The 144,179-nt window shown below is 45.5% G+C and overlaps 2 protein-coding genes across 2 annotated transcripts; both read right to left on the bottom strand.

Moving 5' to 3' along the window:
• Positions 1-9,621: 9,621 nt before the first annotated feature.
• Positions 9,622-13,636, bottom strand: BCDIN3D (BCDIN3 domain containing RNA methyltransferase). Its single transcript, XM_060252803.1, is given in 3 exon segments — positions 9,622-11,735; positions 13,416-13,607; positions 13,610-13,636. Coding segments are annotated over 3 exon segments (813 nt in total). The 3' UTR covers positions 9,622-11,141.
• A 25,514-nt stretch (positions 13,637-39,150) lies between these two features.
• On the bottom strand, positions 39,151-117,599 carry FAIM2 (Fas apoptotic inhibitory molecule 2). The gene is made up of 12 exons (XM_060252802.1): positions 117,461-117,599; positions 108,664-108,853; positions 93,881-93,984; positions 92,068-92,132; positions 83,238-83,291; positions 73,696-73,746; positions 70,740-70,779; positions 66,935-66,972; positions 64,598-64,685; positions 55,856-55,951; positions 50,919-50,972; positions 39,151-39,553 (listed from the first exon to the last, which is right to left on the bottom strand). Exons 1-12 carry the CDS (start codon positions 117,473-117,475, stop codon positions 39,404-39,406), a joined length of 945 nt encoding a protein of 314 aa, XP_060108785.1. The 5' UTR covers positions 117,476-117,599; the 3' UTR covers positions 39,151-39,403.
• Positions 117,600-144,179: the final 26,580 nt, after the last annotated feature.

Here is a 144,179-nt window from a genome sequence, read left to right as displayed (position 1 = left end):
GGTGACACTATTTGGGTGCCTTCATGGAATCCACTGGTGTGTACTTCTGCCTTGTTGAAATGAACAGATGGCAGGGGGGTGCTGCTGCATGGATGGTAGAATGGTGCTTTTGCACAGTTCCTACCTTGCACAGGAGAACTTTTCAGGACTTTTACACTGGAGAACCACTTGAATTTGACATTTCTTTTTATGATTTTTTATTTGATTTATATCCTGCCCTACCCCACCGAAGCGGGCTCAGGGCGGCTGACAGGCACCACACCTTCCCAGATAAGGCCAAGATGACATCATGCATTCTCTGAAAGATAAGGTTGTCTGTAGGAATGAAGACTCTCGACACGTGTATTGAGGAAGTGAGGAAAGCTTGCTCTCTGCAAGTCCTGGTTTTATTTATACATCTCAGGCAGTTAATGAAACAGGAAGCATGCATGAGGTTATGTCTTCATAGCCCCCAAGATTCGATACAGCCAGCAATTTATCAAGAATACATGTGTCAGCAAAAGGAAGCGAGAATATGAGTGTAAGATGTCTGCGCCCTTTTAGCCTTTCAGACACAACGTGGGCGGCTCAGGCTGATATGCCAAATGCGTGATCCACCCACATTTCTGTCTTCAGGCTTTGTGGGGTCTGGGGGCTCAAGTGTGTGAGCCCCACAGTTGTCAACTTCCTGGTGGTGGCTGGAGATCTCTCAGAATGATAACTGATCTCCAGGCAACAGAGCAGTCTACCTGGAGATAATGCCACTTTGGAAGGTGGGACTGTATAGCATTATACCCCATTGATGTCCCTCCCCTCCCAAGCCTTGCCCTCAAGCTCAACCCCCAAAATCTCCAGGTATTTTCCAGGCCCGTAGCTACTCTGGGGCCCCAACCAGCCCCTGTGGCCTCTGCCATGGCTCCAGGGCAGTGGAGAGGTCGCTTCTGGGGTGGGGGGCATAAGCAGTCCCAGCCTCCGGCCTGAGTTAAAGGGCCCGTGGATCAGATGTTTTGCAGGCCCTTTAACTCGAGTGGAGGCTGGGGGCTGCTTCTGCTGCCAGCCTGCACGCTATTTGGCAGGGAAGAGAGTGCTCTCTCTCTCTCTCTCTCTCTCTTAAAGGGGCAGGACATTTTTCTCCAGCCAGCTGACAGTCCTCAGAAGGGGAAGGATAAGAAAAAATGAGATAGCAGCTATCTGTCTATCTAGATAGAACAGTGAGCAGCAGCTATCTCACTGAATACTTACCAAAAGCAGTGATGCAAGGGCACCATGCATGCTGAAATTTGAAATAGGCTATAGCAGAGGAGTCTGGCTATCTACATAGACATTACAGCCCCATAAAGTGTGACAATAGAGCCCTTCACACAAAGCCTGTCCAGATTGTGATAGTGAAGAAGGATACCATGCTAGTATAGGTATGCCAGCCTCTCTCTCCCATGGAAAAAGTTCCAAATTACCTAGCCCTCCACTTAGGAACCCCCCCCCCCAAAAAAACACAATACATTTCTATCCAGGGCTTTTGTTGTAGAAAAAGCCCAGCAGGAACTAATTTGCATATTTGGCCACACCCCTGACATCATCATTGTTTCACATAAGGTTTTTTTTTAGAAAAACCCCAGCAGGAGCTATTTACATATTAAGTCACACCCCCTGGCACCATGCCAGCCAGAACTGCATTCCTGCTCAAAAAAAGGCCGTGTTTCTATCATTTCTGTAGTTCTGGATTCACTAAATATGCATTCCCAACTAACGGCAAACATAATTTTTCAAGTGATATTCTCAGTCAGCCTAGAAACAACTTGAGACTTGCTGGCTTGATTCTCCTGCACAGAACAACCTCTCTTGTGGCCAAGGAAAACCAAAGCATGATGGTGGCCACAAAGTCTCCAAAGACCAGCTCTGCCTGCCCCAGGGAATCCTGCAGGGTCAAAAGCATGGCTCCTATCTCCCTTGCTGCACCCCTTTTATATTAATGGGGACAGATGAAGCACAATGAATGATGTTTCCAAAGCTGAAAAGTTTTGACAGCAGGGGGATTAAACTAAAGCCATCTCGTCTGACAAAGACCTCTCTTACACTTCACATGGCAATTGCGTCACACCAAGATGAGATGTTGATCTATAAATCCATGGTGGTTATGTCTCAAAAAGAGACAGTTGCACATCTGATCTTCACCTTGTTAAGCAATGACTTTAGGGTAACAGCAGTATATCTGCCATGAACACGAAGGGTATATGAAAGGTGAAGCATCTCTAAAAGCCGTATTTGCTGTTTTTGCTTTTTCTTGACACATTTTCAGTTAGAGTTTCTCTGGTGTTTATTGGGCAAAAATGACATTTAGAAAAAAAAAAGTTATACCGCTACTTGAGAGACTGGCTAAAAGTAGTTCAAAAAGTAGAAATAAAACATTAAAATCATAAAAAGCGAGCTAAGAATTAGCATTAATTGCATAAGCTATAGAAAAAAGGTAACAGCATTAAAACAGCACAAAGCAACACTGAGACTAAAATAAGATCATGAAAACAATTTAAAAAAATGAGAAAGCCTGAGTAAAGAGGAAATTGCCTGCTGCCTAAAGGAGAGTAAAATAAGTGCCAGGTGGGCCACAAGGAGGAGGGCATTCCAAAGTAGAGGTGCCAGCACAAAAAAAGCCCTGCCCCTGGTTGGTACCTACATCACCACTGCAAGCCAGGACATGAAGATCATGGTTTAGGCTCTAAACTGGCAGGCTGGACATAACATCAAGTCTCTATGGATGTTGTGCAACTGACTCTTGGGTGCCCTCCCAGCTAAGCATGCAACTGTCAAGCATGGTAGAATTCCATTGGTAATTGATTGTTTTAGGGTCCTCCATAAAGCTGGCCTGTGAAATATCGTGGAGGACCAAGGTCTATTAACTCTGTTATTCTTTCTCCCTCCCCCTTCTTACTTTATTGCTTGCAAAGTAGAAGTAGAGAGAAATGAAACTAACTTGAGAAAGAGTAATCAGCACCTTCCCATACATTCCTGTTAGGGAATGTGGCACATCTGGGGAAAGCAAGGATGGAGTCCTGATAACGCTATGAGAATGTAGACATTTATGATAGTTTATGTGTGAGAGTGCATCCCTTGCCCCCATCTTTTGGAATCCTTTTGAAGTACGCCTTAAAAGTATTGTATCAATGTATCTTTAGCATCACTCTCAAGAATCTGTTACACTGAAAGTATCGCATGCTTGACAGCATCAGGTTGTCATCCTCCAAGTAGGCCCTGGAAATCTGGAATTACAACTGATCTCCAAACTACAGATAGAATTCCTGTGGAAGGTGAACAAAACAGCATTCTATTCCATTGAGGTCCCTTGCCTCCCCAAACACCCTTTTCCCTAGGCTGTACCCCCAAATCTCCTGAAATCCCCCAGCTTGGAGTTGGCAACCCTATGCATCAGCCTTGACCAGCCAGCCTTAGTTCAAGTCTGAGGAAGGAAACTATTGCAACCTTAAGAGGACACTTCCTACTTCTCCATCCTAGTTATGACACATTGCACAGGGAAAGTGCAAACATTTCCTCCTGTTTGGTGAGCCAGTTTGGTTATTGGTTAAGTGCATGGGCTCTTATCTGGGAGAACCAGGTTTGATTCTCCACTCCTCCACTTGCAGCTGCTGAAATGGCCTTGGGTCAACCATTGCTCTGGAAGAGGTTGTCCTTGAAAGGGCAGCTTCTGGGAGAGCCCTCTCAGCCCACCTACCTCACAGGGTGTTTGTGTGTGGGGGGGAGAGATAAAGGAGACTGGGAGCCGCTCTGAGACTCTGAGATTCAGAGTGGAGGGTGGAATTTAAATCCAATGTCGTCGTCTTCGTCTGTGATGTTGTTTGTGGTCAAGGTCTGGGTTGGGGAACCGGTCTTGCAGATTCAGGCACCATCTCCCTGTTGGCCTTGAGGGTGTTCAGTTGCTTCAGTCCTCTGACCATTTTTTTCCAGCCCTGCAAGAACTGATGATAATTAGTTGCCACATAGTGGGTGGTGCGAGCCTTTAATTACATGAAATGCTGGGTAGGTGTAAATAGCATTCAACTCAAATGACCACAAGCGGTCCTTGCTTAGGAGTTAATGAAGCTGTCCCTGTGCCTTTCATCTGAGACCCGCCCCCCCCCCAAACAAAAAAGTGCTTTGCCAACTTCCTTAGGTCAGTCCATATAAGTGCAACCCACACCAGATAGCAAACCTGAAGAGTCCCAGCTCTGTTGTTATCAATGGCAAGAGGCATTCTGGGTGACTGGTTGCACTTAACCTCATGGCTTTTGCAAAAGTAGACACTTGAGAAGAGGCTACACCAGAGGTGGCCAGACTTATTTAATGCAAGAACCACATAGAATAAACATCAGATGTTTGAGAGCCGCAAAACAGGAAGGAAGGAAAACAGATGGGAGGAGGTGGAAAGAAAGCAACTTTAACTTTAAATACATTGTCCAAGCCACCAGCTGGCTTGGCTTGGAGAAGTGATTAAAAGAGACAAATGCTTTCTCCAAGCCAGGTGATAGGGTTTCTGAGAGTTACATAATATGTGTGAAAGAGCCACATGTGGCTCCTGAGCTGCAGTTTGGCCACCCCTGGGCTACACCCTTGGCTGGGGAGGGAGGGGATCCATTCATAACAATGCCTCAGAACACTTTTAAGAGCAGGGAAAGGCTGTTGCCAGTGAAACCATGGTTCCCATTCAGAAGCCGGGGAGCAAGGATACTTGGAGAGCCGTACCACTCAATAAAAGGAAGGAAAATGCTTTGGTAGAGGTTGGCACGGAAGGGTCCAGAGCCAAGCTGCCCCACCCATTAGGGGAAGTGATAGAAGCACTCGCCAGAAAGCCACTTCAAAAGATTGAAGTGTTGACTCACCACCATTCCATCACTTTTCAAAATGTTCTTCCAAGTTGCCAATTGTGGAAGGTATTTTGAGTTTGTACAAGAGACCAGGATTGTGATTTGACCCAACACAGGGCTTGTTCCTCTCTCTATATATATAAAAGGTAAAAGTAGTCCCCTGTGCAAGCAGCAGTCATTTCCGACTCTGGGGTGATGTTGCATCATGACGTTTTCACAGCAGACATTTTAAGGGGTGGTTTGCCATTGCCTTCCCCAGTCATCTACACTTCCCCCCCAGCAAGCTGGGTGCTCATTTTACCCACCTTGGAAAGATGGAAGGCTGAGTCAACCTTGAGCTGGCTACCTGAAAACCCAGCTTTCACCAGGATCAAACTCAGGTTGTGAGCAGAGTTCAGACTGCATTACTGCAGCTTTACCACTCTGTGCCACGGGGCTGCTATTGTTCCTCTATACCTGCAACAAATATTCCAAGCCTCAGTTCTTCTGGACTCAGCTGATCTTCTGTGCCTAATTCCCCTACTGCGCTGGATTTCTTGTTGCTTAGTGGATGGAAAGAAAGGCCAAAGTCTCAATTTCCACCTCTTGAAGAGGCCTGTAGACAAACTCCATTGCCACAGACACCATTGCCACAGACATTCCCATACATCGCTTATTTTAATTGAATGGGGGAATGGTATCCTCTGCAGGCTGGATCTGGCGCAGGGGACTCTGCTGATCCCTTCAGATGCTACTGCTTCCTCCAAGGCCCCCTGAGCTTTGTCCCGTTGTCACTGCAGCCATTTTTTCTGCACTGCAATATTAAATGTTCCAACACTTGCATGGTACAAAGAAAGCAATAAATTTTAAAATGGCTGTAGCCACAAAAATGGCAGGGATGACCTAAGGCAGGGGCATTGAACTCATTAGTTATGAGGGCCAGATCTGACATAAATGAGCCCTTGTTGGGCCTGGCCATGTGTGTCATAAAATGTAATGCCAGATAGCAGAGATATAAAGGACACAGGCAAACACAAAGATTTTTTTTTTAAAAAAAAACTTACTATAAAACATGCTTAAAACAATAGTACTCGGTCTTAAAGCTGCTTTCTTTGTATTTCTACCATGGGATCCAGCAAAGAGGCTGCAATCATAAGAGAAGGTTGTGAAGGATCTCCCAGGGCTTGCATGCATCTTTAATGCATTACACACATAGGGCCAACTCTAGAGGGTGGTGGAGTGGGACATTGGGAGGGGGTAAACAGCATAAAGCCTCCCTTCCCTCTCAATTATCACATTTATACAAATTACCCCAGAAATACCCCAGTGGGGTTTAGTGGTTAGTGTCTGTCTAGGATCTGGGAGACCGAGGTTTTAATCTCCAATTGGTGAGGACGTTTCTAGAGTTATGAATCTTCAGGTGAGGCCTGGAATTCTCCCAGAATTACAACTGATCTACAGCTTCAGCTTCAAGAGGGGATTGGATAAACATATGGAGCAGAAGTCCATCGGTGCCTATTAGCCACAAGGTGTAGATGGAATACTATATCTGGGGCAATGATGTTCTGTATTCTTGGTGCTTGGGGGGTGGAACGGTGGAAGGGCTTCTGGAGTTCTGGCCCTGCTGGTAGACCACCTCATGGCACCTGGATTTTGGCCACTGGGTGGGCCATTGACCTGATTCAGCACGGCTTCTTGATTGTTCTTATGCTATGTTCTTACAGACTTCAGAGGTTGGATTGTATAGTATACTAGAATATCAAGACAAACTGAAGTCAGCTCCCTTGGCACTGCCGCCAAATCTCCCAGAATTTCCCAAGCTAGAGTTGGCAACCTGTGGGTGATCTTGGGTCACATACTCTCAGTCTAATCCACCTCACAAGGTTGTTGTGAGGATAAAATGGAGGAGAGGAGAAAAGTGAAAGCTGCTTTGGGTCCCTATTGGGGAGAAAGGTAGGTTACAAATGGAATAAAGAAATAATAAATGAGTAGTAGATGAGAGAATTCTTGGCATGTATATTCCCTCCCCCTCCCCTTCCAGATTAAAAGGGGACTACTGAGACTATTCTGCAAGGATTCTCTTAAAATCCCAGTATCAGCACTGATTACACTGCCGTACAGAAGAAAGAAACTTTGGTGCAAAAGTCTAATCGTACCTTACTGCAAACCACATAGTTTCCAGAAAAGGAAGTGGGAAAAAAGGGAAATGGCTCCTGTCCTGTCCTTTGAAACAATCACCCAGTTCCTTTCAGGTAAAGCATTCAACAATACACAGAAATGCATCAACCTGTACTGAAAATAAAATTAAATGGAAAACTTGCTCAGTTGCCTGCATTCTGCAATACACTACTACCACCAACTGGACAGGTGAGGTAGGAAAGGATATTAAGAGAGCCTAGTTGTGAAAGTCACATGGTCCTGTCTGACAGTTTTATTCAAGGTATAAGATTTTGTGTGCCCGCACAGTATGAGCACACAAAAGCTTATGCCTTGAATAAAACTGTGTTGGTCTTCAAAGTGCCACTGGAGTCAAACTTTGTTCTGCTACTTCAGACCAGAGGGTTTTTTAAAGCAGGAACAAACAGGAATGCAGTTCTGACTGGCTTGGCATCAGGGGGTGTGGCCTAATATGCAAATGAGTTCCTGCTAGACTTTTTCTACAAAGTTCTCTCTCAGAACTGCTATCTGGTGAAATCATAAAAGTCAATTACTGGTGGTGATTTCCAGTGGCCAGGGATTGGGTAGGCAATGTTCAGTGGTAATTAACCTTTCTTACATCCCACCGATTATTCTACTAAGAAAGATGACACAGTAAATAACATAACACAACAGTAAATAAAAGGCAAATGATGTTAGACTTTAAATTATTATCAGACTCTTTTATTCAGCTACAAAAGACTAATAGAGGTACCTTCTGGACTCTATTACACCTTTGCAACATAAATCGCTTCCTACAGGCCTACGAGTATTCTAATTAACCACGTCAGCTTGCATCTTCTTTTGTGTTGGCAAGGGGCAGATGAAGATGCATGACAACGCTGGCTGAAGGAAGCTCACCTACCAATGGATCCCACCACATCCTATGAGACAAGATAAATGGTCTGCATTCATCAGGAACTGAGATCACAAGGAGCAAGTGAAGGCCTCACCTCAGGGAAGTCCCCAAGTCCAAACTTGGAACTTAATTGTGTGTTACATCTTCCCTGGGCCCACCCATCAGATGTGTTTTCTGACTTCTGCTCTGGGACGGTAATTCCCAGGCACACTCTGATCAGGACCATGGTACACAAGCAGAAGAGGCTTCTGCTCCCCCCCCCCCCCCCCCGCTTGCTATTTTCCCAACCTGAAACAACCCAGGGGATGCTATTTGCCCCACTGGAGAAACCTAAACTGTCATGATCTGTGCAGGACTGGGAGACAAGGCCTAAGGAGGCCTAGGCCTAGAGACCAGTGTGGGTGTAGAAAACAGACACAGTCTACAATCCCCACAGTGCTTGGCACCCGCTGTAACCAATTAGTGTCCAGGGATTGTGAGATGATTGATACTTAATCTTTGGGGGCTGTGGAACTGTGTTTTTTCTCTCACATAAAAGCACCTTGTCTTGTTTTAAATGCCCATTCCTGTATGAATAAATCTTTATCTTTTTAATGTTCTCTTCCTGGTCCTCACGCCTGTGTTTTCTCAGCTTTGGTTGGGCTTGGGAGGGTACTCTGGGCCTTCCCAAGGGACCATAAATACAGAGTGATGGCAGAGTAAGGTGGCAACCAACAGGGTTCATGACATAAGCACACCTCTGCAGTACACATGGCACTCTCAGCGAAGCAAATAGAAGACAACTGCAGATTTATACCCTGCCCTTCTCTCTGAATCAGACTCATAGCAGCTTACAATCTCCTATATCTTCTCCCCACCTGCAACAGACACCTTGTGAGGTGGGTGGGGCTGCGAGGGTTCTCACAGCAGCTGCCCTTTCAAGGACATCTCCTGAGATAGCTATGGCTAACCCAAGGCCATTCCAAGCAGCTGCAAGTGGAGGAGTGGGGAATCAAACCCGGTTCTCCCAGATAAGAGTCTGCACACTTAACCACTACACCAAACTGGCTCTCACTGGGGCCATTTCAGATTAGGAAAATGTCATGGAGGCCACATAACCACCCTCTCCCCAGGTGCCACAGTGGCCCTCTGAATCAGGCCTTGTACACCTGGGAGTTAGTTCCCAGCACAGACCTCCCCACACATAAAGCAGTGGTGTAGTTTAGTGGTTCAAGCATCAAGGTAGTATCCCCAGTCTGCCATGGAAGCTTGTTGGGCCAGTCACACTACCTCACAGGGTCTTTGTGAAGATAACATGGAGGCAAGAAGAACAATGCAAGCCACTTGGGGTCCCCTCTGGGCAGAAAGACAGAGTGTAGTTTGATGTTAATAAACAAATATGCCTCCACACTACTGTGCAAGCAACATGTCTATGCAGAATGCTCATGGATATGCATTGCAGTCTCTTTCTGGTGTTGAAATAATGGAGCCCTCTTCTGGCCAAACTGGAGAACAGACAGAGAACAGCAGGTATGATGCCTGGTTAAAAGACTGGTGGTCAGAGAAATATTGTTGTAGCTGTCACCTGTAAAGAACTCCCTTGCTGCCACTCCAGTATAGCCATTTCACCACATACCGCAAGGACCCCCTCCCCCAACTTTTAGGCTGCATTCAGATGTCATGATGAAACATGGCTGGCCAGAAAAATTGCAGAGTCTACCAGATGTGAGTAACAAATCCCAGGTTGTCAATAAACCCCCGTTTGTCTGCTTCGTATCTATTTAAAACATTTATTAGCCACTTCTGTACCTTGCAGAGCTCTAGGCTGCTTACGATGTAATAAAACAACAATTACAAGCAACATATAAAATATCATAATTTATTATTTAATTCATTTGTACCTCACCTTGACCCAAATTGGCTTATATCACTCCCTTCTCCATTTTATCCTCACAACAGCCCTGTGAGGTAGGTGTGGCTGAGTGTGTGTGATTGGCCCAAGGTCATCCAGCTAGCTTCTGTGGCAGAGTGAGGATTTGGACCTGAGTCTCCCAGATTCTGGTCTGACACTCTTAACCACTACACCGCACTGCCTCTCTCAATTGGGACTGCAATAAATAAAAATTTAAAAATGAGGGGGGGGGGCAGGCACACCTCCCTGGGGAGGTTGTTCCGTAATCATGGGGCTGCCACCAAAATGGCGCTCTCTTGCATGCCCATCAGACAAGATCTTTGATTGGTAGGACAGTCACTACAAACCCTGGTTAGAAATTCTAGGTTGATGCCAACCAACCTTCCCTGGTTTACTGGACTGCCTGCATTCAGGAATCACAATTAACAGAGGGGGTCATCAAGCTAGAATTTATTATGTCCTCTGAATGCGTTACTTTCATTTTCTCACACACACAAAATCACATTTTTATCTAACAGCAGAAAGTTCATTCAGAATACATAAGGAGTTTCTTTTGTTCATTTTAAAACACACTTTAAACACAAACTGGAACATGGGGAGAACAAAGTGGGAGTAGAACAGTCAAAGGTTAGGACAGACTGGGGGATGGGTGTGTGTGAAAAAAGAGACACAAGAAGAAAAAAGATGTACTGCTTTGCTGGAGAAACAAACATATGAATGTGATGATGCATTTCAGCCAATATTCTCTTTCCCCTTAGTGAATGTAATATTTGTGAGTCAACTCTAGTTCTCCCAGCACAGTATATTTGGTCTTCTGCTTTTTGCAACGGATGCAATAAAGGAGCAACAGTGACGACTGTTTCAAAGAGAAGAAAAAAAACATGAAAAAAGCTATTTTAAATAATGAGGAGACACACGTAACATATTCAAAGAAACAGGAGCATTTTTGGCACCCCAGCAAAATATTAAAACTCTTTCCTGGCACCGTGCCTTCAACCCAAATGCAGCTTTCCAAGGTTAGCCAAAACTTCCACTAGCTTTCAGCATACAGCTTGCTGTCCAAAGGGCCTCCATCTTCCCTTTACTGCTTCATCAGTGAAGCTGAAGTTTCTTCACTGAAGGATCCCACAACTGTCCCATCAACTTGCCCACTCAACCCTCACCCATCATCACCCTAAGGGGTTACTGGCACTGTACCATGAATATGCCTTCTAAAAAGATCAGACACATACATGTCTTTGCTCCCAAGCACAGCAAGATGAAAAGCAGCATTCAACTGATGCAACCTTAAAATAAACATATGAAAGTTAACACGCCAGCAGCAGACCATCCTGCCAATAACTTGCTGCCTTCTCTCTGATGTGATACAAACAATGACAGGTCTTTAATCGCCACAAGTATTCAGCCTACTTGATTTAAAAAGCAAAAGTCTCCTGTCCCAGTTGGTGCTCCCAAAGCAACACACAAGCTCCATGGCACAGTCTTTGGTCAAGATTTCAGTTATCTTCTCCGCCATGTCTCCGGTGATGGTGAGCGAGCGAAAGTGGTCGAAGTCATTCCTGCCCAGCTTCCGCAAACGTCGGGCAGCTGCTCGGTAGCACTTCCACGGCTGTGGTTCCACTAGCAAGTATGTGCACTTGGAGGCAAGACAGGACAAGAATGTCACCAGGCCACTGTCCCCGTGATTCAGGTGGATCCACATGGTCACAGACATGCAGAAGCAAATGTCAAAAGTAGAGTGTCCAAATTTGCTCAAATAGGAGTGCAGCAGAGGCTCCCTTGTATTGGGGTCCATGATATCAAGGGTGACATAAGAAACAGAGGCAGGGAAAGGGCTTCTCTGCTTGGCTCGCTCGATCAGCTCATTATCGATGTCACAGCAAAGGAGTCTTAGGTCCGTTTCAGCCATGGAACCCTCTGGGCTGCTTCTGTTGTCCTGCAGTCCAAGAAGGTGTCTGTAGAGGGCGATGCTGAGCTCCTAGGAGAGAGAAACTCTTCAGTATGCAAATCCTGCTTCTGAAGCAAAGAGTGTCAAGTCACCCTAAGGGTGACTTTTCCTTCTCTTGAAAGGCTTTATTACAATTTAATCGATAATGTAAAAAAAAAGTTTCCTTTAAACAGACAAAATTTATATATAAGATCGATATAAATATATAAGCATATAAGAGATGCCCTGCTGGACTATGCTGTATTAGACCAAGGGTCTGTCTAGCATACTGTTTCTTTTTTGGTGTTAAATCTGAGCTGACTTAAAGTGATCTTGTAGGATTTCCAAGGCAAGAGATGTTCAGAGGTGGTTTGCCACTGACTAGCTCTGCATAACAACAAGTACTCGCTTAGATCTCCTATCCAAATACTAACCAGGGCTGACCATGCTTAGCTTCTGAGATCTGGCAAGATTGGGCTAGCCTGCTCCTAATAACAGCCAAACTCACACACAAGGCATGAAAAGGGCAGCCTTGAGCCATGAGGAAAGGCAGCATTTAAAGATTTTAATAAAATAAAACAATTTGAGTTTGGGGGATTCTGGGTTACTACTGGTCAGAGAGGATTCTACTAACCTAATTTTGTTCTGAGAGACAACCCAAAAGGAAGCACCACACAAACAGGAAACCTGAAAGTGTATAACAAAGATGAGGTAAGTCTTCAACAGCCTTTACTTCACTTGCACTTTCTCAGAATGCAATGATTTTTGTAGATGGAGGATGAAATAATATTATCTGAACAGGGAGTCCACTGGGGTGAGTGGCTGCTGTTAGCATTCTCAACATCTGTTACTACCCAGCATGTGCATCTGTTTCATGATGCTGCAGAACATTAGAGAAGTGAAAGAGACTGGCATACACATAAAGATTTCTGCATGCAATCTGAAGGCAGTGGGAACACACTGCGGGCTAGAGCTGCTGATACTGGAGGATTACATCTTCTCTTTGGAAGCTTTTCCCCAAAATAAATAACATACTGCAGAATCACTCATCCCCAGTTTAGAACCCTACTGAAATAGCAGTCACTGGAACTTGCTGAGTTCAGACAGAAAGACAACCGTCTCCCACCACCATACAAAAATTTACTTCCCCTCAAACACAGCACCCCAAAGCAGCACAGAAACAACTAACAATGCAAACCTACCAGAGATAATAGGTTTACACCAGAGAAATCCTGAATAGGATTTCACTGCAAAAGGGGGGGGGGGGGGGTCTTGCAGTGCTTTAACAATCAAAAACATATTATAACATATGCTTCTGAGAGGGCTCACTCCACATCAACCAGCTTAAATGAAGTCAGCTTATTTATTTATTTTTACCCTCTTGTGGGCAATTCTGCATAGGTTTGCACTGTAACAAGGCTACCTCTCTAAAACTTTTTAAAGGGACTTTCTAACCGGCTCAACCCACTCAGCCTCCATCCTGGCTCTTATACTATCTGTGACATCATCAATGCCTCGGTCCATAATCACATGATGTTTTGAAGAGCTCTACAGATCTCGCATTAGTCTTCTGTAGCCCCAAATAACAAAGCCTGAAGCAGCCACACACGCCCCGAGAAAGAAACTTGCAGCTCAACCTCTTCCAACTCTTGACAGGAAAAGGCAAACGCTAGCAACGAAGGTTTGCTGTGCCCATCCAGTCACGCTCGGATCCCCTCCACACTCTCTCACCCCCGAGTTGCATCCTACGTCCAGACCCAGAAGCGGTCTCCTATGTTGATTTGGGAATAACTGGCTCAGCAGCGCGGGAGGAAGGAGGCGAACGCGTCCCTCCGGCGGGTGGAAGTGAGAATAATCGGGGAAGTTCCCATACGGAGCCGCCCCACCCGGGAGAACGGAGGGATCCATACTCTCAAGCCGCCTTAACGACACTCGCTCATGGGCGCCGCCATATTGGGAGCAACAAGAAAAAGAGTCCGAATGGGAAACAATGAGACGAGGAAGAAAGGTTCCGGGGAAAGTGCAGATGGTGACAGAGGATAACAAAAGACTCGGTCTGTCTGATTCTGTGGGGTAATTTCTAGCGCGGGGGGCGCGGAGTAGACTCGCATGGTTTTGTTAACCTCCTGCAGTCCAATATAGCAAAAGCAACTTGTAGTAACGTACAACAATGAGTGTAGCTAAAAAGTCCAATGCGATTTTGGGCTGTGCAGCACACTTCTGCGCTACAACCCCCGCCTCTTCCTTTGAAGTTACCATCATGTGAAGCACCCAGTACAGAAAGCCACAAATTAATGTATTTTATTGACAATGGCATATATATTGGAGGTTGCATCTTTTGACCAATATGGACTGGAAATTATTTAAAAAGTCAAAATTCAATATGGACTGGAAATTATTTAAATTATTTAAAAAGTCAAAATTCAGCCTGGGTACATTTTTTCTTGCACAGTGGAAGCATTGATTCATGTGATGGATTTGAAACCATACAATAGAGGGTCTGATGATACGGTTGCCAATCCCCAGGTGGGTGCAGGGGATCCCCCAGTTTGGAGACCCTCCCCCCGCTTCAGGGTCATCAGAAAGCGGGGTGAGGGGAGGGAAATGTCTGCTGGGAACTCTATTATTCCCTATGGAGATTTATTCCCATAGAAAATCATGGAGAATTGATCTGCGGGTATCTGGGGCTCTGGGGGGGGGGGCTGTTTTGGGGGGTAGATGTACCAAATTTTCAGTATAGCATCTAGTGCCTCTCCCCAAAATACCCCCCAAGTTTCAAAAAGATTGGACCAGGGGATCCAATTCTATGAGCCCCAAAAAATGGTGCCCCTATCCTTCATTATTTCCTATGGAAGGAAGGAATTGAAAAGGTGTGCTGTCCCTTTAAATGTGATGGCCAGAACTCCCTTTGGAGTTCAATTATGCTTGTCACAGCCTTGATCTTGGCTCCACCCCCAACGTTTCCTGGCTCCACCCCAAAGTCCCCAGATATTTCTTGAATTGGACTTGGCAACCCTATCTGATGAAGATCTCGAAGACCTAGGCTTTCAATCTCTGCACTGCCATGAAGCTCATTAGATGAGCTTATATCACTCGTTCTTTCTATACCAAGCCTATCTCACAGGGCTGTTGTGAGGATAAAAGGGGAAGGGTTGAACCATATGTCTTGCCCTAAACTATCTGGCAAGCTAAAAATATATGTTAGAAAATTTAATGAATCTGGGTTAGAGTTTTACATGACAAAGACTCTTCATAATGGTTTTTTGCAGGGCATTTTTTGAGCAGGAATGCACAGGAAACAGTTCCGGCTGGCTTGGCATCAGGGCTGTGTCCTAATATGCAAATTAGCTCCTACTAGGCTTTTTCTACAAAAAAGCCCTGTGTAGAACAATGGTTATGTCAGGAGATGTGGCCTAATATGCAAATGAGTTCCTGCTGGGCTTCTTCTACAAAAAAAGCCCTGGTTGTTTGTACAAAGTCTATAAAATACTGTAGTGTTAAAGGAGAGAATACAAATGTTGACTTTCAGAACCATTAATTTGAGTTTGTGCGCATTTGTGATTAGTTTATTGGAAAAGGTCAGGTTTTTCAACCTTTTTGATTACCTGGTTCTTCCACCTGCAATTGCTGGAGTGAAGTCATAACTCTGTCAGAGGCTGTTCTGCTCAAGAGCAGTTCTAGGAGAGCTCTCTCAGCCCCACCTACCTCACAGAGGTTGTGGGGAGGGGGAGGGAAAAGGGGATTGTAAACCGCTCTGAGACTCCTTTGGGTAGTGAAGAGTGAAGTATATATCCAGTCTTCTCCTTCTCCTCCTCCTCCTCCTATGCCTGCAAATCTTGGGAGATCCTTCAGAACCTTCTTGTATTATCATTGTTCCCTCTAAGCTGAGTTAGCGTGAGCTAGCTGAGCTCACAGATTTTTAGCCTCCAGCTTACACATTTTTGTCTTCGCTCAGAAAAAATGATCCCAAGCACAATAATTTATGCAGGAGCTCACAAAGTAGAATTTTTGCTCACAAGACTGCAGTTTAGAGGGAACATTGCTTATGATTGCAACTTCTTTGTTGAACAGTTCTGGAGCATGTTATCATGGGTTTTTTTTTTAATGAAAAGGGTAAGGACTACAGCAGGAGAAATAGGTGCTCTGTGCCTTTCCGAAGGTCACTCTATGGGGGTGGGGGGGCTGTCTTCTACCACACAAGGAAGAGAAAAATGTGATTACCCCTGCTTGTAACTTGTAATTCACAATGGACTTCAGTAAGTCCTCATGGTAGTCCATCAGAGTTTACATAGCCAGCATTTGTGTGTAATCATACTACCAACCTCAAAGCGACAGACTTCAAGCCTCATAGAGTTGCCAGGCAGAGGATGGGAGGGTAAGGTTTCCAGATGCCGACTGGGAAACTCCTGGAGATTTGGGGATGGAGTCTGGGGAGGACAGGGATTTCAGTGGGGCCCGACATGTCAAGTCTGCTGTATTGTTGTTAACATGTTATCCAACTCTGGTTCAGAAGCAAAGGATTCTGGACTCTTACTGAACACCGAATGCTGCTAGCTACCTCTCCTCCCCCCTCCCCTCTTAGCTATGTCTTTGTTGTGTAGACTGTTTTGAAATGCTGATATGGTAACAAGATTTCGGAGCCTTCTCAAGCTGGGTGTCTGTGGGAGTGTTAAGCGCCAAGGCCTTTTGCTTGGGAATGAAGGAGTAACATCCTAGTGTGAAACTATACTGCATAGAGTGCCCCTCCCGTAGGAATCCTTTGATCTTTACCTTAAAATGCTTGGTTAATTTCTGTGTACCCCAGTCCTTCAATCTCTATCATGGTCTTCAGCTCTGTTTTCAATAAACTAGTGAACTTTGATACCAAAGACTCGTTATTGAATCCAGCCGACTTGACATTTTGAAGGACTCCCTATCTTGGAGTTCAACCTTTCCGGCAACTGAAAAGGCAATGTCCGACCAGACGCCGGACGATGGAGAACTCCCAACAAGAGCGGAGGGGGCCGAGACACCCTGGCACATCCATACTGCCAGAAGGACCGCGGCTTCCCCTCCCCAGTTTCAGCTGGTGGTCACTCCCCGGCAATACCAGCCGAGGACATCGACCACACTTATGGACCAGGCCCCGATCCGCCGGGAGGCGATCATGACCCGCCACACCAAGCGGGTGCAACTGGCCGAAGCCGCGGCTACCAACCCAGGCGAGCCGGAGGAAGGAGCCGAGGCGCCCGTGACCAAGCCCCAGGCAGCGGGAGCAAAGGTGCAGAGTGTGAAGAGGAGGGCGGGGGGCCGAGACCCAAGGACCCGCACGACGAAGACTACCAGATGTTCCGGTCGATGGTCCACCGCGAGGTCGACGGGGCAATGAGGGACCTCAAGGACCAACTGCAGACCCTAACCGCCCAGCTGGGGAGAGCGTTGGGGGTAACCGAGACCCGCCAGCAACAACCGGTGCCAGCGGGGCCGCGAGGGCAGCCGAGCCAACCTCCACCCGCCACCCCCGCGGCCCCCCCAGCGCCGGCGGCGCCCCAAGCACCGGCGGCCCCCGCCCCGGCCCGGCAGCGAGACCTAGGGGGGGGTCGAGAGCTGGATGCAACTTTTGACGGGGATCCGAAAGAAGTGAACTATTTTGCAATCCAAGCGAATAGCTACATGTACTACTGGGGAGACCTATTTCCTGATGAGGTGAGCCGAGTGGACTACTTGGGGTCGAAGCTGCGGGGTCCTGCTAAGAAGTGGTATGTGAGCCTGTGTGAAACCAACAGCCTGCTCCTGCACTTCGTGAACACGTTCGTGCAAGCCCTACTGACCCAATACGAGGACCCCCTGCAAGAGGCCAGAGCGCTTTCAGCACTGCGGAACATGAAGCAGGGGGCCCGATCCATCCGAGAATATGCGGCAGACTTCCAGGCGAACGCCGCCCGAGCCTGGAACTGGAATGAAGTGATGAAAATCGAGCACTTCACTAACGGGCTGAACCCCAGCATTCTGGATCGGGCTCTCACCCAAGCCCAACCAGACACGCTCGTGGGGTGGATCCAGCTCGCGGGAGAGGTGGAAACCAATCTGAAGAGAGTGGCCATGCTGCGCCAAGCGCTGGCGGCGGGCAAGGGGGGACCCTTAGGGAAGAGCGAGCCCCCTAAAGCCAAGAAACCACCGGGGGACCCCGCCGTTGCTTCCGGTGCGGCGACCCAAATCACCTCGCTTCCAACTGCCCTCAGCCTCCCTCTGGGACCGCCCCGGCGCTGGGGTCAATCCGGCAGAGCACCCCGGGCCCCAAGAAAGCACCTGGCCGCCCTAAGGATGCGGCGAAAAGCAGCGCGTTGATGGTGCAGGAGGAGCTGCAGGAAGAAGAGGTCCGCCTGTCCGCGGAACTGGCCGACCTCGCGTGGGAAGAGGAGCCGGCGGGAAACGACACCGACCTGCTTTGAACGGTGCCAACCAGCAGGTCGATCGGGAAAAGGCACCACTAACGGTAAAAACCACGGGAAAGCTGTACTTTGTGATGGTAAAGCTGTTGAACCCGAAATTGAAAAGATTCCTGCAGATTCGAGCCCTCATAGACTCAGGGTGCAACCGGGAACTAATCTCCCCCAAGGTGGTGGAGGCCCTGGGGCTAGAGCGCGCACAACTGCCCCACCCCATGCTGTTTGAGCAGATGGACGAGTCAGTGATGGGGGGGGCGTGCACGCAGGAAACAGAGCCATGCCCCTTGGGGATTGAGGGGCATTGGGACCTGGAGACGTTTGTCATTGCTCAAGCGTGCGGCTATCTAGTGGTGTTGGGAGTGGGGTGGCTGGAGAAACACGAGCCCCTTATCCGCTGGAAGGCACAAACCATCAGGTTCCCCGTCCCAGACTGTAGCGAGCACCTATGGGACCCAGCATGGGGGCCGCGAGCGCCTGCCGCCCGAGAAAGGGCGTGCGTCCTAGTAGAGGAGGTGCCCCAGGTCCCGAGCGCCTACCGCAACCTGATGGAGGTTTTCAGCGAGCGGAAAGCCAATCAATTACCCCCCCATCGGAACACAGACTGTGCCATAGAGCTAATCCCCGGGGAAAGTCTACCCCGGGCCAAACTCTACCAGATGGGGTGGGCGGAGAAAAAGGAACTGCGCAAGTTCTTAGACTTGAACTTGAAGAGAGGCTTCATCAGACCCGCAACCGCCCCCCACGCAGCCCCAGTGTTGTTTAGAAAGAAGAAGGATAATACGCTTAGACTTTGCACTGACTTTCGCGGGATAAACGCGATATCAATGTCCAATGCCTACCCCATCCCCCTCATCAAAGACTTATTGAACACGGTGGCGGGGGGGAGGAAATCTTCACAAAGCTCGACTTGAGAGACGCGTACTTCCGAGTGCGCATCAAGGAGGGGGATGAGTGGAAGACGGCGTTCAACACCCCAATGGGACAATTTGAGTATCTTGTTATGCTGTTTGGGTTGCAGGGGGCGCCGGGGGTATTCATGAACTTTATAAATGATGTGTTGAGAAAATTTCTGTACAAGGGGGTGGTGGTGTACCTGGATGACATCATTATTTACTCGCAGGACGAACAGTCCCATGTAAAATTGGTGAGGGAGGTGCTGACCACCCTGCTAGAGCACCAGCTGTATGCCAAACTGTCTAAATGTGAGTTTCACCGCACTGAACTGGACCTAGGATTCCGAGTGTCTAGTGACGGGCTAGCCATGGCCCCTGCGAAAGTCCAGGCGGTCTTAGAATGGGCTCCCCCGAGGACACGTAGACAGCTCCAATCATTTCTCGGATTCTCCAATTTTTATAGAGGATTCATTGAGGGGTTCGCCCAGATCGCCCTACCCCTGACTGACCTCCTCAAGACAAAGGGGGAGGACGCGAAACGCCCCGGGGCCAAGCTAAACTGGACACCCGGTTGCCAGGCGGCTTTCGACAGGCTCAAGCAACTGTTCACTAGCGAGCCAGTCCTGAGCCACCCGGATGAGCAAAAGGGCTTCGTGGTTCAATGCAACGCCTCCGATGTCGCCGTAGGAGCCATTCTCATGCAGAGGGATGGGGAGGGGAAGCTACGGCCCTGTGCCTACATCTCGCGGAAGTTCTCTGACGAGCAGAGAAATTGGTCAGTGTGGGACAAGGAGGCTTTCGCAGTCATGTTTGCACTAAAAACCTGGAGATCGTGGTTGGAGGGAGCTAAAGTGCCGTTCGAGATCTGGACTGATCACAAAAATCTCAAGGCCCTCACCGGAAAGAGGAAATTAAGTGAAAAGCAAATCCGGTGGGCAGGATTCTTTTCAAAATTCGATTTCACCCTAAAACACATCCCGGGGACCCGGAATTTCTTGGCCGACGCCCTATCCAGGCTCCCGCAACACGAAAGTCAGAGGGAAGAGGTGGTTGACTCACTAATTTCCCCCACGCAAGTGGCGGCCATGGTCACCACCCGCTCACAGAAACGGAGGGAGCTAGACGGGCTCAGCCGCGAGCGCATCACCTTGGAGACCGAAAGGGAGGGAGGTGGGCGGCCCGAGGGGGTGCAGAAGGGAAAGGACGGGTTGTGGTACAAGGGGGAGAAGCTCTACATACCGATGTCACTGAGGAGGGAAATTTTGCAACTGTACCATTCGTCCAAGCTGGCCGGTCACTTTGGCTATGTAAAAACCTTGCACTTAGTGAACCGACAGTTTGGGTGGCCGTCCCTGCGAAAGGACGTGTCAGAGTTTGTGACCAGTTGCCCGGTGTGCATAATGGCTAAGAAGAGGGGAGGGAAGCCCCCGGGTCTGTTGCTGCCACTAGAAACAGCCAAACGCCCCTGGTCCATTTTGTCCATGGATTTTATAGTAGAACTCCCTTCGTCGAGGGGAAAAACAGTCATTTTGGTGGTGGTGGACACGTTTTCCAAACAAGCACATTTCATCCCCTGTGCCCAGCTACCCACAGCCAAGAAACTGGCGACCTTATTTTTTGACCACATGGGAAAACACCACTCAATCCCCGACAAAGTCATTAGTGACCGTGGACCTCAGTTCATTGCCACCTTCTGGCGGGAGTTCTGCAAATTGTTAGGGATGGAGCAGGGACTGAGCTCAGCGTACCACCCCCAGATGGACGGACAGACAGAGAGAGTGAACGGGGTGCTGGAACAATATTTGCGGTGCTTTGTGAGCCAACGCCAGTCCGACTGGGTAGACCTCCTCCCCTTTGCAGAGTATGCCTATAACAACAGTGCCCACAGTTCCACCAAGGCTTCCCCCTTTTCCACAGTGTTTGGGTATGACGGGGAAACCGATCCCGATGCTGCCAGGGGGGGGGGGGAGATCCGGGCACAGACTCTGCCTTCGAGCAATGGTGGCAGGGACCCAGCCAATGCTGGCCGTCCATCCAGGGAAACTTAAAAACAGCCAAAGAGGCTTATAAGAGGCAATATGACAAGTTTCATGTGCCGGTCTGGGAACTAAAAGTGGGGGACTCAGTATACCTGTCAACGAAAAATCTACCCCTCTCCCAACCATCCAGGAAACTAGCTTTTAAGTTCGTGGGGCCCTTTAAGATCAAACGGGTAATTAATCCAGTAACGGAGGAGTTAGATTTGCCTCCGGCACTTGGTAAAATCCACCCTGTATTTCATTGCAGCTTGCTTCGTCGGAGCCCGCACCCGACCGGCTGGCACCAATCAGAGTCAACGAAACACAGTTCTGAAACGCAAAGCCATAATCAGGAGCCACCTCGAGCCCGCGCTGTAGGGGGGGCTTAGGGGGGGCAGTATGTCAAGTCTGCTGTATTGTTGTTAACATGTTATCCAACTCTGGTTCAGAAGCAAAGGATTCTGGACTCTTACTGAACACCGAATGCTGCTAGCTACCTCTCCTCCCCCCTCCCCTCTTAGCTATGTCTTTGTTGTGTAGCCTGCTTTGAAATGCTGATATGGTAACAAGATTTCGGAGCCTTCTCAAGCTGGGTGTCTGTGGGAGTGTTAAGCGCCAAGGCCTTTTGCTTGGGAACGAAGGAGTAACATCCTAGTGTGAAACTATACTGCATAGAGTGCCCCTCCCGTAGGAATCCTTTGATCTTTACCTTAAAATGCTTGGTTAATTTCTGTGTACCCCAGTCCTTCAATCTCTATCATGGTCTTCAGCTCTGTTTTCAATAAACTAGTGAACTTTGATACCAAAGACTCGTTATTGAATCCAGCCGACTTGACACGACATTACAGAGTTTATCCTCAAAAGCACCCACTTTCTCCAAGGGAAACTGTTCTCTGTAGTCTGGAGATGAGCTGTATTTCTGGGGGTTCCCCAGGTCCCACCTGAAGGCTGGCATTCCTATCTGTCCATGAATTCTGCATAGCTTCATACTCCAAAAAGAAATCACTGAGTCATACAAACTGAGCTTGATTCGAGACCATATAGAAATGTTGAGCAAACCTGCATACCATATATCTGTGTTATCAAAAGAATTTCAGAGGCCCAGCAGTAGAACTGCAAAACGAATTAGATTGGGGAGAAGAGAATCTTTTGGGAAAACTGTTGACATTTTTGCCAGCAGATGGCACCATCCTCTTAAATAATCCTGAAGGCATCTTTGTGCATTCAGTTCCTGTTATACAGAGGTGCCAAAGTGAACCCTGATGGAATCGTTCTTTGTGGTCACCTGATTGATATCCAGATTTGTGAAAATATCTCTAAAATTCCTGGTTCCTCAAAAGTCAATAGAAGAAAGGTCATTACACACAGCTATATCCTTGGTAACATGCTGCTGTCTACCTGTGACTTTTTGAATAAAAGAAGCCGAATACCTATACTGAAAGTCACCAGAAATACATTTCCTGCCAGGTCTAGTTTAATCTAAAAGCAGCTCATGTCTGGGTATTTGTTCAGTGAGATTATCAACGTCATTTATAATCCTGTGTGGGTAGTCTCTATCTAGAAATTGTTTTCCTAGTCTCCTAGTCTTCATGTGATGTGGGAAAGTTCCTCTTAAACCTTAAGGGCTGGCCATATGGCAGGGTCCTACAGAAAGTTGCAGAATGAAAAGAGGTATTGTGTGACAGTTTCTAAAAATGAGAGATGTTTATGTGTACATTTAATGGTATTCTGTATAGTACTGATCCATACAAAAATGCCCAAAGAATATTCAGATCTGACAATAAAAATATGATCAATGTTTGTACATAAATAAATCTCTGCAAAAGAGGTTCTGATCTGTATTACATATTATAGAATCTTCCAGAGAAGTTATAAATAAAATTGCTGTACAAAGGGCAAAGGGACTCCCCATAGCCACACCCCTCGTTTGATAAGAGAATCAATTATCAAATCTAAAATGTTTTCCCTAAGATTATATCAGTCCTTTCCATTAAAAAACACATAGCAAGTCTCAAATTGCTATGAGAATCCAAAATCGGTTCAACAAATGTACATGCTTCTTCATGAGGAATACTTTTGTACTGGGAGTTAACAGTTAGAGACATCAAAACAGCTCCTGATGGAATACTTTTACCTTCAACTATGGATATAAAATCCTTATAAGAAGGAGATATGCTAACAGGTCATAAAAAGAAGTACTATACTGGGACAAAGTTTCCAAACTGGATCCTAACAAAATAGGTTTGCTAGAAGATGGAAACCCTGGCTTATGTATTTTCAGAACTATATATAAGACTGGATCTTGAGGGTACTGATTCATCAAAAATATTGTTGTTAGTTCATCTATATTCTGTAAGATTAGAGCTCTGTTAACTATTGCTTAGGAATCCCGTCGCACAGAGTGGTAAGCTGCAGTACTGCAGTCCAAGCTCTGCTCATGACCTGAGTTCGATTCCAGCGGAAGCTGGATTCAGGTAGCCAGTTCATGGTTGACTCAGCCTTCCATCCTTCCAAGGGCGGTAAAATGAGCACCTAGCTTGCCGGGGGTAAAGCTGGGGAAGGCAATGGCAAACCACCCCGTAAAAAATCTGCCATGAAAACGTGAAAGCGATGTCACCCCAGAGTCAGAAACGACTGGTGCTTGCACAGGGGACTATCTTTACCTTTACCTAACTATTGCTTGAATGTTCTTAATTAGTGATTGTATATTATGATTTCATTCACACACTTTTGGGATTTCCATAAGTCTCTTTACAGGTTTAACAGGTTGGTTATTCTAAGTCTTCCAGAGCTCTTTACAGCTGGTTGGTTTCAATTCTCTGTGGTACAGCAAAAGAATAACTGATTCTCACCAGCAGGAGTCCCCAACCTTTTTGAGCCCATGGGCACCTTTAGAATTCTCACACAGAGTGGTTACCAACCCCCAGGTAGTGCCCAGAGTTCTCCCAGAATTATAACTACAGAATGGCTGTAACAGGAAGTGGGGCATACTACTAAAGGGGTGTTGCAGGAAGCAGAGCCATACACACAGAGAAGGCCTAAGTAGGGTGGGTGCATGAGAGTAGGTGACCTAGGCAATTGCCTAGGGCGCCAGCTCCCAACAGGGGCACAGTGCAGGCGCCCCCTCCCTGCTTGTGCTGTCCCTGAGCTTCCGACTGGATGCTGAGGGGTCAGAGGAACTCCCCTGCCCCTCAGCACCCAGGAACAATGGCACTTCAGTGACTGATGTGATGATGTCACCTCTGGGTGTTGTCATCACGCCACATTCGTGAAGATTTTCCCCTGTGGGAGGGGGTGGGCATGCGTCAGGGTTCTGCCTTGGGCAGCGGAACCCCACGCACCGGCCCTGGGCCTAAGTACGGGGGAGGGGGGGGACAATTTTGAGAATCCATTGGAAAAGAGGAGTGAGAGGGAATATAAAACTAACACTGTGAGGGCAGCTGCCAGTGAAACAACATGTTAATCTGCCAAGCCAATTGGATCTCCAGGGACCAATCAGAAACCTTGTTGGACAAGTGCCCAATCTGGATCTACTCACTTTCCAACATTTGCTGGGTGTAGGGTTGCCAAGTCCAATTTAAGAAATATCTGGGGACTTTGGGGGTGGAGCCAGGAGACATTAGGGGTGGAGCCAAGATCAAGGCTGTGACAAGCATAATTGAACTCCAAAGGGAGTTCTGGCCATCACATTTAAAGGGACAGCACACCTTTTCAATGCCTTCCTTCCATAGGAAATAATGAAGGATAGGGGCACCTTCTTTTGGGGCTCATAGAATTGGACCCCCTGGTCCAATCGTTTTGAAACTTGGGGGATATTTTGGGGAGAGGCACTAGATGCTGTACTGAAAATTTTGTGCCTCTACCTCAAAAAACAGCCCCCCCCCAGAGCCCCAGATACCTGCGGATCAATTCTCCATTATTTTCTATGAGAATAAATCTCCATAGGGAATAACAGAGTTCCCAGCAGACATTTCCCTCCCCTCCCCCCGCTTTCTGACGACCCTGAAGCTGGGGGAGGGCCTCCAAACTGGGGGATCATTTGCCCCCACCTGGGGATTGGCAACCCTAGCTGGGTGCCAGGAAAGCTGCCAGTGAGTGTCATGGTGCCCAAGAGCACAACATTGGGAACCCTTGTTCTACAGCAATTGTTTTTTCAAACTGTGGTTTGGGACACAAAAGCGGATGGTGGCTTTCTTTCTAATGTGGGTCATGAGGTTCAAACTCTTGAGCCTAGGAGCAGAGACTGTAGACCCCCTTCTTCCCAGCAGCAGAAGAAGGAGAAGACAGCAGAATGGCAGCATTCCCTTCTCCTCTGTACTGCACCCCTATTCATTGTCAGGAGTTTGGTCTGTTCCCAGACACCAGCAGTGCAGGAGGTGAAGGGTGTAGTCAACACAACCATTGCCTCCTGGATCTGTACTGCCTGTGGCGCTGTAGTCATGGGTCCCAAATGGCAGAGAAAATTTAGAAGTTCAAAGAGTTTGAGAATCACACTTCTATAGAGATGGGCTGGTGAGCGAACATGTTAGAAAACATTAGATGTTGCAGGCTAGGAGTGTGTAAAATAAGTCCCAGTTTTGTGGATGCTTTCTTGGATGACATGTTTGATGACTTATGAAGGGAACTAACAGAGGCAAAGGTATTGTCTAGTTGGAACTAGGGCTGCCAAGTCCAATTCAAAAAAGATCTGGGGACTTTGGGGGTGGAGCCAGGAGACTTTGGGGATGGAACCAAGAACAAGGTTGTGACAAGCATAATCAAAATCCAAAGGGAATTCTGACCACATTTAAAGGGACTGCACACCAAATGCCTTCTCTCCATTGGAAACAATGAAGGATGGGGTACCTTCTTTTGGGGGCTCATAGAATTGGACCCCCTAGTCCAATCTTTTTGAAACTTGGGAGGTGTTTTGAGGAGAGGCACTGGATGTTATGCTGAATATTTGGTGCCTCTACCTCAAATAACAGCCCCCAGAACCCCAGATACCTGCAGATCAATTCTTCATTATAACCTATGACAGGGGTGGCCAACGGTAGCTCTCCAGATGTTTTCTGCCTACAACTCACATCAGGCCCAGCCATCGGCCATGCTGGCTGGGGCTGATGGGAGTTGTAGGCAAAAAACATCTGGAGAGCTACCTTTGGCCACCCCTGACCTATGGGAATCGTTCTCCATAGGGAATAATGGAGTGCCCAGCAGACATTCTCTCCCCCCCCCCCTTCACTTTCTGATGACTCTGTCATTTCTGGGTAGCTCTAAGGATCACCACGAACTCTATGCTAAGAACTTTCTATAAGCAGACAAGTGCCAGCCTGGTGTAGTGGTTAAGAGCAGCGGACTCTAATCTGGAGAACAGGGTTTGATCCCCCACTCTGCCCCCATGAAGCCTGCCAGGTGACCTTGGGTCAGTCACAGTTCTGTCAGAACTCTCTCAGCCTCACTTTCCTCGCAAGCAGGGCTTTTTTTGAACAGCAGTGCACAGGAACGCAGTTCCCGCTGGCCTGGGGTCAGGGGTATGGCCTAATATGCAAATCAGTTTCTGCTGGGCTTTTTCTACAAAGAAAGCCCTGCTCACAAGCTGCCTGTTGTGGGGAGAGGAAGGGAAAGGCACAGTAGAGGAAAACAGGATATAAAAACTATCCTTTTAAATTTTTCTCCTGCTGCTTCCAGTGATGGTGGGCAAAAGGACCTGGGAGTGGGAAATCCCCTGTCCTCACCTGGGGCTTGAAAGTCCTGTTGTCAAAATAATAGGAGAGAGGCTAGGATGTGGAGTTAGTGATGTGGAAGTGGTCTTACTGACTCTGAGGCAGGGTTACCAACCTCCAGGTGGGGCCCAGAGTCCTCCCGGAATTACAACTGATCTCCCAACTACAGAGATTAGTTCCCCTGGAGGACATGAGAACTTCAGAGGATGGACTCTGTGACCTCACACCCTTGCTGATCTCCCCTCTCCCCAAATTCCACCCTCCTCAGGCAACGCCCTCAGATCTCCAGGAATTTCCTAACACTTTGAAACAAGCCCTGTGCGAAGGGTCAGAATCACTGAGTGCAACAGGTGAGCTGGCAGGCAGAACAGCACCCCCTACTCTACAGTTGATTGCTAGCCAGTGCCTGAGTGACACCCCTTGAAATTGTTGCTAGTGGCACCAGACTCCCCCCCCCCCATTTGACTCCCCCAATGTGCCCTTCGCCCTGGAGCAGGGGACTTTTGTGTGCTTTGCGCGTGTGCAACACAATGACGCCACCCAGAAGTGACTTAATCACGCCGGTGATGGTGCACGTGGCTGCTCTAGGCATTTCAAGGAAAACTCTATGGTTTTTCCCACTCTAGCCATTTGGGAGGGGGGAAACTCTATGGCAGGGGTGGTCAACGATAGCTCTCCAGATATTTTTTGCCTACAACTCCCATCAGCCCCAGCCATTGGCCATACTGGCTGGGGCTGATGGGAGTTGTAAGCAAAAAATATCTGGAGAGCTACCGTTGGCCATCCCTGCTCTATGGTACCTATTGGTACCTCTCTCTGTCTTTCTCATGTCTTTCTCTGTCTTTCTCATGTAGACTCAAGGCAGATTACATATAATCAGGGTGTTTTTTGAAGCCGGAAACTCCTTTGCTTATTAGGCTACGCCCCCCTCCCCTGATGTAGCCAAAAATTTTATATATACACACACACTGTGGCTAATAGCCACTGATGGACCTGTGCTCCATATTTTTATCTAAACCTTCTTGAAGGTGGCTATACTTGTGGCCGCCACCACCTCCTGTGGCAATGAATTCCACATGTTAATCACCCTTTGGGGTGAAGAAGTACTTCCTTTTATCCGTTTTAACCTGTCTGCTCAGCAATTTCATCGAATGCCCACGAGTTCTTGTATTGTGAGAAAGGGAGAAAAGTACTTCTTTCTCTACTTTCTCCATCCCATGCATTATCTTGTAAACCTCTATCATGTCACCCCGCAGTCGACGTTTCTCCAAGCTAAAGAGTCCCAAGCGTTTCAACCTTTCTTCATAGGGAAAGTGCTCCAGCCCTTTAATCATTCTAGTTGCCCTTCTCTGGACTTTCTCCAATGCTATAATATCCTTTTTGAGGTGCGGCGACCAGAACTGCACACAGTACTCCAAATGAGACCGCACCATCGATTTATACAGGGGCATTATGATACTGGCTTATTTGTTTTCAACCAGTATCATAATGCCCCTGTATAAATCGATGGTGCCAAGCCAGCTTGAAGAATGCATTTAATTTAAAGCTGCTTTCTCAAGAGCACTTCTCTTGTTAAAGTTGCTTTCTTTCCACCTCTCCTTTCCCATCTATTTGTCTTCCTTCCTTCCTGCGGCTCTCAAACATATGATGTTTATTCTATGTGACTCTTGCGTTAAGCAAGTTTGGCCACCCCGCTATAAACTCTTGGAGGATTGACTACATCATGGAGGTGTAGCAGAGGAGTTCTTGCTACAAAAAAAGCCCTGCATATAGTGCTTCAGTACATTCAGTAACCAATGCATTAGGATATTAGTCTGGAAGCAGCAGAAAGAAAGACAAGCATAGCATAGCATAGTTTCATGTTCCATTAAGTGGCACAGAGATAATATAATAGGATGCTACTTACAATACACTATATTCAGCAGTGAAGACCACACGTTCCAATTATTTATCCAAGTAAGTATGTGGACCATTTGGTACTGTAGCAAACATTAAGAATGGCAGAACAAAAAATTTCAGTCCAAAGGCATCTTTACAACCAACATTTTATTCAAGGTATAAGTTTTCATGTACAAGCACATTTCCTCAGATACAGAGAATGATGACAGATGTTCATGAAATACAGAGAGAATGAGTGAGCAATTCCTGCTTCTCTCCATAAATCTGTTTTTTATCCAATGGGAAGGGTTCCCAACTGCCAGGTGGCACCTGGAGTTCTCCTGTATTACAATTGATCTCCAGATGACCAAGATCAGTTCCCCTGGAGAAAATGGCTACTTTGGAGGGTGGACTCTATATCAAATTTCTTAACCTACAGGAAGGGGCTGCGCCACCATCTGCCACTTGTACCCTGCCCATCACCGAAGGGTGCACTCAACTCCTTTCTCCCTCTTTCCCCATTTTTGTAGGATTTTCAGTAGTACAGAGACCCTCAAAATATATCTAATTTACAGGCAAAAGACTCAGCTCAAGAAAAGGCAGGGAATAACAAGATAATTCAGCTCAGCTCAAGAACAGGCAGGGAATAACAAGATAATTCAACCAGCTCCTAACAGCGGAAGGTAAACAGAGTCCAAATAGATTAAACTGTGCCCTGTTGTAGAACATTCATCAATAAAACTCGTGGAAGGAGACGGACTTGAACTTCTATAGAAAGTTGGCAGAGGATTCTATTTTTAATTACTGTAATTATAAGTTCTGAACCGAAGGAGTTCTGAACTGACTCATGCTTGCAGACTGTTTCTGAGGGACAGCAGGTCCCTTTGTAGCTTCCTCTGAACTGACCCTGTCCCTTGTGTCTTGCTTAAACTGCCTCCACACGACATTTCGTTGAGGCTCAGCACCAATGGTCTCCTTGGCCAAGTCAGAACATGATTGTTAGTTACAGTGACCCATGGGGGCCTTTTACTTGTGTACTTTGGGGCTATGAATACGTTTGTGATCTTTTGCATGACAGAATTCCTAGAGAAGCACCTGCCCTGTGTCACCAGCCTGTAGGAAGGATTGCATTTATTAGTGTTTATGTAAGAAGGGATAATTATAGCAACTTGCCCTGGATTCATCCAGCCTCCATTACTCAGCAGCAACAAAGGCGAAATCCAGATGATTCAGGAGGATTTCAACACCCACAGTCTGGAGTGACGGTACTGCATCAGTTGTGCCAAGAGAATGAATCACAGTGGGTCATCTGGAGCACTCACACATGATTATTTCATGCACAGGAGCACACCATACATTGGTCCATGGGTCAGTGTGATGCTTTCAAGAAGGCACGTTTACTTCATTGTGCTGGCATTTTATTTTGTGCTATGTAGTTGCTTCTACTCCAATTAAATAAATTTAAAAATCCAACTAAATAAATAAAATAATAATAATAAAGACTTGTTCTTCTAAGTGTACCACTGTAGGCGTCCATGTTTCTTTTGCAAACAAAGGCTCAGGTCCCAACTAGTCTTTCCACAGGTGAAAAGACTCCACTTGCGAAATGTGATTTTTCCACCTCCTGTGGGAGCTCAACATCCCCTTCCAGTCCAGGGGCTTCTGTTGCCAGGGTCAAGATTTCAGGGACATTTCAGGCTCCCAAAGGATGGAGGAGGTGGGAAAGCCATGATGGGCAGATCCACCTTATCTCTGATACAAATGCATAGAAATTACAGCTGCCACACAATTAAAGAACACTTACTGGATTAATCTTGTGAGAGTTAGTTATTTGATTAAGTCTGCAAATGTATTTATTAAGAATATTTTTATCCCACCTCTCCATAATCTTACTTTATGTAGCTAACAGACCAAAACCAAGCCCAGTAGGCAATAAAATTAATGCAAACAGTTAAATGGCTGTCCAGTTAATCAGAACACCTTTTTAGCTGTTCAAATTTTTTTTTGAATCAGTTAATCTAATTAGCTCATGTTGCAGAATTAATTTAAATGCATGGCTATATAAACACAGGTATCATGAAGTGCACTGCTCGCCATCCTATACTCATTTTGAACTAACGCAACATATTACAGAGTAATTTTTTTCAGTGTATTTTTTAATCAAAAGAAAAATTTCCCTGTTGCTTTCAAAGCAGTGCAGAATACACTATTCCAGATTAAATGACTGCTTCATACACAAACCATGTAGAAGCATTACTACAGAAGTCTAAGAAGCCATGGGGTGCATACATGACAGAATGAGGTTCTCCTTTTTGAATTAAGCAAGAGATTCGTTAATTCCCTGCCTTTCACCTTCATCCCACCCCCTTGCCAATCTATAGCCATTAATTACATAGTAATCACCATCAACTATCCCATATTGTTATGGGATACCTGTTGTGTGCAATTGATCTGACATTTAGCATTATTTTGATTCAAACATTTACTGTCCATTATTGTGATTTAATTGAATTTGTAATCCATCTTAAAGGTTGTTGTTGTTTTTTAATGTGGTAAGTCAGAAATTAATTCTTGTCTAACAAAGTTGGGATGACCATCCCTCTGAAAACAGGGTTTACTGAGATTGCAATTCCTAAAGACCATAGATGCTGGATACTCTTGTTTTTGTGACTGGCCACATCAGAGCCTCAGAGGCAACATGTCTGGATGTATGAAGCTCCCACAACTGTACCTGATGGTTTGATGTTTTTCAGTATCAGTTGTGGTGTGCACACATAGCTAAACCCATTCAGTCATAAGAAGTCCTGGCCAGTAAAGCTACACCCACCACTTTTGAAGGGCTTATCTGAGGGTAGAGTTGCCAGACTTCAGGTGGAGCCTGGAGCAGGGGCGTAGCTAGGGCTTCAGGGGCCTGGGGCCCAAGATTTATGTGGGCCCCCCTATGTGTGTGGCGGAGGGGAGGGGGAGGGGAGGGGCTTCCCTGCCTTAAGACGCCGAGCGGCGCGTGGCCCTCCCCACATCCCTCCGCCCCCGCAGCCTGCCTCGTGCACACTTTGCAAACTTTCCGCCCGAAGTTCCTCTTTCTGGCGCGCCGCCGTGGCCGGGGCCAGGAGCGGCTGAGTCGTCGGCGCCTGGGAGTTGAGGGGGCCGGAGAGCTCCGGGGCGCTGCTGCCGAGCGCGGGGATGCGGCCACTGGGCGCGCACGCCGCCGCCTCCTCCTCCTCCTCCTGCTGCCCACCGCCGCCTTCTGCTTCCTGCTGCTGCCCGCGGCACGTGGAGCAGCAGGAGAAGCCTCGAGCAGGCGAGGGTCGGACGCCGCTTCCCCCACCCCGAGCTGGGACTGTGGCCGGAAGGTCTGCGCGACGCTCCGGAGCCCTGCCGGGGAGGGGAGGGACCCCCTTGGCAATGCGGGGGCCCCCCAGACCTGGGGCGATCCGCCCCCCCCCCGCCCCCCCTCCCTACACCACTGGCCTGGAGATCTCCTGCTTTTACAACTGATCTCCAGCTGGCAGAGATCAGCTCCCCTGGAAAAAATGGCTGTTTGGAAGGGTGGACTCTATGGCATTGTACCATGCCGAGGCCCCTCCCCTCCCCAAACTCCCAGATCCACTCCCAAAGTCTCCAAGTATTTTCCAACATGGACCTAGCAATACTATCTGAAGAAAACCAGTGAGGTAGCCTGTCCCACATAATCCCGAAAAGGGCTAGTGAAAAGACCTGTGAGGGCTCAAGCAGAACCTGAGCCAAGAATTTAATGCCTTCATTATTTGAGAAGGCTTTTCTACGTAGGCATTAGGAGGAGCTCGGTTACAAAGGCTTCAGAAACATGCTTTCATTAATCGTTAGGGACTATGGCCTCTACTACTGTATATAGTTTCCTATGGGTAGCTGTGTGTAATTTTGCTTCACTGCTGTTTTCTAGATTTCTGGATGGTTCTACAACCAAAATCCTATTTCAGTAAAGTATGTCCCTTCTTGTTGATTGTATTGACTCACTTTGTGTCATCCACCTTAAATCCCAGTGAGAAAGGCAGAAATAATATAAACAAACAAATAACACCATTGTCACTACCCAAGAAAACAGCAAACAGTTTCTAGCTGTTCAACTGTTTTGTCCTTTCATATTTTAAATTGTAAACCATTTTAGATATCTCAACGGTAAGAACAGTTGTATAAATGTACTTTGTTGCTGATAGCTGCATGACACATGTATTTCCCTGGGGACCTCTTTGGCAGAGAATGAAACAACTACGTGGTCACTTTGAATGCTTGAATGATCTTGGAGAGAGGGAGTGAGGCAGAGGGAGTCTCAAGTAATTCTCATTGCAAGGATATGCACATTCTGGACCCAGCCTTTTGTTTCAATCTCATCCATGTCTGGTCTTTACTGATGCCCTCATTCCATATGACTTTAGTCCATGCAGGTCCCATGATCCCCAATGTAGCCTTTGAATGTTTTGGGTGGACAAAGGGAACTCTGCCTTCCCTTTTCACCATGTTGGGGAACAAACCATCATTCCTCACTGGAAGGGTTGACAGCTGTTGGGTTGGAAAATCTCAGGCAATTTTGGGGAAGGTGGGGTTTACTCATGAATACGCCTAAAGCTGCCTTATAGTGATTCAGACCATTGATCCACCAATATCAATATTGTCTACTCAGACTGGCAGTGGCTCTCCAGGGTCTCAGGTCTTTTACATCACCTGCTGCCCGGTCTTTTCAATGGGGGATGCTGAGGATTGAACTCTGAGACCTTCTGCATGCAAAGCAGAAGCTCTTCCAGGTTGAGTCTGGAGCTACAGGGGAGAGACTTCAGCCATATAATGCCATAGAGTCCACCTTCCAATGCAGCCATTTTCTCCAAGGGAACTGATCTCTGTCACCTGGAGATCAGTAGTAATCCTAGATTTCCAGCTGCCACCTGGAGGTTGGCAACCCCCCCTTCCTGTTTCATCTTCATGGTTCACACTGTCCTGTGCTTGCAGTAAACTTTACTGAATGCAGCCCTGCGCGTGTAGAAATAAATCACTGATATACTTCCCATTTCTGCTAATACTTCTAAAAGGCTGCCTCTGATAAAATTACCTTTTATCTAGCCTTTTACACCTGTTATTTGGCTGTACCCAGTTGGGTAACTGTGATTCTTCTTTTGCAAACATAGCTTGCCTTGGTTACCCATGCATAAGCTAAGCAGTTGAAACAAATCCATTGTCTGCAGGAGAGAGGTATTTTAAACCCAGAGCTTTGGATACTGAACAAGTGAAAAGCTGTACTTTGAGTCTTCCCAAGCATCCTCACATCCTGACTGGAAGTTATCTGTAATTGAAAAAAAATATGTGGTTTCCCCATGCTGAATCCCTTGACAGTTACTGTTTCCTTTGACGTATGGACTGCTTGTTTGTCCCTGGGAGGAACTGAACAAACTGGAAAGCAACTGAACAAAAAGGAAAGGAGAGCTTCAAAACTGTGGAAAGGGAGCTATTTTGTTTGCTAAATGGACCTATGCTCTTGTCCTGGAGGCCTTGTGACACTGGAGATCTGAGAAGCTAAGTAAGATTGGCCTTGGTTAGTACTTGGATGGGAGACCACCAAGGAAGCCCCGGATTGCTATGCAGAGACAGCCAATGGCAAACTACCTCTGTTAGTTAATCTCTTGCCTTGAAAACCCCATGAGGGACTGCCCTGAGCTGGGTGCAACTTTTGATAGCACTTTTTACCATTTCTGCAGTTGTCTGACATCCGGGGTGGCCAAACTTGCTTAACACAAGAACCACATAGACTAAACATCAGATGTTTCAGAGCCACAAAAAATGAATGTCAGTTTTTTGAGGGAGGAAGGGAGACAGATAGACAGATAGGGAGGGAGGGGTGGAAAGAAAGCAACTTTAAATGCATTCTTGAAGCCACCAGCTGGCTTGACTTGGAAAGGTGATTTAAAGAAATGCCTTCTTCAAGCCAGCTGACAGGGCAGTGGGTTCTTTGAGAGCCACACAATATGTGTGAAAGAGCCACATGTGGCTCCCAAGCCAGTTTGGCCACCCCTGTCTTATATGCTAAACATCCTAATTTGCCAGGGGAATATTTTGTTTCTTAAAAATGCCCGTTTTCCTAACTGGAGCCTACAATAAGTACAATACGCAGACTTCCTGCTGTGGGTACAAAAAGACTAAGCATCCACCATTGGCATTAAGTAGAAATTTCTTCTCACAGAAAGCATTCGTATTGTGGTCCCAGTTCTTATCCTGCAATGGTGCCTATTTGAGGCCCTCCCTCTTATCACTGGCAGGGGCTCTTCTTTTATGGAAACACAAGGCCATCAAAGCCAATCCTCAACATTCCATAACACTTCTCCTTGACTAAGAAACAATACTCAGAAGGGAGTTATGCAGATACAGGGGTGGGGCAATCAATGCAGATAAGAAAAGATGCTGAGCCAGCTCTCTCACATAACCAGGGGCAATGGCCTTCACCTCCCCAGGCAATGTGTTAAACTTGAAGGCTTTTTTGCAAATGAAATAAAATATAAATGCTGAGGAGGGTGGGAGGAACACAGATCTTCTTTCCCTTACTATTTCTCACTGTACCTGAGGAAGTGGGCACACATGAAAGCTTATACCTGAATAAAATGTCAGTCTTAAAGGTGCCACTGGACTCAAACTTTGTTCTGTTTCTCTGGCTTTACTTCACACATTTAGAATGAGGGAGTAAAGGTTCACTCAGTGGCAGATAGGACTGTCCTGCAGACCTTGACTTATGCAAGTGTTCTGTATTTGACTGTATTTTCTCCTTTGGCATCTACAGTTTTCTTCCTTCCTCCATACCCCCCCCCCCTACAGATGAATCAATCTCCTGAATTATGTTGTGTTTGAAAACAGAGAGTGAATGATATAAACCAGGTAACTAGCGGAGCAAAACTGATCTGCTAGGAAAACATGGGGGCAGGGGGGGGGGTGCAACCTGCTTTGCATACTTACTCTTCTGCCTGTGCATGGTAACTTTCCTCTCATTAGCTCAGGGGCGCCAGTTGGTAAACTTCTGCAAGGACTGTAGAAACATGAGAGGGCGAAGAGGGGGAAAGCAGCAGTAGGGTAACAGAATGTATAACACAAGTTGCCTGGCATTGGCCCGCTAAAATCTTCACCCTTTTCCTCATTGGTTGGCATTGCCACTGGCAACCCAATGACGCATGCTCCCCTCCATTCCCAGGCAGATCTCTGATAAGCCGTCCATATCGGGTGGAAGGATCATCTCTCAAATAAGAGCTAGAGAGGCCATTGCTTATCTCTGCCTGGGGCCTACACTTAGAAAATAGCTGGTTGATTTCCAAAACAGGAGAACATTAATACCACATGAAGATGGAAAGATATTCGGATACACTGCCGAGTTCGTTCGGGTTGCAAAGGTGGAAGACAGCACGTAATCCACCTGCCCTTCCAGACTATGCTCTGTGTGTGTGTGTGTGTGTGTGTGGATAAACCATGAGCAGTTTGCAAAGAAAAACATTCAATGAGCCCTGTGTAATTTTTAGACAGGAATAATAGAAGTGTAGATGACTGGGGAAAGCATTGGCAAACCACCCTGTAAAAAGTCTGCTGTGAAAATGTCGTGATGTGATGTCACCCCAGAGTTGGAAACGACTGGTACTTGCACAGGGGACTACCTTTACCTTTTTTAATAGGAGTCCCATGGCACAGAGTGGTAAGCGGCGATACTGCAATCCAAGCTCTGCTCACAACCCGAGTTCAATCCCAGCTAAAGCTGGGTTCAGGTAGCCAGTTCAAGGTTGACTCAGCCTTCCATTCTTCCAAGGTCAGTAAAATGAGTACCCAGCTTGCTGAGGGTAAAGTGTAGATGACTGGGGAAGGCAATGGCAAACCACCCCGTAAAAACTCTGCTGTGAAAACATCCTGATGAGACGTCACCCCAGATTTAGAAATGACTGTTGCTTACATAGGGGACTACCTTTACCTTTAATAGGTTTCCCCTTCCAGCAGCTTGTTGGCAACCAGGCTTGAGAAGTGTAGATTTGGCATAAGGCTGTCAGTTGCCAATGTCAACTCTGATTCCCCCCACCCAGCAGCTTTGCCCGCTTCCAGTTCAGCGCCCCTATCCCCAGGAGCATGAGAACATTTCCTAGAAACATCCAGTTTGTCCTCCCCTCCCCACTTGAAATGCTTCCATTCTCAGGGTGGGACATCTCCTAGGGAGACCACCAAAGACCTTGTTGGCCCAGGGAATCATACTTTTATGGTTTCCTAGGCTGCAGAAGGCATTGATGCATCTGGGTAGCGGCCGGCATCTGACACTGTGCAATACTGCAACCGATCCCGCCAAGCGAGAGCCATAAAGTTGCCTCTACGTGTGGTTGTGACAGGTCTGCTGACGAAGAAACCACCCTGGGACAGCATGTACTTGTTTGATCACTGAATGGCCTGAGAACATTGGATGCTGTTACACTGCGAAAGTTAAGCAGGTCTCAGCCTTGGCCAATGCTTGGAAGGGAAGCTGCCTGGAAGCTCCCATAGTCAGGTGCCCTGAGCTCCCAGAAGAGAAAATGAGATAGCAGCGGAACAAACAAATACACAAAAAGCATCATATATCAATCAATATATATATATATATATATAATACTATATCTACAGAGCCAATCTGGAGTGGCAAACATGGTACCGGATTTACAACTATGGAGATTCAAGTTCAAACCGTTGCTCAGTTATCATGTTCTCTGTGTAACCCTAGGTAAGCCACTGTTTGTCAGTCAAACCTATCTCCAAGTCGTGGGGGAGAGGATAAAATAAGTATGCTCTGTGGATCCTGCAAATAGTTCAGGTTATGCCCCTGAGTTTCTTGGAGGAAGGGTGGGGTACAAATGACATGGATGCCCAAATGACAGATGTGCAAGACCATCCAAACACCCACACTGTCATTGCGACAACAGCTATATCCACCCTCAATGCAGAGAATGCATGGCCCACCATGGGGTGCAACGGGTGATTCTTTGTGGTCAGATGCACAAATGTATGGACTCTTGCACCAGTGTAGTACAACCTTGAAGCCTTAAAAACACAACTTCCTGCTCAATGTAGGGATTCAGAATTTCTGAAGCATCCTCTTCACCAGTAACTGGTACCCAGCCATACATGGTGGAGCCAGCTTCTCCATTCCAGAATCTTCACCTCAGACCTTTTGGATTCCATAGGTCAACTTCTAGCAACAAAAAGAGGACCGGATGGCCTTAAACTCTAGCAGGCAACTGAGGTATATGCAGCTATTCTGGCCTGGGTGGTTAGGGGGAACCTGAGCATGGTATTCAAAAGCAGTTGGAGAGTTTTTTGTACAAGATTGCAGGACTTTCTGTGAAGATCCAAGGTGTTTCTCTTAGGGTCTGTCTAAGGATGAGATTTGGGAGAGGCATGGGGCTTCTTTATATGCACCTCATATTTCTAAATGGTTGTTTGCATCAAGGAAAAGGTGGTGGAAGAGGGATGGAGTCCTGTCTAGATTTTGGAATCTCTTTTCCATGAAGGGGTTCAGTGCTCAGTTTCTCTCTGTCTCCATAATGACAAAGTGGTTTTTTTAATTAATCATAAGACATTATAGAAGCTGCAGCCACCGCTTTCTCCAAATCAGCACCGATTCTCTGAAGTTTAGCCCTCTTTAGTTTAGGAATGCAAAATTAGAAAACTGCCATCTTCATCTCCCTGTTCTCCTGAATAGCTGCTGGGGAAAAGGTCCCATCCGGAGCCACCATCAAAATACCCTGGAGAAAGGTGTGACCAAATGGAGGAACTGACACAGGGGGTGGGAGTGTGAACATGTTAAAATGGTGTCAAGAAGAGCTCTTTCAGGCTCAACACCCTGGATGTCAACAAGCAAACCTTTGCTCTAGACCAGCAACTGGATCCTAACCACTGCTCCCAGTGGTAATTCTGCTTAAGCAGAGCTACACTGACAATGTCTTCCACAGGTTCCTCATCCCATTTCCCCTGTCCTGTCCTGGAATTGGAGCTGAAGCAGAACAAAGCAAACACACTGAAGGATTTGCAAAAGCACTACAACCTGACATTGCCCAAAAATGCAATTCCGGGCAAAGTGTTTCCTGTTTGTGTGGCCAAAATGCCTGTTGGCTTGTGAGGGTGCGGGATTCTGTTCTCTTGCTGAAGCTAGACCAGTTGGGATTCAGAAGCCACCAAGGTGGGAGGATCACCAAGCAACTCTAAGCAAGCTGCTCCAGGCTCTTTGGAATCTGATGAGTAAGAATTTGTCAGAAAGCCCAAATCAGCAAGACTGGCCTTAATTACTATTCAGAACAAGAATACAAGGAATTCCCTGAGATTTCGATTTTTGCAAATTGCTCATTGTGTGATGATTTCAAAACATGGGTTTTGCATTCTGATCCATTCCCCCCTTCCTCCACCTTTTCCCACATTCATTTTGGCTCCAGCTTATCTGGAGATAATGTATCACATTTTTCTCCTGGCGCATCTCGGACTGCCGCAACTCCAAGTATAATTTCCATTTTTGAAGACGGGCATGAAAGAAGACCTAGCATTTACACCCCAGATTGCTTTTTTTTGAGTCACACAAAATTTCACAGCATTTATGTACAGGCTGAAAAAGGAACTCGAGGCCAGGGAGTGGCAGGTGCTCATCTGATGGAACGGAGCTTGCTGTGAAAGGCCAGAGACATTGGTTAATTCTTTCCCCCATTCATTCTTTCTTTGCTGTTGTTACATCAACTTGTGCATATATCTGTTTCTCTATTTCATCAGACACAGAACCTTGCAGGCATGCCGTGCTCATTCTTGGGTGGACCCAGTGATCTGCAGCAAGTAGGTGAATATGTAGACAATGTCAATATAAATGTTGAGGGCTCCAAAGATGTATTCCTCAGGGCTCAGCGCATAACTGCGGTTACCCATCAACAGCTGTGTATCGAAGGCCAGGAACTGGGGAAAGAAAACACAGAGGTTAAGAGTTGTCAACTCTGGCTTAGCTAATTCCTGGAGATTTAGGGATTTTTTTTTTGGGGGGGGGGGAGGGCTGAGTTCGATGTGGTAAGGGAGTTCAGCAGGGATGTGATTCCATGGAGTTCACCCTCCAAAGATGGCTATTTCTTTTAGGGGAACTGATCTTTGTATCAGTTGTAGTTCCAGGGGAACTCTAGGCCTTACCTGGAGGTAGGCAACCCTGAGATTGATATAGGCTTTCCCAGGGCTTTTTTAATAGAAAAAGCCTAGCAGGGACTCATTTGCATATTAGGCCACACCCCTGACACCAAGCTAGCCGGACCTGCGTTCCTGTGCAGTTCTGCTTAAAAAAAAGCCCTGGGCTTTCCTCACAGGCCTCTTGCAAGTTGTGTCTTTACAACAGTAAATTTCTTTGGCAAGGCCCTCATGCATCTGTCACTTTGCAGAATGTGAAAAACAGAGATGTTCAGGAGGACATCCTTATAAAGGGATCAGAACTATCATGTAAGGATAGTACCGTAGTCTATTGCAATTCTAGTAATGCATCACCCCTTTTTACTGCATATCAATGTCTTCTACGTTTGTAACCTTTCATGCATTGGGGTGGCCAAACTTGCTTAATGTAAGAGTCACATAGAATAAACACCAGCTATCTGAGAGCCGCAAGACATGAACAAATACCACACACATATCTTTATTAAAACTCTTAATACTTTCTTTGCACAGAAAGATAAAATACATATGTATGCACTTCACAACATGACCATGCTAGGAGACTTCTAACATGGTCGTGTTGAAAAGTGGGAATAACAGTCCCCATAAAACCAATATAGGTTAGGGAATTATTTTTGGCACCAGTAGAAGGAAACACACATGTACCATAAATCACTGACCACTGTTTGCATCATTATGCATCTCTCTTTGGCTTGACACCAAGGTTAGTCAATGCAGCTCCTACAAGAGCTATGAAACTAAGGGGGAACCCTGTGCCACCCTTTTTAATTCCGACCCTCCTTCCAGTGGCTCCCTCATCTCTTGCATTTTCTTTCCTTGTAGGTCTCCGGGCAACTTCTGTGGTGGAGAAGAGCTTTCAAGCCTGCCTATTTCCCCTTCCTTGCCCACTTCACACATGGCAGAAATAGTCACCTACCTACAGGTCAGCACTCAGAGGCTGACCGAGGTCCTGATGCTAAGCACGCTTACTTGAGAGTAAAAAGGTAAAGGTAGTCCCCTGTGCAAGCACCAGTCGTTTTCAACTCTGGGGTGACATTGCTTTCACAACATTTTCATGGTAGACTTTTTACGGGGTGGTTTGCCATTGCCTTCCCCACTCATCTACACTCCCCCCCCCCCCAGCAAGCTGGGTACTCATTTTACTGACTTCAGAAGGATGGAAGGCTAGGCTTGCCAATCCCCAGGTCCCAACGGGGGTTCTTCCGCTTTCCCTGGCTTCTTCCTGCACCCAGTCAGCTGGCCGGCAGGGGGAAGCCCTGTCCCCAGAGGACCATGTGCCTTTCTACCTCCAGAGGCTTCAGGCTCCGAATGAAAGGCTTCCTCTTGGGATGATGTGTCTGTGTTACTTTGAAGAAGCTGGCAGCAACTCGTGAGTAGAGATGCCAATCCCTCACTTCAGAGTTGCTGGAAACGGGGTGGGGGGAAGAGGGAAACGTCGGCTGAGCACTTCATTATTCCCTATGTGGAGATTGATTCTCATAGGGTATAATGGGGAATTGATCTGGAAGTTTCGGGGGCTCTGGGGGAGCTGTTTTTTGAGGTAGAGGCACCAAATTTTCAGTATAGCATCTAGTGCCTCTTCCCAAAGTACCCCCCAAGTTTCAAAATGATTGGACCAGGGGGTCCAATTTTATGAGCCCCAAAAGAAGGTGCCCCTATCCTTCGTTATTTCCGATGGAAGGAAGACATTTAAAAAGGTGTGCTGTCCCTTTAAATGTGATGGGCAGAACTCCCTTGGAGTTCAATTATGCTTGTCACACCCTTGTTCCTGGCTCTGCCCCAATGTCTCCTGGCTCCACCCCCAAAGTCTTCTGGCTCCACCCCCAAAGTCCCCAGATATTTCTTGAATTGGACTTGGCAACCCTTTGGAAGGCTGAGTCAACCTGAGCCAGCTACCTGAACCAGCTTTCACTGGGATCAAACTCAGGTTGTGAGCAGAGGGTTCTGACTGCAGTACTGCAGCTTTACCACTCACCACTCTGTGCCACGGGGCTTCTAACTTGAGAGTAAGCCTGTATTAAGTTCCTCTTTGACCTCTGGGAGCCACAATATGTGTGAAAGTTTGGCCAGCCCTGCATTACAGTATTTCAAGTCTCTTAAGCAGTTGTGCTGCCTTAGACAAAGGTTGCCAGTTCTGGATTGGGAAATTCCTGGAGATTTGAGAGTGGAGCCTGTGGAGGGTGGATTTTGGGGAGGGGAATGAATGCACCAGATGATGCCATAGAGTCCACTCTCCAAAGCTGCCATTTTCTCCAGGGGAACTGATCTCTGCTGTGTGGAGATCAGTTGTAATTCCTGAAGATTTCCAGGCCCCACCTGAAGGTTACCATCTACACATTTGTAAACACCTTATATGTTCACTCCAAAATTCCAAACTTCACAGGCAGAAAGTGCTTGTAGCAGCAGAAAGTACTTATAGCAGAAAGTGCTCGTAATGGATCCTCATCCAGGCCCATTGCCCTCTGTGGTCTTCTATGCCTATCATAATCTTCTATACCTATCAAGGAACTGTCCTTTAAAATATATACTCCAGTCAAATCACATATCTGTAAGAGAGGTCCCAAGATTTGCTGGAAGAAAACGAGACAGAGGGTTTTTATTTTCAGCACTAGTCAGCTTGTCCAAGAATAATTCAAAAATATTGGGCACGAATCCTTGATCATATCAGGAAAATAATCAGTTATAGAGTTCCTCAAGAACCAACAGACACATTGCATGGAAGCAAGTGGTGAAAGAATCCCGGGGCTCTTTGTAAAACAATACTTTGAAAGGCACCACGGTATATGATTGTAATTTGCACGTGTTGGCACCAATACAGCACACCTTGGGATTCTGGAGAGAGAGTCTTGGACAGGAGGAAGAGAAATGGGTATGCTCAACCTGGATCTGGGGTTCTAGAGCAGCATGAACAACTCACTCTTAATTTTTATTTTTATATCTGCTAACATAATGCAATACAACTTGTGTATGACTTAAATTTTTTAACTGCACAAACACTCTTTTGGAATGGTATTTTCTCCCTAATGGAATTGCACATCATGTATCTGATTGCCTGTATTTGTTTTTAAAGGTCTTGAAATTTACCAGAGATTGGGAGGTTTACCACAGAGATTGGGAGAATTCCTAGAGTACTGTGAATGCTGTGCCATCACTTCCCTGTGCTGAACTGGAAATGACATCAGTGTTCGTGACACTACCCTTTCCCAGTCTCTGTCCCTGAAATGTTCCCAGGGTTACCAGTGGAAGGCTAGCCAGCCCTATAAATGCCAAGTAAAGGGCATTTATAGTGATTGCCCAAACACAAAGTTGCACCTTCTTTCTTGCCACTAGAAACGGATGTAAATCAGATTTTCTTTGGCTATTCTTTGGCTCTGTCTGGTTATGAATTTTACCATGTGAATCGTCTAGTCACCGGTACATTTGTTTTTACTGGCTGCATTGGAGGCCATTTGCTTTTTGATAAGCCACTTCATGAAAGTGGCCTAATTTTTTAAAAAAAAAAAACTTTTAAAAAATAAACAAATCAGTGGTTTCACCTTCCTAACATGCATTGAAAGGTTATATAAAAGACCATGGAAACAAAGTTCCATTTACAAATATGATGGCCTTAATGCTAGGATCTGATAAACACTTGCCTACCTTCCCACAGTGTACTGTTTCCAGAAAATAACAAATATTAGGCAGTAGTACAAAAAGTGGTCTGCTTGCCATACCGCCTTCCTGATTTATAGATGCAGAACAAAAATGGCCCCCATACAATCTGTGTTTGTTAACTTGGTTTCTTTGTTGCACCCTAATGCCTATTTAAAATGTTCAAGATATGTATATATTTTTCCTGCTGGACAAAGAGTGAGATTCATGGGAGTGGTTTAGTGTAAGTAATAAATCATGGGTTATCAACAGCACAAAGTGCAGGTATCAGAAAGCTCCAAGAGAACAGCCTTTTGTTTGTTTGAAAGTGGATGTGGCAAGCCAGTCTATTTTCCCATGGTTACAGCAAACATGGCCACGATAACCTTGGCTGGCCGAGGGCACTGGGCGAGGGCACTGGGCCATTAATTTGGGTTGGCCTATATTAGAAGACCTGCTTGCCCTGTCACTGGGCAAATGCATAAGAGCAGGTTTTAGTGGACCCAAAATTAGCCAGCATAGAAAGGGAAATGGAAATAGGCTGAGCTTAGCCAAAAGAGGTCAGTGTGCTCTTTACACAAATGGAGGAGCTAACCCTCCACACACCTTTCTCGACTATCTCTCCAGCAATTTTTGCAAGGCTGATGTGAGAAGACAGGTGTGTTCACCTGTTCAATGGGGGCAACTGATAACCTCACTGGTTGGAATAATGACACATGCAGGCCTTTTTTGTAGAAAAAGCCCAGCAGGAACTCCTTTGCATATTAGGCCACATCCCCTGATGCCAAGCCAGCCAGAACTGCGTTCCTGTGCATTTCTGCTCAAAAAAAGCTCTGGACACATGTAACCAGTTACAAAAGCATTGTCCTCACTCTCAATCCAGATTGCCTGCCCTCTCTGATGAAATCACTTAGTCAAATCTAACTCAGTAGGTAATGCTGCAAAATGATCAGATTCAATATGTGATCCCTGATTGGTTGGAGGGGGGGATGGTCCTGAAGCTGCAGCGGATTAGGAGAGAACTGACTCTGAACAGTTGCAAAGGGGAAAAAGTCAGGGCTTTTTTTGTAGCAGGAACTCCTTTGCATATTAGGCCAATCCTCCAAGAATTAGGCCTGATGTAGCCAATCCTCCAAGAATTTACAGGGCTGTTCTTACAGGGCCTACTGTAACCTGTTCATTTTATGATCGTTTTCAGAGAAATGGAGCTTGGGAGAACACAACTTTCATGTTGAAAATCAAAATGAGAAGACATTTGATGCAGTCATTGATGTGGGAATATTTGAAGCAAAGAAGGAATTTAGAGCAGACTGGCTAGTGAATCAGAGGAGAAATCAAGTTGTCAACATTTGCTTTTAAAAATTCTGGCAGCTGTAAAAACAAATGCTTTCTAGTTATTCATTCAGCTGGTGCTGGCTGGCATGGTAAGCTGGGCTTGCTCCTGAGGATTTAGCACAGCATAGAGACACTGCACAGGAAAGTGGGCCATAAGTGCCAGCAGTATCATATTATTAACTTTCTTCACTGCCACCTCTACCTCCCTTATCCCAAGACAGCCTGTTGTAGCTACTGAGGAACCACAAATGCACATGCTGCTAATATCTCACTCACAGCGCACTACTGGCTGAATCGAGTGATTGTGTTCTTTGGTGTGTAGGACCAGCGTGGCCTGAGTGCGTTGGGTGCTATTGCCCCTGCCTGGCCAGGAGGGGTTAGGGTTGGGAATCCTCAGGTGGGGCCAGGGGATCCCCCGGTTTGGAGGCCCTCCCCCCACTTCAGAGTCATCAGAAAGCAAGGGGGGGGGGGAATGTCTGCTGGCCACTCCATTATTCCCCATGGAGACTGATTCCCATAAGGTATAATGGTAAATTAATCTGTGGGTATCTGGGGCTCTGGGGGGGCTGCTTTTAGAGGAACAGACACCAAATTTTCAGCATAGCATTTGGTGCCTCTCTTCAAAACATCCTCCAAGTTTCAAAGAGATTGGACCAAGGACCAAAAGAAGATGCCCCTATCCTTCATTATTTCCAGTGAAAGGAAGGCATTAAAAGGTGTGCAGTCCCTTTAAATGTGATGGCCAGAACTCCCTTTGGAGTTCAAAGGCTTGTCACACCCTTGCTTTTGGCTCCACCCCCAATGTCTCCTGGCTCCACCCCAGTCCTTAGATATTTCTTGAATTGGACTTGGCAACCCTAGGAGGAGTGCATGCTGGTTTATGTGTGCTGGAGCCACCAGTCAGCCAGCCTACTTGGAGCTGCTGCCAGGCATGCTCTGAGCTGGTGGCCAACCTGTTACACATTTCCAAAGATACTAGCGAGCCAGCCAGATGGCATGCATGCGCTTGGAGTTGCTGGCCATCTAGAGTTGCCACTTTTGGGTGCTCCTAGTGATAAATCCCCTTGGCAAAGAGGGAATGTGATTCATTTTCCTGATTCCATCTGGTGGAAGAAGCTCTGTCACCTGGGCTCCATCTTGATGGCCACCATTGCCCCATGGAGCTAATAAAGTGCAGACAACCCAGGCAAAGACTCAAAGGTAATGGGAAGCTTTTTGAATGCTGTTAACTTTTAAGTTTAAAGAGCCTGCCTTGGAATGAGCCCAGCTAGGCATGTGCAGGGCTGAGGGACACAGGACTGTATGTTAGCACTATATCTTTGTATTTCTTGCTCAGTCGGTTGCTGTGCCTTTTCAGTGAACCCTTTTCTGTTCTAAATGCTGGTAACTGCTCTCTGCACCACACAGACATCCACTGTTGAAACCCAGGAGAAGGGAGGCAGTTGGCTGCTAGATCACTGTTACCCTGGGAGTATGCAAGTACAGCAATGCTGTTGCCACGGTAACTAGTCACTGGGTACTGGGAGACACAAATATTAGGTGGAGTCTTTAAACAGCAACATGGAAGGAAGTGCTAGCCCTCTTGGTGAAGATTTCTGAAACTGGCCAGCAGGTGACAGTGTACTGAAGGAGGCGCACAGAAAACCCTTCTGAGAGTTGGGCAGACTCAGGAGAGCAGGGTGTCACTGAATGGAGAATGAGTGCCTAAATGCCCTGAAGAACCAAAACAGGAGCCTTTCTTTGACTCCCCTGGTGCCCCCTTGCCCTCTAAGTGCCTTAGGTAATTGCCTAGTTTTGTGTGTATGAGGTTCAAGCATGTGCACCTAGTGAAAATGCTGCTACTGACCAAAAATATTCTCACTTTCCTAGAAGAAAAAAAAATCTGGCAACCACTCTTATTGCTGACTTCGGTGCACACAGACACACACACAAATTCTCACAGATGACATAGAGCTTCAAAAACTGACGGTACCTTTATTCCTCTCCCAATGGGCAACTGGCAAAGCCAGTGGGTGGAGGAATTTGTGTATGAGTATGGGACTCAAAGTATGCATGTGTGCCAGCAGGGCTTTTTTTGTAGAAAAAGCCCAGCAGCAGCTCATTTGCATATTAGGCCACACCCTCTGACACCAAGCCAGTCGGAACTGTGTTCGTGTGCATTCCTGATAACAAAAAACCTCTGCATGCCAGCTTACGCTGTGATGGGTAGTTTAGCTTGCTTTTTTGACACATCTTGAACATTGGCATTCCAAGCCATTCTCTGTAGCCTACCTGCCCTTTGCTTTGTGGTTCACTGTTGTCTGAGTCTCTTACAATTTCTTTCTGCTTGTGTGCTTCTGAATGCCTGGCATGCTTTGGGTTCTTCAAAAGCAGTGCTTCTTGCAAATAAATCATCTTCCAAGCAAGTGCAGCTGCACTTGAGAAACGATACCCATCAACTCAGCAAACATAACGATACATTCCTGCCATATGAACAGTTTGAAGGCCACATGCAGGACAGCCATGAGGCTAAGGGTTCCCATTCAGTTTCTGCAACTTTTGATGTCTGTGATTTCTGCCAATTAGCAGGGAAAGTGTACTGATCATGAAATGAGGGCTAATTTGGTGACCTGGACAAAATGAGTAAGTGGATGGAAAGAGATCTGATGTTGTGCTATGATGTGGACTTGGACGTCTTCCACAGTTATTTCCCCCTGCCTGGCCAGCAGTATAGGGCCAATAATTAATAAATAAATAACAGGGCAAGATAATGCCTTAGCCAACAACAATGTTTAATGTAAGGCATTTAGATGCTTGCCTTTCTCTCTAAATATAGGGACCCAAGACTCAGGGCAGACTTCCCCTGGCACCAAAAAAGGCGATGGACGGAGTCCCAGCCAAAGATCCACAGTTCTGTTAGTGGGGCAACCACAGAGAAGGCCCTACCTGCAGAAGACACTTATCTGTTTGTTTATTTAGAAAACATCTATACAACCTGTCCAGCAACCTGCTTGAAGTGACTCTCGGGTAAAAACAATGCCACAAAATCATAAAAATAACAAAAAAAATCGATATTTAAAAATGGCTAAGGGTATAAAAGAAAGATCTTTAAAATATTCTGCAAAACACTCCCTCAGGCTAGAAGCAGACCATAAAATGGCTGAAAAAGATACAATTGCTATGGTAATCCTGCTCAAAAAAGGATTGGTTCGGCCCTGTGCTTACTATATTTATTTAATTAGCAATTCTTACCTCATTTTTCTCCCAGTGGGGACCCAAAGCAGCTTACAACAATATTCTCCCCTCCTCTGATTTCTACTCACAAAAATACCCTGAGAGGTAAGCTGGGCTGAGAGAGAATAAGTGACAGGCAGGGGCGAATCTAAGGCATCTGGCGCCCTAGGCGAGGCCCTGCTCCCACCCCTGATCCATGCTGTCCCCGCGAGCAAAGCTGGAGGGCAGAGAGGGTGCACATGGTGGTGCAGCAAGGCTTTGAGTGGCACAGAGAGGCTGCGTGCTGCCTGGCCACCATCACTTCGCATTCTGGAAGCAAAAGCAGAACAATGGCAGCCAGGTGGCTCGTGGCCTCTGCACCACTCAAAGCCTTGCTGCACCACTGCACACACCCTCCCCACCCTCCAGCTTTGCCCACAGGAGGGTGGAAGGGTGTGGGAGGTGGGTTGGGGTGGGCCTGGGATGAACCGCCTGAGAGGCAGGAGGAGGGTCCAATTTGGCACACACGCCCTGGCCTGCACCCTAAGCAGCCGCCTAGGTCTGCCTAGTGGACGAGCCTCCTCTGGTGAAAGGTCACTCAGTCAGCTTCCATGGCAGGGATCTGAAGCTAACTTTTATACCATGTCCTAAAAGACAGTAAGGGAAGTGCCAAGCAAGCTTCAAGGGGGAATGGCATTCCTAACAGGGAAGCACTTAATGTGTTCAGCTGATGGGAAAGTTTATCTTGTTTGAAAGCAAGTCTGTCAAAGTTTAGGGCTCTCAGATCTTTGCAGTGAAGTGAGGACTACCTCTTGCACCTCTGTGCACACATACAGTGCTACCGATCGATCTTCCCTCTAATTTCTCCCCTCCTGGTGAGTGGAGCACAGAGAGTGAGCGGGTCAGCGCTGCTGTTACTTCTAGATTTGATAGCAGTGTTTGACATGGTCGATTACAATCTTCTGACCCATCACCTCACTGAGATCAGAGTTCGGGGGTCTGCCTTGCAATGCTTTTCCTCCTTCCTCCGTAATTGGGGACAGAGGGTGGCACTTGGTGAGGGAGTATTCCCATGTTACCGTGGAGTGCTGCAGGGGGCAATTCACTCTCCAATATTATTTAACATCTATATGTGCCCCCTTGCCCAGCTGGTCCAGGGGGTTGGGCTGGGTTGTCACCAGTATGCAAATGACATCCAGCTCTATTTGTTGATGGACAGCTGCCTGGACTCTGCCCCAGAATATCTGACCAGGATATTGGAGGCCATGGTTGGATGGCTACAGAGAGCCGGCTGAAACTTAATCCAATGAAGACGGAGGTTCTGTACCTGTCAGTGTGGAGTTGAGTCTGGAATCAGACTGCCCACTTTGGGTGGCACATTGCTTGTGCCAGCCCAGAAGGTGAGGCCCCTGGGAGTGCTCACTTTCCATAGAGGCCCAGGTCACCACAGTTGCCAGTCTGCCTTTTATCATCTCCAGCAGGTCAGGCATCTGGCCCCATACCTCTTCCCCCAGGACTTGGCTACAGTGACCCAAGCAATGCTCACTTCCAGGCTTGATTACTGTAACTTGCTTTACATGGGCCCTTGTGGTCAATCCACAAGCTCCAGTTGGTGCAAAATGAGGTGACACACCTGCTGTCTGAGCTGTGTGTGCAGGCACACATTCAGCTGGTGCTACACCAATTGCACTGGCTACCAATTGAGTACTGGATTTGTTTCAAGGTACTGCTATTGACCTTCAAAGCTTTGTGCAACTTGGGACCAAAAATACCTGAGAGACTGCCTCTTCCTATATGTCCCCTGGAGAGTCTTGTGCTCTGCCGAGCAAGATCTGGTGGCTGTCCCCAGCTTGAGGGACATCTGCTTAGCTTCGAACAGGACCAGAGCTTTTTCTACCCTGGCCTGAACCTGGTGGAACATGCTCCCATGTGAGATCAGGACCTTGCAGGACCTTTTATTGTTCTGCAGCTTATTGGAACTGTTCCGCCAGCCCTTTGGCTGAGCTGGCAGGTGTCCAATAAAAAAGCTGGCCTCCCCTGCTGAAGACACCACTTCTACGTGACCCAGATCAAACAAACATCAGAGTCCAGTGGCACCGATTTCTGAGATGGTGCGCACAACGAATGGTGTGATCATTTTTAATTTTTATGTAATGTATTTTATTTATTCATTTATTTATTAATTGCTTATGTTCACTTAAATGGCCTAATTACTGTCTGTGATCTGCCCTGAGCTCGCTCGCATGGAGGGCAGCATATAAATGTGAAAAATAAATAAACAAGACCTTGCGCAGCTCCAGACTGCTCCTGAGAGGGGCTTCCTGTGTCAATGAGCAGCCACTCATGTGCACAGCTCAGAGGGAACAGTGCCACAGATCTAAAAGATGACGAGGCTGAATTGTATACAACAAAGCACATGGACACAAACTTTTCAGATTGGACTGTACCAGGGGTGGCCAAATTTGCTTAACATAAGAGCCACAGAGAATAAATGTCCAATATTTGAGAGCTACAAAACATGAACATCAGATGTTTGAGAGCCACAAGATAGGAAGGAAGGAAAGGTGGAAAGAAAGCAAATAGATTTGGGGAAGAAAGGTGGAAAGAAAGCAACGTCAACTTTAAATGCATTCCCCAAGCTGCTGGTTGGCTTGCTCGGAGAAGTGATTTAAAGAGACAAATGCTTCTCCAAGCTGGCCTCCAGGGCAGTGGGGGCTTCAAGAGCCACACAATATGTGTGAAAGAGCCACATGTGGCTCCTGAGCCACAGTTTGGCTACCCCTGGACTGCACCCAGCCCATAACTGCATGAAGTTCAAAGATTTGTTAACACATGGCTATATACCCTTCCTTGCACTGCAAAGCCATAACGGACACATTAAGTTCTGTGAATTTTCATGGCTAATGGAAGAAAAAAGAACCGTACTGGAACCTTGGGAGTTAGTTTTACTTACCATCGTGAATACAATTGCACCCAACACAGCGTAAATGGTATGCAGCCATGGTATCTGTCAGGAAGAAACAAGAGAAGATTGGGTCATGGTTAATATGCCAAAGGTGGAGAGACTACACAATCCATTTTGAGAACGCTGGGTGTCCAGTTCTCTGGAGACATTCAATGTACAGCAAGGCTTGATTGGTCCAAAGTAAAAATAGAAGGCAGAAGAAGGAACAAGTGAGCATAAGACAAAAAGGTCCTCTCTTGTCTCATTAGTCTGGCTTTCAGCCACAGGCTGGTGACCAACTGTCACTAGATAATGAACTGGTAATGCTGAACTTGATGGATGACTACCTGGGAATTAAAGCTCTTTCTTAAACAGGGACTACTTATGCTTGTGTGCGTCAGCCATACTGTGTACTGTGACCAATACAGAGGCCATTAGAGACTGATATGGGACTTAAGGCAATTTCTTTAACTGCTTGGCTCAGGTATAAATGACTTCTCCACAGGTTTAAGAGTTAAGGGAACTTTTCTTAACTAATCTTTTTTAAAATCTATTAAACACTCAAACTATGTGAGGTCTTGATGAGATTTCTGCCATTGTCTCATCAGTTCCAGTTTACACATCTGGCTACCTCACTTCATTGGTCCCAGGCCAGGGTATGGTTGGAAACCCTGTAATTCAGCAACTTTGAAGCTTAAGCAGGCTTCCTTCTGGTCAGGACCTGGATGGGAGACCTGCTGAGGAGCCCCTTGGAGGCCACCTTCAAACTTAACAAAAAAGACATTAACGTTCTGGCTATAGTGTTTTATATCTGCAATGTTAGCCCATATCTGCTGTTAATGCACGAGTTATCTCTTGGCTGATGGATTTCCATATGCAAATCAGCCTTCAATGAGATTCCAAGCCTCATCATCCCCATTTTACTTCATGAACATTTCTTGTATTTTCTTGCTATTCTGCTTATTGGTGGCATGAGTCTTTAGTCAGAATCTACCTATAGCTTCGCATTTGTCCTGGGTTTTCCTACCAGCAACTTGCAAGCTTAAGGATAGGGTGATGACTCTCACAGATACGAAGAAGCAATCTAACATCTGCACCTTTACAGAAACACAGTTATTGTTTGGATGGATGTCCTCCCTCCTCCCGTGCTCTGGTATGGTACAAAATACTGCAGCCAAGATGCAGACTGGAGCAGGTAGGGACCAGATCACCTCAGTTTAATCTACACTGGTTGCTGATCTGTTTCCAGGCTCAAGGTGCTGGTATTGACCTTTAAAGCCCTATCTTGTTTGGAACCAGCATGCTGTGGTGAAAAGTGCCATTGAATTGCAGCTGACTTATGGCAGTCTCTCATTAAAAAACCCCCCAGGAGTGACCCTGTTTCGCTTATAATATCTGACTAGATTGGCTAGCCTGGGCTATCCAGGTCAGGGCGCAGGACCTTAAGATGTCTTTGTCTCACCTGGTGTTCCCTCAATGAACCCTCTTTCCTGTTTTGTGTTTTTCATTGCTAGGTCTCTCTGTTTTTATATATGTATTTTAGTTTTGGTTTTAAACTTGGTTTGATTATTGTTTTATAAGATTGTGCATTCAGCTGTTAACCACCTTGGTGGTCCTGACTGGGCAGAAAGGTGGCGTATAATTTCCAGGGCTTTTTTTGTAGCAGGAACTCCTTTGCATATTAGGCCACCCACCCCCATGTAGTCAATCCGCCTGGAGCTTACAGCAGGCTCTGTACTAAGAGCCCTGTAAGCTCTTGGAGGATTGGCTACATCAGTGGTGTGTGGCCTAATATGCAAAGGAGTTCCTGTTACAAAAAAAAAGCCCTGATAATTTCTGTTAATGAATAAATAAAGTAACCTGCCCAGTAGTCAGAAACTGGTGACAAAGATCCCACTTCCTTTTGTACATGCCCGTGGGAACCAAGGGGTCAGCAGTTTATATCTGCAAGACTGAGCTGGCGATGCCTTTTCGTCTGCCAAGCAAATGGACGGGCATGAAGGCAAGCAAGGCTGGCTTGACATCGCATAACAGGACAATACAGAAACACAGTTGAATTTGCTTTGGGACCTGAAACTTGAGAATTGTCGGCAATGTTGCTGCCCCTTCCTTGGCCCTGTTAATATTTAAGATAAATGCATGCCAGGAATGTGTTATATATTTCCTGCATTGTTTGATAATATCTTGTTTATACATTATGGTTTGTACATTACTCTAAATGATAGCATCTAGGGTTGCCACCTCTGGGTTGGAAAATTCCTGGAGATTTTGAGGGTGCAGCCAGAAGAAGACAGAGGGACCTCAGCAATGGGTATAATGCTATATAGAGCCAGAGCTTTTTTTTGTAGCAGGAACTCCTTTGCATATTAGGCCACACACACCCTGATGTAGCCAATCCTCCAAGAGCTTACAGTAGGCCCTGTAATAAGAGGCCTGTAAGTTCTTGAAGGATTGGCAACATAAGAGGGATATAGCCTAATATGCAAAGGAGTTCCTGCTACAAAAAAAAAAGCCCTGTATAGAGCCTACCCTTCAAAGAAGTAGGTCTGCCAAGCCCCTGGTCCAGGCAGGGATTCCCCTGCCCTGGAGGTTCCCAACCCACCGGCCCACATCGGGCTGGTGGGGGGAACCTCCCCCAACATCATCAGTGCGATAGTGTCACCCGGAAGTGATGTCATTGCACCAGCGATGTCGCACAGCGACCTCTCTAGGCGTTTCCAGGAAAACTCTTTGGTTTTCAATAGGTACAATAAGTACCATAGAGTTTTGCTCTCCAAAATGGCTAGAGCATCCGGGGAAACCATAGAGTTTTCCCAGGAACACCTAGAGAGGCCATGAGCGACAGCATGGCATGATGGCAATAGGTACAATAAGTACCATAGAGTTTTGCCCTCCCAAATGGCTAGAGCGTCCAGGGAAACCATAGAGTTTTCCCAGAAACACCTAGAGAGGCCTTGAGCGACAGCATGGCATGATGATGTCACTTCTGGGTGAAAGTCCCCTGCCGGCGAGAAGAGGGGACTTGGCAACCCTACAAAGAAGCCATTTTGTTCCAAGAGAACTGATCTCCGTTAACTGGAGACCAGATGTAATTCTGGGAGATTTCCAGACCCCACCTAGAGGTCAGCAACCTGACTCACCCAGTCATATCCTGACTTCCTAGGCACTATCCTACCCTACCTTGTAATACAGAGTTAATTTAGAATAATATATTGAATTATAGAGGGTTAGCTGATCAAGTAGGAAAACTTTTCTACCAGAAGGTACATATGGGAGATCACATGATTTATGTGTAGTCTCTCTCATATACACCAGTGCAATGTTTAAGAGTGATGGTGTAGTGGTTAAGAGTGGTGGACTCTAATCTGGAGAACAGAGTTTGATTCTCCATCCCCCATGAAGCCTGCTGGTTTAGATGAATTAGAATAATAGAATCATAGAGTTGGAAGGGACCTCCAAGGTCATCTAGTCCAACCCCCATAAATTTAGATAAGGGATTTCCCCTATAATATGTTAAGTGCTGTCAAATCACCTCTGACTTATGGCAACCCTATGAACCAATGTCCCCCCAAACATCCTCTCATCAACAGCTTTGCTCAGGTCTCTCACGCTAAGGTCTACGCCTTCCTTGACTGAGTCATCCAACTCATGTTGGGTCTTCCTCTTTTTCTGCTGCCTTCTGCTTCTCCTAGCATCACTGTCTTTTTCAGCACCAAAATACAATAGCCTCAAGTTTGTTACTTTAGCTTTTAGGGCAACTGTATGTCTGTATGAGACTCAAGATAGTAAACTGTACGATAGGTGTTGGCCTTGGAGGGAAGGGATACAGCCTGTGTTCTTTTACTTCTTTAATTAGAAAACTTATATGACAATACTCCAGGGAACCTGCTCAGTTTTCTAAAGTTCTGAAGGAGACGAGATGTATTCCGGAGAGCTGCAAGCATCATTCAGAACTGTGGGCTTTCAGCAAGCCAAAAATTCCACTCCCAGAAGTACGCCTCTCCCACCTATGCAGGTATCTTCAACACCTGTTCCTCTTGGATACTAATTGCCATCAGACGTTAACGCCAGTGCAAAGTGCAACACTTTTATAATGAGCCCTCAAAGTTCCATTTATTCTTGAATATCAGGAGGGTGTGAACGAAAGGCAAAGAAAGGTCCCTTCAGAAGCCGGATAATCAGTTGCTTTGTGTTTCCAGCTCATAACGGAAGATTGTCCTGATAGGAGAAACCTGAACTCAGGCACCTAAATCAAGTGCATGGTGATGAATGGTGTGCTTCCTTTACATTGTGAACAGCTTCTACGGTTGCCAACTCCAGCTTGGAGAAATTCCCAGCAATCTGGGGGCATGGCTTTGAGAGGGCAGAGTTTGAGGAGGGACCTCAGTGAGGTATAAAACCAAAGAGTCCACCTTCTAAAGGAGCCATTTCCTTCAGGGGAGCTGATCTATGTAGTCTGGAGATGAGTTGTAATTCTGAGAGATCTCCAGGCCCTATCTGGAGCTTGGCAAGCCTAGCAGTTCCCAGTATCTCACATGCTCTCCTTGATGATGAACTGAAGAAAGAAAACTCTTTGGTGAGAATGGCTGAAAGATTCCAGTTTCTCTCCCTTCCTTTGCTTTACTCCCTAATGTGGGGTTCTTGCATTGTGAATAGTCCACAACCTAGTGCCAAACATTTCAGATGCCAAAAGAAAACAGTGTGGAAATAGTAAAAAGCAAATTGAACAAAGCTTGTGGGAAGAGTGTGCTCAGAATAAAATAACACGTATGGGGAATGGTAAATAATAGAGCTTTAAAGGACAACACCAGTACCTTGAATTGGTCTCAGAAACCAACTGGGAGCCAGTACAGATGGACCAAGGCTGGTGTTATGCGGTCCTTACAACCCCCTCCAGTCAACATTGAGAGACTACGTGTTAGTTCTTGAGGCAAAATGTGACTTACATAATGGAAAGGCAGCATGATGGCAAGGATGATCCCACTAAATAATAACACCATCACCAACACAAAGAGGAGTCCTGCACAAGAGGTGAAGTCATACTGTAGGAGAAACCAGAGACCATTATTGCATTGATGCACAATGAATGAACAGATGTCATTAAGGGCTCACTAACTTCCAAGCATAAGATGCACATACATTAATTTTTTTTAACTTTTTAACATTTTATTAAGCTTTGAAAAGGTACAATCAAAATACCATTAAGAAAACATTAAAAAAGAAAACCCAGAAGATTATATATACAATCCAAAAGATTCTATGCTCTAAACAAAATTATTGATGTCTTTTTCAAGTAAGCATATAAGGCAAAGCCATGTTAGACTAATAAATAGCATTAATTGTTTCAAGTAAAGATGAGTATTGTTCTTTCGTTGTGAGATACTCTAAAAAGGGAAACCATACAGCCACAAATTTGGAGTTGTGGGGATCTAACTCTTTGGATAAGAGAGTCTGTTATTTTGTCTAACATACATATTTCCTAAGCTTTGTAAAGCCAGTTTGATACCGATAAAAGTCTAGTATTTTTCCAGTTGATCACAATTTCAAGGTGAGCTGCAGCACACAGATTTTCTAGTAAATCAAAATTAGTAAAACCTGCCACTTGCAAAGTCCATGTATTTAAAACAAAAAATTCACATTTTAAAAGGATATGAATATATAAAATTTCTCATATAAAATGTTGGATTGATTTCCAGAAACATTGTATGTGCTGCCAACAATGTAATAGAGTTCCTAGCAAGGTACAGCCTTTCCAACATAACTTTGAAGTGTTATGGTGAATGTGATACAATTTAAGAATCCCAGCTACAAATACAAGTTGATGGGATGTGAACTGGCAGAGACTGACCAAGAGAGAGATCTTGGGGTTGTAGTAGATAACTCACTGAAAATGTCAAGACAGTGTGTGATTGCAATAAAAAAGGCCAACGCCATGCTGGGAATTATTAGGAAGGAAATTGAAAACAAATCAGCCAGTATCATAATGCCCCTGTATAAATCGATGGTGCGGTCTCATTTGGAATACTGTGTGCAATTCTGGTCACCACACCTCAGAAAGGATATTATAACACTGGAAAAAGTCCAGAAAAGGGCAACTAGAATGATTAAAGGGTTGGAACACTTTCCCTATGAAGAAAGGTTAAAACGCTTGGGGCTATTTAGCTTGGAGAAACGTCAACTGCGGGGTGACATGACAGAGGTTTACAAGATTATGCATGGGATGAAGAAAGTAAAGAAAGAAGTACTTTTCTCCCTTTCTCACAATACAAGAACTCGTGGGCATTCGATGAAATTGCTGAGCAGTCAGGTTAAAACGAATAAAAGGAAGTACTTCTTCACCCAAAGGGTGATTAACATATGGAATTCACTGCCATAGGAGGTGGTGGCAGCTACAAGAACAGACAGCTTCAAGAGAGGGTTAGATAAAAATATGGAGCAGGGGTCATTTTTTTTTTTCATTTCATTTTATTTAGTTTATATTCCGCCCTTCCCACCAAGGCGGCTCAGGGCGGCTCACAACACAAAAGTTCTAACATAGGATTAATTTTTAAAATACATCAATTTACAACATTTAAACAATAAACCAGTAAAAACAGTAAAACAGTAAAACAAAGCCATTTACCATAGTACCATACTACAGCCTTCTATTCGAAATTTTCAAGTACTGATCAGTTGTATGCAAACCGGAAGAGGTCCATCAGTGGCTATTAGCCACAGTGTGTGTGTGTGTACTGGGCCACTGTGTGACACAGAGTGTTGGACTGGATGGGCCATTGGTCTGATCCAACATGGCTTCTTTTATGTTCTTAATTGGTGTAAGATACCACCTTGCAATGGTTTTAAAAAGCTGTGTTCTGATCTTAATATTAGGAGCATTAAAAGTGGGAGAATTCCAGGTTTTCTTTCAGTGGTCTTCTGGAAAATTGTGTTGCAAGTCTTTCTGCTATTTTTTGGTGTAAGGAGGTATGTCAGGGATATAAGTAGATATAAGTATTTTATATATAACAGAGATAATCTTTTTCTCGTTGGGTATGTATTTTTCAGCAATGTCTCAAAAGGCGTTAAGGTTTCTTTTAGTCTTTGTTTGAGGATGGCCATAGATGTCAAGTATCTTAGTTGGAAATATCGGTACCACGATACCCAAAAATTACTTTCGTTTCTAGATTTTGTTTACTGTTGAGTTCACCATTTTTAACAATACTGATAATTCTGTGAATCTTACTTTGGGACCATATTTTATAGGACTCATCTGCACATGCAGGAGGAAACCATTCCTATCTAATAAAAGTTGCAATTGGTGAAATATTTGGAGTGATTTTTCCTCTGTTATGGTCCCAAACCATTAGGGTATTAAAAAGAAGAAGAAGATATTGGATTTATATCCCGCCCTCCACTCCGAAGAGTCTCAGAGCGGCTCACAATCTCCTTTACCTTCCTCCCCCACAACAAACACCCTGTGAGGTGGGTGGGGCTGGAGAGGGCTCTCACAGCAGCTGCCCTTTCAAGGACAACCTCTTCCAGAGCTATGGCTGACCCAAGGCCATGCTAGCAGATGCAAGAGGAGGAGTGGGGAATCAAACCCAGTTCTCCCAGATAAGAGTCCGCACACTTAACCACTACACCAAACTGGCTAGTTTTTTTTAACTAAAAAGGGGGTCAGTTGTGTTGTGGAAGGACATTTAGAAGGCTGATTCCAAATTATTTTTTGAAGTGTTCTATTGTGTACAAATGACTGTTCTATATATGCCCAGTCTGGTAAATCTTCAGGGTGAATCATTCTGATTAAGTTTGTTAAATGAATAGCATAATAGAATAGATTAGGTAAACCCAAACCACCTTCTATAGTAGGTTTGCATAAAGTTTTAAAGTTTATCCTATATAGTTTTGCACCCTATACAAATTTAAAAAGAGTGGATTGACCATTCTGTATAAGAGGTTTAGGGATCTCCATTGGTAATGTACGAAATAAAAAAAAATATAAAGAGGCAAAATAAAAGCCCTAATTAAGTCGAGTTTTTCCTGCCAAGTCCAATGCAATTTTTTCCAGTATTTAAGTTTCTCTACGATAAAAAGGTAAAGGTAATCCACTGTGCAAGCACCAGTCGTTTTCGACTCTGGGGTGATGTTGCTTTCACAACATTTTCACGGCAGACTTTTTACGGGGTGGTTTGCCATTGCCTTCCCCAGTCATCTACACTTTCCCTCCAGCAAGCTGAGTACTCATTTGACCGACCTCAGAAGGATGGAAGGCTGAGTCAACCTGGAGCCGGCTATCTGAAAACTCAGCTTCCACTGGGGATTGAACTCAGGTTGTGAGCAGAGGGCTCCGACTGCAGTACTGCAGCTTTACCACTCTGCGCCATGGGGCTCTAAGATAACAGCTTGTATATGGTGTAGGTTTAAAGATGCCTGTACAGGCTGTACAGTACGGGGAAGGCTGAGTACCCTGGCCCGTCACTTAGGACTTTAAAGGTAACAACCAGCAGATCTTTCAGCACTAGGGTGCAGGGGCCAATCCTAGGGTCCATGTACCTTTCAGTATTCTTTTTAAAATCCCCATGTTGCATTTGTAATATCACAGCTTTGGTTTTAGCTGCCATCTCTTCACTGTCCTTGCCCATTGAACCAATACTTTAGACATCAAAAGTGAGCAGTTCTAGGTGCTAAAGGTCAGTTGTCACAACCATGGTAGAGAAGGCACAGGGAACTGCCACTTTTTAATGAGTATTGAAACAGGATTCTGATACATGTGCACATCCTGGAAAGCGTTTTCCCTTCATGGGCATATCATTACATTATTCATAAAACAATAAATAAATGTACATGGGCTTGCTAACAAGTCATTTAAAATAAAATTTAATAAACGCCTCTGACCAGCCAAGTTAGTTATCTTGCTTTGGGGCCAGTTGCCAAAATGTCAAAGTGCAAGGTCCATGTTTTATATGGTTTTGTTTTACTTCTTTAACATTTTGCTTTTTAATTTTTGAAATGTCTTTCCTCCCTTATTAAAGTTGTGCCTATGCACTCCAAGAAAAAAGACGGCATTTGAGGAGGTGCTGTGGCTCAGTGGAAGAGCCTCTGCTTTGCATGCAAAAGGTCCTAGGTTCAATCACCAGCAGGGCTAGAATTCAGCAGGCGCTCACAGGAGCACAGCTCTTGAGCCTCCAGCCAGGGTCTGCATGCAGTGAGGAGCTCTTTCCCCACTGCACACGGATCCCGGGGCATATGCAAATGAGATATGTTACTGAGCTCCTGCACCTCTTTTTCGACAAAACGACCCCTGAAATTCACCTGCATCTCCAGTTAAAAAGGAACAGGCAGTAGGTGATGTGAAAGACCTCTGCCTGAGACCCTGGAGAGCCACCGTCAGTCTGAGTAAATACTGACTTTGATGGATCGATGGTAATATCCAGTAAACGGCAGCTTCACATGCATGTGTGACACTGGTACTAGGTTTTACTTCTGGACTGGCCAAATACTACCTAAGGAACAGAAATGTTTGATTTCTGTAACTGGCAGCCTTAATCATGTATAGAAGCATCACAACACATTGTATCACTTTACCCCAGTGTGTTAAAATTCTGCCTTTGACAGGGAATGGCAACTTGGTTGGAACCTTCATTTGTAATATATGAAGAGATGCCATAAATTTTCTTTCAGACATGCTGACTAATGCCTTTTCAATGCACTTTAGTGATGGTTTGCAAGAGAATTTTACTGTGTGACACAGTAAAATCCAGTGCAAAGTGCACTGCAATTGGATTGAAAGTGCACTATCTAGTGTACATATAAATCTGGACCTACCTGGGTTTTTCACCTGATAAGGACTAGGGATGTGCAAAAAAAAAAATTCGGAATTACACGGATTCGGAAGTACACGGGGAAAAAAAAATTCAGATTCCCCATGTACTACTGAATACCGTATTCGGAATAGCCGCATATACGGTAATGCGCGGCTATTTCCGAATATACGGCCCTATTATACCCTATGGGCCATTGAAATCAATGGCAAATAGGGTATATTTGAAGCCGCCTGGAGGGGGGTGGTTTGAGGGAGAGCCCCCAAATTTGCAGGGGACCTGCAGGGGACTCTCCGCTCCAACCCCCCCAAGTCCCAAAAAGATTGGGCCAGGGGATCCCATTCCAGGGGCACCCAAAGAGGGTGCCCCTATTCCATCATTATACCCTATGGGCCATTGAAATCAATGGCAAATAGGGTATAATTGAAGCCGCCTGGAGGGGAGGGGGTTTGAGGGAGAGCCCCCAAATTTGCAGGGGACCTGCAGGGGACTCTCCCCTCCAACCCCCCCAAGTCCCAAAAAGATTGGGCCAGGGGATCCCATTCCAGGGGCACCCAAAGAGGGTGCCCCTATTCCATCATTACACCCTAAGGGCCATTGAAATCAATGGCAACATAGGGCATAATTAGAGGCTACTGGGGGGCAGGGGGTTTGAGGGAGAGCCCCCAAATTTGCAGAGGACCTGCAGGGGACTCTCCCCTCCAACCCCCCCAAGTCCCAAAAAGATTGGGCCAGGGGGTCCCTGTCTTTGGGCTCCCCAAAAGGCCCATTGCCAACAATGATGGGGAAAGCCCAATTAACCACTTCCTCCACTACAATTGCTGTGGGGAAAGTGGCTCTGGCCAGACGGGGGTTTGAGGGAGAGGCCCCAAAACTGCAGGGCAGCTTCAGGGGACTCCCCAGCATGCAACCCCCCTGGCTCCAAAAGACAGCACCCATCTGTCGGCACCCCAAAAGGAACACTGCTCCCAATGGTGAGAAAAAACCAATTAGAGCCACTTCCTCACTGCAATTGTCGTGGGAAAAGTGGCTCTGGGGAGCAGGAGGTTTTGAGGAGAGCCCCCCAAACTGCTGTGCAGCTTCAGGGCACTGTCCCACACAAAACCCACAAGGCCAAAAAAAAAATTGGACCAGGGGGTCCAATTCCTGGGGCACCCAAAGCCAAACCTAACTTCACACCAGAGAATCTCTATAGGCCCCAAATGCACTACATCCCTCTATCTAATCTATGAACCCTGCAGGCCTGGCACCAATATAAACCCAGTTGCCAACGTCACTGCCACACAAAACACAATCTGCTCAAGGTCTGCTCTGCAGACCTGGCTGCAGCAAACCCAGATGCCAGCTCTCCAGCCCTGCCCCAAACAACACGGGGAGAGCTGGCCAACCACAAAAAGCCTGCTGGTTCCGGGTCTCTCACCCAGGTGCCAGCTTCCCTGCCACAGAACACACAATCTACAGATGCCAGCTCTCCAGCCCTGCCCCAAACAACACGGGGAGAGCTGGCCAACCACAAAAAGCCTGCTGGTTCTGGGTCTCTCACCCAGGTGCCAGTTTCCCTGCCACAGAACACACAATCTACAGATGCCAGCTCTCCAGCCCTGCCCCAAACAACACGGGGAGAGCTGGCCAACCACAAAAAGCCTGCTGCCTCTGGGTCTCTTACCCAGGTGCCAGCTTCCCTGTCCCAAACAACACAACTCTAGTCTCAAACAAGAGAAGTGGTGGACCACCACACCTAGCTCTACATGCACCAGCTTTCAGTGGCTGAAAGCCAGATGCACTGCTGCTGCAACCCTAGTCTCTTTAAAAGGGAGCCTGATGTGGCCTAGTAGTCACGCTGCCTTTTATGAGAAACCTAAAAACTTTTTAAAGCACCCCTATCTGGCTTACTTGAATTGTGAAAGGAGATAAAGCCCTAAACTGGATTAATTTTGTTTTAAATTTCAAAAAAACACAATCCCTAAAAACACCCTTATTAGTGGGGCAGCCTATTTAGTGGCCCTAGCCAAACCGAGAGCACACTCAGATTTCAAAAATCACTCTATAACAACAAGAAAGTGACCCAGCCCACACACACCCTCGCCAACCCCCACACCAACCAGAGGTAATTTTAAAAAACCAAAACAAAACCAGAGAATCACAAGAGGCCAAGCAAAGCAACTCAATTTTAAAAAACCAAAACAAAACCAGAGAATCACAAGAGGCCAAGCAAAGCAACTCAAGATTTTTAAAAGTGGCCTTTCACCAATAAGAAAACTCAGGCCAAATCAGTCAACAACAACACCCCCACCCCTAAAACCAGAACCAGAAAAGGGGGACAAAAGTGGCCTTTTAAACAATGAAAATTAGGCCAAGCAGCACCCCCCCCCCAATAACCTGAAGATAAAAGTAACACAGCAGCAACACAACACAGCAGCAACAAATCAAACAATGAAACAGTAAAAAACTCAACTTTTAATAATACAGGAACTCCCCCCCCCAAAAAAAAAAAAAACCCTTCACCCTAACCCCAAGAAATCCAAGCCACCCAAATCAGGAGAAGTAAAAGGACACTGCACTTTAAAAAGTCCTCTCACTAAATTAAGATATGGGCAAATTAGCAAAAAAAACCCACCCCAGGCCCCCACCCCCAGCAGAACCTAACCCCAACCCCAAATAGGCTACCCTACCCACCCAGTACTCACCCACCCAAATCTGAACAAGTAAAGGGACTCTAGTCCTTTTAACAACAAAAACTAAAACAAGAACCCCAAAACTGTCTTACCTTGTCTTCTCTGAGTCCAGGGAGGTCTCTGGTAAGGCAGTGAGAGAGCAGCAGGCAGGAGCTGAAGCCAAGGGCCAGCCACCAGCAGCAGCACAATCTCTCTCACACCAACCCACATACACCAACACAGCAATGGAGGAGTCCAGCAGGAAGACTCCTTAAAAAGGTTCTCTGGCCCTACAGAGAGCAATTTCAAAAAATAGCACTGCTCTCTCTGATTGGCCAGAGAACATTGCTTACTTGGATACCCAAGTAAGCAAAAGATCAAAATAACAATGTAGCTGATGGCTGGGCCATCAGCTACACAGTACACAACAACAGCCCTGCAAAGCATGCATTTGCAATGCATTTTGCAAATGCATGCTTTGGATTGGCTGGCTGCTGGGGCTCCTCTTCCCCCTCCCCCCCTCCCTGATCCCAGGGAGGATATGGGAAAGGCGGGAAGAGGCCACTAAAGGCGGGAAACCAGGCAAAGCAGCTCCTTTGAGGCTGCAGAGGCTGCTTTTCCCGCCTTTTGACAGCTGACAGCTGACAGCCGCATACTTCCGAATGGCTATTCGGAAGTATGCGGCGAGCCGCATTCGGGAGCCGCATAATGGGCGGCAATGGCATTCGGCTGCGGGTAATTCCGAATACAGCCGAATCAGCGTTGATTCGGCTGTATATGCGGCTCGGCCGAGCCGAATGCACATCCCTAATAAGGACATTTCTCTTCTGAAGGAGAGTTCAAACACATGGCATTCTTTACACTACAAGCTGCTCTGTTCATGCAGCAGTATGAGTAAGGAGAATTGTGAGCTAGCAGAGCTGCTTGGGGCTAGCTGGAACAAGCAATCCAAGCAGCTGCGTGGTTTTCACATAGGGGATCACTGTTCAAAATGGTGCAGCCAACTTTCAAGCCTGAAGTGGTACAGTCCACTGTGTCATCTCAAGATTCTACCACCTTTTTTTCTACCGCATGTTTAGACTAGACTGACCACCTGCAGCTTGAAGTGATATAATCCAGGCATAGTTTCACAGCACTTTCTGTTGTCTATAGACCAAAGAGGTGTCCTTTTCCTTCCCAGCTGTATCAGCTATCACGAAGTTAGAAACAAGTCCTTGAATTACACTCAACTCACCTTGGTCTGGAAACTGAATATGGTCACAGTGAAGCATACCAGTGCCGTGATCCCAAGGCACATAAGGACTGACTTGGTGTTGTAGAAGCTGCACAAAGAATAATGAAATGAAATTATGGCATTTCTGATTAGATCCATCACTGCGCAAAGGACAATGCAACAAAGTTAGAATAGTAATTCTCAAATGATGTATTGGGAGTGCACTGATGTAGCACAAAAGAGCTGGTCGGACAGCCTGAGAGTATTCTTAGCTATTGTGCTGCAAGAGGCAAATTAACTAACTGAAGGCTCCCAAAAACTCCAGATTGCTGCTCGGGGATCCACTGCTCCTCATTCCTGTCACCTTGCACTTGATGAAGTTAATACTGTTCATGAGGTATAACTAGATCATACACAGCACTTTCAGTTCAGGGATCTGGCACAACAGTCAAGGAGCTATGAGAATAGGGAAGGGGAATAGGGTGAAATAGCACCACTTCAATGGCCCAGTGACACTTTCGTTAAGTATTAGAACCATAGAGTTTTACCCAAATCCTAGAGCATTCCCTCATCATCATGTTAGCAATGTGACATCACTTCCAGATATTCACCAGAAGTGATGTCACACCATTAGCATGGCACCATTAACAAAAAAATTTCCTCCCACAGGCCCATTGAGAGCTGAAAAAGGAGAGTAGGATAGGTACTACTGAGTATCAGGTGTGAATCTTCTATATTGTAAGGAAGCAGTCTCAGCGTGACAGCTTCATATAAAAAGCTAGCTTACACTGAAGGTGGTTCTACAATTAGCTTTAGCTCTATGATTATTTTCCGAGATATTTTAAAAAAAACATAATGCAGCCATGCAGGGGGTGGGGGTGCTGTAATTCAAAGACAGAGATTAGCATTGGGCTGCCCAACAACTGAGCTCATCTATCTACTCTGTATGTCCCTTCCTTCAGAGGTCAGTTGAGCAATCACAGCCTTTTTCAGTGGTGGCACCCTAGTTACAGATTTCCCTACATAGAATGTCATCCTGTTCTGCGCTTTAGATAACTGTAGTTTTTTTTTACTTTGTTGGTTCACTTGGGGCTTTGAATTGCTGTTAATTTCACTATTTTAATTTTAATGTATTTGTGATGGTTTTTTTAAAAAAAATTAAAAAATAGGATTCAATAAACAATACATTTTTAATTATTTTTGAAGGTGATTTAATAAATAATGAATTTTGTAAAAAATTTAGTGCAATGTTAAAAAAATATGTATATGTAATTTTAAAAGGCATAGGCATGTCACAGCTGTTGCCAATTTATCGTATTTAGAATGGGAGCATCGTGATCGCTTGGTCTGAGCGTTTTGACAAATGCCAGTAGTTTGCATGACTCAAAGTGACTGTGATTTTGAGAAATGGTAAGTTTGCGGTTTGTCTCTTTGGTGGGAATACTGGATGGAATAAGACATTTATTGATATGTTGTCATTCATTATACAGTATCCCGGAAGCACACATGCCTAAAGAAACCTCTGGGAAACGGCATGGTTTTGCTAGCTACTCTGTCGCGCAACTTTGTATTCGGGGATCACTGAATTTGTTTCATCATTTCAACTTCAGCACTTGAAAAGGAACAGGGGTTCCCTGAAAGACAGGTTTGTCTTTGAACATTGTGCTTCTTAGTGGTAGAACTTTTCCGAGTCTGCAAGGAATTTTTGCATGTTAAAATACATGGGATTTGAATTGTGACCCATTGCAAATATTGCTAAATTTTCATTCATTGCTCTTGATTGCACAATTTCAATATATTCTTACATTTTCAGCTGTTGTGGCTGTATTTTTTTCATTTTTGCTCTTTGGGAGATTTTTTAGGGCAGTGCCAAAGGGTGGAGTTGAGGGGAGATGTGAAATCACTTTTGGGTGATCCACTAAGAATCACTATGGAAAGTGCTTGCCAACCTCCAGGTGGGGCCTGGAGATCTCCTAGAATTACAGTTGATTTCCAGATGGCAAAGATCACCTTCTTGGAGGAAATGGCTGCTTTGGAGGATGGGCTATGTAGCATTATAATCTGCTGAGATCTCTCCCCTTACCAAACCTTGCCCTCCCTAGGCTCCACACCCACATTTCCAGGAATTTCCAGACCAGAGTTGGCAATCCTGCTATGGACCCTGTTCTCTGCCCATTTTTTTCCTTCCAATCCTCAGTTTTTCAAGGACTAGAGATTGGGGCTTAGGGCATGGTTGGGCAAATGGCAAGCCTAGTATTTTTCTTGCTACCTTGTCCATCTATTAATAAAATGTGGAATAGGATATCATTATTAAATAAGTGTAAAAAACTATTACAGTTCCTCTTGCAACTGGCCTACCTGGAAATCATCCCTGTTAGATAAGCCATAGACAGAGTCTGTGGAGATAAAAATACACTGTTACCTTAGAAACTGGAGCCAGGAAGAAAACAAAATAAAAACAAGGAACAGCTGTAAGGGCAAGTTGTTTACACTTATTCAGGCCTGCACAATCTGTTAACTAGCCATATATGAAAAGTGTGGAAAATGTGCACGTACAGAAGATAGAGAGGGGACTTTTCTCCTCTTCATATTCCAGCGTTTAGTGCCATGCAGCCCAGCTGATATTCTGCTATCAAAATCCTGATCAGCTTATTTGTCTACCTGTCTTCCTGAAAATTAAAACCTATGGAGGTGACTGGCAGCAAGATCAGGATTCAGGACTGAGAAAGGAAATCCCTTTTCACATAATGCATGATTAACTGCTGGAACTTCCTGCCAGGAGGTATAGAGTGCAAGCAACTCATTTGTAAAAAGGTTTGGACAAATTCACAGAGGACAGGGTTATTGATGTGAGTCAGACAATAAAATACTTCTGAAAGCTGCATGCTGGCTGGCAATGTGCAGCAAAACCATCAGCATCGTTCTTTTGTACTTTATGAGCTGGCCAGAGACACTTGGCTGACTGTTGTTGGAAGTAGAATGCTGGACAAGGTGGACCTTTGATCCGATCCTGCAGGGCAGTTTTTGCATTCTCAAAACTACATGATAAGGGCTGAAGGTTCCCTTGCAAGCAGAGGGGGGGTTATAACCTAAGGGTTATAGGCACATGTATGAATCAGCCTTTGGCAAAATGACTCTTTAGCAGGGCTGTGCATCTTTTATCCGAGTCCTTCTGTCAAAGGGCCAAATTAAGCAATATTGCTTTTAAAGAACTGGGTCTGGGGAAACATGTTCTCTGTAGTACCACGGCAGCCACAGAGAATGGCTTCTAAAAAAAGAAAGGAGAGCTCAGACAGGCTCCTCTCAATCCATTTTCCCATGCAAAAAAACACACCGGGGGGGGGGGAGTTATTTCCCTGATTTTGTTGCTGTGTGTGGAATTTCTGTGCATGTGGAACAGGGAATCAGGGGAATAACCCCCTCTCCCTCCATGGCCCACTTGACCTCTCCTTTTCTCTTTAGAAGCTGTTCCCCATGACTGCTCTGGGGTTCTGGGAAACATGAGCTGGGTTCTGGAAAGCTGGACCCAACTTTTTAAAAACAGTAATGTTAAGTTTAGTACAGTTATGTTTAGTTCAGGCAGTTGTTGTCTTGGTCCAGGTGCTGAGATATCTGAGATACCTAGGAACTGCACACACTCAACTTCTATTTCCCCACCCCCACCCCTCAACTTGTGCTGCACTGTAAACCATTTCTGAAATTTCAATTGAGTGAGTGTTCATTCCAATGTTTCTGAACTGAAACAGTGCCTGAAATTTGAGAAATGTATTTATTTATTGGATTTATATCCCACCTTCCCTGCCGGAGCAGGCTCAAGGTGGCTCACAACAGTAAAAACATTTACAATTCCAAATTTCAACAGTTAAAACATTAAATAATTAAAACAGACAATTTTGGTGCTAGTGTCATTAGTTTCCCAATGTCTTCCAGTATCTTCAACCCTCTTGGGTATCCTCACATACTAACATAAATTTCAAATACCCAATCCTAAACTATATACAGAACTTTGGTCACTCTTTAGGCTCAGAAATATCCAAATGCACATCTCTAATTTCATTGACAATGACCTCATACTCTGATAGATATTTCCGACTGTGCTTCTGGACAGAAACTTTGGAGTTCTGCTTACTGGAATGTGGTACCTTTTGATATTATGGATTTGTGGGAGAATTTCACCCTGACCTGGATAGCCCAGGCTAGCCTGATCTTGAAAGCTAAGTAGAGTCAACCCTGGTTAGTGCCTGGATAGGAAACCACCCTGGAAGTCCAGGGTTGCTGACACAAAGGCAAACTATAGCAAACCATCTAGGTTAATCTCTTGCCTTGAAAGACCTATGGGGGTTGCCTTAAGTCGGCAGCAACTTGATGGCACAAAAAAGAAAGAAAACATCTCAACAGAGACAGAGCCCCCCCCCCTTGCAAAATGAACTCTTCCTGCTAAGACATTGCATCTTCTACACACTTTGACTTTTGCATCTAATGACTGGGTGGTATAAGAAAATACCCCTAATATTCAGAACATCGTTGTCACCTGCCTGGTTGTTAGGGTGCCTGGAGACTGAACTCACATACATCTGCTAGGAGAACATGGGTATGGCTGCCAGACTGGAAAGGACTTATGAAACTAACAGCCACAACGCTAAAGCAGCGCTCCGTGTTTCTGGAGGAGTGCTAGCAAGAAGAACGGATGGTTCCCAGTCACTTCGTGCGAACACCATCCCTATCATTGGAGTGGAAGAAAGTGCGCCGCTAGGAGCTATCTAAGCCATGCGGTTTTCAGCCTTGACCATAGAATCCACTTTGGGAGGATAACACCAGCTATCTTCCAGCAGTGCCAAGACTCCATTTCAGCGAAGCGGGAGGCTCACGTACTCAACAGATGTCACCCATCCATGAAGCCATCAAGCTTAGGCGTGGACCCTACCGGAATGCCTAAGCCTTTGTCCAACGGAACTAAGGACAAAGACTGGTGTCAAGAAGAACACTGAAGAAGAAGAAGACCATCTTCAGCCAGAGCCAAGTTCCTTTGTGTAAACCGGGTGTTACCTTAGGTAGTAATTTGGCCATCTATTGTCACCTTTTTAGATAAGTTTAATAGTCCTAAGCACCCCTCCACCTAGTGATTTCCCCCATTCTTCTCCCCAACGGTCATTCTGGAGCATCCCCACCTTGGTCCATTATTACCTGGAGGTCCAATCAGGTAACCAGGACCCAAGCTTGTTCATTGGTCAGTTATGGGCATCCAATTAGGTGCCACCAATTAACTTGCTATTGGCTACTGCAGAAGTCCAGCCCTTATGGTCACTGCAGAGCCTCCCCTTTTTCCACCCCTGTACCTCCCATCCCCTGAGGGTCTAAGGTAGTCTATATAACCTGTGACCCAACTCCATTCATGTGTGCATCTAGCAGTACCCCAGTTCCGCTGTCTAGATCCATCCCCGATTCTGGCCACAGTTGAGGGTCCCATTTCCCCCATCCTCTTTCGTTGCCATTAGAGCCTTCCTTGAAGACTACGATCAGTCACCCTGTTTGTCTATCCATGTGTTGTCTCTATCTCTCTATTTTTCTTAGGACTGTATGTATGTTTCATGAGCACATTGCCTTGTATGTGAGTTCTATATTTTTCTGGAATAAATTTTAATTGTTTTACTTAATTAGAGTCCTTGGTAAATTCAAGCATTAATTTCTGGACGTGTATCCTGTATACAGAGATAAAAAGATCCTGATTAAGCCAGGTGCCCACCTGACAATTCCCCAACCTCGTTTTGAGGGCATTTTGGCTTACAGTGGAAAATTTTTTAACTGGCCCTCGCCCTTGTGCCTTCGACAGCAATGAGTTCAGCAGCACTTTGCAAAAGGGAATGCTGATCTCTGAGACATGAAAAAAAATTGCCTGCTGATTCCTTCATGCCAAGTTGTTGCTAAAGGTGCAGGAGCAGCTCAAGACTGATGGACGCAGCTTCCCCCAATTGACGCACTGATGCATTCCCACTTTACAGTGTCAGTTCCCTTGGTAGTGCATTTGGGTTAACCACATATGTTATTGTCTCAATACTCAGGAAAAGACCCGGGGATGCTGTCTAAACCAATGCCTTTTAATCTGTGGCTCCTGCAAAATTCCCCTTGTTCAGCGTGAGGATGGTGTGCCAGGCGTTTTACTTACAAAGATGCACAGGAGAATCAGGTTCCATGGGTAGTACCTCCTGTGAATTAAGCAAAAGGCAGCAGAGTAAGCAGTTGTTACCCACAGGGAATAATCACCACAAGGAAAAATGCACAACAGGGTTACATAATAAGGTAATTAAAGGACAGCTGGGCATCTGGAGCACTGGGACAACAGTAGATTCATTCTGCTGGGTAACTAGAGTTTACATGTGTTAAATAGAGGGTTTGGTACATGAAGAGGCGAGGGTTGCAGTGATCAAAGCTCTTTCTTCAAGTTACAGCATGGTAACGGTTCAAATGAGACTTAGATTAAGGCTGAAATACTGGGCCAAGGAGGCCAACTCTATACAGTCCAAAGTTCCTGCAGTAGCAAGGTATTGGGTCATTCAAACCAGCAGGGGGCTGGCGATTGGTCCAGGGAAGCAGAGATTCAGATCCTGCTTCCCATTGTTCCCAGTCCCTAAACTCAGTCCTAGGCTGATTCTGCACTCACCTTGCTCCGGGGCAGGCTTCCATTTCAAACACAGTGTCCACATACACAACAACACGGTACCCTAATGTTGGGCCATAAATGCTCTCATGGATTCAATGCACATTGGGAGCTATGCTCCCTTATCAACCAGGCTATGCTTCTGTCTTAATTAACTGTGTTAACATCCTGCATTTCTTCCTCTGCAGAAATGAATGTGGTATAGATGGGATTTCCGACAGCCATTGACCAGGCCCAGACTTGGAAGGTGTCTGTATTATAAGTCCTCTGACAGGGTTGACAACAGGATAAAAATGTCCTGACTTAATGCAAAGCAGGTGAAACTTTTCATGGCACAGAGGTAAATAACATCACCTGGTAAAGAAGCCTCTTTTAAATGGTTAGGATTTTTTTTCTCCAAGTAGTTAGCGACCAGACCCCCTAAGCACACCCCTAAGCACAGCCTGACCAAGAGAGAGATCTTGGGGTCATTGTAGGTAACTCACAATTGCAATAAAAAAGGCCAACGCCATGCTGGGAATTATTAGGAAGGGAATTGAAAACGAATCAGCCAGTATCATAATGCCCCTGTATAAATCGATGGTGCGGTCTCATTTGGAATACTGTGTGCAATTCTGGTCACCGCACCTCAAAAAGGATATTATAGCATTGGAAAAAGTGCAGAAAAGGGCAACTAGAATGAGTAAAGGTTTGGAACACTTTCCCTATGAAGAAAGGTTAAAACGCTTGGGGCTCTTTAGCTTGGAGAAACGTCAACTGCGGGGTGACATGATAGAGGTTTACAAGATTATGCATGGGATGGAGAAAGAGAAAGAGGTACTTTTCTCCCTTTCTCACAATACAAGAACTTGTGGGCATTCATTGAAATTGCTGAGCAGTAGGGTTAGAACAGATAAAAGGAAGTACTTCTTCACCAAAGGGTGATTAACATGTGGAATTCACTGCCACAGGATGTAGTGGTGGCTACAAGCATAGCCAGCTTCAAGAGGGGTTTGGATAAAAATATGGAGCAGAGGTCCATCAGTGGCTATTAGCCACAGCATATTATTGGAATTGTCTGGGGCAGTGATGCTCTGTATTCTTAGTGCTTGGGAGGGCAAAGTGGAAGGGCTTCTAGCCCCACTTGTGAATATCCTTTTTTTTTGGCCACTGTGTGACACAGAGTGTTGGACTGGATGGGCCATTGGGCTGATCCAACATGGCTTCTCTTATGTTCTTATGGTATCAACCCCTGGGGCTATGGAATTAGTGATGATTTTTATGGTATGAAATCCCCTTCTGACTACCCCCATTCAGGCAATGCTTAAAGGCACAGCTACAGAGAATAACTGAGAAAAAAGTTGGCAAGTTTAACTTGAGTGGGAAAACACCACCTAGAGATATCAGAAACCTCAAATCAAGGATGTTTTCAGATAGAGAGGGGTTTTTTTAAGCATTGCAGCATCTTAAAGAGGTTAGCAGAACTACTGCAGTATAAACCTTTATGAAATAGCCAAAAGAGTACATTTATCTTTCTTAAATGTCACTCATTTTTAGATGGTTTCTAAACCACATATACTTCTGATGAAATACATATATAGTTTATCTTGATTCTGTTCAGATCAGGGGTGGCCAAACATGCTTAATGTAAGAGCCATATAATAAGCATCAGATGTTTGAGAGCTGCAAGGAAGGAAGGGAGGGAGATGAGGGAGAAAGAGGTGGAAAGAAAGCAACTTAAAATGCATTCTCCAAGCCACCAGCTGACTTGGCTTGGAGAAGTGATTTAAAGAGACAAATGCCATCTCCAAGCTTGCCAATAGGGTGGTGCAGACTTCAAGAGCCACACAATAGTGTGAAAGAGCTACATGTGGCTCCCAAGCCACACTTTGGCCACCCCAGTTTAGATCATATAATAAGCGACTACAAGGAAATTGATTATAATTGTGAATCAATTAATTGCATATAAATTTCATAGCTTTTAATTAGTGTAAGTTCATTGTTCAATACATTGCTAAATATTTCTTGATTTTAAAAAGAAGCCAACAAGATTTTGGGGTATAAGCTTTCGAGAGTCAAACATGAGTAGAAAAAGCCATAGGGATGGGTGGGTGGGTTGAACTTTGAAGTAATATACACATGTCTATCAAAGGCACAAGAGCCCCGTAGCGCAGAGTGGTAAAGCTGCAGTACTGCAGTCATTGCCCTCTGCTCACAACCTGAGTTCAATCCCAGCAAAAGCTGGTTCAGGTAGCCGGCTCCAGGTTGACTCAGCCTTCCATCCTTCTGAGGTCAGTAAAATGAGTACCCAGCTTGCTGGGGGGGGTGAGGGATGTAGATGACTGGGGAAGGCAATGGCAAACCACCCTGTAAAAAGTCTGCTGTGAAAACATGAATGCAATGTCACCTCAGAGTAAAAAATGACTGGTGCTTGCACAGGGGACTACCTTTACCTTTATCAAAGGCACTGAACGTAGCATTTTACCTGACTTCGGAGCAGCAGACCAGAATCAAATAAGTGATAAGGAAAACACCTCTGCAAGGAAACAAAGAAGAAGAAAAAATGAGACACAGAGAAAACCAGCCTCCTCCTTGGCTGTGACTAGGTGGATTCTTCCATCTATCATTCCTTTCTTCCTCCTTACATTTGAATGAACCCAGCTCTTAGAAAAAGTACTACAAAAATGAAGTAGAGAATATTATCTATCTATCTACTCAATCTATCTACTGAACAGTCAGTTCTCAGCTTTCCATCACAATCCAGAGTATTCAAAGAATGGAACCTGGGACAGAGTTATATACCTGAAAGAGCAGCCAGCTCCCACCAAGAGGAATCACCAGAGATTTATTCCCCACTCAAATGAGGTCCCTACATGTAACCCTTTTGCAACCATTTTTTGCGTGTGTTGCGTGGGTGGGTGTGAAGAAAAGAATCACTCCTTTGAGGAAAAACTAGAGCACTATCGTCCAGCATTCTGTAGTGAGGGATCAATCTACATTCTTCCCTTGCACTGTGGAAGCAGGGGCTGGGCCCTACAGGGAATGTTCCAGAAGGTGGTGGGGTGTAATGTGCTTCTGTAGTCCAGGAGTCCTTGCAATATGAGCTCTCCCCACTGACAGATAATGAAGGGCATTTCCCCATACCGATCACCATGACTAGTGATTTAACTAGTGATTTATAAAACTGAGGGTCAGTGTTATTTGTCTCTTCCAGTGAACGACATTTCAGAGGCAGCGCATAATCTATAGCCTGTCTTCAAATCATGTCACATGACAGTAATGGGTCCTTGTTATTCGCTGAGGCCCCATTCTCCACAGTGCTAGGCATATCAGTAAGTTGAGCTCTGGTTAGCACTTAGAATACATATATAAAAGCTTTACAGCTGAACTACGAGTCAGTCAAAGACAGCTATGAGGAATCTCGCAGAACTTGCTGATGCTGGTCTTTCTCCACTTCCAAGCCCAAGCTGGCAAACTGGCAGGAGAATCTGGGGTGTAGGGAAAATCAATATGCCAATGGGTGACATCACTTCCAGTACAAAACCAGAACTGACATCATTGCATCAAGCAACACTCAAGGATTCCTACAGCATTGTGCTGACCTTAGGATGTCACTTTCAGTTTTATGACAAAAATTACACCTCGTGTTGGTGAGAAGCCAAATCACTGCACCATTTTCTGCGTGCCACTCTGTCAAGCAGAGGTTGGGAATAGAAGTATAGGTCAAGAGGTCTCCTACTAAAGCAGATCCAGCCTTCTTTAGTAAATAGAAGCATAACCAGCCCCAAAGTACTGTTAAAGCACCATTGGTGGACACCCTGAATTACTATTGTTATTATTATTTTATTTATTGTCCATGTTTCTCACAGTGACTCAATGTTAAGAAATCAATGTACCATACAAAACACAATACAGATGTTGATTTGTGTGTTGCTAACAAGGCACATCTAATCTAATAAATAGAAATAAAAATAAATAAAATAATCAAATCTCTCAGGATCAGTTTTAAATCACAGACTACATCTTGGAGGGCAAGAGCTATAAAAGAAAGTAGAAACCATAACCCTTCCTCCCAGAGGATTTTAATGGAGGAATATAACAACTGAGAAGAAATTATCCGCAATCCCAACCAATTTCACAGAGTGGAGAATCATTAGTAATCATTAGTAACACCAAACATCTGCTGTACAGAATATGCTTTGGAGAACCAAAGTGGTGTAGTGGTTAGAGTATCATATGATCTGGGAAACTCAGGCTAAAATCCCCACTATGGGTGATTCTACATTAGACCTTTAATCCTGGTTCAACCCTGTCCCCTAATAGACATTCTACACAGAACTCGAGCTCACCCCCAGCTTTATCTCAGGTTATTTTTCATTTCTACACTAAAGTGAGGTCACCCTCTGTTCTGAGTTATCACAACGGTGTTTGCATCAGGGTTTTCTTATGCCTTCGGAGGCGATCCTGGTTTATGTTACTGTAGAAGCTTTACTCAGTTTGGAACCTGAGGGTTCTATTATATTCTCCCCTTCTTTTCCTTGTAATCCATTTTGGGTTGTGCATTGTGCAATCACTACCAACAACCCATCTTCTTTTTTTGAGGGATTCAAACATGGTGCGGGTGCCCCACATTCTTGATTGTGGAGGAGAGAGCTGAGTGGGTGGCATATGTCAAACTGCCATTATATTCTTTTTCTCCATCGGGAGGTGGATGTCAGCCAGCTATAAGCTACCACAGGTATGAAATATCACAGTGTTTTGAATGATTTTATATGATGCTGTATATGGGCATTGTCTGTAATTCTCCTTTGTATTTTGCATTAGAATGCTGTAATTATCAGCTCTTGAGAAAGCTTTTTTATGTGAAATGCCACAGTCCTCAAGCAGTCCAAGAACGTGAGCAGCATAGAGAGAAACTAGCAGGAGTTTGACATATTTGCATGGATGAAAACTCACTCTGGGACTATGTTCTGAAAGCAAGTGTGAATTTTGAAAAGGAAAGTCCATCTTGGATCTTCATCGTGGACTTCTGATGTCATATACAGCTTTTATATTGCTGAAAAGTGCAATCCTTTAAATTTAATGAGAATTCTGTGGATTATTTACAGTATTTTTATGCTTATACTTCTATGACCTAAATACTGTATAAATATTGATTTTCTATAGAAATTATCTGTATACAGTTGCACAGTTTGTTCTTCTGCCTTGCTTCACTGTGTGTTCGCTGGTTTTGCTGTTGACCTTATGCCAGCAATTCTCTTTTGACCTAACCTGCTTCACAGGGTTGTCAATGGAGGAAGAGAGAATGATGGGGTAGACTAATTTGAGTCACCATTGAGAAAAAACAAAAACAAAGCATAAATATCTAAATAAATAAGACTGCTAGAGTATCATCTTTTAAAAAAATCCCAAAGTATATTTCTGTTTCACAAGTATCTTTCCATAATGTAAAAGAATATATAATAAAGATTACCCTTGCTCACTTGCCTTTAAGTCTAAAATTGTAACTTTAACCCTAAACTTGCTCCACCATGTAAAAGATTATATAGTCTGACTGTAACCCTAAACTGGCTCACTTGGCTGTGTCACCTAGCCTTCCGCCTAATGGGAAAGCAGCTTGTTTGTGAAATAGCAGGACCCAACTACATTTGCAACACTAAGGCCGTTTTCGCACTCACGTTTTACTGGCGCCACGACCATCCTGACGCCGGCGAATCTGCATGGATTTCGCACCAGAAGCTCCGGCGCTCCCAGAAGCGCCGGCTACTTCCGTCGCTAAGCCAGCGCAAACGGAAATCGCAAAGATGCAGGAAAACGTTTGCGCTGGCTTAGCGACGGAAAGCGCCGGCGCTTCTGGGAGCGCCGGCGCTTCTGTTGCGAAATCCATGCAGATTCGCCGGCGTCAGGAGGGTCGTGGCGCCAGTAAAACGTGAGTGCGAAAACACCCTAAGAGTGCTGTATGTTTTCAGACTGGGATATGCAAGCTTGCAGAAATCACCTACAATCTCATTTCACCCCAGAACTGCAGTCTTTGACAGCCATTTGGGTGAGGATTTGTCTCTAGTGTTTTTGTTTTCTGCAATTAGCAAAACCTCCTGAAGACTGTAACTTCATAGGGAATAGAAGGGTGCAGAGGAGATGGATTCAAGTTTATGTCAGGAATAGCTTTTCTCACCAGGGTTAGCACTGTAAAACAAACTGCACCTCCCAAAATTAGGAATAGACGGCTTCATTCAGAGTTCATTCAGTGATTTACCAGAACCACAGAAGAATTTTAGAAAAATAGGTGGTGGGACTTTCCCTGGTCCCCCACAAGAGTCTCAAATTAACTCCTCATGAAAATGAAGAGAATGTCAGGAATGTGATTTCTTTTTCAGTCCAGTTTTATCCATATCCTGAACACTACCTCCAGCTCAGACAGTACTATTAAGGGCTGTGGAAGGAATATTTTTGCCTCGTCACCATTTGGTAAAAAGTTTGTGGTAAAAGGCTAAGGCTATAGTTGAAAAAATAAACCACTGCAAAGCTAAAGGCTACTTTGGATGCAAAGTTTGTACAATACACAGCCAGAAAATCTCTGGGAGCATTGTTTGTTTGATCATTTACTTCAGATTTATATAGGTTGTCCTACCTCCCACAAAGTGAACCCAAGGCAGTTTACAAAGGACTTCATGAAGCAATTATAACCATAAAACCATAAAACGTATCAAAATGACACTAATAAATGAGAGCCTAAAAGCCATATTTATAGACCACAGATACAGTAATAAAAAATCAGCAGACAGCCCTCCAGAAATGAAGTTGTTTTTAAGCTCTCCTAAAATGTAGGTAAGGCGGGACCAGTTCCACTTAGGGATTCCAGACTCCAGGTGGGACTTGGGGATCCCCAGGATTTACAGCTCATCTCCAGACTACAGAGATCAGTTCCCCTGGAGAAATGGATGCTTCAGAGGGTGGACTCCATGACATTGTATCCCACTGAAGTTTCTGTCCTGAGAGAGCCAGTTTGGTGTAGTGGTTAAGTGTGCAGACTCTTTTCTGTGATAACCAGGTTTGATTCCCCACTCCTCCACTTGCACCTGCTGGAATGGCCTTGGGTCAGCCATAGCTCTGGCAGTGGTTGTCCTTGAAAGGGCAGCTGCTGCGAGAGTCCTCTCAGCCCCACCCACCTCACAGGGTATCTGTTGTGGGGGAGGAAGATAAAGGAGATTGTGAGCCGCTCTGAGATTGGATATAATCTCAGAGCGGATATAAATCCAATATCTCAGGGGTGGCCAACGGTAGCTCTCCAGACGTTTTTTGCCTACAACTCCCATCAGCCGCAGCCATTGGCCATACTGTCTGGGGTTGATGGAAGTTGTAGGTAAAAAACATCTGGAGAGTTACCATTGGCCACCCCTGCAATATCTTCTTCTTCTTCTTCTTCTCCAGACTCCATTCCCAAATCTCCAGGAGTTTTTCAACCTGGAGCAGACAACCCTACCCCCTACTCCATTTAACTGGCAGCCAATTCCAGAATTACTGTGCAACAACTGAGAAAGTCCTCTAATGGGATGCTACTGACCAAATCTCATTGTGGAAAGGAATTGTAAGAAGCAACAGGTGTGAAGAATGAAGTTTGGCACACACATTTATACCAGGAGAGAGAAATCTTTACATCTCTGGGTCCCCAGGTCAGGAAGAACTTTGAAAGTCAAAAACAGCCCCATAAATTAAACTTGGAAACTTTTTTTTTTAAAGGCACCCTTACAACAAAGGAAACTTTAAATCTCAACAAAAGAGCTGCCTACAATAGCTAACAATATGCATTGGCAGTCTTAACCAATGGGGCAACAGGGGCAACTACTCCAGGCTTCATGATGGAGGGGAGCAACAGCTCATGACCCTGTACCCCAACTGAATGGGGAGAGAAGAAAAACAGCAAGCTTCCACCACTGCCACTCACACCTAACCCTTCTGGGGCCAGGTCTGCCAGTTTGCAATGATGGCTCTCCTTACCTCACATGGAGTGAGGGCCACCCCTCCATCCTCTAACCAAACCTTGGATCATGAAGTCCCCATCACAGTGACTATTGGAACAACTATCAATGCTAATTCTTCATCTGAGCTTAACATATGCTAGGACTTCCATTTCTTACAAGTCCTCCGGATCTCTTGTCCATAATTCCTCATTGTTCCAGCTGGTAAATCAGATTATGCTTGTGAACTGGGTGGACCAGGGAGATATAGAGGCCTTTGCCTGGGATCCAGGAAGGCCCATTCTTCCATAAGGAAACATATCTTTAAAGCTCTTCAGCCATTTCTGCTCTAGTCATCTCCAATGATGGCCACTGCTGATCTCCATTTGACTAGTACTGCAGTAAAGTAGAAGAGTTGGATTTATACTCACCCTTCACTCAGAGTCTCAGAGCAGCTTACAATCTCCTTCCCTTCCTCTCCCCACAGCAGACACCCTGTGAGGTAGGTGTGGCTGAGAGAGCTCTTTCAAGAACTGCTCTTGGGAGAACAACTCTGAGAGAACTGTGACTGACACAAGGTCACCCAGCTGGCTGCATGTCGAGAAGTAGGGAATCTAACGTGGCTCTCCAGATTAGAGTACACTGCTCTTAACCAGTACACCAAACTGGCCCACAAAGTTGATGTGAAAGGTCTGAGAGGAAGTAGTCTTTTAAATATGGTCCCAGGTGGTTCTGGGCTTTCAACACCCTGATTCTCTTTCCAGAGTTGCCTAAAGACTTAACATTCACCCTTTGGTGATGTTCACTTAGTTTTGGTTGAGAATGTGAACAAAAAAATAGACCAGCTGAACATAATGTATACTGAATGGAATGGAAATATTGCTTTATGTTCTGCTGTAAAAGAGCTTTCCAGGTAAATGTTTGATTTGTAATAAAGCCAGGTATTGTAAGCCATGCACATTTATACTATGAATCACATCACTAATCACGTTTGCCCTCTTCAACACAACTAATTGTGACTGTGTGGAAGAATTCACATTATATGGCCCACCCTTCTCGAGGTTAAAAGGACCAGTTGATGATGACTTGGCAGGGGAGCCCCGGTTTGGAGGCCCTCTGGAGCTTCAGGGTCATCAGAAATGGGGGGAGGGGGAGGGAGGGAAATGTCTGCTGGACCATAGGGTATAATGGAGAATTAATCCCGGGATATCTGGGGCTCTGGAGGGGTGGTTTTTTGAGGTAGAGGTACCAAATTTTCAGCGTAGCATCTGAGGAGTCTCCTCAAACTGATCTCCAAGTTTCAAAAAGATTGGAACAGGGGGTCCAATTTTATGAACCCCAAAAGAAGGTACCCCTATCCTTCATTATTTCTAATGCAGGGAAGGCATTAAAAAGGTATGTGGTCCCCTTAAATGTGATGGCTAGAACTTCTTTTGGAGTTCAGTTGTGCTTGTCACAACTTTGCTTATGGCTCCACCCCCAATGTCTCCTGGCTCCACCCCCAGTCTCCTGGCTCCACCCCCAAAGTCCCCATATATTTCTTTTATTGGACTTGGCAACCCTATTGACAGCTCATTCACATGTGCACATTGTTACCTGATAGTGCAGTCTTTCTATCTCTAATCCTACTCTACCTCTAAGGAGCGTCCAGAGGCGTACCTGACACTCCCTTTTCTATGGTGTCCTCACTAAAACCCTAAGAAGTACATGAGGCTAAGAAAGTATAACTAAGCCAAGTTTACCGAGTGAGTTTTATGTCACATTTGAACCCAAGTCTCCTAGAGTCTAACCACTGAACCACACTATGATGATAACCATGCACATCTGACCTAGCCCTAGATGTCACACAGCTGAGAACTAGCTACATTTTTGTCCACTGAGTGGAAACTACATGCCACATGTTGTAGAACAGAGATGATGCACAAATGCACTCACCATTCAGTCCACTAATGTTTTCTTTCTTCTTGTGTGAAAACAAAAATAAGCAGCTGGTTCTGAGTGCTGTTGCTACACCACCAGCATTGCTCACCCTTGGCGTGCTCAATGATTTTCCCCAATGCCAAAAATAACCTTACAGACATAACAGGAAATGCCTCATCAGCAAATGCTATAACAGCGTGGGACAGGGAGCAAGAAACTTTGGGATTCCCAAAATTATTCAGGGTCATTGGCTGGTTATGCATCTCAGAGGTGGCTCAGATAACCACGGCCACTCTCAGGTTGTCACCCTTTCTTCTTGCTCTTACTACTATGGAGCCCAACATAACACACATTTTGCAAGAGAAACTTTTTCTGACTTTGTGATAAGGGATCATGTGAGACTACTGCCGAATTAGGGGAGCAAGAAATAACAATAGCAATGCTAGGCTACTTCTCAGTGGTAAGTTCTTTTCACCCATGGAAATGATGAACCTCAGAGAAGCAGCAAAACATCAGCCACAGTCACAGCATTCAAGAGACAGAAATGTCATTATCAAGCAAGTCATTTTCCCCACTCTTTTTGGTACAGCGATCAATTGCATTCCTTCCATGTAACCTATACTTTAATATGACAAGATCTAGAACTCTATTTGGAAGCAGAACTCCATTGTTTTTGACCATCTCTTTGGTGCGGTACTTCTTGGCCATCTCTTTGGGGCTGTGCAGAAAGCACCTGTTTAAATTATACACATAGAGGAAAACTGCATAATCTTTCTTATTTTGCATAATATATTTTACATTTGCCACTGTGTTTAGTGTAACTCTGCTTCTGAAAGTCATAGGTAAGGGGCTAGCGTAGAAATACAGAGCTGGAAAGGACTCCAATGGTCATCTAATCCAATCCCCTCACCAATGCAGGGGATATATACAGGGCTTTTTTTCAGGGGGAATGTGCCAGAATGGAGTTCTAGAACCTCTTAATGGAAACAAAATTATCAAAAAATGTCTACAAGTTTATGAGAGGCACTAGGGGAGCATGACAGTCTTTGATTCAACAAAGTAAGTTAAAACACGGTTGCTTCAAGGTCATCATTCAGTGTTAGGCACCGAAAGCAAAACCCAAAAAAGAACTGAGGAAGTTAGTGGCATGTGTAAAGTTTGGAAACTGCTTTAAAGTAGAGGTAAGTCCATAGTGCATGAAAGTAATATTGTTTCAAAGAATCCCATGTGTTTCTCCTTCATTTCCCTCTTGAGAGTTCCAGCACCTCTTCTTCCTGAAAAAAGCACCCTGTGTATGTGTACATACACACACAGAGAGTCTTTATGATGGCCACTATTGTCTACAGCTTTAAAAAGTGGCTGACATAGATCTGGCCATTGTGGAGGAATGACTCGGAAAACTGACATCAGTAACAAGGCATCTCCTTTGGCAGCTTTTCAGAGTGAAGCCCATCCACCATCAATGCCCTTAACCTTCTGTTGGCTTTGTCACGGTGAAAGCTGATTGGCTATGTGGTACTGGGATTCTGGCATTCTCACTCTGTGCTTCTCTATTTCTCTGAAATTGCTTGCATGATTATTCCCAGAATGAGGACTCTTCCAACCACTACCAACTATGCCAAAGCAACAGCACAATCAATGGGCAGTGAATATAGTCATAATCTGCAATGTTGGGAAAATATGTTCCTCCATTAACAGAACTTCTCCCCCCCACCCCACCCCAAAGCTGACATGACTCTAAAACTCCAGCCCAGAGTAGGGGAGTATCATTTTTACTTTGGGCATCAGGAGTGAAAATGTACCAGGTCAGAAATCTAATTATGCCCAGCATGCCTTCAAAGGGGTTTAACAAGTCCTTACTCTGTGCAGGATTAGAGCCTGATACAAATGTCAATGAATTTCATGCATTTATAAGATGATCAACTTCAAGTTGTTCTATTCCTCTCATGTGAAAATTCTTGTTAACTTTTGCAATCCTTTGCATACTTTTTGGGGGTGTGTCCCATTGATTTCAATTGGCCTGTTTACTTCAAAGAAAAGATACAAAGGATTAGGATGCACTTGCACAGATGTTTGGCTGCCCCAACCATATAAGACACAAGCATGGCTACAAAAACATTTGCTGGCCCATTTCTGAGCTAATACTTACAAAGAAGCCCAGTACCAGGCTGGGTTTAACCGGATATATTCTTTGACTGGATCACTGCAGGAAAGAGAAAGAGACAGAAGATATCTGAGGATAATGAAAAGCTGGAGTGGCCCACCAGTAGCTCCATCAAATAACATGTCCATAGTTCAGCTATTTTCAGAGATGAGTTTCACAAAGTTTCCTGCTTAGGTTACATTACCTCCATGCTGATGTCCCTTAAAAGAAATAGGGACATGAACCTCATGAACCTCTGCTTTCCCAGTATTTTCTGTTTCCTTGAACTGGATTTTCTCCATAATATATACATTTTTCCAGAACTGCATACATGGCATTGAAAATGTAAAAATGCTATGGAGAAGAAGAAAAGGAGGAGGAGGAGGTTGGATTTATACTTCGCCCTTCACTTGGAGTCTCAAAGCAGCTTACAATTTCCTTGAACATATGAACATATGAAGCTGCCTTATACTGAATCAGATCCTCAGTCCATCAAAGTCAGTATTGTCTACTCAGACTGGCAGCGGCTCTCCAGGGTCTCCTTCCCTTCCTCTCCCCACAACAGACACCTTATGAGGTAGGTGGAGCTGAGAGCTCTGACAGAAACTGCTCTTGAGAAGAACAGCTCTGCAAGAACTCGGGAATGACTCAAGGTCATATCAGCAGCTGCAAGTGGAGGAGTGGGGAATCAAATCCGGTTCTCCCAGATAAAAATCCGCGCACTTAACTACTACACCAGGGGTAGCCAATGGTAGCTCTCCAGATTTTTTTGCCTACAATTCCCATCACCCCCAGCCAGCATGGCCAATGCCTGGGGCTGATGGGAGTTTTGGCAAAAAACATCTGGAGAGCTACTGTTGGCCACCTCTGCACTACACCAAACTGGCTCCAAAGAGGAGGGAACGAATCAGTGACAAGGCAAAAAATGGCTGTTCAAAACTCATAGGCTGTTTCTACACTTAGGGTTGATTCTGATTTTATGAACATTGAATCTGCCTGTAGAAAACTCCTGTTCAAAAGTACTCTTGTAAAGTGAGGAACAACTCCAGGGTGAAACCGCTTTTGGTGCCAATTCAAGAAAATGAGTGTAAACAACTTAAGAAAATGCAAAGCAAGACAGAAGTTATGGTGGTATGCAATGCAGATGAACACTTTTAAATGCACACCAAGAGAGGATCTTCTGTCAAGTGTAGAAACAGCCATAATCATTACAATATCTGGAACCAAAAGAAACAGAAATGGCCATATTTGCACATCCCTATTCCCAGTTTTTGTAGTCTTCATAGAAGCCTTTCCACATTTCCACATCTGTCTGCCAAAGAACAGTGTGCTTTCCCCAGGTCCCCTGAATGTTGCAAGGAATGTTGGGACCTACAATAATAATAATAATAATAATAATAATAATAATAATAATAATAATAATAATAATAATAATAATAATAATAATAATACAATAAAAATAAATATAATAATAATAAATAATAAAAACAATAAAAATAAATATTATAATAATAAATAATAAAAAACAATAAAAATCTGTGCTCAGTTCCTGAAAAATGCTTGTACAGATCCATGCCTGTTGGTTCTTACCAGCAGCCTAGCCTGCATGAATTGCAGCATACCTTTGAATACACCTCAGACTCCCATTTGGCTGCATATTGGAGGGGAGGATGGGTAATGGTGGAAAGCTGTCTTCCAATAGAGCTATTCTGTCCCTGCTGCTCTGCTTACTAAGGCAGCCATGGTAAGCATCTGAGGAAACTTAGAGGTCCATGTATGGTTGCCAGGTTTCCTGCTATAGTGAGAGATCTCCCACCAGCAAACTGCCTGACTAGGGCTGCAACTCAGTAGTATGGGGGATAGGTCTTTCACGCTACCTGGCCATGTTTAACTGGAGATGATGAGAATTGAACCTGAGACTTTCTCCATGCAAACCAGATGTTCTAACACCCAAACACAGTCTCTCCCCAGTATGTGAAATGTACTGAATATCTACCTGTGCTTCATAACTGCAAGATCCTTATTCCCAGACAGCATCAATGTTACTACATAGTCTAGCGATCCAGAAGGTGGCTGGCTTGTGTGACAAAATAATATCTTTTTTGGTCCCAAGATGACTACCTAACTAAGAAGTTGGTCAGCCCTGCCATAGGCTGTTTTTCTACCACTTGCCATAAAAGTAATGCTAAACAATAGGGATCCAAAGTGTGTGAACTGTGAAAATATGGAAAACGCAAGGGTAGACCATCAAAAAGAATCTGAAAAAAATCAAAAGTACCAGTAGACATCAGTCTATTGAAACAAAATCATCATAGTAAATATGGAAAATGCAGCAGAATTCAAGTAGTAAGAACTAAATATCACAACTCAAGAAACGTTTGTCAATAGTAAACATGAATTCAACATGAGACTCCTCTGTGTTTCTTCATATAAAACCATCCAAAAGACCTACTAAAGTCCAAAGAGAAGGTAGAGGACGCCCCAGAGAAATTTCTATAGCAATATGTCCTTCCCAGGTATACAAGATGTTTCAAAACAATTCTTCAGTTTTATGTCTGAAAAATGGAACCTGATTTCCACACTACTCTAGGCACAGCTCATATCTCAAATGGAATCTTGAGAATCTCGGCTGTAGAAATTTCTCTGGGACGTCCTCTGCCTTCTCTTTGGATGTTAAGAGGTCTTTTGGACACCATTATATGAAGAAGCACATAGGAATCTCATGTTAAATTCATGTCAGGGCTTTTTTTGGAGAAAAAGTCCAGCAGGGACTCGTTTGCATATTAGGCCACACCCCCTGACATCGCCATACCTTCACACAGGATTTTTGTAGGAAAAGCCCAGCAAGAACTCATTGCATATTAGGCCACACCCCCTGATGTCAAGCCAGCCAGAACTGAATTCCTGTGCGTTCCTGCTAAAAAAAAAAGCCCAGATGTTTACTATTGAAGAATGTTTCTTGAATGGTGATATTTAGTTCTTGCTACTTGTATTTGTATTGTGACCACCAATTCTACTTCATTTTCTACTGGATGTCTACTGGATCTACTGATGTCTACTGGAATTTGCGAATTTTTGAGAAGTGGAGATCTTATAAGTGGGTCATTGATGGTAAAGAGATAGAACAGGCCAAATACTATAAATATTTAGGCATTTACTTCCAATATAATGCGACCTGGTCCACCCACCTCATGTATGCAGTGAAGATAGCTAACACCAGTGCTTCAGCTATAACACACTTTTAGAACAGAGGCAACTAATTTGTGACTGCTGCTATAAGAATTTTTAAGGCCAAGGTGACTCCACAATTACTGTATGGCATTCCAATCTGGATTAGGTCCTTTGACTGTGCTATTGAACGTTCCCAATCCAAATTCCTGAGAAAAAAACTGGGCATGCCAAAATGTGTTTCATATGCAATTATCTGCTTAAAAACTGACCAGTACTTAATGGAAACCAGTGAATGGTTTATGACATTCAAATTCTGACTATGCCTACATTATAGTTTTGAACCTGGGAGCTTTATATATCAAATACTTTCTGAGTCTAATGTGTCAAATTGGTCAGCATACATAGAGAAAAAAATTAAAGGATGGGCCTATCTACAGAATCACTGTCTGTGTTTACATTTACTGCTGCATTCCAATAAATCAAAAACAGGATGTTAGACACTGAGCACCAGAAGTTAAATAGTCTTGCTAACAAAATCTGCTCCCCTCTGAGCTTTGAGATTCCTCTCAGCACAGGGAAGATGGCCTCTTACCTATTGTCTTTGCAGGTGCCACAACAGCGCAGGGTGTTTTCTCTCAATAGGTGCAATGCTATGCCCTCTGCCATTCTTGAAGGCAGATTCAACAAAATAGCCTATTCAGCTAGGTACTGCCCTTGTAAACAAAAATGCGTTGAGTCAATTACTCATGTTCTCCTGTGCTGCCATCTGTATACGGATCTACATTATACGTATTTATATCCTGTTTTAGCCAGTATGATCAACTGCTCTGATGCACTTAAGGTCCATAGATTCTTGAATGATTTTTCTATCGATGTTACTGAGAGGTCAGCCAAGTTTCTGTACTCTGCTCTAAAGCTGCGCCAAAAGATTTCACAGAAATAATTTCTGTTTATACAAGTGTACATGGAAGTTGTGTTTCTATCCTGTTTTACACTATATTGATATGTACTGTTATTTTTATGCCAATAAAGGCTGACTTGAGTCCCATAGCGCAGAGTGGTAAAGCTGCAGTACTGCAGTCGGAGCCCTCTGCTCACGACCTGAGTTCGATCCCAGTGGAAGCTGGTTCAGGTAGCCGGCTCCAGGTTGACTCAGCCTTCCATCCTTCCAAGGTCGGTAAAATGAGTGCCCAGCTTGCTGGGGGAAAGTGTAGATGACTGGGGAAGGCAATGGCAAACCACCCCATAAAAAGTCTGCCATGAAAACATTGTGAAAGCAATGTCACCCCAGAGTTGAAAAACGACTGGTGCTTGCACAGGAGACTACCTTTACCTTTAAAGGCTGACTTGACTTGACTCGATGTTCTACCCTAGCATTCCCCATATTTTCACAAATAATGCTAGCATCTTCATGTCCCTGTAAATTCTGCTACTATATCTGAATCCACTCAGATGATCAGTCTCTTCAAAGTCAGACTGATGGCTGCAGCTGTTAGCACCGAGGATCTGGGTCACATAGTCCAGCACCAGAACCAAGGAATGGCTTTTCTCCTTGGTCTCCACACAGAGAGAGAACAGGCCACGATTCTAGAAAGCACTGTCTGTGTAGCAGTTTCTTAGATCAGGAAGTGTCACAAAGTAAAAATGATAGTAAACATCATTTCTGTATGCTGGTGGAGAAAAAGCATGCAAAACACCATTTGCTCTTTTTGGCAGTTGTCCTTAAACCGCCCAGTGCCCAAGGAAGAAGGACTATCAGATGGCTTTAAAAACAAGTAAAGAGCACATCACAACCAGCTCAATACCATTGATTTCTGCACCTAATTCTACTTCAGGGAAACAGTTGTTGGCTTCAGAGACAGACAGTTGATTAAATGGCCTGGAAGGTCTCAAGTGATGCTAATGTATTATTGATGCTCAGTGCAATCTGATCCTGCTGCCCTTTTGCTACTAAGGCCTCTGCTGCACAAGCTTCACACATTCCCCTGGGAATGTGGAGATGAATAAAAGTGTACACACCAAGGCTGGAGAATTCTCATGCTTTAGAGGGAAGGAAGGCAGCATGCTATATAACCTAATCTAATCAGATCTCGGAAGCTAACAGGGTCAGTACTTGGATGGGAGACCACCAAAGAAGGCTCTGCAGAGGAAGCAATGCCCAACCATTTCTGCTTCTCATTTACCTTAAGAACATAAGAACATAAGAGAAGCCATGTTGGATCAGGCCAACGGCCCATCAAGTCCAACACTCTGTGTCACACAGTGGCAAAAAATTTTATATACACACATACACTGTGGCTAATAGCCACTGATGGACCTGTGCTCCATATTTTTATCTAAACCCTTCTTGAAGGTGGCTATACTTGTGGCTGCCACCACCTCCTGTGGCAGTGAATTCCACATGTTAATCACCCTTTGGGTGAAGAAGTACTTCCTTTTATCCGTTTTAACCTTTCTGCTCAGCAATTTCATCGAATGCCCACGAGTTCTTGTATTGTGAGAAAGGGAGAAAAGTACTTCTTTCTCTACTTTCTCCATCCCATGCATTATCTTGTAAACCTCTATCATGTCACCCCGCAGTCGACGTTTCTCCAAGCTAAAGAGTCCCAAGCGTTTCAACCTTTCTTCATAGGGAAAGTGCTCCAGCCCTTTAATCATTCTAGTTGCCCTTTTCTGGACTTTCTCCAATGCTATAATATCCTTTTTGAGGTGCGGCGACCAGAACTGCACACAATACTCCAAATGAGACCACACCATCGATTTATACAGGGGCATTATGATACTGGCTGATTTGTTTTCAATTCTCTTCCTAATAATTCCCAGCATGGCGTTGGCCTTTTTTATTGCAAACGCACACTGTCTTGACATTTTCAGTGAGTTATCTACCACGACCCCAAGATCTCTCTCTTGGTCAGTCTCTGCCAGTTCACAACCCATCAACTTGTATTTGTAGCTAGGATTCTTGGCCCCAATGTGCATTACTTTGCACTTGGCCACATTGAACCGCATCTGCCACGTTGACACCCACTCACCCAGCCTCAACAGATCCCTTTGGAGTTCTTCACAATCCTCTCTGGTTCTCACCACCCTGAACAATTTAGTGTCATCCGCAAACTTGGCCACTTCACTGCTCACTCCCAACTCTAAATCATGTATGAACAAGTTAAAGAGCATGGGACCCAGTACCGAGCCCTGCGGCACCCCACTGCTTACCGTCCTCCACTGCGAAGACTGCCCATTTAAACTCACTCTCTGCTTCCTATTACTCAGCCAGTTTTTGATCCACAAGAGGACCTGTCCTTTTACTCCATGACTCTCAAGCTTTCTAAGGAGCCTTTGATGAGGAACTTTATCAAAAGCTTTCTGGAAGTCAAGGTAAACAACATCTATCGGGTCTCCTTGGTCCACATGTTTGTTCACCCCCTCAAAGAAATGTAACAGGTTAGTGAGGCAAGATCTTCCCTTGCAGAACCCATGCTGAGTCTTCCTCAATAACCCGTGTTCATCAATGTGCCTACTCATTCTGTCCTTGATAATGGTTTCTACCAACTTTCCCGGTATTGAAGTCAGACTGACTGGCCTGTAATTTCCCGGGTCTCCTCTGGAACCTTTTTTAAAGATGGGGGTGACATTTGCTACCTTCCAGTCCTCAGGAACGGAGGCAGATTTCAATGAAAGATTACAGATTTTCCTTAGAAGATCCACAAGTTCAACTTTGAGTTCTTTCAGAATTCTCGGATGTATGCCATCCGGACCCGGTGACTTATTAGTTTTTAATTTGTCTATCAGTTGTAGGACCTCCTCTTTTGTCACCTTTTGTCTTTTGTTACCTTGAAAACCCCTTTCTAGGGTTGCCATAAGTTGGCTGTGACTTAAACAGCATTTATGTATGTACGTATTCTACAGGATAGACAGGGCAAAACTGAAATCATATAACACATAAAATCTAGAAATACTTCAGCACTGTCCTATTACAGATCTTTAAGAATACTTTCACAAAGATGACCAAGATCAGCATCCTTCTTTCCTCCCAACAATTTGTATACTTACAACAGTATCTATTTATATATACTTAAGGAAGCAGCCATTTTTAATTCTAAACACAGCAGAAACCAAATTTTTACCTTGGGACAAAATTCAAGGCAAATGTAGATGTGCTTCCTTTGTGAGCAGAGGCCCCCTCCTAGTCTAAAAGACGGACATTGTGATCTCTGGCTTAGCAGGCAAGTTGCCAAAAGCACATGAAACTCTCAAACATCTGAGATGGGCACAGGCCTTGCTTGGCCTGTGACAATGACTTGAAGGCTTCAATCATCCAAGCAGCCTGCACACAGCTTGGACTTCATCTTGGTTTCACGGACTCCTAGCTAACATCCCATTCTGCTTGCTGCTGCGGTACAGACGGGAAGCGCGCCTACCCTAAGCTATCCAACTCCATTGTTTCAGCACAGCTGCTCTGGCCTCACTGTTCCAGCCTCCTGATGCAAGGGAAGCCATTGCTTGGGCTAACAACAGGAGCTGTCACCCTCCTGTTTCTTCAGGAAGCCATAGGAGCGAAGCGGGAGACCCATATACACTGAGAGCACCTCGGACTTTGCATAAAGCCATCAAGCCCACTGTAAAGTTGCATCCTGCCAGACATCCTAAACCAGATGGTAAACAATGAACTGTGTAATACCACATGTACTGTGGACAATAGATGTTCGAGAAGAGGAAACCATCACCATTGTGTTTGTTGGGTGCCACTCTAGATAACAAATTTGGCTCTATATTGACCTTTTTAGATAAGCCCTATCAAGGAATGTTAATCACTCTTAATCCGCCTCCCCAACGTCATCCTGGAGCATCCCACTTTCTATATGTCACACCCCATGTGACCCTGCATCACTGCCCACCTGACCACTGCCCACCTGACCCTAAGGGCATCAGGTAGTCCTTAAAAGGTCAAACACACCACTTCTCAGGTGTGCTTCAGACAGTCACCCTACCCTGCTGTTTGAATCCACACTCTAAATCTGATCAATTCAGGATCCCTAATAGATTGCCACACAGGTCGTGTTCAGTCTAAACCCCATTCCTTATTGTCGCTGTTGGAGCTTCAAGAGAAGACTTCAAGAGGTACAGTATTCCCCTACGTTTACCCCCTGTGTATCCCTATCAATTTCGTATCTGTTTTTGTATGTGTGTTTTATATTTTTCTATAATAAAAACTTAATTATTTTACTTAACGAGTCTCCTCTTCAATTCGGTGAGAGTTTCTGGAAGTGATCTCCTGTATACATAGATTCTGAATCCTGCTGAGCCATAGTTGCCCACCAGTTAATCCCCCAACCTCTTTTGAGGGCAATTTGGTTTACACCTTAGTCAAGATATCCAAGGAATTCTGAGGGGAAGCATTTTTTTTAGGAAAAAAAAGTTTTGCATGATTTTAGTCTTTTCCAAGCACAGTTTGCCATCATTCTAACACTTCATTTAGTTTGAACTAAAGAGCTAAACAGACTTTTCCAGATAGTTATTACAAGCTAAATGTTATGCAACTTGTAAATATGAATTTTCAGATCCAGGCTGGGTATAAAGACTGTGGGGACAGCAGTGGAGTTTGGAAGAAAAGTTTAATAGTCTGAAAAAGGAAAAAACAAAGTTTGCTATTAATTCTGAACCTTACCAGAAGGTGAAGAGAGCCACAATGCCAAATGTAAAAAGCAGCTGGAGTAAGAGTATGGTGTAAACCTGAAAACAAAAAAGCAGTGTGTATATTAGCCTGCCAGATGTTCAAAAGAAGAATTTGATCATGACCCTCCTTATGAGGTGCAACTTTTTACTGCTCCCTACTTAAAACATGTTTTGAGTCTTTGTTATTTTAGTAGACAAATGTCTCCCTTTATGATGTGGTGTATATATAGTATTTGGCAGGGGTCATTTTGTAGAAAAATAAGTGGTGGAGCTCATCCAGGGATTGTTATGCAGCTGCATCTAATATTCAATGGACAAGATGGGGAGGAGGAGGGGGATGGGAAACCATCAGAAAGATTCAGGAGCTGTGCTCCTGTGAGCTCCCGCTGAATCTGAGGCCTGGTATTTGCACAGATCTCTTGAGGAGCCCTCCGTGCAAACGCCACCCCCCCCCCCCCCCCGACCTTCCCACAGTGCAGGAAGGCTGAGCACGGCCAGATGGCCCTGTTTGCACGGAAGGCTTCTCTTGAGGAGCTTTCCATGCAAACACCCCCTCCATTTGACCCTCCCTCAATGCAGGAAGGCTGAGCAGGGCAGAGCCATTTGCACAGTGCGGGAAAACCCTACTATCAGCAGTTCTGAGCAGAGCTATGGAATACAGCCATCTTGTGTCAACTAACTGTTAAAGTGTACTTTTAATAAAATAATAATAAAATAAAAGTCCCCATAAGACCAGCATAGGGAAAGATTAGGGAATTATTTTTTGGTACCCGTGGGAAAAGAAAACACACATGTACCATGTAAATCACTGGCCACCATTTGGATCATTATGCATGTCTCCTCGCCTTGAGACTCAGGTTAGTAAATATAGCTCTTACAAGAGGTATGAAAGTAAGGGGGAACCATGTGGTGCTCTTTTTAATTCTGTCCCCTCCTCCAGTGGCTCCCTCAGCCGTTGAGCTCTCTTTCCCTGCTCTAGGTCTCTGGGTGACCTCTGTCCTGGAGAAGAGCTTGCAAGCCTGCCTATTTCCTCCTCCTTCCCCACTTCACACCCTGCAGAAACAGTCACCTACCTATGGGTCAGGACTCAGAGGTTGACTAAGATCCCAAGGCCTTGAAAGTAAGCCTGCATTAAGTTCCTTCTCGACCTCTAGAAATTGTGGCTCCCAAGCTGCAATTTGGCCACTTCTGCCCCAATGGATTAAATGGGCTCGTTCACATACCCACATCTGGCAGCTGTTCCGCAGTTGTTCTCACCCCGTCGTATGACAAGTTAGATACAGAGTAAATAGCCACCAGAAAACATCAGGTGCTTACGGATCCCCACGCAATCATCCCATATTGCTGGATGTCTGAACTCCCCTGGTGATCACTCAAACTGTTCAAAAGCTTTAATTCCAGTTTTGCCATTTTGTTTTTTAAAAACTGGTAGTGCATATGCACACCCAAGAAAAGTTTTCCAAAAAATGTCAAAGTTGTTTTGTTTTGTTTTTTAAGAAGAAGGCGACGACCAGACCACATGCTCTGGGGCTGACCCCCAGCACTAATCTGAATGATCAAATACGGAAGAAGCATACGGTGAGGCTGGATCAGGGTGAGACCCTGATCAAAAATCTCTGTGTCAGAGTAATTAGTGGTGCACTCAAACAGCACCAGCCTTCCAGTCTGACTGCAGCCCAGGATACTCAAATGTCACTTCTCCATCTCCTTCCAAAGAAGCAGGCAATGCTGTAGCATAATTGACACAGTTGTTAAGTTCAACAAGGAGCAAGAGCTGCCATGGCTATCTTTTTTAATGGCCTTACCTTCCTGATAAATGCATTGCGTACAATCTGGTCATCCCAACTGTAAGATGTGATCATCTCAGTGTCCCCTGGGTATCCTCCTCTGCCATCATTAGGACTTGAACCTGAAAATGATGAGAAACAAGATATGTTAAATTTTGTCCCGTGGCTTCCACAGAGTCATGGCATATTTTAGTCACACACACACACCATTAGTGCTGTAGACTATATGTGCTGTTACCACACATGGTCAGGAAGACACTAGTATTATGTGAGTGTGAATATGGGTCTGTGGAGAAACTAGGCTTCCCAATCCCCAGGTCCCAGAGGGGGATCCCCCGGTTTTACAGGCTTCCCCCCTCCCACAGCCAGATGGCCAGCGGGGGAAGCCCCGCCCCCAGAGCCATCATGCACCTCTATGAACAATTCCCATAGGGAATGATGGGGAATTGATCCACGGGTATCGGGGGCTCTGGAGGGGCTGTTTTTTGAGATAGAGGCGCCAAATTTTCAGTATAGCATCTAGTGCCTCTCCCCAAAATAACTCCCAAGTTTCAAAAAGATTGGACCAGGGGGTCCAATTCTATGAGCCCCAAAAGAAGGTGCCCCTATCCTTCATTATTTCCTATGGAAGGAAGGCATTTAAAAATGTGTGCAGTCCCTTTAAATGTGATGGCCAGAACTCCCTTGAAGTTCAATTCTGTTTGTCACACCCTTGCTCTCGGCTCCGCCCCCAATGTCTCCTGGCTCCACCCCCAAAACCTCCTGGCTCCACCCCCAAAGTCCCCAGATATTTCTTAAATTGGACTTGGCAACCCTAGGAGAAACACCATCTTAATTAATGTTGGTGCTTCATTGGAAGGGAACATTAAACTACTAAAGCAGGCTTTGGCCTAGCCTCCCTCCATCCCCTCCTCCCTTCCAGAGTTAAACCAGCGCCTCTAGGGGGAAAGCCTCTTAGAGGGGCAGGAAGTTCTTTAGCCTTCTCCTCATTGCCTCCCCCCTTCTGGAGTTAAACCAGCAACTCTAGGGGGAAAGCCTCCTAGAGGGGCAGGAAGTTCTTTTGTTCTTTTTATTTGAGTTAGGCGGGAAAAAGGCCAGTTCTCAGCTGGCGCTCAAAGGAAGAGGTTGCCAGTGTGTGGGCTCCTGACTGTGGGAGAGGCCTACTCAAGAGGAGGAGGACCCCAGGCAGTCAGACCGAGTAAGTCATCCACAAGGCAGGGCAAGTTTAGACCAGGGACAGCAGGATGCGTTTAAAACCACCTTTTATTTGTCATGCTGGTTGCTGTTTGGGTGCTGTGCTGTGCTAAACTTTTATCCGCAACTGTTTTTGTTTTGTTTTGTTTTTCTTTTCTTTTTCTCTTTTAATTAAATATTTTTACTGTTTTGAATGCTGGCAGTCAAACTCTGTACCACATAGATCCCGAACCGCTTTAGACCACGCTGCTTTATGAAGGGGGCCCCGGGGAAGGGGAAAGGCATGCAGTTGGATAAGGTGCCAATCCTCCAGGGGTTTGCCGAAGAAGTGCTGAGGTCTCTGTGATACCCAAGTACTGGGTGGCAGAGGACCTTGAGGCCTGGCCTCAGAGCTGGAGAGGGGGATTGGGAGTCCTGTTCCTCTCAATCTGAACCCCTAGACTGAGCAGGTGGTGGCAGTGAGCCCAAGTGGCCGGAGGAGAAATAGCTCCCTCCAGGAGTTGGCGACTCAACAGGGAGTTGACGGAACCGGGTCTGAAGGCAAAATCGGGCCGGTTCCGTCACATTTGGCGGCAGCGGTGGGATTAGAACAAACAGAGAACTTGATTGGCCAGGCATTTTTGGTTTTTGATACGTGTAAGCACCCAGAGGAAGCAACAGAGGTTTTGTTTATTTTCAGGTCAACTGGAGTAGGGAGAGTTTAGTTTAGTTAGGATGGAGCATTCTAAGAGACGGGAAATCCTGAAGATGATAAAGCCACAGCTCCAGGAAGAGTGTGCAAAGCAAAAGCTGGAGTGTGACAACATGACTGTAGCAGATATGCAAGACCTCCTGTTGGAGCATAATCAGCATGCAGGGGAACCTGCAGAAGTGCACCCCACCCAGTCAGAAGCAACCTTGCGGCTACAATTGGAACTGGAGAGAATGCGTATCGAGGCGGACCGAGACCGCAGACGGGAGGAAAGAGAGAGGGATGAGATCCGCAGCCGGGAGGAAAGAGAGAGGGATGAGATCCGCAGCCGGGAGGAAAGAGAGAGGGATGAAAGACAAGCTGAGATCCGCAGACGGGAGGAAAGAGAGAGAGCTGAGATCCGCAGACGGGAGCAGGAAGAGCAACGTCACCATGAGCTTGAGGTGCTATGTCTGAAAGCTGAACAAAGCAAAAAGATCAAAGTCACCCCCAAAGACTTTGCAGTGTACAGAGAGGGAGAAGACCCCTCCATATACCTCTCCAACTTTGAGAAGGCAGCCAAACAGTGGGGAATTGCAGAGGAAGACTATATGTCTTACCTCTGTAGCATCCTGACTGGAGAACTTGCAGCCATCTATCACAGCATGCCTATGGAAGATGGGGGGATAACTTTTGCAACCTATAAAGCCACTGTCTTTAAAAGGTTTAGACTGGGGGCAGACCACTTCCGAAAGCAGTTCAGGGGTTTAGCCCCACCAGAATGTAAATCCTATTCTGAATTTGGGGTAAAGCTAGGTGATCTTGGGAAGAGATGGGTAGAGGAAGAAAAAGCCCAGGATTTTAAGGCTTTGTTTCAGTTGTTGATTTTAGACCAGTTCTACTTCAGACTTCCCAAAGAGTTGAAATGCCTGGTAAAAGATAGGAAACCTAAAACCATTACAGAGGCCTCAGAACTGGCGGACGAGGTGGTGCAGAACCGAGAGGGGTTGGATTGGATCCCTTCCCAGTTGGGAAGGGGACAAAAGGGGTCCCCAATGGGTGGGAAGGAACACCCAGCACCCAAAAGAGAAGGGAAACCTGGCCAGGAAGAAGGTAGGAAATCCCCTGATTTGACTAATCAGGATCGGCCCCAGATTCGAACGTGCTACAGCTGTGGCCGGGCTGGGCACCTACGGTCGGCCTGCCCAGAGCTGCAAGCTGAAACCCCCAAACCCACAACAAAAGCACCAGTCACTCCAAAGGTGAAGGAGGAGTATGTGGCCGTGGTAAGCCATGAATGTCTTTTCACCAGAGCCTGCAGAGGCCTGGAGTGATTTTGTTGAACCAGTAAGGCTTAAGGACCGGTTGGTTTTGGGATATGCTGACACTGGCTCTTCAGTCACCCTTGTGAGGGCAGATCTGGTGTCAGAAGCTGACATTGCCCCTGATATGGCATTCAGAATGAAGGGGGTTCTGGGACCACCCGCCAAGATTCCTGTGGCCCGGATGCCAGTGGAATGGCGAGGATCAGCAGGTCTTATGGAGGTTGGGGTAATGAAGGAACAGGCAGTTCTAGCATTATTGGGCTGGGATTTGTTGGTTGGCCAGTACTCTATCAATGCTGTAACCCGCAGCCAAACCCTCAGAGGAAAGTGGGAGGCGGAAGGCAACTTTAGGGAAGCCACCTCACAACCAGCCAGGGAGGGGGAAATAGCCCAGGTTACTGAGGATGAAGAGAGGTCAGTCACCCAGGAGGGGGAGGACCAGCCTGTCTCAAGCCCTGGAGGAGGGTGTTCCCAAGGGGAAGAGGGGTGTAGCTTTCCCCAAGTGCAGCAAGAGGCTGTAGATGTTCCTAGCGAGGAAAGGAACCTGTCTAGCATAAAGGATGTGCATGCTGAAGAGACAGAGGTGGAGAGTGGAGATTTCACAGGAGGTTCTGAGAGCAGCAAGGCTAATGTGGGCTCAGAGGAGCACATAGCTGAAGGCTTGGGGGAATGGGAGTGGTTCCAGAAGGAGGTCCTGAGTGACCTTAGGTGGGAACCGGTTCACCAAGTAGCTGTGGATCAGGAAGTGGGATATTCCGAGACTCTCTCAGAACAGGTTGTCTTGAAGCAGGGCAGACAGGAGTCCTGGGAAGCTGTGGGACCTTCCAGGCAGGAGGGGGGTCAGTTGGGTAGTGCTGAAAAACCAACCGAGGGGACTGAGAACCCAAGCCAAACTTTTGCTGAGAATTCCGGAAACAGTGGGACTAGGGGTGGCTTGAAGGAACAGATGATAGAAAGTCTGGGGGAGCCAGAAATGTTCCTGTCTGAGGTTCAAAATGACCTTAGGCTGGAACCACTGTGTGAGGTGGCAAGGGACCAGAAAGTGGAGTTCTCAGAAGCTGAGACAGGGGATAGGGTGATGGTTTTCCTGCCACTTTATAATGAACGGAAAGCAGAATGGGAGGGACCCCATGTGATTGTGGATGACCTGGACGATGCTACTTATGTGGTGGCTATGGAGAAGACTGGCAAGACAGTTAAAGTGGTGCAGGTGAATATACCACAGCCATTCTCTGCGAGGTCCATGGTGTTGCATATAAGTAGGAAGGAAGGAGACAAAAAGAAGCTGGAACAACAATTGTTTGGAGCACCAGAGGTGGTTTTCTGGGAGGTCAGAGTGGACAGAGGGAACATTCCACCAATAAGGGATAAAGAAGAAGCAATTGTGTGGGAACTGGGCAGTTTCCAACCTCATATGTGGGGCCAGGAATTTCCTCCTTTGATGGACCACTCATCCCAGCAACAGCAGCAACTGAGGGAGAGCACCAAACTCCAGAGGTGGTCCTGGGAGATGGAGGAGTACATCTTAAAGACTAGACATTCCTTCCGAATGCAGCAATGCGACTTTTTGTCCAAAAAGGACATGGACACCTAGGGTGTTAGACTTTGTGTATTGTTGGGAAAATTCCTAATCTTGGTATATGTTCTGATTTGATTAATGGGTTTCTCCCTGGTTTGGTTGGATTCTGCTACGGGGTCACCTCTGTCGGAGGCAACCCCTCCGGCTCAGAATTTAAGGAGGGGGATGTGTGGAGAAACACCATCTTAGTTAATGTTGGTGCTTCATTGGAAGGGAACATTAAACTACTAAAGCAGGCTTTGGCCTAGCCTCCCTCCATCCCCTCCTCCCTTCCAGAGTTAAACCAGCACCTCTAGAGGGAAAGCCTCCTAGAGGGGCAGGAAGTTCTTTAGCCTTCCCCTCATTGCCTCCCCCCTTCTGGAGTTAAACCAGCAACTCTAGGGGGAAAGCCTCCTAGAGGGGCAGGGATTTCTTTTGTTCTTTTTATTTGAGTTAGGCGGGAAAAAGGCCAGTTCTCAGCTGGCGCTCAAAGGAAGAGGTTGCCAGTGTGTGGGCTCCTGACTGTGAGAGAGGCCTACTCAAGAGGAGGAGGACCCCAGGCAGTCAGACCGAGTAAGTCATCCACAAGGCAGGGCAAGTTTAGACCAGGGACAGTAGGATGCGTTTAAAACCACCTTTTATTTGTCATGCTGGTTGCTGTTTGGGTGCTGTGCTGTGCTAAACTTTTACCCGCAACTGTTTTTGTTTTGTTTTGTTTTGTTTTGTTTTTCTTTTCTTTTTCTCTTTTAATTAAATATTTTTACTGTTTTGAATGCTGGCAGTCAAACTCTGTACCACATAGATCCCCAACCGCTTTAGACCACGCTGCTTTATGAAGGGGGCCCCGGGGAAGGGGGAAGGCATGCAGTTGGATAAGGTGCCAATCCTCCAGGGGTTCCCCGAAGAAGTGCTGAGGTCTCTGTGATACCCAAGTACTGGGTGGCAGAGGACTTTGAGGCCTGGCCTCAGAACTGGAGAGGGGGATTGGGAGTCCTGTTCCTCTCAATCTGAACCCCTAGACTGAGCAGGTGGTGGCAGCGAGCCCAAGTGGCCGGAGGAGAAATAGCTCCCTCCAGGAGTTGGCGACTCAACAGGGAGTTGACGGAACCGGGTCTGAAGGCAGAATCGGGCCGGTTCCGTCACAGGGTCACTCTCCAACACAAGCCCCACAACAAAGTCTAAATTAGGTTGAGCTTAAGGAACATATTTCCATTACTTTTCGCTCCTGACTAAAAGACGTCCTGGCTTAGGTTCTATACTTAGGAATGATCCACAGATCATGGCCAGGGCGCAAGTTTATTGGGAAATAGTAACAAAGACAATTTTGAGATATGGGGATTGATCCTTAATTTGAACCCTGAAATTTATCTCATAAGTTGTGTCAATGTCATAACAATTGATCCCAGAAGGGCACTGCTATATACGAAGATCTCTCCCAGGGTGGTAGTTGTGTGTTATTGGAAACAACCAGCGCTGCCTGGTGAATTAGAATGATTCTTAAATATGTGAAAATTATCAGTAGCTAAACTAACAGAAATTCAAAATTCTGAAATTTAGATGACAAAAATTGGCTGCATTTTTTAAGCTTTTATTGCTGAATGAATAAGAAAGGGGGGGAAATATAACTGTGCATGTTCACTTCCTTCATTTGTTTTTAATAAAGAACATAAGAAAAGCCATGTTGAATCAGGCCAATGGCCCATCCAGTCCAACACTCTGTGTCACACAGTGGCCAAACCACACCCCTCCAAAAAAACCAGGCGCCATCCATCAGTGAGGCCAGGACACTAGAAGCCCTCCCACTGTGCCCCCCCAAGCACCAAGAATACAGAGCATCAATGCCCCAAACAGAGTTCCAACAATTCACTGTGGCTAATAGCCACTGATGGACCTCTGCTCCAAATGTTTATCCAATCCCCTCTTGAAGCTGTGTATGCTTGCAGCTACCACCACCTCCTGTGGCAATGAATTCCATGTGCTAATCACCCTTTGGGTAAATTTGTCAATTAGATATGTTGTTTGCTCTTTATATCAATGCTGATTATGTATAATTACATTTAATAAAAATTATTAATAAAAATATAAGGAATAACCTACCAATTGTCAGTGAAGGATATTTGATTATGTGGTAAGGTACTTCTAAAAGCATAGATGGAATATTGAGATCCAAACAGAAAGAAAGTTTATCAAGGAGAACAATATGGGCCAGGAAACTGGCAAATACAAGTTGTGAATCAAGCATTTTAATGTCAATACTAAGGAACCCACTGAAAGAGCCAGTCATTCTAAATATCTAGCCTAGCAATTTACTCAAAGGGGGTGGTGTAAGAGGCCATAGAGGTCGAGTGAGAAAGAATGCAAAGATCGGTGGACTAATGATCCATGGAGATCCAAGTGTTTAGGCAGCAAATAAGCCCAAAAGGGGAATGGATGGAGACATGTAACATGCTCCAGTGGTCACAGGACCCAACGCAGGAAAAGTTCTGGGCAAGTAACAGCTCTCTTTTGGGACAGGTTCTGGCATTTTGGAGAGCAAACTGCTGAGCCCAAAAACAAAAGATTCATTTTCAGACTTTGAAAGAAAGAAAGAGCAAGGTTGGGAAATCAAGTGGAAGACCAGAACAGAGAATGGCTCTCCTGAGGTGGATGGGCTGCATTCATAGTCAGTCTTGGCCTAAATAGAACAATGCAGCTTTGGTTGGCAGTTCAGACAGTCTAAATTGGGATTCTTGGAGCAGCAAATCTAAGATGAGAAATCTTTTCCTCAGGAAATGCTAAGATGATAGGTCGGAGGGCTCAGAGTGGCTCAGTGGTAGAGCATTTGCTTAGCATGCATAAAGTCCCAGGTTCAATCCTAAGCATCTCCATTTAAAACACTCTGGCAGTAGGTGATGTGAAAGACCTCTGCCTGAGACCTTGGAGAGCCACTGTCAGTCTGAGTAGACAATAGTGACCCTGATGGACCAATGGTCTAATTCAGTATAAGGCAGTTTCATATGTTCATCTGTACGACTGACATCAATAGTCTGCTTAAACACCTGAATTGCCTAGGTTGCCTACTCCCGCGCACCGGGTACAGAAGTGCTTTGTATTCCCTGAAAAATGTCCTGCAATAAATATATCCCTCTTTTTTGCAAATGTATTCAAGGCAGTTCAAAATTTTAAAAAGGAAACAAAAAATAAAACATGCAAAGGTCAAAACAAAACAGCTCCTTAGGAGCTGGTGATACCAGCTTCTCCTACTTGTAATTCTCCTCTTCTGCCTTACCCTCAGAGCACACAGATCTTTAAATAGATCCCAAAAAAGGAGAGAGATGTTGTGCCATCAGATTTTCCTCAGCCATCCTGTGGCTTCTTTAGAAGCTGAGCCCATCTCGGAGGAGCAGCCACGGCGAGCCGAGAAGAGGCGGCAGCTGCGCAGCGGCGTCGCCCGCTCCGAGACGGGGCGGCTCACCACGCTCCCCGGCGCCGTTTCCCCCCTCCCCCCTAGCTCCACCCCAGTGTCTCCTGGCTCCACCCCTAAAGTCTCCTGGCTCCACCCCCAAAGTCCCCAGATATTTCTGGGGTTGGACTTGGCAACTCTAGGAGAGACGGTCCCTAAGGTAAGCAGGTCCTTGGCCATATAGGGCTTTAAAAGTGATAATCAGCACCTTGTAGCGAATCCGGTATACTATTGGCAGCCAGTGCAGTTCCCGCAGCCTCGGCTGCATGTGCTCCCACTTGGGGAGCCCCAATAGCAGCCTAGCCACCGCATTCTGCACTAGCGTCAGTTTCCAGGTTTGAGACAGGGGCAGTCCCATGTAGAGGATTTGGCAACCCTAATCCCAAAACAGCCTTAGGACTATCCCAAATCACATATGCTCATACTCTGAAGACTGTCCCCTTGCAAGAAGAAGTGCTTGTAGATTTTTGTCACTCAGTAACTGCAGCAACGTGACAATTTGCATAACTGAATCATCACCATAGATTAATAATCACCAAACTTCATTCATATTAGCTTGCATTACCTCAATCACAAAGATTTTCAAGGGCAAATTATCTGACAGGAAGTCAGATCTGTGCCTTTTATTTTAAAAGCAATGACAGCCGACTGCCTCCCCAAATGGAATCAGGACAATGACAATTAATAGAGATTCATTTCCCCCATGCCATTTTTTCCAAGGATACTTACATCAGGAATTCCTTTGCATATTAGGCCACACTCCCCTGATGTAGCCAATCCTCCTGGATCTTACAGTAGGCCCTGTACTAAGAGCCCTGTAAGCTCTTGGAGGATTGGCTGCATTAGGGAGGCATGGCCTAATATGCAAAGGAGTTTCTGCTACAAGAAAAGCCCTGCTTCCATACACTATTTGCACTTGAAAATTGCAGAGGATAAGGGATAAAGGCCAATATGCATGTTTATATGCACACACGGCACTTCAGCTTGGGTTTATCCTAAGTAATGCCTCATTATTGTCCTTAGTCACACTGCAGGCAGTTGGTGAACTAAACAGAACCACAGCATTTTACATAGCCACATTACATAGAGAAATCACAGTATCAATGGAGAAACGACAAGTAGAAGAACACACAGGCAACCATTGCCATGAATTTTGGGATGTCAGAGGGGAAGAAGAATGACAGCTGAATGGTAGAGGAAGGAGGTGTTGGTTGAATGGAGAAGGGAGGAGAAACTAGGGAAATGGAAGAAAGATTTGGAGCAATGAGAAACATAAAGACTTTAAGGAGCAAAAGAGACCAGTAGCCTGCCACATGGCCAGCTTCTGAGTAGTAAAGCATTGTGACATCTGGAGATCAATGTGTCACCAAAGACTCTACTATGAACTGCATATACGTATATAGATATATAGTTTTAGAAAAGGAACCAAATAATTGGGGGGGCAGGGAACAGGAATCAGCTATACCCATGGAGTTGTGGTTTCATTTTAAAAACTTTAGCGTGTGTGTGTCTGCATACTCATTTCAGTCTCTATACAAATTAAATGTTGTTTATACTTGCCACATTATTTTGAAGATGCCTACATCTGTGACTACATACATTTCAGCAACACATTTTGGAGCATCCTCACCCTCTTGATTGGACTCGGCTCAAGCCTGCTCCAAGGTCCTTAAGTCATGATTTGCTCAAGGGATGACATCATCAGCTAATCATCTCACCATGAAGTATCATGGGATGGGGAGAGGTGACCAAGCCAAAAACTCTGGTTAGTCCAATGTGGGGAAGTGGTAACAAGAAAAGCTGACCTTGCTTAGTTTCCAAGATCTAATGAGATCTGGCTAGCCTGGGCCATCCAGGTCAAAGCACCCTGAGTAAGAAAAACTAATTACAAATTTCTGCAAGGTCTGGATCACCAAATACAGAAAACTGGGGACAGAGGAGCCATAGCTTTTTCCTTTTCTCTGAGTTGTCATCTCAACATATTTTCAATCCCGCATTTGTTAGTAGCTAGAGTTTCAATGATTATGTTGTCAGATTCAAAGGTCGTTTTCGCACTCACCTCCAGCCGGCGCGACCCCCCTCTTCACCGCGCAGGATCTGCGCGGATTTCGCACTAAATGCCGCGGAGCAGCCTTTTGCGCCAGAAACTCCCGGCGCAAAAGCCGCTCAAACATAAATTGCCAAAAAGCAGTTTGGCGTTTGCGCGGCTTTTGCGACGGGAGTTTCCGGCGCAAAAGGCTGCTCCGCGGCATTTAGTGCGAAATCCACGCAGATCCTGCGCAGTGAAGAGGGGGGTCGCGCCGGCTGGAGGTGAGTGCGAAAACGACCAAACAGTTGTATGATCTTCATTGTTTAAATCAAGGAATCTACATCATTAGCAGCCACAACTGCACCTAAAGCTTGCCTTTTGGCTGGTTCCTGACAGTTCCTTCTCTTATATTCATTTCTGGAATGATCGTCCTTTCAATAAGATTATTAAATTAAAATTAATTTGATATTAATTTGCTTTTGTGGTATTTCCCAAGGAATAGCATCTTGTCTTTGTTGGGAGGGTGAGAACGTCTGTCTTCTGAAGACTCCGGCAAGTGGAATATTGGTACAGCAATCATTCTGAAAGCATATACACCCCTGTTGTTTAGTCATCTCCAGTGGTGGAATTGTAGCCAATCCTCCAAGAGCTTACAAAAAAGAGCCTTATAAGTTCTTGGAGGATTGGCTACATCAGGGATGTGTGGCCTAATATGCAAAGGAGCTCCTGCTGGAATTCCACCCCTGGTCATCTCATTGTGATGGTCACTTCATTGTGAGGGCATACAGCCAGAATTTTCGGAAGGAAGGCAAACTCTCCCATCTTCTTTGGCCTCTGCTTTCTCACAGAACATCCCCACACATTTTACCACAGTTAAGACACTGGGAATGCCCCAGTGACTCACACGCCTCTTCTCTCTTCCCTTCTCACATGTGAATTCCCCCATCCTTTCTGGAGCCAATCATACATATTAGTGTTTACACTTGTGCAGATATAATGGTATGCCATAAAATGTTCCCTCAAAGGAAAGGAAGGGGGAATTCCCATGTGAGAGGAAAAGAGCAGTTGGCAAGCATCTGCTGACCTAACCACTATTAGGAGTGCGAAAGTGTTATATAATTCCCAGCTCTGCTTCTACCTTTGTGGAAACTTTATGAATTATATACACAGGTTGTTAAGAGAACGGTGAGGTTTGATTTCTTCAGGTTTCCCTACAATGAAACTGGAAGCTCTACTCTGCTTTACTTCTGCAATTTATTTGTAAACAAAAAGAAGATGCCAGGTGATAACAGACAGGCATTTTGGGGTGAATGGGAGGCGTCCCAAATCGGGATGCCTCAAAAAGAACCATCCTGAAGCCTCCACATGCTCCTCCACAAGCCATCCCCATCCCATCCATGGGGCTACATGGGCGTGTTCAGATGGCCATTGCACACCATTCCTGTCACTCAGCTTCCCCATACATTTTCAGTAGTCATGTGCATTTGTGCACATATGTGTGCATGTGTGTGCACATGTGTGCTCATGCACACTGAACAGTTTTTATTTTTAAAAAGCCAGATGCGATTTGCGGCAGGTTGGCAGTTTCATACCACCAAGGCACCTTGCTTGCACTCTTCCACTTTCAGAAGCCAAGGAGGCAACTGACGTTTGACTCAAAAAATTGCTACCACTTTGGAAGTGGTAGCTTTTTGAATTGCACTGTGGAGGCCAGAGGCCGGGGTAAGGCTGGGACTAGGACAGGAGACAGATATTTGTGTGTGGAAGGATTTTTTGGGCATCTCTGAGTTGGCCCAAAGGGCCAGTCTGTAATCATCTGCCATGACCCGCTTCAGGGTCATCAGAAGGAGGGGAAGGGAAATGTCTGTTGGGCACACCATTATACCCTATGGAGACCAGTTCCCATGGGGTATAATGGAGCATTGATCCATAGGTATCTGGGGCTCTGAGGGACTGTTTTTTGAGGTAGAGACACCAAATTTTCAGCTTAGCATCCGGTGCCTCTCAGGATTCTAGGTATGGTTGAAAATGTAGTAATAACACAGAGAATGTAGAATTATACACTACTGTCACCTTCCTGATGGTGAGGATGGTGAGGGGTCTGGAGACAAATGTGAGGAAAAACCCCTTATAGAACATCGTAGTCACCAGCCTGGTTGCCAGAGTGCCTGGGGAAGTAACTCACATATATCTGGCCAGAGAGTGTGGGTTTGCCTAACCAGGCATGGAAGGGACTTGTACAGTACTAGCAGCCATAACGCTACTATAGCACTTGAAACCAGTGAAAGAGTGCTAACCAGGAGAACAGATGGTTTCCCGTCGCTCCGTGTGACGTCCATCTCGGCCAGGAAGCGGGAGAAGTTGCGCTGCCAAGAGCTATCCGGGCGAACGGTTTTCAGCACTGACCATGGAATCCACCGTGGGAGGCTAACACCACACGCAGCTATCTTCCTACCATGCCAGACTCCATTCCGGCGAAGCGGATGGCTCACGTACTCGCCAGATGTCACCTCTACATACAGCAATCAAGCTTATCCCGGGCGTGTACAAATGTCCAACCGCCACAGTCTTTGTCCAACGGAACTCTAGACAAAGACTGGTGCCAATGGAAGATTGAAAAGAAGAAAAGACCATCTCCACCCTGAGCCAAGTGTCTTTGTGTAGACAGGGTGTCATCTTAGGCAGCAATTTGGCCATCTATTGTCACCATTGTATCTGAGTTCAACCACTCCCATGTACCTCCACCCCAGTAGTTTCACCCTTTCTTTCCCTTGATAGCTACCCTGGAGCATCCCACCTTGACCCATAGTTACCTGGAGGTCCAAACAGGTAAATAGTGCCAAGACCTTATCGGCCAGGAGCAGGCAGCCAATTAGGTGTCTCCTTCAAGCCAGCCATTGGCTCCCGCACAAATCCAGCCCTTATGGTCACTGCGGAGCCTCCCCTTTTTCTGAGGTCATGCACCAGCTAACCACTTTCCTCCTCCCTCGTACTTTCCATCCCCTGAGGACTCAAGGTAGTCCTTATAACCTGTGGCTTAGCTACCCACAGGTGTGCTTCTAGCAGTATCCCAATTCCGCTGTCAAGATCCATCCCCGATTCTGAAGCCTAGTTTTGGGTCCCCTCTCCCTCGTCCTCGCTCGTCGCCATAGGAGCCTTCCTTGAAGACTACGATTGGTAATTATCACCCTGTTCGTTTACCCATGTGTTTCTCTATGTCTCTCTCTAATTGTCTTAGGACTGTATGTATGATTTTATGAGTATTTTATCTTGTGTGTGAGATCTATATTTTCTACAATAAATTTTAATTGCTTTTACTCAATTAGCGTCCCTGGCATATTTGAGCAATAGTTTCTGGACGTGAAGCCTGTATACATAGGCTCTGATCCTTTTAAAGTCAAGTGCCCACCTGTCAATTCCCTCTCGGTTTTGAGGGCATTTTCGCTTACACAAAGTCCTATGAAGAAAGGTTGAAGGAGCTGGGCATGTTTAGCCTGGAGAGGAGGCGACTGAGAGGTGATATGATCACCATCTTCAAGTACTTGAAGGACTGTCATATAGAGGATGAGGTGGAATTGTTTTCTGTGGTCCCAGAAGGTAGGACCAGAACCAATGGGTTGAAATTAAATCAAAAGTTTCCAATTCAACATTAGGAAGAACTTCCTGACCATTAGAGTGGTTCCTCAGTGGAACAGGCTTCCTCGGGAGGTGGTGGGCTCTCCTTCCTTGGAGGTTTTTAAACAGAGGCTAGATGGCCATCTGACAGCAATGAAGATCCTGTGAATTTAGGGAGAGGTATTTGTGAGTTTCCTACATTGTGCAGGGGGTTGGACTAGATTACTCTGGAGATCCCTTCCAACTCTGTGATTCTATGATTCTTCCCTATCTAGGGGCCCAGATTTTGCTGAACAGAACAATGAGCATTCATATACATCCAACACACCAAGAGATGGTACCAACACCCTTCTTTCGCCAACATCTCCATCCTAGGAACATGACCAAGAGGACTGCTGGACTTTGGTACACACTAGTGATATAGGGCTGCCAGGTTGTAGTCTCTCTCCAGTGGGGGGCAGGGTGACATTGCTGCATGTGACACTCCCAATATGATGCTGTCACACAGAAATAACTTCATCACACTTGGGACATTGTGTGGCAATGCTCCCATATTTTGGGCAAATAGAGTTTTGCCCCAAACACCAGACCATTGCCATGCGACATCCCTGGCATGATGACATCACTTTTGCGTGATGTCATCACATCAGGGGCATCGCACAGAGTCATGGCTGTTGGGGGCAGGGCATCTCCCTGCTGGCCAGCTGGCTGGTGGTGGGCAAGCAAAATCGAGGAATCCTCCACTCCCACCTGGGGACTAGCAACCCTATAGTGGCACCATCAGCAAGATTCAGGGCCTATCTATGACTCACTGAGATAATTCATGTGAAAAAATTGGATCCTGTAACAAGGGAGGGGAAATAAAAAATTAGTTACACAGTGAACCAGCAGTTTCTCTCCATCCCTAGTCTGCGTTCCAAGTTCCCTGCAACTGGAGGTGAAGCCTAGAGGAGATGTTTTTCACTCACTCGGATCCACATATGCCCAGTTGGGGTGGAGAGGAACGTTCATAGGTGGAGGGAATGCTCCAGCTTTCAGCCCTTCCCCTGAGGTTGCCTCTTCATAGGTTGGAGGCGCGGATGGGACAGTTGCACTGTCCTTCTTCTCTTCACTTCCCTGCTGTCCATCTGAGTTTGCAGGCTTGTTATTCACAGAGAGCTGCAGAGCAAAAGAGAAAATGGGATTTAGAAAGGTCCTAACCACTTTGTGCATAAATCCTACATGGGGTGCAATGGGATGGAGAGGGGACAGAAATGCCATTCCAACAAGATTTTGGAGGCCATCAACTAAAGAGACCCTCTGTGGATCTTTAGATGACATATACTATTGTATAGCAAAGCAACAAAAGTCCAGAACCACACAATTTGTTAACCAAGGCATTTTCATCTAGACCTAGAACTAGGGTTGCCAACTCTAGGCTAGGAAATTCCTGCAGATCTGGGGGTGTAGCTTGGGGGTAGTGGGGTTTGGTTAATTGGCAGGACCTCTGTAAGGTATAATTACAGAGTCCACCCTCCAAAACAGCCGTTTTCTCCAGAGGAACTGATCTCTGTAATCTGGAGATCAGCTGCAACGCTAGGAGTTTTCTAGGCCCCACCTGGAAATTTGCAACCATAGTTTGAACATTTTACACAGGCCTTCTGCTCATGCAGGTTATCAGTTGCAAAGCGAAACTGTTTCTGCTCCCTTTCTCCCACAGAGCCTGATTACAGAGAAGACATCCAGGTTAGCCTCTTTAAAAGACAGTTTAAAAGACATTCCAGCACCCCACCATGCTGCACGGGATGCATGTGGGGTACAGCAGAGAAGGACAATGGGCCAGGCATCTTCCTCTGTCCCCTCTTTGGTCCCATGACAGAGAGGTTACAAAGTGACCACAACACATACCAACAGAATTCTCTCACACAATTAGAGTTCCCAACCTCCAGATGGTGGCTATCATAAGAACATAAGAGAAGCCATGTTGGATCAGGCCAATGGCCCATCCAGTCCAACACTCTGTGTCACACAGTCTAAAAAAAAAAACCCAGACACCATCAGGAGGTCCATCAGTGGGGACAGGATATAGAAGCCCTCCCACTGTTGCCGCCCCCCCCCCCCCCAAAACACCAAGCATCTCCTGGAACTACAACTTATCATCAGGTGACAGAGATCAGTTGACCCAGAAAAAATGGCTGCTTCAGAAGAGAGACTCTACGCCATTATATCCCACTGAAGTAAGTTTGTCAGGTCCCTCCTGGCTGCCAGCAGGGGATGGGGAGTGGGCTTACTGGAGGCAAGGAGCTTCATCCAAGGTGTCAGCGACATTCTCACATGACTTCCAACATGACCTGGAAGTTACATAGGCACATTGAGGATGCTGGGGCAGCATTCTAGTTTGGGAGCAAAAGCTCTATGATAGAATTAGCTTTTACCAAAAACCAGAGTGTCACCCCAATGTCCCTGACATGCCTACGTCACTTTCGGGTCACACTGAAGTCACATATGTACAAATGCAGTGCCCTGTGGCACAGAATGGTAAGCTGCAGTACTGCAGTCCAAGCTCTGCTCATGACCTGAGTTTGATCCCATCAGAAGCTGGGTTCAGGTAGCCAGCTCAAGGTTGACTCAGCTTTCCATCCTTTCAAGGTTGGTAAAATGAGTTCCCAGCTCGCTGGGGGTAAAGTGTAGATGACTGGGGAAGGCAATGGCAAACTACCCCAGAAAAGGTGCCAAGAAAACGTCATGTGACATCACCCCATGGGTCGGTAATGACTCAGTGCTTGCACGGGGGTGGGGGGGGGGACTACCTCTACTTTTATCTTTAGGTACAACAGAGATGACACTCTGGTTTCCAGGAAAAACACATATGGTAGAATTAGCTTCTTACCATAAAGTTTTGCTCAAAAACAAGAGCATCCCCTCCAACATCACCAAGGTGCCTATGTCACTTCCGGGTGACATGGGTCACATGGCACATCACATTTATTTTTGGTTTCTTGCCTGTTTGAGAGGGATAATTTCCCCTGGTTCTTGATACCTATGTTCATCTCTTTCCTTGAAAGCTCCATGGTTTCCATAGGTCAGTTGCTTGGCATTACTACTACTACTACGCAGTATGTACTTACACAAAATGTATATGCTAATGTGATTTTATAAAACTGTTCAAGTTGCCTCATCCCTTAGCGGATGCAAATTCAGTACAGTTCAGGAACTGTGAAGTCTCTGGTATGAATTTAGGGACTGGAGGGAGCCAGAAGGTTAATAATTAGGGTTGCCAGGTCCCTTCTGGCAACTGGTGGGGAATGGAGGGAACTTAGCGGTAGAAAGAAGGCCACCATAGGAAGTGACGCCATCATACCAGCAACTCTGAATGCTTCAGAGCCGAGAAAACAGGCCATGATGCATGACCCACTCATCCCCCAGAAGCCGGCCGGCGCAAGCAGGAACAGGGATGGAGTGCCCACCCCCACTCCTGCAGCCAGGTGGTGCCCAAGCAGCTGCTTATCTGGCCTACTACTATGTGCCGGCCATGACTGGAGATTAGGGTAGTAGGTAAGTGAAACCACAAACATGAATTCATGGAACTGCTATAGCAATAAGAGGTGGATTTGTGAGAGAGGGGGCTAGCAAAATGTCTACCACCACCCTTTTAAAAGGCTGTTTTTGTTCTCAAACTGCACACATTCTCCTAGACTCAAGGAAAGGCTAGCCCCTGCCCTGGCACACAGGCTGACAGCTTCACAATAGTCTAATTTGCTTGATCTATATTCCTTCCTTCCTTCCTGTTTTGTGACTCAAACATCTGATGTTCCCACCTTGTGGCTCTTAAATATCCAATGTTTATTCTATGCGACTTTTACGTTAAGCAACTTTGGCCACCGCTGCCCTAGACGGATCTCCTGGGTGGTGGTATTATGATCAGTTTATCTTTGCTACTTAAAAGTCTGAACAGGTTCAGTCTGTAGACTCTAGGCAAAATCCAATAGGGCTGCCGGGTCCCAATCTTCTCCCTGGAGGGGGGGATTTGGGGGGCGTTCTGGGGGAGGGTGGGGCTGTCCCTGATGCAATGACATCATGCAGAGTGACATTATTACATTGGAGACACAGTGCCGAATGTGCATGCCCCCCGCTTTTCCCCAATCGTCTACAGAAAACCTCCCCTTTAAATGGCTGGGGGAAAAGCAGAGAGCCAGTTTGGTGTAGTGGTTAAGTGCGCAGTCTCTTATCTGGGAGAACCAAGTTTGATACCCCAGTTCTCCACTTGCAGCTGCTGGAATAGCCTTAGGTCAGCCATAGCTCTCATAGGAGTTGTCCTTGAAAAGGATAGCTGCTGTAAAAACTTTCTCAGCCTCACTTACCTCACAGGGTGTCTGTTGTGAGGGGGAAGGTAAAAGGAGACTGTGACCATTCTGAGACTCTGAGATTCAGAGTATAGGGAAGGAAATAAGTCCAATATCATCACCACATGCACCTGCCCTACAAGCCATGAATTTTCTGCTTTCAGGGCAGGTGCATGCACCCTCCGCTTGAAAAGAACAGGTGCTCTGTGTGCCTGCCCCACAAGCCCCAAATTCATCGCTTGCAGGTAGGGTTGCCAAGCCTCAGTTGGGAGCAGGAAAATATTGTGATACAATAGAGAAACTAATAACACCAACTTATACTAAATATATACATTTTAAATAAAGCGATATTAGTGATATACAATTTGTATATTAGTTCAAAGATGGGTAAGAAAAACTCGTATCAACTTAACCTATACACCTAAGCACATACAAAAAACTCATAGGAATTTTACTTCCAATAAAGTGCAGAGTGCAAAAGAGTGCTTCTATCCAAAGAGGTTTTCAGTTCCAAAGTTCATTCCATAGTTCTTTAACCAGAAGACTCCACCAAAACTGCCTCTGACGGAGCCCAGTGGTGGCTGGTGGTTTGCCACGCCATTTCAAAACTCTTTGTCAGAGGGAGTGTCTGAAGTTCTTCCAAACCTTTTTACATCACATAAGTATATAGCAACTCATACAAGTACAAACAGTAGCCTTCACAGAGCGTATTATTGCCGAATCCTCAGTTGGGGGCAAGGCATCTCTCCTGTTTGGATGCCCTCCCCCCGCCTCAGGGTTATCAGAAAAGGGGGGGGGGAAATGTCTGCTGGGCACTCCATTATTCCCTATGGGGACCAGTTCCTATAGAGTGTAATGGATAATTGATCTACATCTGGGGCTCTGGGGGGGGGTGTTTTTTGAGGTAGAGGCCCCAAATGGTGCCTCTCCTCAACCCCCCCCCCAAGTTTCAAAAAGTTTGGACTGGGGGGGGTGCCCCTATCCTCCATTATTTCCAAATGGAGGGAAGGCATTTAAAAAGTGCACAGTCCCTTTAAATGTGATGGCCAGAACTCCTTTCAAAGTTCTGTCATGTTTGATCCTGGCTCCACCCCCAAAGTCCCCATATATTTCTTGAATTGGACCTGGCAACCCTGCTTGCGGAGCACGCATGCACAGTACCTGCTGTGTTCACGTGGGGCTTTAAGCCATCTGAGCGTTTTGCTGGCTATAGAGCAGTGCTTCCCATTTGCAAGGTCGTGACCCGATACCAGGCTACAGAAGCCTCACTACCGGGTCACAAGAAAAGCCAAAGCTAGCCCCGCCCCCAGCAAAGCTAGCTCTCTACCCCGTCTCTGTGTTGTGCTGAGAGGAGCTGGGCTGCCTCTCCTTCCTTCTCCCCCACTCCCAGTGTTTGAGAGAAAAGCTGGCATCCATTTAGACCCATGAAGTGTTCTTCAAGGTATGAGCTTTCATGTGCCTTGCAGTATGTTCTTTTGGGGAGATTTCCCCGGGAGGCCTGGGCAGCAAAGAAGGGTGTGTGTGTTTTTTTCAGCCAGGTGGGGCGGGGAGTGGGCTTTCCAGTAACTGTTTTTTACCAAAGGATCCCTGGGCAGAATTTTTGCTGGCTGGGGTCATCTGATGGTGAGGAAGGCTTTCCCCCCCCCCCCCACTTTGCCCCTGCTTCTTTCTTTCTTTCCCTGCAAGTGATGCTCCGTCTGTATTCTTGGTGCTGGGAGGGGGGGAAGCAACAGTGGGAGGGCTTCTAGTGCCCTGGCCTCACTGGTGGACATTCTGGTGCTTTTGGGGCATTGTATGAGGGAATTTTGGACTGGATGGTCCACTGGCCTGATCCAACAAGGCTCCTCTTATGTTTATGTTCTTTCTTTCCATGTCTTTCCATGTCTTTCCTTTCCTTTCCTTCCATTTCATTCTTTCCTTTTCTTTCTTTCCTTCCATTTTTGCTGGATGAAACTTTTTTGTTCATCATACTGTTGTTGCAGACATAGGAGCGCTGCCAATGAAAAGTTGATGCCCTCCAGTTGTAGCCAGGTGGCCTTCTATGAGATTTCTGTGTGAGTGACTGAGAGTAAGAGGTGTGGGGCAGAAAGAGATTATTGGAGAATACTGCGGTATATCTCAATAGCACTGGAAGAGATGGTACTATGAACTTGGCACAATTTTACTGGTCCTGCTTTTAACAGCTGTCTGACACCAAAATTAAACTCCTGTAGATATTAATAAGGATGAAAGTAGTTCACTGGCTAAATATCTGCACAACAGGTTGCTTTTAAAGGCATGGGAAACACAGCCAGTAAAAAGCTGCAAGCCCCTCATAACTATCCTTTTTGGGATAACTGCAGAAAAGCTTGTATGAACTTCATATAACTTGAAATTAATTCATTAATTGCAGTACAATTCTCCGCTACCTTTCACAGCAATTTCCCCGTGTTTCAACCAAAGAACAGTATAAAAAATAGCTGTCAAAAGATTTTCTTGAAACCAAGCTAGCTTGGTTGTAGCTTGAGGCAGGGTTCCAGTAGTAGCAGCTGAAGGAAGGGCCTACTAAATGTTTCAGCATATTTTGAGGTAGAGCAACTGTCAGAGCCCAGTGTGGGTGGTACACAGTGCTGGCATTCCTGATGGCAATGGCAACAGCACTCCCAACTGCATACACTGGCCAGTGCTGTTGAGGAAGGGATGTGTAGGTAGGGTTGCCAAGTCCAATTCAAGAAATATCTGGGGACTTTGGGGGTGGAGCCAATAGACTTTGGGGGTGCAGCCAGGAGACATTGGGGGTAGAGCCAGAAGCAAGGGTGTGACAAGTGTAACTGAACTCCAAGGGAGTTCTGACCATCACATTTAAAAGGACAGCACACCTTTTTAAATGCCTTCCTTCCATAGAAAATAATGAAGGATAGGGGCACCTTCTTTTGGGGCTCATAGAATTGGGCCCCCTGGTCCAATCGTTTTGAAACATGGGGGGTATTTTGGGGAGAGGCACTAGATGCTATACTGAAAATTTGGTATCTCTACCTCAAAAAAACAGCGCCCCCCCAGAGTCCCCGATACCTCCAGATCAATTCCCCATTATACCCTATGAGAATCGATCTCCACATAGGGAATAATGAAGTGCCCAGCAGACATTTCCCCCCCCCCTCTGTTTCTGGCGACTCTGAAGCAAGGGATTGGCATCTACTCACGAGTTGCTGCCAACTTCTTCAAAGTAACGCAGACACACCATACCAAGAGGAAGCCTTTCAATCGGAGACTGAAGCCTCCGGAGGTTGAAAGTCACATGGTGGCTGTGGGGGTGAGGCTTCCTCCCACCGGCCAGCTGACTGGGGGCGGGAAGGAGCCTGGGAAAGTGGAAGAACCCCCACTGGGCCCTGGGGACTGGCAAGCCTATGTGTAGGTGGTGTAGGCAATTGAACATGGGCATTAGGAGTGTTTGCAAGCTGGAGAAGAATACACAAACAGATAGGTGCATGCAGGTGTGGGGGTGAAAAGAGAGGAGCGCCCACTATCCACCCCCATTTTGACTCAGCATGAGTTTCAGAGAGATTTTTCTGAAAATGAATTTATTTCCAAAGAAGAGGCAGGTTTGGGGGAGTGCCCTGGAAGTGACATCACAGGAAAAGGTGGAGTTTTGAGTCAGTGTGCCCTGGAAGTGACATCACTTGGTCATTGACACCGCAGGAAATGACATAATTCCTGTCTCCCGGCTCCACCCCCAAATTTTAGTGGGCCACGAAATAACCACGGGAAAAGAAAATAACCACGGGAAAGAAAAGTTTGGGAAACGCGGCTATAGAGAATTGTGGAGACCTCACGGTCCCTTGGAAATGGAGTAAAACCATGTCTTTATTGCTGTTTTGAATTTTCTAGCAAATCCTGTGCCTGAGGAAATTATTGAATGAAGCAGGAAGTGAAAGTTAACGGTCCTGTCCCAGTTTGCTATTCATGGAATTTAAGATGAACTCTCTAATGTGAATGGGAAAAATGAACTAGGATGTATGAAATTGAAGACTATATATTGTATAAGTTGCCAAGTCTCCCACGGCCTCTGGTACCATAGAGTTTTCCTCCCAAATTGCTAGAGCATCCGGGAAAACCATAGAGTTTTCCCAGATGCTCCTTGAGCGGCCAGTGAGTGACAGCACCGGAGCAATGACATCACTTATGAGTGACATCTTCACACCAGCAACATCAGGAGGGGATCCCCCTGCCGGCCACTGTGGGCTGGTGGGTTGGGGACCTCCAAAGCAGGAGTACCCCTGCCCCGCCCGGGAGCTTGACAGCCCTATTAGGCCCTACCTGGAGGCTGACAGCCCTGTGATTTACTGCACACCTCAACCATTAGCACATTATTCAAAATTAAGTCCTGCATCAAGGAAGATTTATATCCTGCTGGTTTACACAGTTCCAGTCCAATATACCAGTGGGCTTAAATCCTTATTCAGCAATCAGCAGCTACATAAAACCAATACAAACCAACCTCTGGACTGCATCAGCCCAGCAGAGGCCTACTGGTAGCCAGCGGGAAGAGGCCTCCCAACAATTGCTATCTGGATTATAACTCAATGCATGGTAGCCGAACACTCTGAGCCAATCAGTGGTACTTTTTTAAAAAAAGATCAAATCAGAGAGGCCCAGAGTTATTCTGGCTTTGCGTCAATGTAGTGCCACCTGGACTGAGATGATCTCATTCAAGCACTTAAAAGTGGGGAGGGAGGACAGCATGAAATTCCAAGCATGAAATTCAGTCCTAATCTGTGTCATTTGTCAGGCACAAAACACATCCAATATCATCATCCTCCAGCCACACTTGGTTCCTCAAGCAAATCCTGAATTGCATAACTACTCTCCTACAATAGGCAAGACCCACAGTCACAGAACTGACAACCTAAAGCTGTAGTGATCCGAATCCACACAGCCATCAAAGTGTCGGTTATGTCCCACTTAGCAGCCTAATGCCCTAAACCATGCAGAGGCTCAAAAGACCACAGTGCATAGGCTTTGAAAACAATAAAGTATGCCCTGGATTCTATGTCCCCATGGCAACTGAGGATAATAAGGGAAACAAAGGTGAGCAGGTTGAAACTGCATCTCCAATCGTGTTAACCCCCTGGGTGAATAAAGGTAATTGTTTCTAATAATCTAACATCCCAGTGATACCTTTGAAGTCTAGAGGGCTGCCACAAATCATGATTGGGATGACAACAGGTAAGACAGGAAGAGTGACATCAGAGTGGACTCTGGAGATACATAATACAAAAAAACCCACCTTTCCTTTAAACTCTCCTTGTAATCAGGATCTGACATGCAGACCAGGCAGATAGGGTGATTTGCTTTTTGAAAGGTTATCTCCAATACTACCATTTTATTTACCCCTACTGATCTGCCAAGTCTCTGCAAACTACCTTGATAGTTAGCAGCGGACCGGGGGTTTGTCTCAACCTACCTTTCCCTGGGTCATCCTTTCGTGTTGAACGAGACTCCTCTGCTCTGGATAATGGCACCTCACAGGAGGGGAGAGAGACAGTGAGAAAGAGTGTGTGTGTTTCCCCCTCCCCTGGCTTGTCTCTTAGCAGCTGACTTGATTAATTTTTTAAAAAATGTGCTCGCCCCAGTGTCGCTTCAGCTTCTGCAGCCAGTGCTGATGCTCTTACGTTCTAGCAGCATCTAGAGCTCCTCTCTCAGTGTGGTAGAGGTGGGACTGAACCATTTCCATGCTGATGGACAGGGGGATGCTGAGGAAAGCAGATGCGCAGGGAAGGAAGGAGGGGGCAAGGAGAGGATAAGCTTTTTCTCTCTTTTTTTATGGTAGGCCGTTTCAGAGTATGATGCAGAGTCACATGGCGAGGGAGAAAGCCAGCAAATGCCAGAATGCAGCTGAATGCTCAGGACCAGAATTGCAGAGAGAACAATGTGGGGAGGGCTGGGACATAGAGAAGGTAATGAAGAGAGAGGCAGGAAGCGGGGGGGGGGGGGAGTTATTTTCTTGCTGCATTACAGAGTACTAATAGCATCCTGGGGAATTATTAGCACCGACCTAGGGGACACTTTCTCACCAGCCTCCCTTCCATTACACATCAACCCATAAACAGAATGATTGCTACTAGACTGCCTTTTCTATAGAACCAGCACATATTTTCCCTCTTAACAGTCCATTCTAGCTTTCAAGTTTTATGGCTATCCTCTAGTTGAAAGCATGTACAGTATTTTAATCAGATGCAAGACTGGTTTTTCCCTCCCACAGGTATGCCATAAAAAGAGGGGGTCATCTTACATTCACGTACAACTTAAAAGTTATGCCCAATAATTTTGTATGTGTGTGTGTGTGCTATTTTTAAGAGGGTTGTCTTAGGGTGCCCCGTGGCACAGAGTGGTAAAGCTGCAGTACTGTAGTCGGAGCCCTCTGCTCACGACCTGAGTTCAATCCCAGCAGAAGCTGGTTCAGATAGCCAGCTCCAGGTTGACTCAGCCTTCCATCCTTCCAAGGTCAGTCAAATGAGTACCCAGCTTGCTGGGGGGAAAGTGTAGATGACTGGGGAAGGCAATGGAAAACCACCCTGTAAAAAGTCTGCCGTGAAAATGTTGTGAAAGCAACATCACCCCAGAGTCGAAAATAACTGGTGCTTGTACAGTGGACTACCTTTACCTTTACCTTTATTTAGGGTACATTCACACACACTAAATAATGTGCTTTGCAACAGAAGGCTGAAGTTGGTTCCTTATTCCCAGTTCCTTATTCATTACTTATTTGTGAATTCAACCAAACTGGCTTTTTTTTGTGGAAGAATGGCAAAATTCACTTGCAGTCATCATGTGAAAGCACCCTTACATTCAGTCATCTTCCTTTTCAGTAAATATAGTATAAACTAGACGACAGACCTGCGGAGGGTGGGGGTTGTAACTATTTAGGTTTGAAATTTCAAATAGCTCAGATATGCGCACGTCTTTATCACAGAGCCCACCCTCACACCTTAAAATAGTACCATGCACACTTTCATCATGCATCACAACCATTCCAGCAAGAGGGATCTGCAGGGTCCTGAATGATATGGATGTTAACAGCTCGCCTCTCTGTTCCCGTTGTCAAACTTGTCCTTCCTCCTCCACCTTTTCCCTTAATTCTCCTTCCTTTATCTCATAGTTTGTAAGCCTGAGGGCAGGGCCTGAGTTTTGTTTTCACTGGTATTGAATTTTTAATTGCTGTGAGCAGCTTTGGGTGGTAGTTTTTGAATGAAAAGCAGGATCAAATTGGATAAATCCATAACATGAAAACATTATGACCTGGCTAAGATCCAACATCAATAACCACTGCAATATCAATAACCACTGTAATACTTTTTTTCTTTATACAATCTGGGACACTTCATTTTCTTCTTGGCTGCTTCCCCCCACCTCACCCCCATTTAAAGCTTTCTCTGCATGTAGTTGTATTCACATACATCTATATTTTGAGTCATGTGCATGCATTAAGGATTGCCAACTTCCAGGCAGGGCCTAGAGATCTCCGAGAACTACAACTGATTTCCAGATGACAAAGATCAGTTGCCCCTAAATAAAATGGCTGCTTGGGACTTTATGGCATTAATACGCTGCCCTCCCCAAACCTCCTCTCCCCAGGCTTAACCCTCAAATCTCCAGGAATTTTTAACTGGGAGTTGGCAATTCCAACATGTATGATAATTTATGTGAATTAGGGTTGCTTCCTGCCAGCCCTTGTTGCCTCCACTCAGCTGGATAGTAAGATATAAATGGTGGGATGGGGGATGGGGGGTGGGATTGGCAACACCCTTATATCCCAACACCCTTCCATCACTTTTGGTCCAGCCTGGAAGTGATGATGTTGTGTCAGGCAACATTCTAACATTCATCCAAAAACTCTATGGTTAAATGTTAATGTTTGGGGCAAATAGTAGTGCCACTGGCTACATGATAACATCACTCCTGGGTTGATGACATCACCTACATAGCTATGTCAGTGTTAGAGCTGTAATAGTATATAGCAAAAGATACGGGATACATGAAGTCTGACTAGTGAATGAATCCACCTTTGATAAAATGTCTATGTGAAATGGGCCAAAGCTAGCAGCCACGTCAGATGGATCATTTTTCAGGAAGGATTTTGATGCCATCATTGTGTGGGAGAATTTACACAAAAAGAATGCGACTGAAACTTCCAAGAAGTTCTTCATGTTTCTATTGAGAATCTTACCTTCTTTAAAAGATTTATGAAAAATTTAGGACTGTCAGGAACAACCACTAAGGCAATACAGCACCAAGTCACTTTAATTGGGAGGAGTATCACTATACAACAGGATTTAGAGACTGGATAATTGTTCCTCCATATTGAATATTGTTGAAAAACTTTTATACCTATGGATGGAAATTGTAAATGTTTGCTGCTGGAATATTTACTATTGAATACTGTGAAAAACTGAATATAACAATAATATATGCATTTGAGATAATTTCTTAGTGATTTTATCATGGTACAAGGCAGGGCTATTTTTGCAGAAAACACCCAGCAGAAACTCATTTTCATATTAGGCCACACCCCCTGATGTCTCCATTGTTTTGCACAGGGTTTTTTTGTAGAAAAAGCCCAGAAGAACTCATTTGCATATTAGGTCACAACCCCTGACCCCAGGCCAGTCAGAACTGCGTTCCTGTGTGTTCCTGCTCAAAAAAAGCCCTGGTACTAGGAATAAGGCTTGTTGTGGTGGAAAATACAATGTGCTCTAGAAGGAGGCTCAGGTAAGTGTTCCTCTCACCCTTGCTGTCTTCCCACCCACCCAAGTGAAGGCATTCACTCCTCCACACACCTTCAGGGGAATTGATGTCTATCAGCTTGAGATCAGTTGTAATTCTGAGTGATCTCCCGCCCTCACCTGGAGATTGGCATCAATGGTTGCCTGGGAGGAAATTGCTGGCTTGGAGGGCGGAATCTATGGCATTGTACCTATCTGAGGTCTCATCTCTCCTTAAACCGACCCTTTCCAGGCTCCACCCCACAAATCTCTAGGAATTTCGCAATTTGGATTTGGCGACTGCTAAGTCACACTGGCTGTCATTGGGGGGCTGCTGCTGAATAGAAGCAAGCAGCCAGGCCTAGGTAAATCATACTGGGAGGCCGTCTCTGTGTGGGCTGCTGATGGGGCAGCACAGGTCTGTTGCTGGTGATGCTTTTTGTGAGGCTGGCTGACAAAGAGAACACAGAGAAGCATCTTCTTCATTTCTAGTTTGAGGTCAGACTTCTCAAATAGCCTCAAACCTCACCAAAGGTATGAAGATGATTCCAGTCCCCCCGCTTTTATAATTTGAATGAACAAAATCCTGCTCTTAAAATAGCAAAAGATTAGGAATCTGATTACACAAATTGTGAAATGAATCCAAGACAGCCATTGTTATAAACCTGCTTCCTTTCTAAACAAACATAATTGGGATTTTAAAAGTTCAGAAAACTGTTGCAACACATAGGGTTGCCCGCTCTGGATTGGGAAATTCCTGGAGATTTTGAGGGTGGAGACTGAGGAGGGCGGTGTTTGGCGAGGGGAGGGGCATCAGTTGGGTTTAATTCCATAAAGTCCCCCTTGCAAAGCAACCATTTTCTCTTGAGGAACTGATCTCTATAACCTGGAGATCAGACTTGTGGACTGGCAATCCTGACAACACAGCATTTCAAAACTGTTTTAAGGAGCCCTGACCAGGATAGCCCAGGCAAGCCTGATTTTGTCAGATGTCAGAAGCTAAGCAGGATAAACTCTGGCAAGTATTTGGATGGGAGACCTCCTTGAAATACCAAGTTGAGAGGACAGGGGCAGGCTTTATTCAGCCACCTCTCTGAATAACCTCCAGACCTTCAGCAGGGGTTGGTTATCAGAAGTCACCATGACTTCCAAATGTGTACACACACACACAAATATACCAAAAATACAAACAAACAAAGCACACAAGCAAAACAACAACCCTGTTTTAAAGCCCATACTATGGTCATCAGGAAATGCTTTCCTTTCCTTTATTTGTTAGGTTCTTTGACCAGTAGTCTTAAGAGCATAATAAACAGGACATTGAATAAAAATTTATAGTGCATAATATTGAAAGAAAATGCTTTGCATTTTCATATATCAGCCATGAAATCCAAGAATTAGTTAATGACAACATTGGTCTACAGTCTCCAAAGTCAGCCCAAGTCAGAGAAACCACATGCCAAACCTAATCCAAAGACAAACTATAACATATTTGTAACCAATCATCCAAAAGCCACCTATTAACTTCAACTCAACATATCCCACTTAGAAGACAACACCCCTAACAGCTTCCACTGACAAGCAATAGAAGACATCAATTATTTAAACCACATAATGCACAAACATGCACTCTGCTCTGGACACAGGATGATTTGACTCTGTTTACACAAACCCGCATAACAAGTAACGGCTCCCTAAAGAGTTTTATTTAGCTCCAAGGTTGTCAAATCACCTGAACAATTTTAAGCAGCCACAGAACTAAAGGAGACTTTTCATAAATATCCACCATAGAACAGGCCCTGAATGAGACATGGCATGTTCCACTCTAGTTCCTAGAGACTTGGGCCACACAAGATGATGTCTATGTGACATTTGATGGTATAATTATTTGCCATAAACACAGGTGCACATGTGGTGCAGGCTACAAGATCTAAGAAGCCTCCCAAAATAGCTTAAATTTAACAGAATGTATTGGGATTTTTTTAAAATGAGGGAAAATGAGAATCTGCGCTGAATTGGGAATAGAAGGAGGAAAGTCTGGCACAATTCCAAAGTCTCCACCCCTCAAAAAAACCCCACAAATCTGTCAAAATGCTTTTAGGATCTTCTGCTCATTTCTAGTGCCGACAGCAGATTTGTCTGGGCAGAGAAAGAAAGAGAGAGATGAATTTGGCCCTAGTGATACAATCATATAATTGCTTCTTTGGTTCTGAGAGATCCATCTTGTTGTCTTATGATAGGACGTTTGTTGCGAAAGTGGTCTAGATGAAGTGTGGAAGCCATTCTCTGAGAAATCATTTTCAGCTATGATATGACTTGCCACAGTTGTTGCCAAATATGGGTTTGGAAATTCCCAGAGATTTGGGGGATGGAGTCAGAGAAGGGCTAGGTTTGGGGAAGGAAGGGACCTCAGCACATTGTAATATAATACAATCCACCCACCAGAGCAGCCATTTTCTCCCGGAGAACTCATCTTTGTCATCTGGAGGTCTGTTGTAATTCTAGATCTTTAGGCCCAACCTGGCGGTTGGCAACCCTACTTGCCATGCACAGCTGGTGCATTTAATAGACCAAATAGGTGGCCAGCTAGGGTGCCCCCTCTCCCCACACACAGTGTGTGTGCTCTTTGGAGCCTGTCTTCCTTCAACAGAAAGCAGGCTGCATGAAGTGCACATGCCGCCCAGCCACTTTCGCATTCCTATTCCCCCACTGGAGTAGGACTCCCATTCACCCCCTGGGTTTCCCCCAGTTTCAGGGTCTCCAACCCACTACCACAGAACTGACTGGTGAGGGGGGCTGACCCCGAAAAGCACCAGCACACTCAACATACCCAGGATGATGATGTCATCTGGAAGCTACCTTATTGCGCTGGGCAAATCATGCAGGGGGATGCTCTAGCATTTGGGAGGAAACTGTATGATAACCATAGAGTTTTCCCCAAGTGCTAGAGTGCCCCCACACGATATGCCCAGTTTGATGATGTCACTTCTGGATGATGTCATCAAGGTGTGCATGCTTTGTGCACACAAAGATGATCCCAGGGAGGAGGACCAGCATCCCCTGCTGGCAGCTGGGTATAGGGTTGCCAAGTCCAATTCAAGAAATATCTGGGGACTTTGGGGGTGGAGCCAGGAGACTTTGGGGGTGGAGTCAGGAGCAAGGGTGTGGCAAGCATCATTGAACCAAAGGGAGCTCTGGCCATCACATTTAAAGGGACCGCACACCTTTTAAATGCCTTTCTTCCATAGGAAATAATGAAGGCTAGGGGCATCTTCTTTTGGGGCTTATAGAATTGGACCACCTGGTTCAATCTTTTTGAAACTCAGGGGGTATTCTGGGGAGAGGCACTGGATGCTATACTGAAAATTTGGTGCCCCTACCTCAAAAAAAAGCTCCCCCAGAGCCCCAGATACCTGCAGATCAATTCTCCATTATTTTCTATGGGAATTGTCTCCATAGGGAATAATAGAATTCCCAGCAGATATCTCCCTCCCACTTTCTGATAAACCTGAAGCAGGGGGAGGGCCTTCAAACCGGGGGATCCCCTGCCCCCACCTGGGGATTGGCAACCCTAGCTAGGTAAAACCTGGCAATCCTACCCCAGAGCGGAATGATGGCCCTGGGGAGTAGCATGTTCTAAGCCAAGCCTAGGACCTTCATAAAGTTAAGATATCAGCCATCTCATTTATTCCATATTCATAGTTTCTCTCTTGGATTTTAGGCCCTATACCAGAAGAGAGCAAGCTATATGATGATTTAAAAAATCAAAACCGTCCTGTAGAAAAATGCATCGTGGTTTAAAGGGATGTTGAAGATTCAGACACCCAAAACTATGCACATATCCCCCAGAGACCACTGCAGCACTGGAGAAGCATTTTATGGGAAAGGCTTGGGAGGAAAGGGTTCAACATTCCCTCCCCAAGTTACCCAGCCCTCATCTTCAAAGCAGCAGCCCCTCCTTCAGCAGTGGCAAATTAATATTTGAAAAAGTTGCCAGGGTGTTTCACGAGAAGTCCAGATTGGCCGAATTGTGTGAGCTGCATATCAGTTTGCATATCAGAGTCAAAGATCAGTTCCCCTGGAGAAAATGGCTGCTCTGAAGGGTGGGCTCTATGGAACTATATCCTGCTGAGGACCCTTCCCTACCCAAACCCTTCTATCCCAAGGCTCTATCTCTCAAAATTTGGTTTCCAACCCAGAGCTGGCAACCCTAGTGAACTCCATGGCAGTACATTCCTGATGAGCTCCCTCCCCCCATCTCAGCCCTTTCCAGGCCCCACACCGAAATCTTCAGGAATTTCCCAAACTGGAGTCAGAAACCCAGAGTTGTTTGGTAGCAGCAGTACATAGATAGAGCTCCAGAAACAGATCTAGCAACCAGGAGGTTGCCTTTTAAAGAAACAGCAGCCTATGTAGTCCAACAAAGTGTTCCATACGTAAACATCAGCATGGCCAGGATGCAAGTGGAAAAAAAATTATGTCCATGCAAGATGAACATATTGAAAAGAATCAGAATTGCTCAATTGACATTAATTTGTGCAGCTCCTAATCTGGCCCATTCCAAGGTCATGAGTTATGGTGGGGTCTGGAGATCTCTCAGCATCAAAAACAATGACCAGATGACAGAGATCAGCTCCCCTGGAGCAAATGGTGTGCTATCTCAATGAAGTCCCTCCCCCCCCCCCAAGCCCACCCTCCTCATCCTCAAAATCTCCAAAACAAAGGAATCTAGTAGTATCTTTAAGACCAACAAAGTTTTATTCAGAATGTAAGCTTTCATGTGCATGCACACTTCATCAGATGATGAAATGGAGTACAATGAGCAGTGCTACATATAGCTGGTGGGCAGTGGTTAGGAATGAAAAGTAGTGCATAGTTAGAATCCAATGGCAAAATAGTGAAAATAACAAATTGAAAGAATATTTGGCCTGGATAGCATTTGCATAGTGGGAAACCAATAAAACAATAACATGTCAGAATGGGAGAATGATGGTGGAAGGGTCATAAGGCAATAAAATCTCCAGGTATTTCCCAAGCCAGAGCTGGCAACCCTCAACTTTATATGTGCCACTGTCTGGAGAGTCTAGAACATGAGACCGTTGAGAGATCGGTACTATGTTCCTATTGTGAAACTCTCCCCCTTCAGATCTCTATCTCTGTTCTTCCCCTTTCTCACAATTATTCAAAGGTAGTTCAAGCATTTTTTATGGAGCAAAGGCAGGCAGAATGTCAACTGGCTGGGTCGTGGTGACCAGCAATGCCCTGCCAATGGGGTGTTGCAGGGCTGGAAGTACCACTTGGCAAGCATCCCGGGCACTGTGGCAGGGGGGAATGGTCTTACAACACCAGATGGATTCCACCAAAACAAATGCTGAGTTGAGAACAAATGTGACGCTTTATAATACAATTGCTGCTTTTCTGTTTGGACATTGTGCCTTTTGAAGGTCTGTGGCTGAGAACCAGCCATTTCCCCATCACTGGTACTCCAGGCTAGCAGAAACAATATAAAATCTGTTTTGTTCACATTTCTTCCTATAATGAGAAAAATACACATCCTAAACAGAACAGGCGGCAATCCCAGTATACCTACCCTTAAAAACTATTTTGGAATGAGATGGCACCCTTTGGCCCTACACCCAAAGTCCATGTTTCAGCTGAACACTGGCAGGCTGCCCTTTCCATACATATACATGTATGTATTTTAGGCTCGTCTACATAATCAAGAAATCTACAGAAGGCAGCATTCAGCAGAATGCAAAAATGCAAGCAAAGTTGGATTTACACACAGGCCAAGTAAATGCAAAAAACTTACTAAAAATTAGTATGTTTTCTGGGAAGGGGAAGGCGGCATGGTATAACTGAGATCTCATCAGATCTCAGAAGCTAAGCAGGGGTCAGTACCTGGATGCCTGGAAGTGGAAAAAAATGACATAAACTCCAACGGCAATCCTAGCTTGCCTCCTGCCTTATTTCTATCTGCAGTTCCCAAGTACAGATGAATGTAACTTCCCTGGAAAATTGTGTTTATATGTCTGTTTCCTCCCTTATTTCCCAAATAAGAGCCTCCCGAGCAGGCCTCATTTTGGGCAGGAGCTCTGGAACCTCTACATTTAGGGTTGCCAAGTCCAATTCAAGAAATATCTGGGGACTTTGGGGTGGAGCCAGGGGACTTTGGGGGTGGAGCTGGAAGAAATTAGGGGTGGGGCCAAGATCAAGGCTGTGACAAGCACAGTTGAACTCCAAAGGGAGTTCTGGCCCTCACATTTAAAGGGACAGCACACCTTTTCAATTCCTTCCTTCCATAGGAAATAATGGATAGGGGCACCTTCTTTTGGGGCTCATAGAATTGGACCCCCTGGTCCAATCTTTTTGAAACTTGGAGGATATTTTGGGGAGAGGTGCTAGACGTTATACTGAAAATTTGGTACCTCTATCCCAAAAAACAGCCCCCCCGGAGCCCTAGATACCCGCAGATCAATTCTCCATGATTTTCTATGGGAATAAATCTCCATAGGGAATAACAGAGTTCCCAGCAGACATTTCCCTCCCCTCCCCCCGCTTTCTGACAACCCTGAAGCGGGGGGAGGGTCTCCAAACCGGGGGATCCCCTGCCCCCACCTAGGGATTGGCAACCCTATCTACATTTTATGGTGCTCTTTCTTTCTTAACACTTCCCCCACCCCCACCCCAAAAAAGAACATTTGCTTCTAGGCTCCATTGTTCAAACCCCCTGTGAGAATTTTGCTGAACTCTTAAGATTTGACAGATTTTCTAACATTTTCCCCCACAAAAACTGGGAAAATAACCAAAAGATATAAAGGAGACAGGTGGAAGTCTTCATCATGCCACTGTGGCCACATAGGAGAAAGTAATTTAAAAAGTATGATGGGAGTAAGGTTTTATTATGACAATTATATTTCAAGAAGCATTTTAAAGTAGATACTGAGCTGACATACGGTAAATTTAGTATATCTTCTGGTGATGTCAAGGGGTGTGTGGCATATGCCAATGAGTTGTCCAAATGAGTTGTGGTAATGAGCTATGGCACCTCTTTTTCTACAAAATGACCTCTCCTCCCAACTGTCACTTTTGGTAAATTTGGATGGCAATCCTGTTCAGGATTGAAAATGTACATCTTTGACCTGCAATTAAATGTACACCTTTGACTTGCAATTAATTAAATTAAGAGATGCCAAAACAGTCAAATCTGAAAGAAATTGAAATCCTTTCTTCTGCAGAAAGCACCCAACACACACTAAAATCAGGGAGTGGCCACCATGAATGAGATAGGAGCCTTAGAGGGTGGCAGCTCGCTGTAGAGGCTGGACACTCCCTGGGATTAAAATATTCTGCCATTCAGGAGAGTGCTGGGGTCATCACCTCTTAAAGAACATGTTCCTGCCATTATGACATGAATGGCGATGCAATTAATCAAGGGCTAGTGCACAGGTATGCGAAGCTGTGCCACTGTGCCTGGGGGGAGGTAGGGACACTGACAGAGGAGGGTGATATTCCCATACTAGTAAGCAATTGTTGTTACATAAGAGGATCTATGCAGCTGATCTTCATACTTGCCAGTGCAAACAACAGCTGTTCAAAAGGATTTAAAGAGACAGCAACCACAGTGGTGGAGAGACAGCGTAGTGCAGTCATTAGGGTGCTGGACAAGAATATGGGAGTTCCAGGGTTGAATCCCCACTGGAAACTCACTTGAGCCAGTCACGCACTCCCAGCCTAACCTTCCTCACAGGGTTGATGTGAGGATAACATGGAGGATAGGAGAACAACAAAAGACACTTTGGGTTCCTGTTAGGGAGAAAGGTGGGGTATAAATGAAGTAAATAAATAAAAGATGTGAAACTGAAACTGAAGCCAGGCCATTCTTTATTTTCATCCTATGGTAATGCAATTTTATCTGTGAAGAACCTGTTGGTGCTATTATCATGACAGCCAAGGATTGAAGTTTCACACACACCTTTCGTATGCAGAAAGATTGCTGGATAGTAGATTTAGGAGTGACAAACATGCGGTCCATGGGCCACATCCAGTCTGTGCAGGGCTCAAATCCAGCCCCAAGCAGCTTCCTTCTCCTGCTTCCTCCTTTTTCAAGGCTGCTTCTCCAGCCACGCCACAGCTTGTTCCCCCCCCCCCCCGCCCCGTTCCCTCAGTTGCTCTTTGCTTCCTGCCTCTTGCCTCTCTCACACACACATACATACAGAGAGAGAGAGGCACATAGAGAGCTCTGTGGCTGCTTCCTGCATTGTTAGGGTTGAAAATCCCCAGGTGGGGGCAGGGGATCCCCCAGTTTGGAGGCCCTCCCCCTGCTTCAGGTTCATCAGAAAGCGGGAGGGGGAGGGAAATGTCTGCTGGGCACTCCATTATTCCCTATGGAGATTGGTTTCCCCTAGGGAATAATGGAGTTCAATTGTGCTTGTCACACCCTTGCTCCTGGCTCCACCCCCAAAGTCCCCAGATATTTCTTGGATCAGACTTGGCAACCCTATGCATTGTGCATGAAAGATACAAAGACAAGCCTCTCTCTCTTGTGCATGCACACATGTGCACACGCAGCTTCTGCTTCCTTCTCTGTGGCTGCTGCTCCACATTTGAGGAGGAAAGAGAGTCCCATGGCAGCTTCAAGACCAACAATTTTTTATCCCAGATATAAACTTTTGTGTGCAAGCACACTTCTTTTTCGGAGGGAGGGAGAGTGGATGGATGGATTCTTCTGACAAGCACAATATACATTGAGGAAATTATTTTGGCATATTCTGAAAAGGTTTTTTTTTAAAAAAAAAATTGGATTTCTTTGTTGCATTGTCTTGCGCTTCATTATCAATTGCTATTCAGCAGACTCTCTTTCTTATCTCCTTTGAAATTCCTGCTACTCTTAGATCAGCGACTGAATGTTGTGGCTTCTAATGTCAAACTTGTGTCCATTTATTCTTTGCATCCTTTTGGACTGAATCCTCCTGGATGGAATTGAGGTTTCCTATCTCATTACCAGTGCTGGTATCTCCATGCCTACTACCCCTCTGCATATCACACCTAATCCAAACAAGCCTGCAGGGCCTGATTAACAATTAGGCAAATGAGGCACTTGCCTATGGGCCCCCATGCCTATAGGGGCCTTGGGGCCAGCTTTCTCCCCACCCCAGTTTCCCCCTGCGACCCACAGCTAGTTTGCCTCTTCCTCCATCAGCCCCTTTCCCTCAGCTTGCCTGCCTCGTGTCCTCCCCATCGCTTCCCCCTTCGTCCGCCCGCCCCCTCCCTCCCTGTTGCTTCCCTCGTTGTTGCTTTGCTGTTCGTCTGCTTTCCTCCTCACTTGACCCCTCCCTGTGGTTTCCTTCTTTGTCCACCTGCCCTGCCTCCTCCCCATCTGCCAGCCCAGCCCCAGGGAAACCCATCTAAGCTTCTGCACTTGCCCAGCTTTCAAGGCACTTTCAGCCGAGTCAGGAGGGGAGGAAAGGGAAGCCTTTTAAAAACTCCGTCTGGGCTCTGGTTGAGTGGTAGACAGTGGGCACAGGACACTTCCCCTCCCCCCCCCCACAAGCAGAAATCCAAATTGCCTGCCTGCAGCAAAAAAAAGGAGAAAGCCAGCCAGGCTTGCCTGCCCTTCAGCAGCTCCTCAGCCCCTCATCTGCATCTGGAAGTGCCAGGCCAGCCAACACTTTAACTCCTGGGGGGAGCTGGGGGCCGCTTTTGCTGCAGGCTCAGCCCCATAGCCAGAAATTTTGTGTGGGGGGTCCATGAAGGCTTGGCTGCTGTTTCCAGCGGCAAGCTGCCTGGCCCCAGCTCACTCGTTCTCATGTTCTTGAGGGTGGGAAGAGCCTTGGGGGAGCGGCAGCAGTGAAAATGGGGCTGCAGGGAGAGTGGAGGAGGCAGGGAAGAGCCCGGGGAGAGTGGCAGCAGAGAAAATGAGGCTGCGGGGAGAGCAGGGGAGGCAGGGAAGAGCCTGGAGAGAGAGGCAGCAGCAAAAGTGGGGCTGCAGGGAGAGTGGGGGAGGCAGGGAAGAGCGGCAGTGGGGAAAACGGGCCTGCGGGGAGATCAGGGGAGGCAGGAACGGGGTGAGAAGAGCCTGGGGAGAGCGGCTGCACGAAAATGGGGGAATGCCTTTTTAGCCACCAGTTCCTGCCGGCTGCAGCATGGGGCTCGGGCAGTGAGGCAAGTGCTCCAACCCGGAGATCATTTGTGAGGGGGGCCCCAAGATTTCGACTGCCTAGCGGCCTCCACAGGGTTTAATCCGGCCCTGCGAGCCTGCTATTATCATTCACTTTCTATTGCTGTTCGAAATCAGAAATCACCTTTATAAAGTTTATACCTAATGCTACATTTTATGGCATGCATGGCCCCACCCAACAAAGTGACATTTATGTCAAGTCCATCCCTCATAACAAATGAGTTTGATACCTCTGGTTTAGATTCTGTGCTCTTTCCTCCTGTTTCGATTCAGTCTTAAGTCTCGAGTGGCAGCAGGAGAATTTTTTTTTAAAAGAATGGCCATCAGGATTATAGTATGATATGACTTCAGGGTGTTCCCAAAAACTATGTTCATCCTCTCTAAGAATTGCCAGGAAAATGTATGGCTTTACCTTAGAGTTTCTGCTGAGTCCTAGAGATATGTGATGTCACTTCCAGGTTTTCCTGAAAGTGATGGCGAATCATCACTGCTGGCTTCCCCTCTGTGTCCTTGCTCTCCTCAGACATATATTCAGACGGCTTTCAGAAATCACCAGGAGTAACGTTTGCATTCATTAATGTATGTGCACTCTCTGTGGACTATAACAACGTCCTTCTGCTAAGTTGGAATGGCACCCACATGTGCTGGGCTTTAGGCAGTTCATGTACCATTTAAAAAACAACTTATTTTTAGGCCATTTCCCCATAGCTCCTATATGAAACATCACATGTTCTGACATGGCCAGATCTTTTGTTTCTGCTCACGTTCCCACTAGTAACACCCTCGTCTTCAACTCCCCCTTTCAGTGTTGTTTCATTATACTTGAACAATCACATCAACATCTCAGCTTCAATTATCTGCCCAAAACCAAAGGCATTCAACACTTCTTTTTAAAAGGCCCATTCAACCTAAGCCAAACATGTGCCCAGAAAGAATAAATCTGTTGGAACTGGTGGAAAAAGATCGTCGTGTTGATAATCCTTCTAATCTTTCTGATTTTTCTTTACAAATCCTGTTAATTCCAGCATAGTGGTCAGACTGTCAGAGGAGAATCTGGAAAATCAACTTCGAATCCCTATTTTGCCCGGGAAGCTTCCTGATATGAACCGCAAGAGTCAATTAATTCTTCCACTTTTTTATTTCTTTTTAAACAACCAGTCTGATGAAGAGTTCTGGTGAACTCTTTTGTGTTTTGTGATCTTGAGTGCAGAGGCAGCCCTAGGCGAGGTGGCTGTGTAAGCCTGCCGCTTTGGCAGCTGGCTCAAGGGCTGACCCTTTCTTGGACCTGGGGTGGCCCCAGTAAGGAAGTAGGGGCCCATGGGGGTGTGGTGATTCAGAGGCCCTATCCTGCACTTTTGGCTAAGGTTCCAGGATCTCTATGACCACCCCTGACTCCAGATGTGTAATTTGGCCACAAAAACCAGGGAAGGATTTAGGATCAGGGCTATAATGTTGGGGAATTTGGGTTGCCAGTCCCCAGGTCCCAGTGGGGGTTCCCTGGGTTTGGGGATTTTTTTCCCTACCAGCAGGGAAACTCCACCCCCAAACAGCAGCATTGCTGTGGGACATTCCCAATGTGATGATGTCACCCTGAAAGTGACATCATCACATCAGGGACTTCTCTGGTTTGAGGGCAAAACTCTATGGTTTGAAGCCAGCTTTACCCCAAAAACAGAACATCACTATGCAACATCCCTGATGTGATGACATCCTGGAATGCCCCTCCCTAAATTCCCCCACTGGTGTGATGAGGGGACTTGGTAACCCTATGAGGAAAGCATGGCTGGTAACATGCTGTTTTTACCTGGTTGTCAATCTCCAGGTGAGATCTGGCAATCACATTACAGCTGATCACATTACAGAGATCACTTCCCCTGGAGAAAATGGTGTAGTGGAGTCTATAGCATTATACCCTGCTGAGATCCCTTCTCTCCCCAAGCCTCACCCTCTCCATGATCCACCCAAAACTCTCCAGCCCAGAGCTGGCAACCCTATATTTCCCCCATCAGGAACCCACTTCCTTTGGCTACTTTAGGCTTCAGTAAGGAAGAAAACAGTAAGGATGAAAATATATGCCTCTTTTCCCTAAAGGTAAAGGTAGTCCCCTGTGCAACCACCAGTCATTTCTGACTCTGAGGTGATGTTGCGTTCCCAACATTTTCACAGCAGACTTTTTACAGGGTGATTTGCCATTGCCTTCCCCAGTCATCTACGCTTTCCCCCCAGCAAGCTGGGTACTCATTTTACCGACCTCGGAAGGATGGAAGGCTGAGTCAACCTGAGCTGGCTACCTGAACCAGCTTCCGCTGGGATCGAACTCAGGTCGTGAGCAGAGGGTTCGGACTGCAGTACTGCAGCTTTACCACTCTGCGCCACGGGGCTCTTTTCCCTACCAGAGCTTAAATTGGAAGAGTGTGAGGGTTCTGACAAGGCATTGCAAAATTTTGCATACATATATGCCATACAACCTGACCTGCCTAGCCCAGGTTAGCTTGATCTAATCAGATCCCAGAAGCTAAGCAGGGTCAGCCCTGGTTAATACTTGAATGTGAGACCATCAAGAAATTCCAGGGTCACTATACAAGACAGGCAATGGCAAAATACCTGGGAATGTTTCTTGCTTTGAAAACCACAGAGAGAGAGAGAGACAGAGAGAGAGACCCAGTGTACATTAATTGGTGCATTTTGATTTTACTAGACCAGATGTCCTGGGCTGCATTGAGATGGGACTTTTGGCCCTCCCAGGACCGACTCTGCCACTCGGCAAACTAGGCAATTGCTTAGGGAGCTGGCCTTCTGGGGGTGATGAATTGGGTGCCCCTCATGTGACTTGGTAACATTGTCAGTGCAGGGGGCGGGCACCAGAAATTAGCCTTGCCTAGGGTACCAGACAGTCTAGGGCCAGCCCTGGGCCCTCCATAGCCACCTCTCACCCCTGGGTTAAATTCACACATGCACATCTGGCCCTGTGCCTTTACCCCATCTTCCAATGCCTCACTAACAGAGTAAATAGCCACCAGGTACTTCCTGGCAACAAATCACCTAAGCACCTCCATGGTGCATTTCCAAGCCACAGATATACCCTGCATGTGTAGGAGCAGTATGAATACTCTGCCCTATGTGTGTGCGGCCCGTGGCTATTGCAGGTGTTGTCTGATCACTGCAGCGCATCTCTTACTGGGGTGGCTTTTTAAAAGCCAAGAGACTGCTGTGGTGAAATGCCCATCTGTTTGCAGCCCAAGTGGGTGTAAATCAATGACTTCCATGGGCTGCATTAGCAGAATGCCTTCTTTATCCACTTCTCAAGCAGGTTGTGGCTTCTTCATGTGTTCCCCTCCCCTCCTTTTGCTTGAGCCCAGTTTTGCAATATGAGGCAGTCGTTCAAAGGAACTTTTGTACCTGAGCAAGTGAAGGTGGAACAGATGAGCACCTGGTCAGACACTGAAAGACCAGCAATGGAAAGCAATTTAGTGGCTTTGCAGGTGGATGACCTCTGAAATCTTGTTCCTTCTTCATCATACTTTTTGGTATGCTGTGGCACAGAGATATAATTGTACTGACATATCCTGCTTCTGAAATCCTTTGTCAAGGAAATGTTCTGCATCTTGACATTCTCTATGATAGAAATGAACAGGCTGTTGTCATTTAATGGATAATTTTATAGCTTTGTGCCACATTGTTGATCTGGCTGTGGCTCTCCAAACAAACGCACATGGACAGTGCCATAAAAATAGCTGCATTCTGTGCAACTATATGCTGTGTAGCAGCTGGCTAGACATGGAAGTAGTGACAGATTTCACATTTCTGGGATCCAAGATCACTGCAGATGGTGACTGTAGCCATGAAATTAAAAGACGTCTGCTCCTTGGGAGGACAGCTATGGCGAACCTGGGTAGTATAATAAAAAGTAGAGACATCACCCTGCCAACAAAAGCCCGTATAGTCAAAGCGATGGTATTCCCAGTAGTAATGTATGGCTGTGAGAGTTGGACCATAAGGAAGGCCAAGCGCAGAAGAATAGATGCTTTTGAGATGTGGTGCTGGAGAAGAATCTTGAGAGTCCCTTGGACTGCAATCAGTCAGTCCTAAGGGAAATCAACCCAAACTGTTCCCTGGAAGGTCGAATGCTGAAGCTGAAGCTCAAATTCTTTGGCCACCAAATGAGAAGGAAGCACTCACTGGAGAAGATCCTGATGCTGGGAAAGACAGAAGGCAAAAGAAGGGTACAGCGAACGATGAGATAGCTGGACAGTGTTACCGATGTAACTAACATAAATTTGAGCAGACTTCGGAGGATGGTGGAAGACAGGGGGGCCTACCGTGACTTTGTCCATGGGGTCACAAAGAGTCAGACCTGACTGTGCGACTGAACAACAACAACAAAAGCCAGATCTTGTCAGATCCCATAAGCTAAGCAGGGACAGTCATGGTTAGTATTTAGTTAGGATACCACCAAGTAAGTCCAAAGTTGCTATGGAGAGGCAGGCAATGGCAACCACCTCTGTTTAGCTTTGAAAACCCCTTGAGAGGTCACCACATTGATTGCAACTTGAAGGCACTTTGTTATATTATATATATGTGTTGCGTGTAGTGTTCCCTCTAAGCTGAGTTATTGTGAGCTAGCTTGCCATTTTTTAGCCTCCAGCTCACACATTTTTGTCTTAGCTCAGTAAAAATGGCTCCAGAACAAACTAATTTATGCAGTAGCTCACAACTTTAATGCCAGTAGATCACAAAGCAGAATTTTTGCTTTCAAGACTCCATAGCTTAGAGGGAGTATCGGTTGTGTGTTCCACTTCAAGCCTTAAACTTGAATCCACTATTTCATTCTGGATTCTGTTTGGGAATTCGGTGCTGTCACAGCTTAAAATTTGGTTATAATTATAGATGTTTGTATACAAATGTTAGAAGTGTTCGAAGTAAAACTGGTGAGTTGGAATGTTTAGTGTTGGGGGAAAACATAGACATTGTGGGAATTTCAGAAACTTGGTGGAATGCGGAGAATCAGTGGGACACGGTGATTCCTGGATATAAGTTATATCGAAAGGATAGGGAGGGACAGGTTGGAGGTGGGGTGGCTCTGTATGTCAGATAGGGTATACAGTCCAGTAAGAGTGAGGTCAAAGAATTAGATTCCCTTCTAGAAATGCTTTGGGTCAAAATAGAGGGCCCAAAAGGAAATTTAACTATGGGAGTTTGTTATCGCCCACCAAATCAAAAGGACAATTATAATATGATGGAAGGATTAAAGATAGCGGCTAAATGTAAAAACTGTGTCATAATAGGTGATTTTAAGTACCCGCAGATTGTTTGGGTCAATAAAGGCCCATCCAGTCCAACACTCTGTATCACACAGTGGCCAAAATACACACACACACTGTGGCTAATAGCAACTGATGGACCTCTGCCCCTCTTGAAGCTGGCTATGCTTTTAGCCGCCACCAACTCCTGTGGCAGTGAATTCCACATGTTAATCAGCCTTTGGGTGAAGAAGTACTTTCTTTTATCCGTTTTAACCTGACTGCTCAACAATTTCATTGAATGTCCATTGCAATTTCATTGAATGTCTTGTGTTGTGAGAAAGGGAGAAAAAGACTTCTTTCTCTACTTTCTCCATCCCATGCATAATCTTGTAAATCTCTGTGATGTCACCCCGCAGTCGACGTTTCTCCAAGCTAAAGAGCCCCAAGCGTTTTAATCTTTCTTCATAAGGAAAGAATAAAGGATAAAACAGAGGACAGGAGAACTATATAATGTGCTTTGGATCCACATGGGGAGAAAGTTGGTGTATATACAAAACAGGCAAGAAAGAAAGAAAGAAAGAAAGAAAGAAAGAAAGAAAGAAAGAAAGAAAGAAAGAAAGAAAGAAAGAAAGAAAGAAAGAAAGAAAGAAAGAAAGAAAGAAAGAAAGAAAGAAAGAAAGAAAGAAAGAAAGGGGAGGAAGTTAAATGGGGCATTTTGGGAGGCATGTGAAGCCTTTGGTACTTGTCCTTATTTGCTCTATATAGAATTCACTCTTGGAAACTGTTAGTCACTTTCATACTGTAGCCTGTTGCCTGCAAAGCCTCATCTTGGGTTCAGTTTCTTGGAGTGATGCTCTAATGTGATAGAATCTTAGGGTTTAGGTAGCATGACTTAGGTAGCATCTAGTACTCAACAAAATTATAAATCTCTGGATTGTAGCAATTCAGATTCCAGGGGATACCATACAATAGAATGCTTTTCCACACAAGGATAACTTTGGCAATACTAAAACCCTTCTCCCTGATATATAGGTTTTGGTGTGTAAGGAATGGGAGGACATAAGAACATAAGAGAAGCCATGTTGGATCAGGCCAGTGGCCCATCCAGTCCAACACTCTGTGTCACACAGTGGCCAAAAAACCTAGGTGCCATCAGGAGATCCATCAGTGGGGCCAGGACACTAGAAGCCCTCCCACTGTTCCCCCCCCCAAAAAAAGCACCAAGAATACAGAGCATTCAATCATGTGATCACCCCGCCTTCCCAATCGGGCTAAAGTGGTAGTGTACAGAACCTGTTTGTCATATTAAGGAGAAGTCAATCAAAGACAGAGAATATTATTAAAATATATCAGTAATGTATATCTTGTACCCAATACTCCCTCTAAGCTATGGAGTCTTGCGAGCAAAAATTCTATTTTGTGAGCTACTGGCATTAAAGTTGTGAGCTACTGCATAAATTAGTTTGCTCTAGGGCCCTGTTTCCTGTGCTAAGACAAAAATGTGTGAGCTGGAAGCTAAAAAACTGCGAGCTAGCTCACACTAGCTCAGCTTAGAGGGAACACTGCTTGTATCTATAAATGCCATATGGTCCAGTTGGCCAGAGTGGGTTCAGATTAATCCGTGTCACATGGTGCCCATTTAGGCTGTTTGCTGGCCCTTATTCAAAGTTCAGGGTTTTATTTTTTTTAAAAAAAGCGTCTGTCTAGCTCTTTCAGATCCAGAGAAAATGTACCTGATCTCTGAGTGAGAAATAAACCCTCTCCCACCTTTTATTGTTCTAATCAGCAAGGGAAGACTTAAAAACTTAGCTGTGATTGACAACATGTACAATACTTCTCCCTGAAAGCTTGCCAGATTTAAACATGACACCAGTAGAACAAATGAACTTACCTCTGTGATTCTGCACGTACCAAGCATCTTGCTAAAATGGGGCCTTTGGCTGGTACAAACATAAAAATAGGTAGCACTCCAGAGATCCATGGCTCTGCCAAGTATTGGTTCCAGTGTGCTAATGTTCAAAAAAGGTAAATGTAGTCCCCTGTGCAAGCACCAATTGTTTCTGACTCTGGGGTGATGTTGCATCATGATGTTTCCACGGCAGACTTTTACAGGGTGTTTTGCCATTGCCTTTCCCAGTCATCTACACTTTCCCCGCCAGCAAGCTGGGTACTTATTTTACCGACCTCAGAAGGATGGAAGGCTGAGTCAACCTTGAGCCAATTACCTGGACCCAGCTTCTGTCAGGATCAAACTCAGGTCGTGAGCAGAGATCTCAGACTGCAATACTGCAGCTTTGCCACTCTGCGCCACAGGGCTCCTGTGCCACAGGGCTCCTGCTAATGTTCTACACATACCCATTTTGCACATGAAGTCACCCCATTTGAATAAGATGTTGAGTGTGTGCAAAGTCACATAGTTAAGTTCTTTCATGTGGTCTTGCCAGCATAATGTTTAAATTATGTGGGGAGCAAGATTGTGGAATCAGTACCCCCACTTGGGTACAAGAGGATCATCATATTTTATTATCAGTATTGAGGGCTATAATGTGTTTTTTTTAAAGAAGGGTCACTGACTTTGAGCTCTTACAAGTAAGTACACATGAAGTATTAACAAGAGTTGACCAGGATAGTCCAGGATAGCCTAATTTTGTCAGCTCTTGGAAGCTAAGCAGGCAGTATTTGGATGGGAGACCACCAAGGAAGTTCAGGGTTGTTATGCAGAGGCAGGCAATGGGAAACCACCTCTGAACATCTCTTGCCTTGGAAACCCCAGGGGGTCGCCAGAAATCAGCTGTGACTTAACTAGTGTTGCCAGGTCCAATTGAAGAAATATCTGGGGACTTTGGGGGTGGAGCCAGGAAACTTTGGGGGTGGTGCCAGGAGCAAGGTTGTAGCAAGCACAACTGAACTCCAAAGGGAGTTCTAGCCATCACATTTAAATGGACTGTCCTCCTTTTAAATGCCTTCCCTCCATTGTAAATAATGAAGGATAGGGGCCTCTTCTTTTGGGCCTCATAGAATTGGACTTCCTGGTCCAATCACTTTGAAACTTTGAGGGTATTTTGAGGAGAGGCACCAGATGCCATGATGCAAATTTGGTGCCTCTACCTCAAAAAACAGGGCCCCCCCAGAGCCCCAGATACCCACAGATCAATTCTCTATTATTTCCTATGGGAATAATACTCCACACCGAATAATAGAGTTCCCAGCAGACATTTCCCTCCCTTCCCCCTGCTTTCTGATGACCCTGAAGCAGGGGGAGGGCCTCCAAACCGGGGATCCCCTGCCCCCGCCTGGGGATTGGCAACCCTAGACTTAACAGCAAAAAAAATTAACAAACCAGCACAGAAACCTAGTAGGGTTTCTAACATAACATGAATTTTAAAAATGGCATGCAATACTGGAAACAGATATTTATCAACCTGGTTGAACTTTAAAAGCCAGTGCGTCAATACGGTCTTTCAAGACAGACTGAGACGTAGTGTTCTTTCTGTCTGCCTTCCAAGAAACCTCAGTCAATATCTTTTTCACTTCAGCCATCAATTATAAATACATCACCTAATTTACAGGGTAGTCACAGGTGCATCACTGGGACAATTGTGCAATATCCAAGCCAATTAAATTTTGTTGTCAGGAATATTGGTACTCTCACGCACAGTTCTTGAAAACTACACCTGGGGTGTGAGCTGCAATACCACCCTTTTGAACAGGAACTGAGCAGTACAGAGCTGCTAGGCAGGAAGTTAGGAGCACAGAAGATCCTCATGCGTGACCATTTTCAAAATTATGATTCTTGTTTTCCGGAAAATCCAGCCTTGGATGAAAGCCACATCATTGCTGCAAACCTGCCTGGAGCAGCACATCCTAGATATGGTACCAACTATTCTTTGGGCAAATGGATATGGGAACAGGTAAGAAACCAGATCAGGAAGAAAATGAGTTGGCTAGAAGAAGGGGGAAAGACTGTAGATGAGCCAAACATGTCAGGTAACTAGACACAAATCTTGCTATCAATAAAAGCACCAGATTCTCCAGTCTTCAGAATTTATTACATTAAGCTCTTCCGATTTGCTTGCTGGGGGAAAGTGCAGATTACTGGAGAAGGCAATGGCAAACCACCCCATTAAAAGTCTGCCGTGAAAACGTTGTGATGCGGAGCTTGCACCTTTACCTTTATTTGTTGACATCTGTCCTCAGGGGTCATTTTATAGAAAAATAGGTGGTGGAGCTCATTAGCATAACTCATTAGCATGTGCTCCTTCCCCAGCCAAAAGCAACCCAATGCAAGAAAGGAGAGCCCCAGGCAAGTCAAGCCTGCTTGGGCTGGCTAGAGATTCAGCCAGCCCAAGCAGGCCTTGCTTGCCTGGGGCTCTCCTGGGTCGCCCCCATCCCTGATCAAAAGGCCAGCAAGCTACCTGCTGCCCAAAATCACATAAGAAATAGAGAAAGTGTGGCATGCGCTTCTCCAGGGGTTAATGAGGGCTGCTGGAGATGTGGCAAAGCTCCTGATGGCTGGTTGGCTGCCCGCTCTCCTAATACAGGGATTATTATGCAGTTTCACCTGCTCAAGGCCAGTGCGTGAGGTTATGCCGCCTGAGGCAGAACCCTGATGAGCACCCACCCCCTCCCATGGGTGGCGCCCACCCACCCCCAGAGGTAACGTAATCACGTCAGTCACTGAAGCGCCGATGTTTCTGGGCACTGAAGGGTGGGGGAATTCCTCCGACCCTTCAGCACCCAGAAACACAGAGCAGCACTTTCAGGCTTCAGCATTCTCCGAGGTGAATGCCAAAGCCTGAAAAGCGCTGTTGTTTCTGGCCGCTGAGGGGTGGAGGAATTCCTCTGACCCTTCAGTACCCAGAAATAACAAGCAGCGCTTTCAGGCTTTGGCGTTCTCAGAGGAGAACACCGAAGCCTGAAAGCGTCCAGTCGGAGGCTCAGGGATGGTCTAAGCAGGGAGGGGCATCGCCCTGCGCCCCTGTAGGGAGCTGGTTCCTACTCCCACACGCCAGCCCTGCACCTGCTGTTCAAGGGACAAGGGAGGGAGGATGAGGGGGAACCCTCAGAAAGGTTCTGTGAGCTGCTGCTGAATCTGAGGCCTGTCTGTCCTTATATAATATTAATCTTCAGGGTTTTCTTTTGTAGCAAGAACTCCTTATCATATTAGGCCACACACCCCTGGTGTAGTCAATTCTCCAAGAATTTACATGGTTCTTAGTGCAGGGCCTCCTTTAAGCTCCAGGAGGACTGACTACATCAGGGGTGCATGGCCTAATATGCAAAGAAGTACCTGCTACAAAAAAAGCCCTGAGTGCTACTTTTTCTTCATTACCACCAGCCAGCATATGGCTGCAGGTGGAAGACAGAATACATGCCTTCTGCATAGAAGCAGAAGCGCAGGTACCTGACAGATCTCAGCCCCTGAACTCATTTTCCTGATCTCTGGAATATGTAATCCAATAATTTGGAAAAGAGGAGGACATACCCACACTGTTGAGAATTAGCTTTGAACTAGTTTGGACATCCTGTTGATAAAACACTCAAGCACTCAGCTATTTCTACTAGTCATAGGGTTGCCAAGTCCAATTAAAGAAAGATCTGGGGACTTTGGGGGCGGAGCCAGGAGACTTTGGGGGTGGAGCCAGGAACAAGGATGTGACAAGCATAATTGAACTCCAAGGGAGTTCTGGCCATCACATTTAAAGGGACAGCACGCCTTTTTAAATGCCTTTCTTCCACAGGAAATAATTAAGGATAGGGGCACCATCTTTTGGGGCTCATAGAATTGGACCCTCTGGTCCAATATTTTTGAAACTTGGGGGGTATTTTGGGGAGAGGCACTAGCTGCTATACTAAAAATCTGGTGCCTCTACCTCAAAAAATAGCCCCCCCAGAGCCCCCAATACCCATGGATCAATTCCCTATTATTCTCTATGAGAATCGTTCTCCATAGGGAATAATATGCCTAGTAGACATTTCCCTCCCCCCCACACACTTTCTAACGGGGGGGAGGGCCTCCATACCAGGGAATCCCCCCTCCCTTCCCCCTCCCTCTCTCTCACACACACACACAAATACTTACCGTACTTGGTCTTCTTCCAGCAGAATTTGCTCGCTGTGATAACGAAAGCAAGGCTGCACAGGAAAAGAAAGGGAGGGACCGTTCCTGTTTCCTGTGCAGCCTTAAAGGGACACATTTTAAAAACGGATCCCAAGCTGTAAAACAACATGATGCCTACAGGTATGTTCTCTCTCCCCCCGCCCCCAGATTTTTTAAGAGTGGGGGAGGAGGCTGAAAATTCGGGGGTCCCCCGCCAGGGCGGGAGGGTTGGGAAGCCTAACTAGTCAAGGACCATGCAAGCCTCCCCCATAACTGGTTGACTGAATGCAAGCAGAAAAATGGGAACACAAACTGCCCCCCCTCCGCTGCCAGCCATCTTTACAATAATCACCCCTCAAAAAAGTGGCAACACAGTATATAACAGCATATATAACAGTTATATACTGTGTACAAAACACACACACACACGCATATATATATATATATAGTCTCTCTTGTTTGTCTCTGTTTTCCAACAATACCAAATACACAGTATACAGTCTCTCTTGTTTGTCTCTGTTTTCCAATACCAAATACACAGTATACAAAAATATCTCACAAAAGGAAAGGATCCACAAAACTTCAAATGTCCAGAGGATACTCAGTCCTTCCACTTCTTATTTCATCTTATGTGGTACCCAAATTCCATTCAAATCCAGACTCCAAGGGTGATGTTCCCTTTATGTGCCCGTCAACTTGGATCACGTTTCGCATTCAATGCTTCCCCAAAGTGTCAATCTGCTAAGTTTTTTTCTTTTTGATGTCAATTAAGACCAGTTAATCAAATTTCTAACTAGAATCATAGAATCACAGACTTGGAAGGGACCTTTAGGGTCATAATATTAACTAGCTGATTGAGCTAGTGCCTATTGGAAATTTGATTAAGTGATCTTAAGAAAAGTATATAGTGTGTGTGTGCTTTGTACACAGTTGCTGTTTTATGCTGTCTTTACAATAATATGAATCTCAACAGATTTTGAGAAACATAGATAGTGGCAGATGTTTGTTTTCCTTTGACCCAGAGAAGCAAGGCTATCAGGGCAATCTAAGCCGCAGTTAGCATTACAAAATGGCTATCAAAAGCACATTATTTACCCACTTCCGTGATTGCCTGCAGTTTGAGGAAACTTCTCCAACGTAATAAAGCTACAGCAGCTTTGCTATTGATTAATGTTTGGCCTCCGTTCAGAGTGCTTAATGGCCTCATGCTGCAGGGGCCCACGGGAATGGTATTCCACTGATTAAATGGTCAGGAGACCATCTGGAACTCTTCACCTGGCCTAGTTTAATTCTCAGTGTGAAAACAAAGTTCTTGACATTACCATTCATGTTTATGTAATATCAAAAATATTCTTGTTGTTCATTCTCCATTGCAGACTTACCTTGATGATAAAACAGAAATGTAGACATCAGATTTCCATGTGTTGGACATAACATTTATATGAGGTCTATGCTCATCAAGTCCACTGTGCATATGTCAAAATCAAGTGGTTGCACCCCAACCGTTAGCATGGGACAATAATCAAACTGTCTGAGTATTGCATATAATGAACATTTATCTATTACATTTTTATCCCATAAAGGAGCACAGGATGGCAAAACACGGTTCTGTGCTCTCTTCAGTGATAATAATAAATAATAATACATTTTTATTTATACCCCGCCCTCCCCACCTAGGCAGGCTCAAGGCGGCTTATAAGGCATGATATAACAATATCATGTTATGACAATAAAACAAAATAATACAATCAATAAACACAGGATAATGCAATTAAATACAATACATAAGTTAAGTAATTAAATAACTAATCTAAAAACAGTATCGCTTAATGGTGCTACAGTCTCAGTTTATACAAGATGGCTTGATGTTATAACCAGGTTTCATCTTAAAAGGCTAG

This window comes from Heteronotia binoei, chromosome 13 (assembly GCF_032191835.1).
Source record: "Heteronotia binoei isolate CCM8104 ecotype False Entrance Well chromosome 13, APGP_CSIRO_Hbin_v1, whole genome shotgun sequence".
In the NCBI taxonomy this organism is placed as follows: domain Eukaryota; kingdom Metazoa; phylum Chordata; class Lepidosauria; order Squamata; family Gekkonidae; genus Heteronotia; species Heteronotia binoei.
The sequence above is the reverse complement of the archived record's forward strand: the minus strand, read 5'-3'. Positions and strand labels throughout refer to the sequence as shown.

Bases quoted from the DNA above. Each gene is read 5' to 3' on its own strand.
- FAIM2 (XM_060252802.1), bottom strand. The intron at 92,133-93,880 runs GTAAGGCCATTA...TTTTGTTTTCAG, and splicing joins GCAATGCATTTATCAGGAAG to GTTTACACCATACTCTTACT. The intron at 66,973-70,739 runs GTAAGTAAAACG...TTATCTCCACAG, and splicing joins TGATTCTCCTGTGCATCTTT to ACTCTGTCTATGGCTTATCT.